The sequence below is a fragment of the Colossoma macropomum genome, unplaced genomic scaffold (assembly GCF_904425465.1).
Source record: "Colossoma macropomum unplaced genomic scaffold, Colossoma_macropomum, whole genome shotgun sequence".
NCBI lineage: Eukaryota > Metazoa > Chordata > Actinopteri > Characiformes > Serrasalmidae > Colossoma > Colossoma macropomum.
In genome coordinates, this window is record NW_023494806.1 from 10,394,958 (window position 1) to 10,539,136 (window position 144,179).

At 39.3% G+C, this 144,179-nt stretch overlaps 4 protein-coding genes across 4 annotated transcripts in view; 1 reads left to right on the forward strand and 3 right to left on the reverse strand.

Annotated features, from left to right (window-relative positions):
• dpp7 (dipeptidyl-peptidase 7) overlaps positions 1-6,595 on the forward strand; it is a 9,410-nt gene extending 2,815 nt beyond the window's left edge. The window contains exons 7-13 of the mRNA XM_036598084.1: positions 1-140; positions 1,955-2,015; positions 2,142-2,260; positions 2,497-2,653; positions 5,125-5,189; positions 5,339-5,409; positions 6,397-6,595. The exon at positions 1-140 is cut by the window's left edge and continues 27 nt beyond it. Of these exons, the coding sequence (XP_036453977.1) occupies positions 1-140; positions 1,955-2,015; positions 2,142-2,260; positions 2,497-2,653; positions 5,125-5,189; positions 5,339-5,409; positions 6,397-6,499 (716 nt within the window). The 3' untranslated portion in view covers positions 6,500-6,595. The remainder of the gene's footprint in view (positions 141-1,954; positions 2,016-2,141; positions 2,261-2,496; positions 2,654-5,124; positions 5,190-5,338; positions 5,410-6,396) is intronic.
• A 334-nt stretch (positions 6,596-6,929) lies between these two features.
• Positions 6,930-26,017, reverse strand: man1b1b (mannosidase, alpha, class 1B, member 1b). Its single transcript, XM_036598083.1, has 14 exons — positions 25,662-26,017; positions 23,705-23,855; positions 21,755-21,863; positions 21,559-21,656; positions 21,254-21,384; positions 18,845-18,945; positions 17,132-17,311; positions 16,891-17,039; positions 16,440-16,628; positions 16,004-16,194; positions 13,930-14,050; positions 13,487-13,681; positions 11,448-11,579; positions 6,930-10,141 (listed from the first exon to the last, which is right to left on the reverse strand). Exons 2-14 carry the CDS (start codon positions 23,798-23,800, stop codon positions 9,935-9,937), a joined length of 1,899 nt encoding a protein of 632 aa, XP_036453976.1. The 5' UTR covers positions 23,801-23,855; positions 25,662-26,017; the 3' UTR covers positions 6,930-9,934.
• Positions 26,018-29,973: 3,956 nt separating this feature from the next.
• si:dkey-61l1.4 (collagen alpha-1(I) chain) lies at positions 29,974-118,149 on the reverse strand. Its single transcript, XM_036599098.1, has 69 exons — positions 117,869-118,149; positions 95,141-95,321; positions 94,229-94,387; positions 93,736-93,928; positions 91,686-91,799; positions 89,801-89,935; positions 79,098-79,202; positions 72,947-73,534; positions 69,668-69,712; positions 67,940-68,059; positions 63,716-63,754; positions 63,564-63,617; positions 62,052-62,105; positions 61,130-61,237; positions 60,583-60,636; positions 60,409-60,462; positions 60,117-60,161; positions 59,686-59,739; positions 59,561-59,605; positions 59,403-59,456; positions 57,976-58,020; positions 57,831-57,884; positions 54,836-54,880; positions 54,420-54,473; positions 52,730-52,774; positions 52,579-52,632; positions 52,384-52,491; positions 50,642-50,695; positions 50,388-50,441; positions 50,185-50,229; positions 50,008-50,061; positions 49,159-49,203; positions 48,309-48,362; positions 47,654-47,707; positions 47,087-47,140; positions 46,485-46,538; positions 46,325-46,378; positions 46,187-46,231; positions 46,036-46,080; positions 45,402-45,509; positions 45,177-45,230; positions 44,976-45,029; positions 44,719-44,772; positions 44,495-44,602; positions 44,189-44,242; positions 43,996-44,103; positions 43,846-43,899; positions 43,671-43,724; positions 43,527-43,580; positions 42,895-42,948; positions 40,578-40,685; positions 40,442-40,495; positions 40,274-40,327; positions 39,179-39,232; positions 38,944-38,997; positions 38,808-38,861; positions 38,609-38,662; positions 38,379-38,432; positions 38,236-38,289; positions 36,284-36,337; positions 36,135-36,188; positions 35,838-35,855; positions 35,646-35,699; positions 35,494-35,556; positions 35,182-35,347; positions 32,991-33,097; positions 32,810-32,887; positions 32,531-32,713; positions 29,974-31,056 (listed from the first exon to the last, which is right to left on the reverse strand). The coding sequence occupies exons 1-69, from the start codon at positions 117,987-117,989 to the stop codon at positions 30,901-30,903; spliced, it is 5,568 nt and encodes a 1,855-aa protein (XP_036454991.1). The 5' UTR covers positions 117,990-118,149; the 3' UTR covers positions 29,974-30,900.
• Positions 118,150-121,375: 3,226 nt separating this feature from the next.
• cacna1ba (calcium channel, voltage-dependent, N type, alpha 1B subunit, a) overlaps positions 121,376-144,179 on the reverse strand; it is a 164,919-nt gene continuing 142,115 nt past the window's right edge. The window contains exons 32-50 of the mRNA XM_036598295.1: positions 144,113-144,179; positions 143,855-143,938; positions 143,041-143,046; positions 142,217-142,333; positions 142,067-142,132; positions 141,761-141,852; positions 139,225-139,375; positions 138,512-138,639; positions 137,119-137,215; positions 133,795-133,900; positions 131,806-131,913; positions 131,420-131,547; positions 130,658-130,794; positions 130,342-130,477; positions 130,137-130,247; positions 127,760-127,798; positions 126,457-126,670; positions 124,290-124,507; positions 121,376-123,614 (exon numbers count right to left, since the gene is read on the reverse strand). The exon at positions 144,113-144,179 is cut by the window's right edge and continues 44 nt beyond it. Coding sequence (XP_036454188.1) covers positions 123,084-123,614; positions 124,290-124,507; positions 126,457-126,670; positions 127,760-127,798; positions 130,137-130,247; positions 130,342-130,477; positions 130,658-130,794; positions 131,420-131,547; positions 131,806-131,913; positions 133,795-133,900; positions 137,119-137,215; positions 138,512-138,639; positions 139,225-139,375; positions 141,761-141,852; positions 142,067-142,132; positions 142,217-142,333; positions 143,041-143,046; positions 143,855-143,938; positions 144,113-144,179 — 2,536 coding nt within the window. The 3' untranslated portion in view covers positions 121,376-123,083. The remainder of the gene's footprint in view (positions 123,615-124,289; positions 124,508-126,456; positions 126,671-127,759; positions 127,799-130,136; positions 130,248-130,341; positions 130,478-130,657; positions 130,795-131,419; positions 131,548-131,805; positions 131,914-133,794; positions 133,901-137,118; positions 137,216-138,511; positions 138,640-139,224; positions 139,376-141,760; positions 141,853-142,066; positions 142,133-142,216; positions 142,334-143,040; positions 143,047-143,854; positions 143,939-144,112) is intronic.

A 144,179-nucleotide genomic window follows, 5' to 3' on the forward strand; every position in this document is an offset into this window, starting at 1 on the left:
CTTTGTGCAAGACTCCATCCTCTCCGAAGGACATTCACCAACTGAACGGTTTCCTACGTAATGCCTTCACCTTACTGGCCATGATGGACTACCCTTATAAGACTAGCTTCATGTCGGACATGCCTGCTTTCCCTGTTAAGGTAAACCATTTTAGCTATTAGTTGTAATGGTGGTGTGTATCTGTCCAAAACTGCGCAAGGGTCATCATATGCTTTCTATAAAGTACGTCATGCCTGCTACAGCATTTTCAATACTGGCTGTGGAATAGCTCAATCAAATATGGTAATGGGGCTAATGATGAAAGAAAGCTAGCAGCCACAAATTAGCATGATGCCACTTTACAATGCATCATTACAATGTTAGAAACATTGGCATTACTAACTGAACTGTTCTTCGGAACATTTTCAAGTGATTTGACACTCTTGGGCCCAATCCCATTTCGCTTCTTGCCCCTACCACTTAGCCCTACCCTTCCGGTTTGCGCGTCCACACTTAGGGGTAGGCGCTTCCTGATTTTTGTTGAGATAGAATGGTCTGGCGAATTGTTAGGGCTACATGGCCGTCCAAGTGTTATGAGAAAAAAAAGAAAAACCTGCAAGATGACTGCACAAGCAGCCAAAGAAACCCACAAATGTGAGTATTTTCTGTTAAAATGATATCTATTGCATTAGTTTGATGTCGTTTCAATGTAATATGGTGCTTTTCTTCATAATAAGCATTGAAAAATCGTTAGTAGTATGCTGGTGTCAGTAGTATGCTGGTAAATTTCCTGTTCCACCTTAAATGGTGTAGCAGTTACATTCTGGCGCCTCAAGCGTCACAACTGCTGCTCCATTTAAGGTGGAACGGGACAGTTGAAACAAGAAGCTGGCGAATAGCTGATTTCAGCTTCTTATCACCGAAGAATTAGGGTTTGGCGATAATAAATAATTGTCCCACCCCCCTCTTTGGGAAGGACTTATATGCCTTATATGATTCCCTAAATTTAACTAAAACAAGCAGTGAGGTTGTTGAACTTCATCCTCCTCTGCTATCACTGCAGACTGGCAGGGCTGCCTTTTGGAGGAGAACACTAAGCACTCAGCTTCACAATACAACTATGTAAACATTTGACAGGCTGGAATTTTGCACAATGGAGAAGAAAATCAAACTCACACTAACCTTACAGTATTATTATTTATTATTAAGTCAGAGCCATCAGTGATTCAAACTGACACAGTGTTTTTCCATAACATCCTTCTGTTTGATTCTTCGGGCTTTTTAATGGTTTGCTTATTCATATGATTTATGGATTCATCTGATTGTCTCCATCCATCCTGTTCCTGACCGTCTTGTTTCTCTTTGACCTTCAACTGTTCCAAGCATTATTGTCGTCTCCAGTCAGTTGGTTCTTCTCATAATATGTCCAAAAAAAACAGCTTCAGTTTGGTTATCTGGGCTTTGTGTGAGTTTGTATGAGTATCCATTCGTTTGTTATCCAAGGTACTCTCAAGAACCTTCGCCAACACCAGAATTCAAAGGCATTAATCATTTTCCTGTCCCGTTCTTTTATTGTCCAGCTTTCACATTGATAAAAGAACCAAAGAAAAGGCCACAGCCTGGATAATTCTGATCTTTCTTTGTAGTGACACATCCTTACATTTGAAGATCTTTTCAAGCTCCTTCATCATCACCATTTATTCTGCTGAGTGCCAATCTGTGTTGTATTTCTTGACTACTGAATCCTTTTTTGTTAGTAATTGTTCCAAGTAGGCAAAAGCTGTCCTCCATTTTTGCAATTTCATCATCAATGGTAAAGCTAGCGGTCTCGCTGTCATAACATTATAGACTGTGGAATGATTAAAGATGAGAATTAAACTGCACTGCTTTACCAAGCACTGCTACAGAGGGAAACATACAGCAGTCTTTGGAGGCAACAAACATGGATGTGAATCATTTGCAACTTGTACTGTAGGTGGCGTGTGAGACCATGCTAAATGGAACTGACATGCTGTCGGCTCTTAGAGACACTGTTGGTAAGGAAAATGTTCTCTTGTTCGTTCAGTCTCAGCTGGAATAAGAAAAGCTTTGTGCTCATTTGATTACATAACAAATACAGGTTCTCAAATTTCTGTCATTAACTATTGTTCCCCTCCTCTTAGGTATTGTCTATAACTCTACAGGGGAGCATGCATGCTATGACCTCTACTCTCTCTATGTGGAGTGTGCTGACCCCACTGGCTGTGGCCTCGGCTTCAACAGCTTTGCCTGGGACTATCAGGTTCTTCTGAGTTTGATATACTAATGTATACTGCCTCTTAAGTAGAAGAATTGTCTATACAGTTGTCCTTTACTTGTGATCATAAGTCTAAATTCAAAGTTTTATTGGTTGGACAGCCCAATGAACAACCTCCATTAGTTCAGAGCCTGCTTCAGTAATGCAAAGCAGTAATATAACTTTAATAACGGTGCTTTGCATGCAAGTCAAAGTGACTGTGGTGCTTTTGTGTTCATCAGGCATGCACAGAGATTGAGTTGTGCTTTGAGAGCAACAACGTGACTGACATGTTCCCACCTTTGCCCTTCACGGAGAGCATGAGGGAGCAGTACTGCGCTAAGAGGTGGGCGGTGGTTCCACGGCCAGGCTGGCTCAAAACCCAGTACTGGGGGGACGGTAAGCATCACAGACACTTCCATAACCACTAGAGTTGCCTTTAAAGCAATAGTTTAGGAAGTTCTTCTTTAGTCTTGCACTGGAGCTACACAGAAAATGTAGCTAAAAGAGTAATGGAAGCTTAAACCGAGCAACTACCCAGCCTCAAAGTTATTAAAACCCCAGTCAACCTGATTTCAAATGTTTCAAATTGTTTTAAAAGGAGATGCCACAGAATAAATTGTTTACCAGCTGTTTAACATATTCCTTGAGATGTAATAGTAGATAAATGCTCCAAAAATTCAAGCTCCTGCCTTCTCAGAATTGTGTGGGCGTGTTCAGCCCTACATGTTTAAGCCCCCAGTGCTGAATGCTCAGCGTTAACATTATATCTGTAACCTACAGCTTCAGCTGAAGGCATAAGTTTACAAACACTTAGGCTGAAGTCATTAAATTCATATTTATCCCCTCCACAGATTCCATGTCAACAGACTATAGTTTTAGCAAGTTGTTTAGGATATCTACTTTGTTCGTAGCACAAGCAATTTTTCCCCCACACATGTTCACACACAGATTATTTCACTTATAATTCACTATATCAGAATTCCAGTGGGTCAGAAGTTTACATACACCAAGTTGACTGCACCTTAAAATAGCTTGGAAAATTCCAAAAAATGATATCATGGCTTTAGAAGTTTCTGTTAGACTAATTGACATCATTTGAGTTATTTGGAGGCATAGCTGTGGCAGTATTTTAAAGCCCACTTTCAAGGCCTACTTACCATTTTGCTTGACATCATGGGAAAATCAAAAGAAATCAGCCAAGACGTCGTAAAAATTATTGTGGACCTCCACAAGTCTGATACATCCTTGGAAGCAATCTTCAAATGAAGGTACCATGTTGATCTGTTCAAATGATAATATGCAAGTTTAAACACCATTTGACCACACAGCCATCATACTGTTCAGGAAGGGGACACGTTCTGTCTCCTGGAGGTTAACATATTTTGGTGCAAAACATACAAATCAATCCAAGAACAGCAGCAAACGACCTTGTGAAGATGGGGAAGCAAACAGGTACAGCAGCATTTATATGAACAGTAAAACGTGTCCTATATCAACATGACCTGAGAGGTCGCTCAGCAAGGAAGGAGCCAGTGCTCCAAAACCACCACAAAAAAGCCAAAATACAGTCTGCAACTGCACATGGGGACAAAGATCTTACTTTTTGGAGAAATTACCTCTGGTCTTATGAAACAAAAAATGCCAAATTTAGTCCCACCAAATTCAAATCAAAGTGAAGAAAAATCTATCTATATAGAAAAGACCAACATCATTCTTTCTGGGCTAGTTCATTGTAAAAGCGTCACAAAACCTACAGATAACAGACGAAAATCATGAAAATGAGTAGGCAGGGGTTTTAAATCATTTTAAATAGACATGTTTATGTAGTTTCAGACACTGTAGGACATGCTGATATCTGTAAAAATGAAAGTATAACACATGGCTAAAACCAGGAATAGCAGCCATTTTGAAACCTGAATTTTGCATAGTTTTCCATTTTCATGTCATGCATACATGCCTGTTTCAGGCCTAATGCCACATTAGTGACCACTGGGAACTGGGACATTCACAGTAATCTGACACTTGTCTCCTGTGGGCATCTAAAAGGCCTGTAAAACCTTTACACCGAAGCTGTTTGGTTAGTGTGTTAGTCATTTTGCCTGTAGTCTGAGGCAATTCACCATTAATATAGTGCCAATAATGACAACTAATATTTGCAGTTATCCAGGTATCACTCTAGATAGTAGAGCCTGGCCGATATGAAAAATGTGTGCCATACTGATTTAAGGGGGTAAAAATTCTGATAACCAATATAACATGACCAATGTAATTTTATATTCAAGTTTATAAATAGTTTTAGTTAAGCAGTGCTTTACTGACTGACATGATTATTAGTTCTCAATTATCACACATTATACATTCAACTGAACAAGAGAAACTGACGTTCTTAGAAATATATCATAGCCCTGGGAGTTTAGCTTTTTCATTGGTTCTCCTCAATAAAAAAGGCTTTTGTGTGTTTTGACATGTTAGTCTCAAGCTAAAGGTTAGGGTTGGAAGAGATTTGATTTTTATTTATTTATTTTTTATTAGCCAAGATGGTGTTTTGTGCTTCAAATTCCAGAAACGTCATTTAAATTGTTTTTTCCTACTCGGAAGTTGGAAATTTTCCCAGTGCAAAACTACAGAAGCAAACTTCATACATCAAACTGATCTCTGTTTGGGTTACAGGGGAAAACTGAAATGAAACTTTGACTTTTCTTCAAACTATTACTTCAACTTTCCGGGAACTAGGACAGCAGACCTGCATGGATGGACCTTTATCATTCATTTAGAATTACAAGTTCACTTAGACCCAGATGAATGCTTGAGCATATCTGATGCAATGATGAGGTAAACGTTTAATGATCATTGGCCTTCCTTTGCAGCTCTTTTAACAGCGAGCAACATCATTTTCTCAAACGGCGATTTGGATCCGTGGGCCAATGGAGGGGTAAGACACTAGACTGCACCAGTCCCCTGGAATAATTTCTTATCCCCAGCATGTAATTACTGAGTATTATACACACCACAGTACTTCTCCCTGATGGTGTAATGCTGATGTGATAATTGGAACTCTGACATTTTTCATTTCTCTTCCAGATCAGGAAGTCTCTGAGTGAGTCTCTGATTGCAATCAACATACCAGAGGGAGCTCATCATCTGGATTTAAGGTGAGTCTATTGGGGAACTGAAGCAACGGTTAAACTGCTATTCATTTTGTGCTGTATTATGAACTACATCATGACTATGTTTTACAACATATAAATGTGATAGAAAAAGCCAAACCCTGTGCTGTACAGAGGTGGGTTTTGACATGTACTTTTGTACTTTTTGTTCCTTGTTGCACCTTGTTCCTGGAGGAACGTAATTTCGCTCCACTGTGTACTTGTACATAGATGGAATGACAGTAAAAGCCTCTTGATTGACTTGGGTGAAGCAGTCTAAACCTATATTCAAGTAAAAGTATTTGTTACTTCAGTTAATGAAAAAAAGTTTTGGAAAAAAAGACTTTAGTGCAAGTACAAATGCAGGAGGTCAAAATACTACTGTTAAGTAACTTTTAGAATGGCAGTGGAACTTCTTAATACATCCATCATCTATCAACACGAGAACTAAAGCTTTTTAGGTCTAAAATAAAAAGATAAGCTTTCAGTAAGAGGTTTGACCAATTGCAAAGCACTAAAAAAATGGCTGTAGCCAACATGATAAAACTACAACACAAATATTTTTCTTTTCTCAAAAATATACTTGAGTAAAAATAAATGTATTATCTTTTGAAAAAAACTCAAATGGTACAAACCCATCAAGATTTTACCTCAGTACATGGAACTTGGCAAAGAAAGTACTGCCCACCTCTAGTGCTATGGGTTTTATGCATGTACTTTTCAAAAAACAATACAATTTCTGTTTCAACATTTGCTATCTTTGTACTACTTTCAGTTAAATATAGGGTTTCAGTGATTTGCACATTGCATTCTGTTTATATCTACATTTTGCCCAGCGTTCAAACTTTTTGGAAACAGGGTTCTACATCATGAAATTCCTAAATTTAATGTGCCTCTTGACACATCTTGGACTAGCGTTAACACCGAAACTTCACTTACCTGTCGTATAACAGCTTGTGTTATCAGACAGATGATTAGTCTGTTGTTTTGCAGGGCATCCAATGCAGCTGACCCTGACTCTGTGATCAAGGCACGGCAAAAAGAGGCTCAAGTCATCGCTCAGTGGGTGAAGACTGCAAGGGAAAAGACAATCTGAAATTCTTTTTTAGTATTACATGTAATTATTTCAGTGCTTGATTTCTTTTTTTAGACATTAAAACAAGGTTGAAATAAAGGATCCTTCAGAAACTTACCTCTCCACTTAAGTATTTCAGCCCAAAAAAGCACAACAGATTTCAGAAATAGGTATTTATTGACAAAAGGTTTATCTTTGTACAAGCTTACCAATTACACACACACACACACACACACACACACACACACACACACACACACACACACACACACACACACACTTACTTCCCAATATCACAACCCTCAAATTCATAGCACAAACAAAGCCTAATTATCCTTGACGGATTCCACAATCAGCTGACAGCTCGGGCACTTAACTGTTTTATTAGCATCAGCATCAGCATTAGCAACATGCTTCACCGATTAGCTGCTGTAAGGACCTCTTGAATGTGTTTTAAAGAATCCCACGTAACACATTATGTCTTTGGTCAATGAATGATTAAGGACCACGTCAATTACAATAATTTAAGACATTTACACACATCACTGGGAAAAAATAACACATGAAAAGCCCTTAATTGTGTATGTAAAATTGTGAAAGCTTATTCTACATTTTGACACATTACAACACAATGCACATAGGTTGGTTTGATTGATCATCAAATGGATATGGCATGTTCAGTTATTTACTTCTCATAAATTCTATCATAAATAAGCATAAAAGTGTTTGTATCTACAAGAAATCTGTAAACACAGCCACATTGATAGGATGGTTAAAATAGTGACATTTCCATACAAACATGATTCTCAGGACTCAAAATAGAACATTTCATTATCATTGCTCAGTAAGGAGTCAAAGGCACAGGTATGACAAAACATAAGGGGGGGTGATGACAGAAAATCCATTCAGTCTTTTCAGCCCTTGTTGGTTAGAACTGTTGGCTCGAACTGTTGGCTCATATTCACACTTGAGCCCAATTTCTGTCAGCTAAGACAAAATGCAACATGTGAAACTAACCAACAAGTAACTGATCAGTCTGTTTAAGAAATACAGCTACTTAATCCAACTATCTATACATTTACATGGTCTAATATACTACAGCTCAAATGTATGAGAAGGCAAATCACATGTGCTGTTATGTAAAAAATAAAAACATCCATTTCTTACATAGGTCCCCTGATAAGCAACATGGCAACATCAGTCACATAGATGGAGTAAATATTGAAAAACATGTTCTTCAAATATGATATTGTGCTTACTAATCCCTCTTTAAATAGAAGTTTCATTACAACTGCAGAACTCACAGGCCATAAATAGTGTATGTCTGTAGGGGAAAGCAAACCAAAAAAAAAGTAAAATCTAAGCCTATAATTGACAAAAAAAGCCTATATACATAAATGGCAGTAACCTCTTGAGGCAATATGGGGTAAGGTCAAGAATCAACATTGAAAGAAAAAAAAAGAAAGTATAGCTTCATTTTACAAGACAATATCTACAAAAAACAAAAACGAATGACATACATAATACCAAAAACAACAGCGAAATAGATTTGATGGCAAGCACAAGGACATAAAACATAACAACATAGAGGAGAAAAACAATAAAACAAACTAAAAACGCAGTAGTGCACAAGCACATTTCTCCCTCAAAATGTACAAAATGTACTCCAGAGGAGAGAAGAAGAAACACAAAGTGCTTGTATAAAAAGCTTCACAGTTTGAAAGCGAATTAAACTCCTCCTTGGGCTGAGCAAAACGGCATAAAAACAAACAGCTAATTTTAGAGGGCGGCTGAACGGCAGTATAATTCCTGCCTGTCGCCCGCTGCTTCTCTCTTTCCCTCTCTGCAGTGCTGTGGCTTAGGCTATAATCACATCACGTCACAGCTGACTCACATACCCGTACCGACTGCCGATCCCTCTCCGATGATGGAGAATGAGGAGTAAGCACAGTCCTACTGGATATGGTTAGGAATAATCCTGATAAAGCTCAGAGCACAGAGAGTACTGGATTGTGTTATTAAGAGGAAGTCCCAGCATAAGTGAAACTATGGAGAACAGAGGTATTCGTCTCCAGACCCTGAATCTGGGTCCTGAATTTTGTGAAGTTTGTCAAGTTGATGTCCCAAAGTATCAATTAAGCTACTTAAGCTACTGTGAGGTGCACTGCTGACACAAGCGCTCAACTGTGCATTACTAGCTTGTGTAATCTCCATAGAAAACAGACAAAACTCACAAGCAGTAAAAAGGTGGCAAGTTCAGAAACCAATCCTCTGGCCCATTCCAGTAAACTCTAGCACTAAATTACATGGGGTAATTGCTGTTGCTATATTTGGTGAATTGAGTTCAATGACTATGAAAAACAAGTCATGTCCAAATATTGTAATGTTTTTCTTTTTTTGTGTGTCAAGTATTTTGACTATTGTGAAGAATGTGTTGCTTACCATACCAAGGTCAAGTGGCCAATATATTGAGATCCCACAGTACATCATTTTCAGATGTAAACTACATGGAAGCCGTCTGTGTTGGTTGCTAACAATGACAATTTACATGTTAACCTTTTTTCGCCCTCTGTTTGAAAGCTATTGGAAGTAACATTTTCTTAATTCTGATTGGCCCATAAAAAGCAATGCCACATCTTTGGGATGGCTGAAGCAACTGCTGTGCCGTTTCAGGGAGAGTAGAAAGTGATAGCGAATTTTCTAAACCAATCCAACAAATAGAATAGAATATTTTAACACCAATGTTATATTTTTGAGTGTGTTTGAACGTCAGTTATAGGACTTTATAACTGTGCCTTAAGTACATTCATTAAGTCAGTGAGTGTGAACCACTTCACTCCGCCAATAAGTTGATCAGCAAACCAACCAATCAGCACTCGGTAACAGTAATGCTAGCTCTGGATTTTGAGGCGGTGTACACTGCAGATTTCACTGCAATTCAGCAACAAAACTAACAATTTGAACCCGAGTGCGTATTCTCATTGCGAGATCACGTCTTGCCCCACAAGACTAAGTAATGTTACGTGAGCAGGTGTAGACAAACTTTCGGTTATATAGTGTATGACACTACGTAGCCAGTCAGTTACACCAACAGTTCAATTAATAGTGATAACAAAATCCAGGCCCAGAAACTGGATTCAAGGTCCAGAGTTGAGGACCTGTGATGTTGAGTGTGATTTCCACTCTAAATATGAAAATAAAAAGACAATAAAAGAAGCGAACCACTTCACTTCCTGTTAACAGACACTTATGCTCTGCATGTTTTTATAAAGGCTACTACAATCATTTCAATTAATCAAATGAATTCCAATTATGAAAATAGTCTTGTTCCCAGAGTTGAAAAAGAAGCATGGCAGTTTAGATATCAAAGGGATTGAGAAATCCTTGTGTAAGGCCCTGAGAGAAGTGGATGTGTGTGTACATATATGTATACATGTGTGTCCATGTCGGTGCCCATTACTCTGCCTGTGGCCATATGGGCAAAGGATGGGCCTCTGTATTGAAGACATACTTGTCCAAGCTAATAAGGTTAGGATCGTCTGAAAACAGCAGGTAGAAGTACTTAAGCGTCTCTCCGAGGAAGAAGCTCTCCATCTTGTCTCTGGGACTCGGATATTTTGGGTCCCGCACATTATTGATGGAGGTATAACCACCCGTCTCGACCTAGGGGGACAAGCCAGCGTCAGAATTAAGGGACAATTTGAGACCTGTCTCAAAAAACAGGATTTTCTTTGGTAGCCAACTTTAAGCTTCAATCTAACCCTGGACCCTCTCATGACATTGGAATGCTTTTACCAAATACTACAGCACCTTGAAAACTTATACTGCATGATAAAACTGCTCCAGGGCAGGTTAATTTTGGGAGTTTGGATCAAAAACAGCCATAGACCAGTCAGGGCCGAATTTCTGACCACGCAGGTACTGCTCCAAAAAGTACTAACATGGTGGCAGTGGCGACAGCACTGTTTTTTTTTTCTGTTATAAATGCTTGACTTCCTACATGTTTATGTTGTGTGATTTCTTTCTTCTTCTTTGAAACATAAGCCACTCTATTCCATATTTCAAACGATTGGCTGTTAAAAAATTGTCACACTTTCATGTGCATGAAGATTAATCACAGCTCGAGTATCTAAACCTGGATTAACAACAAAAGTTGTTAACTGTCGTGGTAAAATGCTAACCACAGCTGCATTTGTTAGGTTTTCTGAAGCTGAAACTTGGTCAGGAATTCCAAGTTGAGCCTATTTCGTGAGACAGGCCTGGAGAGTATGAAGAAAAGGCATGCATCGAACCTAAAAGCAACTGAGCATTTGGGGAAAGGCAAACCAAAAGCAATGAACTCAAATGGAGCAACTCAAAACCTAGTGAAATGAGAGAAGGCGTGCATCAAAGCAACTGAAACATTTAGTGCACGATTGAGTCACTGACACCTTTGTTGGGCTTGCAGCCAGCACTGAAGAGAGAACTGAGTGACTGGAGACTACTTGACTCTATCATGTATTACAAGTAAATATTACAAGGACTAGTCCAAACTAGAATCAAAAACAATACTACAGTACAGCTGTCACGAACGCTCACTTAAACTCACTTACTTGACTGAAAAAAATCTATAAAATTGTACTTTATGCATGAATCTGTGGTGACTAGCCATTTGTATAATGCTAATGCATGTTTTAAATTATTCTACCAGTCCCTCTTACAGTAAGAAACAAAAACTCATACACACCCATTTAAAAGCTTTTTTTTTTGCCATTTTTTATATACTTGAAGGATTCCTAGTATATCTACTTTTTTACTACCACTTTGTAATCAATGAAAGGTTCTTCATGTTTTATTATGTATCAGTATAAAGTTCATTTTTATTATTTGGAATACAAAAAAGCCTCAATAACTCAAACAGAAAAATATTCACATTACCAATTTGAGTAAATAATACAGCCTTAAAATGAAGATTTTCTGTCCTACTCACCCTTGTGTACGTATTGAAGCTTTGAAGGATCTCCCAACCCCAGTTCTGGTACTTCTTGTCCTTCGTGAGGCGGTACAGGTAGAAGAGGCTTTCCACAGTCTCTGGTCGTAAGAGGTTGTGTCTGTCTGCAAGCTGTGGATGCACAGTGGACAGAAACATTTTAGCTATGACTGCTCAATAGATAGGACAGACAGACACTACACAATAGCTCTAGCTTTACAATGAATTAACTCAGGGCTGCAAAGACAGAACATTCTGATTATTATTACTCAAGTAAATTAATTGACAATCTATTCATCGGCTTAAATGTGGCCTACAAATGTGAAGAGCTGTAACAAAAAAATTGGCAATGTTCTGACAAACTGAGGTACTGTTCACAAAGAGCTAAACTGAGGAAAAACACGTCTTGCTTTGTTTGAGCCACCTCATAATCCTGAGCTGCTGTAAGTGCTAAACTTCAGCGAAAAATATGTACAATAATAATAAAAGTGTACACTAAGGTTACAGCTCTTCAGGTAGCAGCATCATTTGACCGGTTTCACATTTTAACGCCAGTCTGTAGTATTTTTAGTTCACGAGATGAGCTGTGTGTGACGAGGTTTCCAGGAGAACAGATGGTATTTTTTTTCCCCACATGAAAACTATGTTTACAGAATGAGTTGTATTATAAGCTAATCAATCAATTTACACAGCTGGTCTACTCAAGTAACACTGCAACAGGAAGAGCTCCAGAATATTCATTAGTTTTTTTGAAGTAGCTGCTTAATACTTTTAATGAACAGAATCAGATACAGCATAGAGTACTCCAGTGACTATCATGTAAGATGATGAGCTTTAGTGATTTTGTACAGTTCTGACAATCTGACAAATCACAGCCTGTGCTAATAGAGTTGTTTGGTTTGTTAGAACACCGGCACAGAAAGAACGATACCACTGACTGACCGTTCTGCTGCCTCAGAATCAATGGCAGCATATTTCTGGCCAAAGCTAAAGTTGTGCTTCCGTGGAAAGCTAAGTCAGACTTGCATTTCACTGCTGTCGGAACAAAACCTCCAAAAACCTCCAAAATCTCCAAAATGGAAACTTTACAGGAGAAGGAAAAAACCTACTTTACTTTTAATGTAAGTCAATGTAATCAGACTTTTTTCCCCAGGAATTCTCGGCCGTTTCTTTTGGTCCATTAATCATAAAATTTACCCACAATGTAAAGAGAAAAGGGGTACAGAGTTTTGTTCCGACAGCAGCGATATGTTGTATGTGACTACTTTATCCTTCTTTTTAAGAAAATGTTCACTGACTTTATTTCTTTTTGAACTAATTCTTCTTTTTCTTGCAGTCACTATGTGACCCCAAGAGAACTGCTGCTCTCTTCCAGTTAAGTGTTTAATCACTCTAGTTGGGATGCCACTTTGAAAACAACAACAAATTAACAATAGAAATACTTTATCAACAGTAAGCTAATCTACAGAAACTTTGCCATAATTCTGTCAATATTATGTAAACATGCAAAGGCACAATTTATGCACAAAGAGATACTATGATCTGTTTAATCAGTGTGTTAGAATTAGACTTGGCCAATGTGTAACTTGGCCAATGTAATGGTGTGAAAGAAGTTGTTGTATTTTCGAATACGAATGATAATACAGTTTTTTTGGCTTATTTAAATTGCCTATAGGTGATTTTGAAAAATGAATATTGCCCAACCCTAGTTACAATCACTTTGTGGCAACCAGGTTAAACCTAAGCCTAGACTAAAAAGGTTTCCAATGATGATTCACCAAACATATTCCTTTATGTACCGGGTTCAAATATGCTGAGAATAATGAGAAAGAGGAACAACAATTTGCGAGTCGTGAACTACACAGTAAGTGTCTGTCTTTCTCATCTCCTCACATCGACTGAAACTCACTTTTACTTTTCAAAATTCTGTACATCTTGGCACAATTTGTACAGAAATGCATTGTGTTACAAAATTAAAGCAAGTTCCTGAATACTTCCAGCTTGCTCACTGTGGGACACAGTTTAATGTCCCCACTCACTTTAACATCTACATCCTGTGCGCTGCCCGTCTGCGTGTTGAAGTGCGCAATCTCCGGAGCTAGGCCCGTCTCCATCTGGGCGTACATCTGGTAGCAGGTCTCCATCAGCTGCTGCGCCAGCTCCATGTGCTCAGCGGCCAGGCCGTGATGTGCCCCCAGGGCCAGCGTACCAGGCAGGAAACACACCAAGTGGTCCTGAGGGAAATGAGAGAGAAAGAGATAGAAAAAGAGAGAATAAACACTCTATTTATGGCAGCCTTTGTAACATACTTCTTTACTTTCCTGCTTACCTAAAAAAATCTGTTTCAAGGAACGGTTTCTGAACAGCAAAACATCAATGTGTAATACAAATATAGCTCATAGTGGGCTTTTAAATTCAGAAACAGAAATAGGGAAATTTACATTTTTCATTTCTGTTATTCAGATAGGCAGCTGTCACATACCATTTTGGGACTGAAATGACCGTGAGACAGTTCTCCCACAAACGTAAGGCCAAGAGGAGAAGACTTCTTCAGCAGGTTCTTTTTAATCCCCTCTACAGCCTGCAGATAGTCCTCCAATAACCTGCACATACACACAACAGCCTTAACACACGGAGGGTGTGCATGTAAATGTTTAAGTCATTTAATCTTGTGGATAAATGCTGCACGGAAGAGTGGATACAAAGTTGAGACAGGAAGGAGAGAGAGAGAGAGAGAAAGAGTGAGAGAAAATGCAAGTTTCAAGAATGAAGGAGAAGAAAGAATAAAAAGAAATGGGGGAGAAAGACAAAAGAAAGGAGAGGTGGACAGGGGGAGAGAGAGAAAAAGAGGGAGAGAGAATGCAAGAGTGTGTGAGCGGAAGAGACAAAAAAATACAGGTATGAGACAGAAGAAGAAGAATAAAGAAGAACAGAGAGATACAGGAATGCATGAATGAAACAGAGGAAGGAAATGCAAGAGTATGTGTGGTTAAAGAAGAAGGAGGAAAAAGAGAATGCAAGCATGTGCTAGAGAATGACAGAACACACAAATGTAAAGAAAAAAGAAAATACAAAAAGAGAAACAGAGAGAGATAATGCAAGAATGAAAGAGAGGGAATGCAAAAGTATGTGTGAGAAAGAACAACAAAGAAAAGAAAGAAAAGGAGAAGAAGTGAGTGAGAAAGAGACAATGTAAGAGTGAGAGCAAGAGACAGAGAAAGAAGACAGAGGGAATGCAAGAACCTGAGAAAGAGAATAATGAACAACAAGAAAGAGAGTGAGAGGACGGAGATAAAACGCCACGGGCGAGAGAGCATGTAAGAATGAAGGAGCATTAAAAAAAGAAGAAACAGAGGCAGTGAAGAAGGAGGAGGGGGACAGAGAGAAAAGATAGATAGATGGGGAGGAAGAGAGAGAGAGAGAGAGAGAGAGAGAGAGAGAGAGAGAGAGAGAGGAGGAAATAAAGAACCGTGTGATGAGCGCTACCAAAAGAACAGAGAGGAAGAATGAAAGAGAAAAGAGAGGGAATGCAAGAGTGTGTGTGAAAGAAGGAGAACAAAGAAAAGGTGAACAGAGGGAGAAAAAGAGAAACAGAAGAAGGGAAGGGAGAGAGAAAAAAAAGGAAGAGGAAAAAACAGCAGAAGACTGCATTATAATGCAAGAGTATGAGAAAGAAGAAGAATGAATAAAAAGAGACAAAAAGGGGAGAGGGAGGACAGAGAGGATGAGAAAGAGAGAGCGTGTAAGAGTGAGAAAGACAGACAGACAGAAGGACAGAGATGAAATGAAAGTGAGGAAGAAGGAGAGGAACGAAGAGAGAGCAAGAAAGAGATAAAACAGATCGAGAGACAGAGAACATGAGCGGGCGAGAACACGAGAGTTGAAATTCTTCTGTTAAACTCAAACTCACAGATACTCACTGTGGGTCAGTGCTGTCTGAACTACTCATCCACAGCAGGCAGAGCCCCCCTGGGCCGTTTAAGACATTCTGCTTTGTGTACGCACACAGAGCCAAACCCATTCAGTTTGAATCTGTCTGTAAGAATCAGTGCACAGCCTTCATCCCCTGACTGCTATATCCACATAACGTTGCCACATTGTTTTACTGTATAGGCCACGCCAACGGCTAAATCAGAATGGCTTAGCGGGACGCCGGGGCTGTGCAAATGGCTCTCTGTTACTGCGAATAAATGTTTAATGCCTCGCTTTTAACCGCATTCCGCCCCTGGAGATAAAACCAATATCACTCGACAGGCTATGAATATTTTAAGTCCTTATGTACACACGCCATTTGTCAGAGCAAAGGAGGGAAAAGAGGCACCATGCAGTTTAATCAGACTCAGAATATTGTGGAGAGTTAGGTAAGTGCTGAGCAGATCAAACAGGGGCGAGGGAATGAAAGCTGTCGTCTGTGTCAGCGAGCCACATAATCCAGATTGATGTTACCTGCTGTGAGACAGCAGCAGTACAGGCTTCAGGAACAGCACAGAGGGGACAGAGGACAAACTCTTACGTAAAAAAGAAAAGCAACAGAGAGAGAGAGACAGCTGACTCACTCAGTCTCCTTCTTGCCACCCTGGATCCACTGCTTGAGCAGGTACTCATAGTAGCTGTCAGCCCTGGCGCCCAGAGTGTAGATGCCCAGGTGGGTGAACTGCCCGTTGTTGGTGTTGATGAACATGGGCACCAGACCATCCTGCTTGCCTTCCAGTTTGTGCACCAGCTGCATCACCTCCATCACTGCAGCCTGGAGACAGAGAACCAAGTCAAATTCTAGCTTATTATTCAGTTATTTATCTCAATGCTTCAATAACTGCTATGAATTATTCAGTAACTAAAATGAAACTAATAAGTAAGCCATGTTATAAAAGTACTACAAGGAACTGACACATGGACTAGCATACTGGCCCTTAGGGTTTAAGGGGTTAACAATCTACTGTTATCACACCAAACAGAAGATCTGACCCATACACAAACAAACAATGCCTCCACCTGGTATTTAGGGTCTCCAGTGAGGCGGCTGAGTTCACGGAACTCCAGCTGGATGCTGGTCACCTCGGCCACAGTGCTGTCGGAGGTCCAGCGCGGGGGGTGAGCAGTGCCTTTGCCGATGTTCACATCCGAGTATGGGATTTTAGAGGGGGTGCTGAAAGCGGGCATCAGCCTGGAGCCAATGTCTTTCTGCAAAAGACCAAAAATAACATCTAACATCCAGAACTGTGGGATGCTGTTGGACTTTAACATTACCATATTGTTGCCCAAAATAGAGACGCCTACGATGAGAGGCTTTGAAGTGCCTTGAAGGCTTTTTATTTTCACAGGTTGAAGTGTGACTAAGAGGGGAGCATTTGCAGGGAATGACTGTACTAATAGCAGAAGGAGTGGAGGTGGCACTAGATGCTGTACAACACATACAGCTACCTCACTTTACACACATACTCACAGCTTTCTCCAAGAACAGTGCGTCACCGGTCAGATGGTAAGTGCTGAGCAGACCACCCAGGATGCGAATAGTGCTCTCGAACAGATTCACATCCACATTCTTGTTAAAGGAGAGTTCTTTGGCCACCCACTGCTTGGCTTCTTCAAACTCTAGCGAAGTAAACAACACACAGCAGCCACTTCAGTGATGCCCCGACAATGGCGCCACAGCAAAAGATGAGGAGTTTCTTTTATACATTTACCTTTCTTCAGACCCAAGATCCACATGGTATCCAGTGCATCAATCAGAGTCAAACCCAGCCCAAACCACTCTGAATATGATTTGGAAACAGGTTTGAGCTCATCATGACCCCAGGCGAAGTCCTTGTAGCCCTTCCAGGCATGTCTGAAAGCTTCCCTCACTGCCTCCAGTCTGCTCTCCACTAGAAGAGGAGAAATATTAATGAGGAAACATGATTCCAAACCACTACACCTGCAATAGAAGAAAACACCCAGCATACTTTTATACTTGCAATGTTAAAAACATCAACACTGTATGTGCATGGTCAGCTCTAGATGCTTCGCAGATGTCCACCCTGTCATGTCTTTTTTTTTTTTCCTACCAGGCAAGTCTTGGCAGAAATTTGTTTGAAAAAAACATTAGACAGATGGTCAGATTTGACTGATCTCTCAAACCAATATGTGATGACATTAATTGTACTACAAAGTGGCAGAACGTTTAGCTAATGCTGGCTATTGTGCTAAAACATCTGCATTATACAAATTTTATAAACGTTAAATTTCATTATAAAGCTAATCCAGATGGATCTAGTCCCAGGTTCTTCATGTTTTACACGCTTGTACATCGGCATCGGTATTGGCATATACTGTACTGTGCAAAAGTCACCTAAGCAAACTGTTTAAAACCATTTATCTCAACTATATATTGTATTTTTTTGGCAGTAAAGACACTAACACTGGAATAAATACAAATGAACATAAATACAAAGAGACACCCCAAGCTATTGTATGGATTTGTGCACATCTACAACCAGCACACCAGATTTAACATTACAAAGTACAGATTAGCCGAAACAGGTACTGGACAATAACTACAAATAATGCTGGGCTGCCATGAGGACAGTTTAGGAAATGTTTCAACAGACACATTGACAGACATAAAATTAATTATTGTATTAATTATTAGTTATTTGTATTTGTTCTTTAATTAATGTTTTCTGAACAAATATATCCTTGCTGCCCCAATTAAATAGCTTTTTAGGTATAATTTTCTTGAGTACTTAAGACTTTTGCCCAGTATTTGACGTATATTAAAAACTTTGGATATTGGCATCAGCTGCAATTCCATTATTGGTGCATCCCTATCTATTCTATTAGATATCAAGATCAGACATGTCTATTAGGGCTGCACAATACTAGTATTGTGATTACATTGCTATGTATTTGCTAGCAATATGGCTTGCAATGAATTAAAAAAGATCCACAAACAATAATGTGACTTGGTTAAAGACTGGTCTGCATTATTTCGACCAAAATTATTTATTTCATTGTTGACTATGTAAACACCTTGATTCATCAAAACACACATCTGAAATTGGTCTATGACTGGTCAGGATGCTTACAGCACACATTAAAAAACACTGCAATATCGCAATAACGATTCACAAACGATATGCTGTGCAGCCATACTATCGATTAAATTAAACTTTTCCTTGAGCCTAATCCTTTCTCTATCCCTACCTTAATCTTCCCCACTACACCTCAACCTAACCTAAACCTACCTTACAGCTGCTGATAATTTTACCAGACGATCTGTTAACAATTTGACCATTTGTCAATGAACAACAGGGAAACATCTGACATTTCAAACATAAACTACATAAACACTAGTGCCACAAATTTCCAGTAAGTAGGTGTTTTCAGTACAAGATCTGAGAGAGCATACATAAACCAACCTATCTGCACCGCCGAAGGGTCCTCAGGCTCCGCTGCCTTCTCTTTGTCCTTTGCGTTAGGGTCCGTGCCCTGCTCTGCTTCAATGACAGCCCCACGCCAACTACAAGCCACAAAAGATTTAGTGTTAGTACCATGACAAAATATTTTTTTCTGACACAGAGGTAAATAAAAAAGCTAATAAAAATGCTAACATTCACTTTGCTCTTTTTGTCCAAAAATCCAGTTTCTAAAACAAGACTGCTCCAGCTGATAAAAGCATAATTAATACAAACAAGCAATTTTCTGAAAAAACACACAATACAATGGAGGTCATTTTAATAGAGCAGTGGAAACCATTATGTCAGTATGTTGAATATCACAAACATTTTTATACTTGATTCCCAGAGCATAGTGTATGGCAACCCACACAAAATTACATCATTACTATGCATGCTATGACACTAGGGCTTTAATCAGGCCTGAAATTTTGGGCTGGAACTGATCAAAGCTCAACAAAATTCTGTATGAACCTGTCCTGAACTGGCCTATTATAAACCTAATATTTCTAATGGTAGCGTTTAAATGATAGCAGTTAAATTACCTTGTACACCACAGATGAATAAAAGAATCTAAAATTATGATAAAATAAAATAACCAGCTGCCCATAATGAAGTTTGTAGTTTAAAGTCCTCTTTAACAAATTTATTCTTCAAGCAATGCTTTACATTATTTTTTCGTCTGGATAAACATTTCCAAATATATTTTTGGTCAAACAAATTAAATATAAGTGTCCTTTTGGGTGGACTAAACTGTACTCTCCTGAATCGATTCTGTATTATTTACCGCATGGCCCTCGTGGACCTCAATGCTAAATTCTTTCAACAATATAGGTGGTGACTAAAAAAATAAATAAACAAAGCAGGGAGAAATATCTTGACCAAAAGGGGTTCAGACAAATACTTCAAGTTCTATATGGCACCCCTACAGAAATCAAACTGACATTTCCTCCAAAGCACACTTGTTTGACGCTTGAGAAAAATGTTCTAAATATTTAAGCTTTGCATTTCATCACTTGTGAACCCTTGCACTAGGAACAATAAGCTCACAGATGACTGCGTGAGATTAGGACAATGGGTAAGGCTATTTGAGCAGGGGCGTAGTCAAGAGGTGGCCAGTACCGCCATAGCATGAAGCCTGGCCACCCCTTTGGCCACACCAATTATGCAAAGTGTGACAGCCATCGTCAATAAAGCAATCACCAGAGAAAAGCTGTACTACCCTGTGAGAACGGTTATTCTTATGGTGAAAAGCTGCTATCAGCACAGTTACCAACCAGCTGTGAGTCTGAACACACTGCTCTCAACAATCAATATAGCTTGCTGTACTGATAATCAGTATAAGCTACTCTTCTGAGCAAACCAGCAAGAATGAATAAGACCAGTGTTAAGAAACCTTAACACTGGTCTTATTCATTTTGCTTAATGAGGCAGCAAACACTGGTTTTATATATCAGGAAACACAGTTAACATCTACATTGATGTAGTATAGTACTACTGTCTTGTCATGCTCTGTGTGGATCACATGAGATGGATCACAAGAAGATTTTAACCACTTTAAGAAAAAAAATAATACAAGAGCCAACATGAAACCAACAACATTTTACTATTACTATTATACATTTTACTTTAATCACTTTCTGCTTTTCCAGACTAAAAAGTGCAATTAAAAATGTGGTTAACCAGACAATGACGTTATTTCATTAATCTACACATAATTATGACCACATTAATCGACTGCCCAGTATTCTCGTTTCCATTGCGCCCTGCGTCCCTTACAGAAACCACAGAGCACGGAGAAGGCCCATCAGCCACATTATATAAAGTAGGATTAGGTAAAACCTGCAAATGACCCCAAATTACTCAGCTGTAATGATGTGCCTCATTAACTATTTCCTTTTTACAGCTGCAAACGTCAGGCTGTGTTCAGGCTAAATTCATCTGAGCTGAATCCAGTGCTAAGGTCAGTATGTCACCAGCTACTATTAGACAGTTTGCTGCTTTATCATTAGACTCACAGGTGACCTGTAGTGAGGGCTGCCTAGATTAGTGACTCCTATGACTTAAAATATTATCGTCACTAAAAAAATGATGTATTTAATTTACTTGTTTCAAATGTGTAAATAATTTCTGTATGAACAAACAAAATACATTCGTTCTGTCTTCAGTTTACTTCCAGTATTAACTGTGTTGAGTAAAATCAATGCAATTTTACTTTATTTTAAAAACTAATATATACACAGAAAAACACTATTAACCACTCTATGTTTTTCTTGGCCAACCCAATAAATTTACTGTGTCTAACCTGGTCACCTCTTTGTAAGAGTCCTAGCTACACCCCTATATTTGAGCGAAGTACATTAACATGCTCACCTGATGAGTGGCTTACTCCCATCATCTTCCTCCACATTCTTTACCTCTGCTCCCTGGTGCTCGGAGCCGTTCCCTTTATTCTGCAAGCGGCTCTGCAGGACAGGTGGCCCTCGCTTACGAGAGTTTCTTCTCTGCTCCAAGAAAAAGAGGACAACTAGTTAGGACAATGGCAACGTGTTGCTTTCATCTGAAAAGGCACTCTACCGTTGTACGGTTAAAATCAGGTTAGTCACAAAACAAGGCCATTAAAAAAATGAAAACTGGTTGCAGCTCTCAATAGTGAGAAATAAGTGGGTCACACTAACCTCAGAAGGTGGCTCAGGAAGAAGAGGCCTGCCCTGATTCTTCAGCTCAACAACAAATGGCTGCTTCCCTTCACCACCGTTCCCCTCTACTGCTGTGTCTGAAAGAGCTTAAAGCAATAAGTACAGCAGCAGTGCCTCAAAATAGATCCATACATTTCTAGCTATTCATGCTTAAGCTTGATAAAGACATGCGTACCTCCCCACTGGGCTGAGAGACTGGGATATGTGGCAATTCCACCAATCAGCAGCAGAACCAAGACGAACAGGATAAGGCTGCGCTGCAGGCGGGATAACTGTTTCCATTTCTGCAAGGCAAACCAGGACAAGACGAGAGTAGGTGCAAAACTAGATCAGTACATTTTAAGAAATCAGCTTGAATCCAGTAAAATACTACAGTCATGTCAACTCAAGTTCTGTGTTAATCAAAATTTTGATAAAGGCTTCTTCTTCTAATAAAGGTGTACTGAGCTACTTTTAAGCACCCATTGCTGACACATGTAATCAATTATGCATACAAAGCTTGTGTATCCTCCACAAGAACTGCCACCAGAATGGGATACTCGGGAGCATTTAAGCCTAAGGACACCATGCCTATTGCTGAGCATTGGCTAGAGGGGTATAAAGCCTCCCAGCACTGGGCTGTGAAGCAGTGGAACTCCACTGTCTTAAGTGATGAACCACCATATTTGGGATAAGGCTGAAACAATTATACAAGATTAAAATCATCTAAAAATATTTCATATCGCTGTTGTCGGGAGAAAACCTTGTGTCTCCAAAATGGTAACTTTACAGGAGAAGGAAAAAACCTACTTTACTTTTAATGTAAGTCAATGGAACCAGACATCTTTCCAAGTCATTCTGAGTCGTTTCTTTTGGTCCATTCGTCATATAATTCACACACAATGTAAAGGGCCACAGGCATTTTCCATTATCAAAAACTGAAAAACGACAAAAATAGAGATATAAGGTTTTCTTCCAACAGCAGCAATATGCAAGCCTGGCTTAGCTTTCCACAGAAGCATAACGTCACCTTTGACCAACGGCTTCGATTCGGAACCAGAATGACAGTGGGTAAATGGATGAAGCTGATTTTAGCTTCTAGTCAGAATGTAACTGCTGCACCATTTAAAGTTGGAATGAAAAATTCAAATTAGAAGCCAACTTCAACCTAGCAGTAAATGATATCTTTCCCTCCATGCCAATGTTCAGACAAACTGAACTGTGGACGCGCAGTTTGCATTGTAAATGATTCGTCAAAATGAGCTGATACCTGTAAAAAAAACATCATTGAAGCTCTCCATGTTATATTACTCATGTTAGCCACTGGAATATTCTAAGCCATATCTGTTAATTAGAGATATTTAGCAGCTACTTTGAAAAACTACTGAACATTCGGCAGCTCGTATTGTCACAGTGTCACACACATTAGCTTGCTAACTATGTAAAGCTGGTTTATTAGTATACAATACCACTTCCATTAACATACAAACATATTTTGTAAGCATAGTTTTCACATGAAAAAAAAAATCCATCTACTCATCCTGGAAACCTCTTCACAGAGCTTGTCTAGTGACCACTATTGCTTATCGCGTACTGTAGTTCAAAATTATGGGCAGTCTAAAACAAAGACCCACACTGTTTTTTCTGTGCGGTTTTAGCTCTTGGTGGACAGTAAAACGGTTGGCAGTCTTCTGACAAATTGAGGTGCTGTTACAGAGCTTCATATTTAGAAGCCGCATTTAAGCAGGCTGACTGATTATTAGCAGATTAACTCACATGAATAATCAAATATCTAGATATATAATAAAATATCTAGACATATACACGCATATATATAGTAGCCCTAAATTAAGATGAGTTGGAACAGCGTTTGTGATCCAGAACTGATCATCCATCAGTTCCTGACCTCACTATGCTCACATAGCTCAATGCAATCAAATCCTCACAATAATGTTCCATCATCTAATGTAAAGGCTTTCCTTACTGCAGCAAAGCTGGACTAACTTCCTAGTAAAACCCTTGATTTCAAATGAAACACTGAACAAGCAGGTGTCTACAAACCTTTAACCCTACTGTGTACATCTAATCACTGCTGGTTCTAACAGTTCAGTCATTACAAGGACAGTGGATTTAAATGTAATCTCACCCGCCAGCAAGACTGTCTGCGCTGCTTGCCGTTCGTGTAGCCTCCACTCTCAGATACAGTCAGAGATACAAAATCCCTTCTTGACGGCGGGAGCATGTCTCTATCTCTCCCCGCAGGGAGAACATAGACAGCGCTATGAAGACTCACTGGGCTGTAAGCAAAACAGAATGAGGACAGTAATGGTTTAAACCCTGATCTTACATCCCCTGTAACAAAGCTGCAGGACCAGTTTATGTGTACAGTGGCCGAGTGGGCATTCTCTCTCATGGGAATAGTAATGCATTAGTAATACCAGCTGTGTTAAAACTATTTAACATGTGCTGTAATCAGCAGATCTCATCCAGACAGCATAAGCCACTTATTCGGACCACATAACTCAAATGTCTCTTATCAAAACAAATCCTCTTTTTTATGAAATAATACAAAATGGAAAAAACATGGAATAATAAAAAACAATTCTGTTGCAGATACGTGTATAAAATGAATAAAATGATTTTATATGTTAGTCCTGTGTGCCTTCACAGGTTTCAAACAATTAGTAGGACACAAAGAAGCTGTGATAAAACTAAGAAATATTAGTGTCCGAATGATGAACAGAGCTGTACAAGATGTAGGCTGTATAGTAAGGATGGATGATGGTATCTGAATCATCTGTTTATCAGCAGAATATTGATGCTCATTGCTAAAAATAAAATTATCAGCATTGGTTTAGACTTGACTGATTTTTCAAATGATGATGTGTTTATTGTACTACAGAAGAGAAGAATGTTTAGGCAACTGTGTTAAAACGTTTACATTTTATTCATTTTAATGCATGTAATGTTTCTCCATAATGCTAATTCAGGTGGGATAAACGGGATGTTGGCATTGTCCCCCAATTCCCATATCTCTACCATACAGCATTGAGAATCAGGTTTTAATACAATGAATGAATTCATCATATTTCAAAAATGCAAAAGAAAAAATGTCATGGCAGATAACGTTTAATGAATGAATCAATGAATCAATCAATCAATTAATAAATTAATAAATTAGAATGTTAATAGATGATTGTAGATATCATGCAAAATTTCATAACTTGTGTTCACATAATTCTTAGAATGTTTAATAAAATACCTAAAAACACATTTTGGCAAATCGTTTTGAATACTTAAATCCACACTGTACATTACTCTTGTATATAATAAAAATATTAATATGGGAAGTGATTGCAAATTTTGAACAGTACTGTAGGTCGTGAAATATTTAATTCATCCAGAATTCATCATATTGCAAATGTGCAAATTTAATCTCATGGCAGATAACAACAATAACAACAACAACAACAAAAATTAATAATACTAATAATAGATAATTGTCGTATACCATGCATCATTTAATGCCTTCTTGCTCATATAATTATTTTAATATTGGATAAAATATCTAAAAACAGATTTGACGAATAAATCCACACTGTACGCTATTCTTGTATATAAAAATATTAATATGGGAAGCGAACTGTTGAACGGTACGTGTAGGTCATGAAATAAGGGCTTCTATATCCACATAGTGCCCTACACCGCACCTGGGACTCAGCATTATTAATAACAGTATTTCCGTATTTCTGACATACCTGACATTTCTGACAACTGTGGCTCAGAAACTTAATCTAGGTTAGTTAAACATGAACCCGCTTCCCGCTCGCCAGCTGAAAAAGCAAACCTAAAAATAAAAAAGCTACAGATTTCAGCCGTGGCTGCTATGGTTAGTTCATTTTGTGTTTTCACACAGGAAAAAACAAAAAAAACTGATAAATGCAAGTTAACGTATCTTATGTTAGCGAATACTAACGTTAGTCATAAAGTGTACGGTACACAGCACAACCTTGTTGGTTTAGTTTCTGGCAGTGGGTAAGTTAATCGTATCTCCACGATAGCTGTTTTCATTCAACCCTAGAAAATGTAATAAACCGTTTTACCTCTCTGTCTCGCCGCTGTTCCGCTGCTGACCAGCCGTCTCGGGCGGAGCTCGTTCGGCTCAGGGTTTCACGCAAGTCCGTGGCATGACGAAGGCCTCCTCCGCTGCGAGCCAACAGCCACCAGAAACGCGCCGAGTCTCATGACTTTACAACAGAGAAGAGCCACATCGCTCTCAAAGTGAGTACATTTTAATAGCGAAGAAAAGCAACATGAATCCGTTCCGGAACGAATCGCTCCAGTGCTGGAAATCAGGATACACGGCAGTTTAACCTCTGACGTGGCTTAACTGCCCGTGAAATAACAGGAAAATGCACTTGTTGTGGCTTCGCTCGCAGGTTGTCATGTGCTGAAGCTCCTGTAGTAGCGGCTGGTTTGGCCACCGCTTCCCATGGGGCGCCTTCTCCAGCTCCAATGAGAAACCTTCCTGTTTTTGATAGGCTAAAAACAGTGTTATCACAGCTAAAGCTGGGCGATGTTGACAGCATTCGATATCACGATGTTTTCTGAACACATCACGGTATGACTGCATTTCTGAATGGCTTTTGATGACAGTTAGTGCATGTACATGCACTTAATAATCCAAAAACTGCAGGAAATCAGATTTTGTCAGTAATCCGATCAGCAAGTTTACATGCACTTGAGTAATCAGATAGTGGGAAACTCTGCGTCTACACGAGTCAGGCAGTAATCAGATTTCTGCTTTGCAAGCAGCCAGTAAACCTCACAGAAGAAGACGTGACGTAGACGTGAAGAAAACATAACGTAAAAGCACAAACTTCATGCTGCAGGTCTTTTTTTAAAACATTGCACCACTTTAACTGAAACTATGAACATACATCATCTAGACGATGAAGAATATTTAAATCCTTTATTTCTTCATCTGATTTCTAAATCGGAGTATGGTCTTTACATGACTATTTGAATAATCAGATAACTGCAGAAATTTGATTATGATTGGATCATTGAGTTCATATATGCACACTCAATGAAATGTTTCAATATGCCAGTTTGCATTAACACAGTCAAAGGGGAATTCCACCTGTTTTTCAACATTTCTACATTGTTAAGTAGTTAACATGTAAACAAAGTCATTCAGAGTGGTTTGATTTGAAATGTGCCGATCTAGAGGAACTGTTGATGCCTTTCAAATAATAGTAAGGAGCCCCTAAGGTGATTTTTAAATAAGACCTGGCCACAAATGAATATACTGCGGCCACGAGTTAAGCTGATTATAACTGGCCTCTTTAAAATATTTTATGGTCTAAATATAGTATTTTTTGAACTCAGTATAATCATTTCGGACTTCAATATAGTAATTCATGGCCTCAGTATATTAACTTGTGGCCACACCTTATAAAAAAATGTACTGTATCACCTTACTGGCCTCAGCTCTGAAAGCTCCCTTACTGTTACATGAAAATGTTCAAAAATACACTGCCTGATGCCAAAGACATTATTTAATAGTAGTTTCATGACCTCTGGTTCCTATCACCACACTGCAAAGAATGTCAGTTGATAAGTTTCTTTACAATGAACCATTTCATGTCAAAACACTTTGACTTTGTTTACATGTTAATTTTTGAATTATGCAGAAATGTTGAATTTTCCTTAAAAAGTCATTTATAGTAGTTTTATATGAAATGATCCATTCTAGAGAAATGTACCTACTCAGAATTACTTGCAGCAGTGGTGAACCAGATGTCTGAAGCATTTAATCCCTCTAAAAGTTAATGTAACAAAAAGTTATTATTACACGAAATGGTTACAAATACATTGCCAATTTTATAATACTGTTGCTATAAGGTTTTGGCCTAAAATATATTCAAAACATATTCACGGCAGTACATGCAGGGCAAAATATCACTAGCAGATCTTTTTATTGCAAAAAAACTGAATAGACAATATAAAGTATGTCTTGTCATAATGTCATTAAATCAATGACCAGCATATTATAAATTAACACATCTTGAACATTATGAACCTTAAACACACATCTTCATACAGATCTGGGAAAACCCCCAAAAAATGTTTTTTTAGATTTACCAAATATATAGATAGATTTATCAAATATATTGTTAAATATATCACTACAACAGAAAAACAATATCAAGATATGTCAATATCATTGTTTACGCAACATACGTATACACGTCACACTACATATCTTTTATCATAAGTGTAACGTACATTACACATATTAGCAAAGAACTAGCCAAGTTCTCCTACTTCAGTTTCTGAGAGGTTTGGTGACTGTAAGCCACAAATTTTGGTTGCTTCAGTTTAATAAACCTTTACAGACATTTCTATGTATTTTCATGCTTCAGTAAAACATTGATATTTCACTGTGCTTTTAGAACATGGCCACTCCGGAAGTTCAAAACTACAGAGAAGAAACTGTTCTAAATTCGCATCGACAATTTTTGCTCTGTATAGCATGGGCTAATTTTATTGACATATTTAGTGTAGGGAATAAAATGTTCCACAATCCCTATAAGTACACAAACTGCGTAAAACTGCTCTGTGTCGTGCTTCTCTCTCTCTCAAATGTACCAGACCCATGTCCCATCAGTAAAACGAGCCCAAGCAGCTCACTCTGATAGGACCGTGACTAAAGGAGACAGGAGTTCCACTGCAGGGACTAATTTTAAAGAAAAAACAGGAGAATGTCGTTCTAAAATTAAAGCTACACTATCTAAGTTTTGGGGATTTGGAGACCTCTGTGGTGGAAATGTGTAATTGCATGCAACATGTGATGGAGCATTTTGCAACAACGGTTGTGCTTCAGCCCCTTTCCCCGAGTGGATAAATGTTGAAGGAGTATTCAAAGAGAACTCAGTCAACACTTGGTAAAGGGCGTGTCTTCCAAGAATGTGAGTTAATTAACTACTATTGTTATCATCTCTTCATCAGCATAATGTTGATTTTGCTTTTGAGACCTAAACATCAAGCTGGACCCTTTTTTTTGAACCTGTGCTTGTAACATTAATAACTAAAGACCATGACGTGGTCTGAGAAATGAGTAATACATATTTCACATGTAGGTTCATGAATGGGTCTTCCTGTTAACTGAAAATGTAGATAAAAGTGTCAATAGTCAATCTAGTGGGTTTCAGATTTAAACTGAGAGCAAATCATCACTGGCAGAACTTTTTATTGCATCAAGAAAATATTGAATAGACAATATAAAGTATGTCTTGTCATAATGTCATTAAATCAATGACCAGCATATTATAAATTAACACATCTTGAACATTATGAACCTTAAACACACGTCTTTATACAGATCTGGGGAAAAAAACGGACCTGAACAAAAAGCGCAGCATCAAACAGCAGCATCTGTGTTAGCCAGCTGTGCAACCACATCTGCAGTTTTTGATATGATTTTGACATTGTAGTTGCTTATGAGTGTCATGAATCAGAAATATTCACTTACCCCTCATTTGTTTTAAGAGAATATACTGTACAGATCAGATGAGAGCCGAACGTTGTGCGGTAACTGCTATAGTATTTTAGATATAGAATGATACTATATTGTCCTTCCATCTTACAGTACTGTGCAAAAGTCAGAGACCACCCTTTCATTTATTTCATTTCTTGTCAGAACAGCCTTTATGCAAAGGTTATTCATTTTCATTGTCAAAAAAGAAGCAAGAACCATTCATTTGACAGTAAATTACACCACAACTAAATATAATTTCAAATGTTGGAGTTTCCGTTCTTTTCAAGAGACTTACTTTCAGTTTTTCAAAGAAATCTGCAGGGATATTGTTCCAAACTCCAAAGTTCTAGGCAGAAAACATATATTTAACAGACAATTACACAAAAGCAACAAACACTCAGTATAATATCAAACGCATCAGTATTTAATTTGTCCACTCTTTACTTTTGTGCACCTACTGCCATGTTAACTCCTCCGTCTTTTCAATCTTAAAACCAACCAGTTACAGCTGCATCCTCCTAACAAAGGCTGTTCCCAAAGGAGTCACTGATATTATATTCACCTTCAAAGAAATACTAACATTGAAAATACATGAAAAAACACAAGTTTTTTTTAAAAAAATTAAAAGATACAGGGAAAATGGGGCTCCAACTGTGCACGACCTGGTAAACCACCAACTGTCCCCCAGGAGATAAACAAAACTTTAATCTTTCATCCTTTTGAGAAAATCAAGATCCACTCTGGTGTTTCTGTCCATCCTTCCACTGTGAGAAGACAACTCAGTGCTATGAGTCTGAAAGGATGTGTAGCTGTCAAGAAGCCGTTACTGAGAAAAAAGAAATAGACAAAAACGGGAAAATTTGCAAATCAAATAAAGAAGCTGCTGGTGTTCTCAGAACACTGGACTCAACATGACTGTGTTTGGGATTACTTGGATCGCGAGAAGCAGAAAATGTAACCAATTTCCAAGACAGAATTTTGGAGATGTAGAATAATATCCTTGCAGATATCTCTGAAAAACTGAAAGCAAGTCTCCCTAATAGAATGGAAGCTGTTTTAAAGACAAAAGGTGAACAATAAATACTAAAGAAATTGATATTACATTTAGCTGTTGAGGCTTCTGTGTCATTTTCTGTTAACTGTATGTGTTCTGCTTTTTTCAGAACACTGAATTATGAATAATTTGTATTTAAAGGCTGTTTTGATTGGAAATTAAATAAATGAAGGGTTATCTCTGACTTTTCCACAGTACTGTATATCACAATCTTTAGTTTTGTTCTCCATTTGAGGCTTTCCGGTTTAAAACCATCTAGGGTGAGGATGCCTTTGAGATCACAGTGCGTTTGGTCATAAGTTGCGACAACCTGAAATGAGAGTGCATCTTTGAGCAAACCAAGTGTTTGTACAGTACCAACAGCTTTGCAACAAACCTGGATGATGGCATTGTACCAATACAACAACAATACATAAATAAGAAGCATCAATTAAAAAAAAGCATTGTAAACAATACAACATGAAAACAATACAGTTCCTTTCAGGAATGTGTGCAGTAAAGTATCATTGCCACTGGGCAACAAGTCGATTGACTTTGGTAAACTACATATAGAAGTAATAAGAAAGATTTATTGGCCTTCTTGAGAGAAAAAACAAAGCCAATTATGTGTAGATCTTGAAGAATTGCTTCTCTCCTTTTGCCAGCAAATCCTGCTGTGTTTAACAAGGGACCAATTAACAACATCTCTGCAGTCGGCAGTCTATAGGGAATGTGGATGTGTGAAGAGGAGGTGTTTTACAGGCTTCTAGCTGAAACACACGGGTCCGACAGTAAATCCGAAGTCTTCGGTGAGGTCACTATGGCCAAACAGTGCCAAGTCTCTGATTGGCAAAAGGTCCAGGTCTTCAGTTTCAAACTGGAACACAGACTCCTGAGGCCCTGTATCCAACTCCTCCATTGGCTGCAATATCAGTGACCATTAATGAGCAACACACAGCCAAACAAGCCACATCAGACCCTGTTTACACTTGCTTATTTCATGTGAGTTGTATCTGGATTGTATTATGTATTTTATTCATGTGCATTTACACTTGGTAGTCAAATCTCTGGTCACATTTAAATCTGATTGCTGCACTGATCGCCTCAGTAACCTTAGAAGTCCTTTTAAAGGCTAAGAAAATCCCCTTCTGATGATGTGTCCTGAAGGTGGAAGTAACTTTTTAAAAACTACTCTAAAAAGTACTCTGGGGAGGATTTTTAGATGTGGGCTATTTTGAATCTTTTTGATTTTTTTGGTAACCTGATCAGAAGAAAGGCAGATTGGTTCTAGGAAGCCAGATATCTTATTACAGTTGTGTAACTGCACTAACTGTCTTCAAATTACAATGGACATAATGGATGAAAATGACAGAAGCGACAGTGGACCACTGTTGGCCCGCTGATGGCAAAGCTGGCAGTCCACTGGCGTAAAAGCTCAGCGTTTTCCAGGCAGTCCACCGGTGGTTAAGCAGAGTAATAAACAAAATTCCACTTATTATTGCTCATTTTCCACTCACAGGCCAATTTATTTATTTTTCCTTCCTTTCTTTATTTAGTTATACTTTGTATAGTGCAGTAAATAATTTTAATCCAGCACAGTATCAGCAACAACATTTTCTGTAAAATCATTTAACATTAGGCCTATTCATTATTTTTGTTTTTTTTGTAACATTTGTCCAAGTTTATTCTCTAAAATAGAAGGCTATGTGCATTTAAAAGAGATTAAAAACTAGTTAGAGCTTGTATGCAGGACAATAATCTGGGTGGTCTGATGGTGGACCAGCAGTGGCAAACAGTCAGTAGGGTGCCAGCCTTATCAAGCCAGTGGGTCGATATATGCTTGCTATCTGTGAAGCTATAAGCTAAAGTTACATCTGAGTATCTAGAAATCTTAGCTTATTTTGGCTTCATTTTTTTTTGAAAGGGTAAAAATATTTGCTAGCTTGGCTGTATTCATTTGCCTATAGATCAGTGGCCAAGCTAGTAGTAAGGATTGGTTGACACCACAGGGATTCCTTATGGCTGTTTGATGTACTTGCATAATGCATGCTGCGTATTGTAGTGAGAGAACACTGATGATAACATGAAACTCATGAATTCTGTCAAACTGATAAGACTGAGGGATATAATTCTGCACTACAGACTACTACATAACACATCCAATAACATATAAGACTCTAGTTCTAGGCCTCAGTGTCCCTTTAAATTGAGGCAGCAACTTGCAATCATATTTAAATCTTTCTGAAAATTGTCTTGGGTCTATATACACCTGCATTTATATGTAAATAATCCCTATCAAGATATAATCCTGATACTGAAGACATCTGAAGAAAAACATGTATAAACAGAGTCAAAACTGAATCCAAATAATACAGCTAATGTGAAAAAACACATACCACACAATCTCGTAACGTCCCTAAGAAGCTCTGTCTCCGAGAGTCTGCGAGGAATTTGATTTCTCTCTCGCTCGAGCCCTGCCTGCTCATGCGCTGGCAGGAGAACGTGATGTTCTGCGTGACCAGCCTGCTGTTCAGCCGCAGAAACCTCATCTGGACCACGCTGATTTCTGTATAATTAAACTTCAAAGGCGAACAGGGAATGCAGTAAGTGAAAAAAGAAGAGCACAAGCTGTTAAAAACTCTGTTAGATTGGCTTTGCCGCTGTGTGAGAAATACCTGAAAGCCACTGTTCATGGTACTCAGCCAGGTGAAAGAGTCTGCCTCAGAGTCTTTCAGCCATGCTTTCTTCGGTACCTGCAGCACAGGGACTTGTATTAATCACCTCAGTACAGCAGATATAAGAGGTCACAGCCTCAGAAAGAGCTGAGAAATGTCTGAAATACTCCTTATGCCTTACCTGCGGTCGGAGAGGAGAAAGACACGTCTGACCACCTGAACTGAAGCGACAGTAGACTAGAAGAGCATCTGTTGGATTGCCTTGGTTTGGATCAATGTAGTACATTCCTGAAAAAAAATACATCTTGAATGTCACAGTAGCCGGTTATGTCCTATAATTGATCAGATGTGATGGAAGTTTATTATAGTTCCTATAAAACGGACAGTTCCGGTTCTAAAATATGACTGTCGAAGCGACTATAAAATACTAGACATACAAGCAGAGTACATAACCACACACATAAACTGAATTCTGTATTAATGCAGCAAGTTTTTAAAAAACATTACGCTCTTCTCGGAATAATCTTTGGTCGTTATATTGCTTGATGACCAGTACCAGTGCCAAGGCTGGCATATTGGATGGACCTGACAAATTCACAGGTGAGCTGAACCCTGAATTTTTAACGGTAACAGAATTTTCTTAGTCAAATAACCATGTCGATAATGACCGCAGTAAATGGTTAAAGCTAATATATATATAATGACTAGAAGAAAATGTGTTTCTATTATCATATTACATTATTATTAGTAGTAATAATATTATTATTACTATTATTATTAATAAACATACATTATATATATATATACATATATGTATCCTTTGTGCAGTGGTCTGTGTGAAGTGGATGAGGAGCAAGTATGTGTTAAAGCTAAATCTTTGTCAAATAAAAAGTACAATATTGTGGTTGTAACATATTTTCATCTTTTTTCGGCGTTTTACCCCATATGTCTCCCCAATTTAGTTATGCCCCCATCACCTAGATTCCACTCGTTATTTAGGTCTCCCCCCACATGATGCAACCAGCCCTAGGAGGGTGAAGGCTAGCACATGCTTCTTCTGATTTCTGTGAAGCATCATCACATCACCTGCCGGTAATGCAATGTCATTGGACAGCTTGCATAATGCCAATTCTGTTACGTCAGCTAACAGACACACATGTTGGCTAGCATCACCCTGAGTGACGTGGGGGAAAGGAAGGGCCATCTTACCCACCCACAGAGCAAGGCCAGTTGTGCTCTGTTAGACTCCTGGCCACAGGTGGCTGTTGCATTACCGCATATTGAACTCATTATCTCCCAATAATAAGGCCAACACTTAGACTACTGCAACTGTAATCAATCTAGTAAGAAAGAACAGAATTGCAAATGTCACACAAAGTTTGCCGTTCAATGCCGTGTTGTCTGTGCCTGCTGAGTCTAACTGTATGAGAGCTGAGACAGAACACTGTTTCTCCTGAGATGCATAACTGTTTCATCTGATCGTCTTAGGATGTTCTAATATCACCGTGCCTTAGCTGGCTTTTTGCACAGGCATTATATCTATCTGCTTCAACAAGCACATTCAACCAGCACAGCTCAACAGCCTTGTCAATTGAACAGTTTCATCTATGTTAGGTATAATTAATGTGATATCACCCAACATAAAGTTCAGTTATGTTCAAGTGTGGGAATATTAGTGTTTGCATGAAATAAATCCATAAATGAAAAGATTTTTTTTTGGTGGTAAGTGAGTTCTTGTCATCACTGGGGGGTGGTTACGACAATAACTCGGTTAATCATCAGAAACAGACTTACTTCTGCTTAGCAACCTCAGAACAGGATACAACCTAAAACTTAGATACATAAAACCTGAAGCTAATAATAGAAACAAATCTACACTTATTTTTGCACAAAGAAGCAACATCACTTTAATATGCTCGTAATATCTCTCTGTGATTCTGCTATTTATGATCACACATTTAGCAAGTATATATTTATTTATGTTTTGGTAAGATCTGAATATTGAAACTACATTTGAGTAGTAATTTTGCGTGGACCAGGGATAATAATATGTGGGTCTAGGCCCACTGGGCTCAAACATATCGCCGACACTGGTGGCAACCATAGCTTACTGTTATCAAACCACATTGTTTTGTAGGATAATTGTTTATAGTGATTATTATTAGTAGTAAATTTGCTGAACATTGCTGAATTTTACCATACTGTATTCTATCTTGCTTCACTTCATGCCATGCCTAATGACACCCCTATACCGTGGTAAAAACACAGTAATGCACAACCCATTGTGGCTTTTAATTTATGATGCAGTTTTCTTAATTTTCTAGCATATATTACTGTCTATAAAGTAATGGTAGCATAAACAAAGCTCCTACCATCAGTGTAGTTTGGATGGCACATCAGCAGCTCCAAGCAGGTCGTCGCTGGATGCTCTTTAGTGCCGTCTGGTGGATCTATGAAGAGACGCAGGTCTTGCTGAAGGGAGTCCAGTAATGTTCTGATGAGGGGGTAGTTTGGCTTGTCTGACTGATACATAAGGTCCTGATTTGGATGAGAAGAAACACATGATCTGGTCACAGAAAATGTCTTCCTCTGTTTTTAAGAAAACACATTTTCTTTAGCAATGGCTGATATTGTAAAGAACCTGAACCTGGACATTTGTTTACACATAAACAGCTGTGACTTGCCTTTAGCTGAGTCACTGTGAGGTTAAGAGATAACCCTTGAAGCCCTGGAGGACCTGGTGGCCCCTGCAGGAAACATCAGATCATGTCACTACAGCAAACCTTGCCAAATTTCTGTATTGGTAGTGATCTGAAGCAAAAGCTGTTATACTTACAGGCGGTCCTCTTTGACCTGCAGATCCGAGCAGCCCTGGATATCCCTTTAAGCCCTGACAACATATGAAACAATATTACAATACAGTATGCCTTGTAATTCAACCTGTGACATGTTCTTACAGAATGGTGTATGAAACTGCTTTTTCTGAAGTAAAAAGATAACAGACTATAATTAAATAAATGTTTCAGACCTTTTCTCCAAATAACCCCTGTGGAGAACAGAAACGAACAGAATTAACAGTCACTTTATGCAGAGTGTTCACCGAGTGCATGATCTGCACTTTAAGGAGGCTAATTTTCTTCTCCAAGTACTTTAGAGACTTCATTAAGATTACATTAGTAGCACATTAAAGTCTCTCTGAGAGCCCTGTGCAAGCTGATTACTGGCTCACAAATGGTCCAGACAAATGGGACTTTATGCTAATCTTCAAGTGGATAGTGTTTTACATTAACAGATTTTTTTTAAGAATTCAGATGAGCTTACTTACAGGCAGGCCTGGTAGGCCCGGTCTCCCTCTTGGTCCTGTAGGACCGATATCACCCTGAAAAAACACAGCATGTAAAAATTCTCCCACTGAGTACCGATCGCATGTTTGGAATATTAAGCTAGGTGAAAATACATCATTCAACATGTCACCTGCTCTCCTTTTGTGCCATGTTTGCCAGACTGTCCAATGAGGCCCTGTTCCCCCTGAAATTAATGGAAAGAGATTCAATAGCCTAAAGCATAGCTTTAATCTGAGTTTGTAGTTACGTGAAATACTTGTTTATACATTCAGCTTTGTAGTTATTGTCAGAGATGGATAAAAAAGAGGCAGTCCGGGTTTCATTTAAACTCTACTGGTACTTCATGGAATCCATGATGCCATGTATCCTAAAAAGGTTCCCAAGTCCTTTGGAGAAAATACAGCCCCAAAGCATCACAGGTCGTCCATCATACTTAAAAGTAAAATGAAGTTATTTTCTGTAAAACCATCCTTCTTTGTACTCCAAACCCAAATAGAGCTTTTTGTTGCCAAAAAGCTCTATTTTTGTCTCATCTGACCATAGAACTCAGTTTCACTCAAAGTACAAGTAACATCTAGTGAACTCTGGGCGCATATGTTTGTGGTTAGATGAAAGAAAAGGCTTTCTTCTGGCACGCCTTTCAAATAGTTTGTTGGTTTAGAGGTGGTGTCTGATTGGAGTTTTGGAGAATAGGTGACCAAAAATGCTACAATCTTCTGCAAATCTCCAACTGTGATCCCTGGAGAAATTTTTGCCTCTTTAACTATCCTTTTCACTGTGCTTGGGGGCAAAATACACTGGTGTCCTTTTCCAGGCAGGTTCATTACAGCTCTGGTTGTTTTAAACCTCTGAATCATTGCCCTATTAGATGTGTAGCTAGTTTGTAAAGCCATTGTCTGATTTCTGAAGGTCAAAACACTTTTGTCTCATTGCATTTGTGTTTTTCTAATGACTGATGAAAGAGAGTTTGACTGCTGTGTCACCTCCAGTGAAACAGGGAGTCATGGATGATTGCTTAAGAGTTCCTGAACATTCAGGTAGACTTAAAAAAGTGAAATGGAAATATGCTTTAGTAACATTTTGTTCATAAGAATTTCTAGGAATGTAAATAATTGTGCCACATGTTTTGTCAATATACAGTCAAAGTCAAAGCCACAAGTAAGACATCGCTCCTAATTATAGGTTATATGTTTCAGAGTCACCCATTTCAAACAGATATGTAAAATCAAGCACACAGCCATGCAGTCTCCAGAGGCGAACACTGGCAGTACAATGGGTTGTACTGAAGAGCTCAGTGACTTTAAACTTGGCACTGTCACAGTATGCCACTTTTGCCTCAAGTCAGTTTGTAAAATTTCTGCAATTGTAATTGCTGTTACTGTGAAAAGGAAGCATGCTCAGCTACAAATAGGTAGACCATATAAACTCACAGAGCAAGGCAGCTGAATGCTGAAGCACACAGCGCATAAAAAGCACCTATTCTCTGTTGTATCACTCACTACAGAGTTCCAAACTGGCTTTGGAAGCAACATCTGAACATCAAGAACAGTGCACTGTTCATGAAATGTTTCACGCAGTTTAAACATTTCTCTAGAGTAATAAATGAATCATGCTTCACTATCTAGCAGTCTGATAGATGAATCTGGGTTTGGCGGATGCCAGGAAAACACTACCTACCAGAATGTATGGTGCCAACAGTAAAGTTTGGTGGAGGAGGGATAATGGTCTGGGACTGTTTTTTCAGGGTTTAGGATCAGCCTTTTAGTTTCAGTGAAGGGTAATGTTAATGCTACAGCGTATACTGACACTGGTTTGATGAGATTGGTGTGGCTGAACTCCAGTGGCCTACAAAAAGCCCTGACCTCAACGCTTTGGGATGATTTGGTATGTTGATTGCGAGCCAGTGCCTGACCGTGCAAACAGACGCACTCCAAAATCATGAGTAAAACAGAGATTAGCCTCATAGATCCAGTACAAAAGGACAGAAGCAAACTTCAGACACCAAACATGTCTTGGCTAATTGGCATAAGCACAAAATTATGCACATTTAAACCATCACATTAAGTGAATGAATGCCATTACTTTCACTCCATCGCTCCCTGGTGGACCAGGTGGCCCCATGTCCCCTTTCTCTCCCTGCAGATGAAAAAAGGAGCATTAACTGTCAGATTAGTGATGCAGGAAATGCAGGATGATCCCCGAATCATCAAAGAAAAACATCATACCTGTGGTCCTTTTTCACCTTTATCTCCTTTCTGTCCCACTAAGCCAGGCAAACCCTGAAGGAAAGGGAAGGAGAAAGATGCAGGACATATTTCAGTGATGTATGAGCTGTTTTGTACAGTGCATCCAAAACAACAGAAATAAATTATTTATTCAAATCAAGGATACAGCAGGACTGAAAAGCTCTGTTCAGTGATGATTCCTCGTGATAGAGGAGGTTATAATCACTCACATATGAGCCTGGTCTCCCTGGTTGTCCAGTCTGCCCCACAGACCCCAGCTGACCCTGAGGAAACCCACATCAGCTGAATCAACCAAAACCTTAGCAAAGCAAGGCCTACTTCTCTTGGTTATCACTTAAAAACTACTCTAAATTGGAGAATTCTATAGGTTACTGCCTTCTAGATCAAGTTAGGGATAAGAGTATTCACCTTCTCTCCTTTGACTCCTCTCAGCCCTCTTTGTCCAGCTTTCCCTCTTTTACCCTGAGAATGAAATAGTAATACTGATTCTGTTATTCTAATTCAAACACAGTGAGGGGGTTTAGAACTGTGGTGTTTTTCTTACCCTCCGTCCAGCATTCCCAGTCATTCCAGGCTGTCCATCTCGACCATCCTTTCCCTGGAAAAATAAAAAAAACTTGATCAGACTGATGGGGACTGATCTAGCATGCTCTGTCTACAGTGCTTGAATAAATAAACAAGCACTGTAGATAGAGCTAGAGATGAAGACAGATATTAATAAATAAGAAAGGAAAAGTATCTTAATTGACAATAAGAGATGAAGGAAAAAGTGACCTGACCTTCTGACCTTTCTGGCCCACTCTTCCCTCAGGACCAGATCTGCCCTTTGGACCCTGAAAATAAGCAAACAATGACAAAAATCAATTAAAAAAGTCAGTAAGAGTATTTTAAACACCCCCAATGTTCATCCTTAGAAGTTGGTTGCATTTTCTGTTGCTCATGATCCAGGTAATCCAAAACACATTCAACAATGTTAAAGTCTGGATTCTGGGGTGGCCAGCCCACCAGCAGCTTTCTTTATCTTATGTCTAATCTCCTATATATTTCCTGAAAATGAAATGACGAAGTCAAAGGCCTTTTTGACTATTAATATAAAAATACAACCATAGAAGATTATAATAGTGGATGACCAAAGACTACTTTCAATCTGAAAGAAAAACCCCTAAGTAAAGTAAAAAGAAGTAAAAAGAAGAATTCACTAGCATGATATTCACCATAAGATGCAAACCAATGGCAAGCCTCAAGAAAGGCCAGGTTACAGTTTGTGAAAAGTGTACAATAACATCCTAAAGAGTTCTGAAACAATATGTAATGGACTGGTCAGATGAAGATGAAACTGCAGAGGTTTAAAATCAAGAATGCATGGACAGAAAAAACAAACTGCTCATCTTGATGCTAAACATACCACTTCATCTGTGAAACATGGTGGCATGAACATCTACAGCTACGGTAGAGCTGACTAATTTCTGTTTTATGACTGTATAACTACAGAAAGGATGAATTACGAAATGTGCAGAAACAACTGTTCACATCAAAGCAAATGCTAATAAAAGTGTAACAGCTAAAAAAACGTACTATGAACTAAAGCTGAAGGTGGATTTTTTTAGGAGCAATAAACATGTATTTTACTTACTAAGGGCAAAAACTATGCATTATACAAATATGATGAAAATATACACAATATTGTACATATTACTCTCACATTAACTTACATCCTGTGCTTTAACCTCACGGCCATAATTTCAAATTCAACGTGCCGGGGTGCTGCTTTCTTACTTACAAACTGTACTGTATTGGTACTGCATCATAATAATGACAGTAATAACACATAGCTAAGAAATAAGAAAAACTCTGCTAGGGACAAAAACACTAACCTGTGGTCCAGGAGGGCCAACTGGCCCATCAGGTCCCATTTCTCCTTCAGGCCCCTACACATGGGAGCAAGTTGACACTTCTATAATTGGGAGTCCTTGGTACAAAGCAGAGCTTGAGGTGTTAAAATGCATGCAAAATGCATAATTCTGAAAACCAGCACACTGTACCTCTAATCCTGGAAGTCCTGGAGGACCTCTGATTCCTGGTAAACCCTCTGGTCCCTGTCCAGGAAACATCAAAACAATAGCATCGGGACGATTCTGGCAAATTAGGGAGGATAAGCTACATTTATCCTAGGCTTACCTTCTCTCCTGGAGGTCCAGGCTTGCCAAGGTCACCTTTCAGTCCCTCTGTTCCTGGTGAGCCTTTAGGACCTGTCAAGCCTTCAGGGCCTCTAGGACCCACAGCTCCCTAAAACAGGTGCAGTATTAGAATGGTGAAAGAGAACAGTTTGAGAATGTGATCAGTGTTTGTGGGAATGACTGGGGTACCAGTAGAAATTTTGGGAACAGAGCTTGTAACAACATAAAATGTGACAAATACTCATAATAGTCCTTTTTTGTCATAATTCATACTTTCACTATGCTGTCATCTCTAGCAAGTAGCAAGCTGTAAATATGAATATAAGCAACATGGCTCATCATTATCATCCTCATCTTCTTAAACCACTTGATTCAGTTAGGGTCATGGAAGCAAAAGGGAAAGCAGAGAATCCCAGGCAACCTTGTTCCCTGCAACTTTCTCCAGCTCATTCTGGAGGATCCTGAGCTGCTCCCAGGCCACTTGGAGATAAAATCCCTCCAGCAGGTCCTAGGATGACCAGGATGCCATGCCTGGTAAACCTCCAACGGGTGCCATGTAAACCTCCAACGACGAGGCAGTATTCCTAATCAGATGCCCGAACCACCTCAACTGTCTCCTCTCAATGTGGAGGAGTGGGGGCTCTACTTTGATCCCCTAGGGAGCTCCTCACCCTATCAAGTAAATCTTAGCTCGCCACCCTGAGAAGAAAGCTCATTTCTGCTGTTTGTGTCCGCAATCTTATTCTTTCGGTCATTACCCAAAGCTCATGACCATAGGTGAGGGTGGAGACGTAGGCTACCTGGTAAACAGAGAGCTTTGCCTCATGGCTTAGCTCCCTCTTCACTACTACAGTCCGGTCAGTGACCACATTACTGCGTGTCCAAGCCTGCAGACGATCTCACAATCCCTCTTCCCGTCACTCGTGAACAAGACCCCAAGATACTTAAACTCCTCCATCTGGGCCAGGTCCTCTCCCCTTGTCTGGAGGGGACATGCCATCCTTTTCTGTGCAAGGACTATTTAGAGGTGCAGATCTTCACACCAACCATTTCACACTAAGCTGCAAACAGCTGGCCTGGGGACAGTGTTCATTGGCAAGTGCCTGGTGGCTGGGCAGCCCACGTAACCTGGCCAGGCTCAGTCCGAAAAAGCAACGTGAGGGGACCATGTGGGCCCATGTTTGTTTGTAATGTTTGTTTCTGCTTCAAAGCAAAGTTATGTTTGACAAGTACAGAATAGGTACATTATTTAAAGGCCACCAAAAATTCTACAAACATACTTAATTATCCAGCTATAGATCTTGAAATTCAGTCATGGAGTAGATATTCTGGTTGTAATTCTTACATTATCCAGGCTGATAAGTTGAAAGCGAGGCTATAGAGTATCTATAGCTTTCATAGCGGACACTGGACCACAAGGTAACCTCCTTCTGCAGACCCCTAATGTTTGGCTTGGATATTTTTAAGTACTATAATCAAATGTATTATGTTTCCCTGTAACTTTGTTATCAGATTAACCAGGACACTGTTGGCTCTCTGTGTGTTAAATATTGTGACCTTTTGTTGAGCTGCTAGCGAGGAATGAGGGGTGAAAAGGAGGGGTGAGAAGTCTCTGTGAAAACAGTTTACACCTTTACAAAAGACAAAGACGTCTGTGCTGAGAGAAAACAGACAGCACACCTGCGGCTTTCTTCATATCTTGTACATGTCATGTACAGCCACAGTAAAGCAAAAACATAGCGATTAAAGTAGAAACAGTAAAAATACTTTCATAAATTTTCACTTGTATGCTAAATCGCAAAGATGGAAATCTGGTTTTGTAAATCATACACAAATGCATCACACAAATATATTCCACCAACATTTTTCAAGAAAAAAAATGTGTAAAAATGCATTCAATCAACTGAAGGATCATCAAAACAGGTGGAACTTTTTTTTTTTTGGCTACTGTTAAAAGGGGTTAAACTTGAACATGACACCTGCCATTTTTAAAAGCCTGTTTTATGTTTTTTGCTTCATCTTTATTTGAATAAAAAAGCATGTCTCATTGTTGTTACAAACCATGATTGCCTACACTACTGGCCGTATACACAGAGGAGCCCACTGCAGGGTAACAGAATGCAAGATGTATTGCTGCTGGTACTGTATTGTAAACTAGTCTTTAATTACTATTTAATGAATTAAGCATTTCTACTAAGAATATTTTAGTAAGCCTTAAAATTACATGCAATCGTTGGCCCTTGGAATCATCCTAATCCCCCCCAAACATCTTTACGCTGCCCATGGGGAATTATAACAAAGAGAGCTAATGTACTGACCTTGGGTCCAGGTTTGCCCATTTCACCCTTTGATCCTCTTTGTCCAGCTACCCCCTTTTAACAAGCAAGAAGTAGTGTAAATCAAACAGACTCAAACAGGTCTCCTGTAAAGGCAAAACACTTTAACACAAGCACCAAAAAGGCATTGCAAGCTAATATGTTGCACTTGAAATACTGGAACTGAAGTACTGCAGAAGGCTGCTATAAGCAAATGAGCCTCTAGCCAATTACAACCTTTTTTACTCTGTGCTGTGAGCATCATGACCAATCACAATTTAAGTGTTTTTGTGTCTATTTGACGACTCAAGGTATTCATGTCATTAACAAAAGTAACCTTTTATATATAAATAATGCAGGCCAACCCTTGACCATGCCACATTATAGATTCACCAATGTGTTTCTAAGGAAATTAGTTCACTTAAATGTTTACTTCTTTACTTTTGGAGCGACATGACTAATTTAGCAACACAGTAATGGAAGACTGTCACCCAAAATCATTTAAGGTGATTTAGACTTCTACTATATTAGTCTTGTAGCTCCACTGCAATCCTCTAATATGTTGCAAAGCGTATCGCAAGCGTCATGCAACCTTATTTACTACTTTCAGTAGTTAACACATGGCGGTTATTTACCGGTTCTCCTGGTTCTCCAGTGAAGCCTGTCAGCCCTCTAATGCCAGAATCCCCCTGTAAGACAAAACCACAAAGTCGAACTGGATAATGTTAGCTTTATATTTCACCAGCAAAGGAGAACAGGAGTGAAAAAACATGAAATACCTTTGGCCCTAGTTGCCCATCTGCCCCAGGTCCTCCTCGTGGTCCTATCAAACCCTGTAATTGATCAAATACACTTATTTCACACTTGTATTAACGTATTTGCCAATTAAGAGAACATTCTGGACTAAAATGTTCCTCATTGCATAAAAGGATAACGTGGAAAATATGACAGTACCTCTAGCCCCATCAGGCCTGGTGGGCCAATCTTTCCCATTAGTCCATTCTGACCCTGGAAATAATGAGCACAAATGATATGACATTTTAAAAAGGAAACTGGTAACATGCATGAAAAAAATCACAAAAGTACAAAGAAGTGAGAACTCACAAGCTGCCCAATGTAGCCCTTATCGCCTTTTGGCCCTTTCCCTCCTTGGGCCCCAAAGACTCCTGGGGGCCCCACACGCCCAGAGACACCCTGCGGGCCAGTGTCACCCTAGAAATAGACTATACTTTTAATAAACTGTAAACCACATCATCAGACTGAACTAATGACAAAGCTTTCTTAAATATTGCTGTACCTTCCGTCCTCTCGGGCCTGGATCTCCAATGCTGCCTACAAGACCTGCAGCTCCCTAAAATAAAGTAGCATCTAATTAGAATTTCAGGACATGATTCTCCTAATTCTAAAAGGGAAACCCATTCATTCTAATTCAAAATAAACATGACTTTATTGCAGCTTGTCCAAACAGACGTGGCTTACTTGGATGCGGCCTTAGGCCTAACCCTGATGCCTCTGTACCTGATGTGCTGTACCTAGCAGTTATGGAGTTGAGCCCCTTTTTGTTTGATTCTCCTTATAACAGTAACCATGAAAAGATAGATACCTCTTTGCCTCTTGGTCCTGGTTCCCCCTGCATCCCTGGAAAGCCTTGTTGCCCTGGTTCTCCGGGAGGCCCGATCAATCCAGGTTTTCCAACTGGTCCAGCTGAACCCTACAACACAAATCATTGCTCAACACATGAGAAAGGTGTGTATGACAGGAGACAGTGAATAATTATAAATTAGAGTCACATTTACGAACCAGAATTGAACTAGCAGAGTCACTTACATGATCCCCTTTTCTCCCTGGTGGTCCTTCTAACCCACGGGGACCAGGATAGCCCTTGAGAAAGAAGACATGTATTACCATTTTGTGAGATCTAGTGCAATTTTTTTATTTCTACTGCATTCTATAAGACATATAAAATATAATACTGAGTTTATTTGAGTATCTAAGAAGACATTTGTTACATCATTTGTTATAGCATGCACACAGTGATATGAGCATGTTTCAGTAAGCCCTCATTTTTAATGCACTTATCTAACCTGCGGTCCATCCAGTCCAGTAGAACCAGGGTCACCAGAAGGTCCCGGAACTCCCTGCAGGGAAAACATAACACTGTTTTCTAGTAATGTACAATATTAACATATATTATATTATCACTACAGTTGCAAATTGCATATGTACATGCTTCATCAACTGCCTTGTGCAACATTGTGTGAGGTCTCATTAAGAACCACTTCTACCTGATTTCCTTTTTCTCCAGACATGCCTGCTGTTCCGTCAGTTCCTCGTGTGCCCTGACAAACGGGTAAATGATCATCATCATCATCATCATCTCTTTGACATCATAGATATCACTTATTCACTGGTACAATATGTTGGTTTGCAGTTGAATTAGATGAGTATAATTCCATTTCAATTTAGGTTCTGATATGGTATAATGAGTAAAACGAGTAGTACCCACTCACTGGCAATCCAGTGGGCCCATCTTTTCCACGTGGCCCCTGAGGTCCTGGACTGCCAGGAGGGCCTGACTTCCCTGGCATACCCACAATGCCTGGCAGACCTGGTGAACCCTGAAAGTACAGATGTATCATGCTACCAGATACAGTCACAAAATCAACGCATCAAATCTAGCTCCCCCATGTGGACACAAAGTTATAGCAATAAGTTACAGTGAATGAAAAGGCTGACAAACCAACTCTGATGATGTTCATTTTTGCAAAAAAGCAAAACTGCACAGTGCTATATGTGTTTTATGAGCAATGTTACAAGCAAAACGATTAAAAAAGCATAAATCCATATTTGAGAAGTGTGCAGAGTTACTCCAGCCTTTTTCAACCTAATCTCTTTTTGCTGCATCTGTAAAATACAATTATTCATGACATATAATAATTTCAATGTGTTTCCCTGTACTTAGTAAAAGAACAGAAAACCTGTTTGAAACTATGGTTATAATGGAAGTCCAGGTGATTCAGCTGTGTTTTGAGTCAACGAGTTTTCTATACTTTTCTAAGTACAGGAAAATTATTGTCATGGCAACTGACAGTGTTCCACACATTTATGGATGATGTGACACAGAAAACAACAGGAGATACTCACAGGTGGTCCTTGTATGCCAGCTGGCCCTATCTCACCTTGACGACCCTAAATTATAAGCAAAAAAAAGGACATTAGTGATGTCCCTTCTGCTGAGGTTATATAGCTGCTTTTAGGTTTTGACAACAAACAATGTCAGATAGAACTACCACACCTGAGGTCCAGGTAGGCCTCTCTCACCAGGTGGACCAGGCAGGCCCTAAAAAAATCCACACAACAAATTGCTTTTGTTATCCTATGAACCTTATTAATACTAATCCAAAACTAAACAATGGCCACCAGTTCAGCTTACAGGTGGTCCCCTCTCTCCACGTTTGCCAGTGGTTCCTCTTACACCAGGCTCACCCTAAACACATTAACCACAATTTAATATCACAGCACACATGCAAAACATTAGTGCATTAAACCAGTGAAAGCTTTAATATCATTGAGGACATGAAACTTTTTCTTACCCTCTCTCCTATATGACCAGGCCTTCCCTGTAAGCCTCTAGTCCCTGCATAACCCTGAGTGGGACAATGACAGAATGTGATTAACAGTAGTAAGCTTATATTATAAATGATATTCCTGGTACTATGGATGCACTAAATAGGGAAATAGGGGGCTGATGCCGATATCTGTTTTTTTCCCCATGCACATACATGGAAAAGTGAATACATAAACGTTTATAAAATGTAGAAGTTGGGACTAAATCTTGTGCAATAGATTAGCATTACAGAGAAATATAACATTTACTTAAATGAAGGAAAATGAATAAAATGCTCACCCAGTCATCCAGCATTGTGCTCTTTCACAGTACAATAAATATGCATATATAGTTTCTAAATGGTTCACAGTTTAGACATACAGTTTTAGGAAAATCTTCTTTAAAGAAATGTCTATATAAAAGCTCTTCGGGGAAATAAAAGTGGTCCCTCTATGTCAAAAAACCCGTAAACTTTTTGGCACCACACACCACAGAGTCATCATAAGTTTACTCTGACACCAATATACCAGCACATTCAGATCACTGTAGAATCAACAGCATTAAAACAGACTTTATGGGATTACTTACATATATCCCTACAGGCCCCTGCAGACCCCCCAGTCCTGGCTTTCCAGTTAAACCCTGACAAAGGGAGATTTCAGATTGAGTTTGCACTAGGTACTAATATGTAGTATTACTGATATACATTTAATTGCCACTTTATTAGAAACGTCTGTCTTTTTGGTACATATTGTAGATGCACAATTTGCGTTAGTCATCCTTTAGACCTTCATCAGTGGGCAGATTCTGACCGCACAACTACTACTGTGAGTAATTTTGATTAGTGGACTATTCTCAGCCCAACAGTGACACTGAAGTGAGTGTTAACTTCAGCAATATTGCTGTGTCTGATGCACTCGTAACAGCACCACACACTACAATGCCTGTATCATATCAGTGTCACTGCTGTGCTGAGAATGGATCCCCACACAAGTAATACCTGGTGTAACACCTTTAGCATTATTTGATGTAAAAGTAACATGCAGTTACTGTTCACATGCCTACAGTATAGGTCAACATATGTCATCTGGATTGTGTTGAGACTGATGTATCATTGATTATTACAGATGTAGTGGACCTCTTGCGGACACTTACCCTCTCTCCTGGAGGACCCGGGCTGCCATCTTGACCAGGTCGCCCAGGTAAGCCCTAAATTAAACACAGGAATAGGTTTTATGTTTCTGTTTTGTGAGTCTGAGCCTGGGTCACAGAAGGACTTTCATAAAACATTTATCAGCAAGTGCCTCTTCAGTTTTGAGGCTGGCAACTGGATCTATTTTTGTATTTTGCATCCACACTCCATATTTAAAGGTACAAAAGTCAGCGGAGTTAAAGGAAGTACTTTTTCTTTTTTAAATTGTAGGCCTACTTAACTATGTAAGCTATGCTGCATTTTGAAAGTTTTTGAATTGCTTACAGTGAATTAACAGGACCTGTTGTAAATTATATTGATTTTTCCTGTACTTTTATTTTAAGCCATTTAAATTATCATATGAGTGTTTTTGTTGGTTACTTTCACTTCTAACACATTAAATCTCGATCAGATTATCCACAGGATACTTTAACTCAAGGAAAGTATGCTTTTTTGACTTGTTGTGGTGTTGGTTTCTTTTAATTTTGCCAAAGCAGTCTAATATAGAGCTCCTTAAAAGTTTATGAAAAGGTCAAAGGCTCAGATGTTAGCATTTCGTATTTAATCATCATTTAATGAACTTGTTCCTCTGAATCTATTTGATGGTGTTATATTTACCAGTGATCCAGGGGGTCCTCTTCGTCCTGGCTCTCCTGTTAACCCCCTGAAACCCTAGAATTGCCACAAATTGCATTGTATATTTCACATTATATATAAATGTTACATAGTCACAGATTATTATCCGACAGCACTCAACCCATCCAATACACGTACAGTGGCTCCAAAAAGTTTTTGGACATTGAAATCCATTTAACTATTGATGAACTTTAATGAAGTTCTTTAGGTTACTTCATAAACATAGAAGTGTTCAAAGGCATTTTTGATGCAAAACTGCAGAAATCTACAGAGATAATGATCTAAAATGCATCAGCCACCTTTTTAAGCAACACTTTGCCAAAAAGAAAATGACAGTGTTGCAATTGGCCTGTTTAAAAAAAATGCCAACCGGTTTGACATTTTGTTTCCAAATACAATCAATTTAATACAAGTATGGCACAAGTGTTATATAGCAACTCCTTGATTTAAAAATCTTGTTCAGAAGCAACAAAAACATCTAGACATCTAGGATTACTCCTAAAACAGAGGTCACTCTTTTCTTGTTAAGCACATAACCCAGGCTACTGAGTGAGTTCCCAAAGTTCCCTGGATGTTTAAGGCCTTGTTAAGTTTTACAGCCTCTGATCTTGTCACCTCTCTCTGACATTTACGTGCCTGTATAATGCGTTACTCCAGTTTCTGAAGACACAATGCTGACTGACCAGTTGCCCTGGCCACTTTAAAGGTGACTGACACTCATACAGACTAGTTGTTACAACTTATTTTACTAGCAGCTTTAGAAGAGTTTAAGTGTTACAAGAGTATAAGAGTCACAAGCCATGCACTAATATTGTATCACAACAGCACTCACATTTGGTCCTTTATCTCCTGCATTTCCAACTGAGCCAGAAACACCCTACCGAAAAACACACACAGAAAAATACTAAGACACATCTTTTAACATTTCATTATGGTAATACAGAAGGAAATATGTAAACACGACTATCTTTGTTAGGGCCCATATCATGGGGGAAAAACGTTTCAAAATGTACAATTCATTCTCCAGTCGATATAGTCCATATATATGGAAGCTAAGCTACAAAAAGCAGTCTGTTTTTAATTCATCATGGTTATGATGTCACAACCATGGACATATTTAGACATCATCACCAATTCGGCAAGGTAGTTCAGCCTGCTCACTCACAATGAAGTGATAAAGAGTGTTGTTACTCCATACAGTGTGTAGCAGTTATTGGAGCAAAAGATATCAATTAAATGTGCTGTTCATGGCTGTCAGAAAGCAAATGTATCACTGCAGGCTCACAAAGGATCTGAACGTTTATCTCTTCCTGTTATCCCTAAGGATTTCAGTCCGAGATCAACAGTTCAGGACATTTCAGACCAGACTGCTTTTTAGATGTGGTGGATTTTAAAGTCCTGGCTTGTAACTTGTTCATGTTTAGGAGGCTGAAAATTCTCCACAAGGGGGCACCTTCAGCAGTAAAATAGCTTCATAAGAGCAATGCCTCCTGTCAATATGTCCTTGTTGAATGCAGCGCAAGGACAAATAACATGCAGTACCAGAAAACTGTAGAATATGGGCCCTTTATTTTGGTTTCTAAGAACTCTGAATAGAATTTCTGGTCATGCATTTATTAATTATGGCAGACCAAAACAAAAAGAGCTTGAATGGTAAGTTGATAATTTATAAAATGGGAACCTGTGTACCAGGCTTTCCTTCTGCTCCCTCTGTGCCTGGTGGGCCTCTCAAACCCTGCCAATAGAGACACACATGCATGCCATATACCAAAAATACACTGCAAATACAATAAAAAACTACACACAAAAAACTTCTAAAGATACATCCTGATATCATACTGTCAATTTAAGGACTTACCGTCAGTCCATGAATACCAGGTGGCCCATGCTGGCCTGGTCGGCCCTATAGGAGAAGTTTGTTGAGAGAGCTTATGAAACTTTGCACATCAAATTGAACCCTTATTTGCAAAAGACTCTATCCAAGTCTGTGGCCACATTTACACTCAAAATTTGACTATTCTTAGTTAATTATATGAAAATGAATCTAGAAATTTATCTTACTCTTTGTCCTTTGGGTCCTGTCCTGCCGTTGAGTCCAGGGTCGCCTCTATTTCCCTTATGTTCAGAACCAAAACCAAAAAGTGCAGAGACATAAAATGACATCAGTGGATATTATACACAACCAGATCTTGTTACATCATTCTGCTTTCTGAGAAACTCTCTCAGTGAGTATGTGTAAATGTAAAACGCTAAGCTCTTTTCCATATGACATTTGTCTGCCATTGTTTCATCTCAAAGTCATAAACTGCTCCAACCTTTTGACCCTCTTTTCCAATCATTCCCTGGAGACCCACTTCACCGTCTTCACCCTGATGGTAGTGAAGGAAGAGAATGAGAAAAAAGAAAAAACAAAAGAGTTTTTAATGAGGAAAGTTCCTCTAATCAGCAAGCCCTAATCAGAAAGTGCTGAAAGGGTCCCATAATCACAACGATCATAGTGGTGTAGTTTTAAAGAACTGCTGCTGTTGTCAAGCCTCAGAACCCAATATTGTCCTGTTCTGCAGTGATTCCTGGGTTCTAAGTCCTTAAACTGTATGGGTCTGTATGTGGGTCCATACTTCAATTCCTCTGTTTTAACTACATAACATACATATAAGCTTTGTAGTAGTTACTCCATCATTTATAGTAATTACTAAATAATATGTCTAAGATTATTAACAGAATTATACAACTTAAGAACATAGTAATACATCTGTAGCATAAGGGGTTACAAGATATTAAGGTTTCAACAATTTATTGGTATAAGCTAAAATTGGCTCCCATAAGGCTGATAATAAGATTATAAACAAAACAAGAAGTCTTAACATAAACAACATACAGTACTGTGCAAAATATAGAGGGGTGGTCAGTCCAATGTTCTGAGAATACCAGCCGCTTCTTTTTGTCTATTTTCTTTTTACATTAAGGGCTTTATGACAGCTCCACATCCTTTCAGACTCAGTGTTGAGTTGTCTTCTCACAGTGTAAGGATGGACAGAAACACCTGTGGATTTTTCAGATCTGAAGCAAAAGTGGAGGTTGATTTTCTCCTCTCTCTCAAAAATGAAAGCTTTATGCACTGTTTATCTGATGGGGACAGTTTTGATGGTCTACCGGTTGCGCGGTTGTTAGGAGTCCCATTTTCTCTGAGTATTTTAATAATTTTTTGAACTCCAATTTTGAAAACACCTGTCTTACTTATTTTCCCTTGACTTTCTCATTCTTTGTGCAAGTGAATTATTATTATCTCCTCAGAAATATCTCCTGAAAAGTGAACAATGCAATCAATTGCAGTGTTCACTGGAAATTAAATAAAGGAAGGGTGGTCTTTGATGTTTGCACAGCACTGTAATTATAAATCTTCAGTATAAGGGGTTGAAAGCCTTAGTGTATGACCATCATGTTGGCTGGCCGATAAAATATTAAGGTTCCACAAATTTATTGGTATTGGAGAAAATTGGCTCCGATAAGGCTGATTAATAAGGCCACTCTTGCTTTGAAGTTGCCTATTTAATATTATACTATATTCTGTTTTGTATATCTCTCTCGTTTGTGAGTTTCTGAGGTTTTTAATGGTCTGAGTGCTGGTAATGCCAAGGATGTTAAAAGGCCTCGCCCACATTGCTACAATATTTATATTAATTAAGACTTTGGGAGTTTCTCCTCTTTATTTGGGTGTAAGACATTTGACAGAGGCCTGATTGCCATAATTAACAATTGAAGGCAGACAACTGGCAATAGTCCTTTAAATGGCCAGGGCCCACCGAAGGGCCCACCGAAGGGCCCAGTGTTTTATCACATATTTCTGTGACCTATGAATAGGTCAGCCAGTTTGCAATGAAGTCCCTATAGTTACTGAATAGTAAGCCTTAGTATGTATAAGCCTGGACATTTAAACGGTTAAATCATAATGTTCACATTAATCTGCCTGCAAAACCAGCTGTCATCCTTTCAGAACAATGTAAGGCATAAAACATAAAACATGTTGTCTACTATGAGACTGGTTACCAAACCATACCTGGACCCCTGAAGGTCCTGGTTGACCTCTGACCCCAGGTAAGCCAACAAGGCCAGGCAGACCTCTCTCACCCTGAGGACCCACAATCCCCGGTGCTCCAGGTGTTCCCTAATCCCAACAACACCATAAGATGAATCTAGTCATGAAATATGATATCAGTTGTAATTTTGACACTGCTAAATCAGAGATCATTACTTTTTCTCCTTTGGGTCCAGGGTCTCCTCTCTCTCCATCCAGACCCCTACTGCCCTAGATGATTGACATCAGTTAGAAGGACACTGCATAACATACATGTAAATGTGAATAATAGTGATTTTCTTAGAGAATGCAATCGTAGATGTCTTACTGTGGAGCCTGGAAATCCCTTCAGACCTGGATTTCCAGTCATGCCCTATTAAGAAAGAAAACCAATGGATAGATACAGTACTTAGTGAAGACATTCAAATAAAATGGGCTTAAAGAATTACAGAGCTTACATTGGACTTAACCCACTGAAGTTAAGAGTCATGTTACTTACTATGTAATTACATTAATACGTAATTAGTCATGTAATTACATAGTAAGTTATGCAGTATGCAGCAAAAATGTAAAGAATTATATATTTTTTCTGAAAAACAAGACAGCACACAACAAAAGCTTTTCATCAAATTTAAATCATAGTAAAACATCTTTTTGACTTATGAACACAAATATTGTTTATTAAAAAAAAAAATGATCTTCAAACAGATTTTCTGTTCTTGTTTCAATGAGCTGCGAGTGAGAAACAATTAATACCAATGTGCACCATGCTTCTGTTATTGGCTGGTGAAAACTGCAACTTTCAGGGGTTGATTTAAGAGTCTGTGTTATTGTTAGATGCCTCCAAAATTTTTATCGCATTTATATCACAATGGGAGAGAATACACACCAGTATCACACATCTATGTTTAAAAAGTAGGAAGATATTCAGGATTGAAGAAAACATTCTTGTAGGACACTTTCACATGAACTCTCCTAATGACCTCACATATAGCCTAGTACTGTGCAAAAGTTAGAGATCAGTCCTCATTGATTTATTTTTACGTCAAAATGGACATTACATACAAGCAATTAGTTTTTCAGAACATATTCCTGGAGATCCTTTTGCACAAGGAAGAGGAATGTGAAAGGAAAGTGAGTTAAAACCTGAGGCTGTTACTGAGAAAAAGACAAAAAAGAAGAAAATTAGCAAATCCAATAAAAAATCCAGGGTGTTCTCAGAGGTCCAGATCTCAACATCACTGAATGTGTTGGGGATTATCTGGATTGTGAGAAGCAGAAAATGCAACCAAGTTCTAAAACTTTTAAAGAGACTAAAAGCGAATCTCCAGAAAAGAACAGAAGCTTCAGTAGAGGCAAAGCGTGGACACACTAAATACTGTAAAAATGGTAATATATTTAGTTGTTGAGACTTCTTTCTGTTAAATTTATATTTTCTGCTTTTCTCTAACACTGAAAACTGAATAACATGTACCTTTGTAACTTGGACCATTTTGACTGGAAACGAAATTAAAGAAGGGGGCTCTCTAACTTTTGCACAGTACTATTTGTCTAAGAACAGATAAGGCAGGGACAACATTGTCTTCCAGTGCATACAGAGTGTCCAGTCTCTGTGAGTGAACATGCTGTGAAACATGCTGGCATTTCTAAAACGTGTTTCTGATTTCTGTTTTTATGGTCTTTCAACAGAAAGCATGTCTTCAGTGTAAGAGAAAAGAGGGCAGCGGGCACATCTGCATGGTTGGGTGAAATGTTAATGGGAATGTTTTTCTGTATCAAAGCCAGAATGACCCTTAAATGCACACCACATGGATCTTCCTAATGTGCTAGTTTACTACTTTTCCATCAAAATGTCATTTTTACTGCAGGATTGTGCTCATCAGTCCTCTCTGTTGTAAACAAGAAAGAGCTCAAACTTTAATCACTGAGGAATCTGTAGCTAATGCTGCTTTGAGTCTGTCTGATGAATTAAACACACAGTGCTAAAGCCAGTTGGCTAAAATAAACAGCTTTCTTACCATTGGCCCTTCAATGCCCTGTAGTCCCCTGTTACCCACTGGACCTTCCTTTCCCTAAAAGCACATTCGAAACATGCACACAGGCACAAAACTGTATGAACTATGGTATAATATTGCTAATATTATACTATATGATATAATATTAATATTATGTTACAATGCTGTAGATAGCTGAGTATATAAGCTATCCTTATTGTGTGAACATTTCATGATGAATGGACGGAGAGAAGTGCTTCAGCATTACTTGGAATAAAATCTTGTTGTAATAATAGACATTAAAAGGTAACATGCTTTTTATAAAGTTTCCGTTTCAGAGATGCAACATTTCGTTTGGACAGCAATAATATGTATTTTAAAACAACTTTAAAGTTTCCAATTCATAGTTTAAGAGCACATGAACATGTATCACAACTTACTGTGTCACCTTTAAGACCCTGAGGACCATCTTTTCCTGTTAGTCCCTGAGGGAAAAAAACAACTATGAGTGAACTTGATTCTCTACTAGGGCTGGTCTGAATAACGGACATTTGTTTATGTTGGTATTGCTTTCTGCATATAGCGATATATATTTTATGTATAGGAAACTTTGTCTTTAAATTGTAGCCTAAACTACAATAAATTTCTTCAGCAAAGACCTTTAAATAGAAAATCTTTTGCTAATATATGAAAAATGTTTACATTATCAGGTGAAAAGAAAAATGTTGCAACAAAAGACTAGAATACACTTGTATGCAAAAGTTTGGGCACCCCTGGTCAAATTGCATGTTTTGATGATTTTCTAAGTGAAAATAAGTTAACACATAAGCTACAGAGAACATGTCTGCACATTTAATGGACAATTAGTGTGTATTTACTGAATTTAACATATTGAAGAAATAATAAAACATAAAATGTGCCCTGTGCAAAAGTTATGGCACATTTTTGAATTTGTTTTATTTTTTTCCAATATGTGAAAAAAAGATGAACAAATAAATAGAAATCATGCACTAAAATGTAAGTTTTTTATCATGTTTTAATCAGATTTAAGGTTCTCTGTAGAGGATGTGTTAATTTATTTCCATTTAGAAAATCAAGAAAACATATAATCTGACAGGGGGTCTTCAAACTTTTGCATACAATTGTATCTTGAACATACCGCTTGTAGGCTACATGTCTTACACCACAGTAGGTTTCAGTTAATTTGCGCAGTAACACTTTCTATGAATGTCACGTTTGTAAGCATCTATAAACACATTCATAACATGTTATAATGCACTCATAAGGCATCATGAACATGACTATAAATATTTATAAAAATGCATTACACGTTATAGCCATGCTTGTCATGCATTATGAATTGTTAACAAAATGCATTATAAGTACTGTTCATAACAAATTATAAGAGCTCATAAGTTGTATTTGTCTGCTCTAAGTAAGTAAAGTGAAGCATACTGTACTAAAGCCTCCTCCAGTGTTAAGAGTGAGGCTTCAAGTTGAAGTATTTACTGAAGAAATTATTGAAACACTACAACATACACAATAAAGCACATTACAGGCTTCAAATGTCAGAGTTTAAAATAGTGCTGCCATTAGTCGTGTTTTAGCCAATGTGGGAAAGTCAGTGTACACCACTGTTAATGTACATCACTGTTAGCATATCCAATATTATACTGTTTGGAGCATCTGAATATTCAGGACTGAAGCCCCAAAGATGCAGCCCTAACAGCACCAGCACTGAGAAATAAAATATTGGAAATCTCAGGGCGTAAATAAACTTCGTATTTGTCTTTACGCCCTCCAAGCTGGGACTGACTTCTTTGGCACTGACAGTATAACATGTTATTAACACTACTTATAATGCATTATATTAACATTTCATAATGTATAATAAACATGGCTATAATGTGTAATCCAGTGTAATTCATTTTTATAAATATTTATAACCATGTTTATAATGCCTTATGAATGCATTATAACATGTTATAAATGTGTTTGTAGATGCTTACAAGCATAACATTCATAGAAAGCATTACCATTTGCACTATCACTGCTATACACTATTAATACATTGTTGCTCCCCGCTTAGTGATTGGGCCCAGCACGCCTAGGCTTGTCCACTTTTATCACTGACTCACTCAAAATAACTGCTCAAATTTACTTGCAATATTAAAATCTTAAATCTTAAAACCAAAAATTGGGAAAAATTAAAATTCACTCACTAAAAATGACATCGACATTCACCTTTTGATTAACCAATCAAAATCCCAGTTTAAGCAAAAAAGCACAACCACGACATGTTTGCTATATATCACTCCCTCCTGAGCCACCAACACTCTCCCAGCTATGGTTTTCAGCACTACATCTAGGCACTTCTCATCACTTTGCTATGAGACATAGAAGTTTATCAAGTCCTGCATTAGCAGCGATGCTCTAAGCATTAAGGGGATGAATGTGAGAAGGTCCGTTACATGGATTTAAAGACTGCAAGTGTATGAACACAACTTGTTTTAAGCATAAGAGTAGTAGTCGAGCACACCTCAGTAACTATAAACAGTTATTCAACCCTGAACGTGACATTATCGTCGACCAGCTCATTAACACTGAATGCGTAAATGCCAGAAATAGCAGCAGAGAAACAGCAAGAGAGACAAGGTTTCTAATTATGAGCTTGGAGTTTGATGTGTTCTAGTTAACTAGCAAGCCAGTGTCGTCTACAGCATTTTTTTCTTCTGCAGTGTTTGAATGACACTTAGCAAATGCCTCAGTTATGATTTATACTAAAAATAAAAATTCGGCCCACCCATGAATTTGTCATGTGAAGACCTGGAGCCACGACTGCACCTGCAGTAATGAATGTACTTAATATTACGGTTAAAGACAGTACAGTTTACAGGATATACTGTGGCTCCAGGAGAATGTGTGAGGTTGCATGAGGTTGTGGCTCTGTTTAATGTGGACATCTGGAAAGATGTAACGGGTGGGTTTTCAACACTATTCCTGATTTAACAAGACCCCAACAGGCAGCAGTTTGAAAGTGTGCTATAGTCTGCTTTCCCAGCCAAACCTCCACAGGAGTGCAATAACAGTGTCAGAGTCTGACTGAAGCTGCTGGAAATGACTGGCTAGTAACACAAACACACACAACCACACTGTGATGCTTTTGAGGACGTAAATCTTAGTATAGTCAAATCTCTTATTCCCAATCCCACGGATTTTCTCTAACATATGTTTAATTAAATAATTACACTTGTGCAACCGACTGATACATTTGAATCATGCAAGTTCACAGCATCAGTGTATGGACTTGCTGGGGACCCCAAAGGGCTGGATTGGAAAACAATGTATTTCACTATAAGAGACAACTGTATCTGTATCCTGGAGTGAACTCAGCCGACACTGGTTTATGATGCAGTGGAAGTTTTCATTATTTACCTGCGGACCTGGCAGACCAGGCTGACCTCTGATTCCTACCATCCCTGCAGGACCCTGGGAGGAGCACACAAGGGGGTGAATCAGTATTTCATACAGAAATTTCATACAGAAATGACTTTGAGAATGCATTGAGAATGCAACTGACCTGAGGGCCTTTTCGTCCTGCTGGGCCAACAGGTCCAACCTCACCCTGTGCAGACCAGCATAGTGATGCATTGAGTTTATCTGATATCATTTCATAAATATGAGTGAAATATACCATACCTGACTTTTCCTTTAGTAATTTGGTTGTAAACTATTCACAAACTGTGGATTCTCTCATCTAAAAGTTGCACTGAAGGGCCAGTCATATGATAACTTTGTATCTCCAAAATGATGATAATTTAATGTATGTTACTATAAAGTAATATAAAGAAATTTAATTCCAAATCATTTTGGGTCATTTGTATTGGTCCATTCATCACTGGTATTTGAAATCATGAAATGTAAGTAATCATGAAATGCAAATAAATCTGGAATAAAATATCTTCCATACATATATGGAATATAAGTAAAACATTGGAAATACAGAAACTCTGCACTCTAAATGAAAATAAAAGTCAAGTCAAATTTATTTATATAGCGCCTTTTACAACAGATGTTGTCACACAAAAAAAGCACAATTACAGAGAGCTAACCTAAACAAATCTATTTTTAATCTGGATTTAAAAACACTTATTGAGCATAATATCCTCTGGAATGCCAGAGTTTAGGAGCTATACTCTATTAATACATTTGTTGCCACCTGCTCAGTGGCAGCGCTGAGATTGGGCCCAGCAGGCCTTGGTCTATCCATATTCATATACTTTCATACACTTTCAATGTTTAAATCCTGTTACATGGATTTAAAAACTGAAAGCATACAAACATGGCTTGTTATGGAAACACTACACTCTAAATGAAAATAGTGCTGAAATATGAAATATGAAAAATGAAATATAGCTGCTTGGCCAAGGAAACCCATTTCATGAAGCTCCCGACGCACAGTTCTTGATCTGATGTTGCTTCCAGATGCAGTTTGGAACTTGTAGTGAGTGTTGCAACGGATAGGTGATTCTTACAGGCTACGCACTTTAGCGCTCAGCCGCCCTGCTCAGCCAGTTTGCGTGTTCTACCACTTCATGGCTGAGCTGTTTCTGCTCCTAGACACTTCCATTTCACAATAATTGCACTTACAGTTGACCGGGGCAGATCTAGCAGAGATGGCATCCAGTGCCACGTTTAGGGTCACTGAGCTCTTCAGTATGACCCATTCTACCGGCAACGTTTGCCTTTGAAGACTGCTTTAGTATGTACTTGATTTTATACCCCTGTTAGCAATGAGTGTGACAAACACTTGAGCTCAATAATTGTGTGTCCACATACTTTTGGCCACACAGTGTATTACTGATATGAGTCAAATGATAAACTAGCTTTTCAGTTGCAGTGAAAAACATATATGGTCAAGGATAAAATCTGCAACCTTAAACGAAAAAACAATAATAAACAGTTACAGGGATTGATATGGCAGGTGACAAAGTACATCTTACTCACATCTGAGCCATTAACCCCCTGTGCCCCAACCATTCCTGTAGCACCTGGAGCTCCCTATGAATGAAGACATACAATCGGCAGAAGCAGCATTCACTTAGCATTTTTATCTTTTACATCCAGGTAAAACTGTGATGGAGATTATTTTCAAAATAACTCACCACTTCTCCTGGAGGACCACGTTTCCCATCATGCCCTGGATCCCCCTGGAGAAAAAACACTATCATATTTCTGCTTATCATAAAAGAATAAAAAATAGATTCACCAGCCAGTAATTAAAGCACACCTTATGCCCCGGCGGTCCAGGCATCCCCTCAAGTCCTCTTACACCAATAGGGCCCTTGATTAGAAGAAAATAGAGATGTAACACATATAGGAGAACCACAAAGTTTAAGCACCATAAAAGCAGAGTAATTCATTGGATAACAGTGTATAATTGAGCAACAGAACAAGATGGAGTGTCATCGCAAATAACATCACATCTGTGGTGCCACAGATCGTCACAGTTGTGATGTAATTCATAATAACACACAACCTAGAGCGTTCTATTGTCACAGGTTTTGTAAAATAAAGCAATATAAATAAGCCCTGTACATTATTCAACTATAGTTTACAATATTTATAATCAGCAATAGGGTGAAACAACCACTGTTTTTACTTAGCAACCAGTTGTCATTAAAGTGATACAGATACTTGGCCTCATGCTCGTCTACTTACTGGAGGACCAATAGGGCCAGTGAACCCATCTTCTCCTTTTGAGCCCTAAAAGGGAGAGAACACACATGACTCACACAAATAAAAATCATATAATCATAAGAAGTCTATGGCTTTTTCATATCAAGTCATTGCATGTAAGTGATCTGCTGTTTCACACAGAACAAAAGGAAATGTGCAGTGTGAGAACTCTTCCAATCCACAAGGTGGCAGTGTATACCTAGTTTTCTTTTTGTCGTAAATGCATGCATACAGATATTTTATAGTGCTGCATTAAAAGCTCAGATGAGCTAACCTTCTGTCCAGGCTCCCCTCTATCCCCACTGGGCCCTGAGGGACCAGGGAAACCCTGAGGTGGACACAGCAATAGACAAATCCATCAAATAATGAAGAACTGTGTGTGGTAGGAACATGAAGTTAATCTCTAACAATGAGTGTCTAGGTCAAAATGCTGCTGGAAGAAATGCACCTGTTCTCCTTTGTCTCCAGGAGGCGCTGTCTCTCCTTTAAAACCACGAGGACCCTAGCATCACAATCAAAGAGAAACACTTAGTTGACATAATTAGCACAATTTTCATTTCAAGTTTTCTTAATGGTTTATGTCGAGCATGCTGTGTGTAGCCCACTTGAGAATGTTAAAATGTTGGGACATTAAATATTAAATATACCAGAATAGATCTTTTATTGCATGTAATATGCAGTGCCATCAGCTTTTCTTTCCATACTACTACACTCTTCAAAATAAAAGCTCCTAATTGGTTCTTGGCATGGACAAACTGTTCTAAAAAAAAAAAAAACTTTAATTGCTACAGAACCTTTACATTATGTGGATGTTCTTTAAAAATGGTTCTTTACAAAACCACTGTAAGGTTTTTTTAAGAAACCAAAGGTGGTTCTTCTATGCCATTGCTCTGGCACCCTTATTTTGAAGAGTGTAGTAGTTTGGCACTGAACTACATACATAACTTGCTCATCTAATTGGTCTGGGTGTAGAACAGGTAAGGGTGGTTTCTCACCTGCAGGCCAGGTATTCCTGGAGGGCCTGGTTCTCCATCCAATCCGTTCTCTCCATCTCGTCCTGACCGTCCTGCTCGGCCTCGGATGCCCTTTGGCCCCAGGTAACCCTATCAGAAAAGGGCAGTTTTCAACAAATGTCTACACTTTGTGCAGGAGAGCTCCAATGATGCTCCTTTGGATATGCTCTACATTACACCATTTGCTTAAACTCTACTTAAAGGGCTCATATCATGGAAAATCGAATCTTCCTCTCTTTTTTAAAATAAAAGATTTTAATGTATTCTGTAAAGACTGTTAAAATTTCAAAACATATTATTCATTCTACAGTTCCCACAGTTCATATACTGAAACAAAGCTGCAAAAACTGTCCCATATTGAATTCACTGTTTTTGTAATGTCACAAGAACCAAAACAGTTACATATTTCTTCCTATTCAGCCTACAGCAGTTTAGCCCTGCCCATTAATGCTGAAGTTAGTGTTTCAGCCTAGACTGCTTTTTGAATCAAGCACAATACATAGAATGGAGTTAATTTACATATCGTTCTTAAAGGCACAGTAACAGAAACAGGAAAAAGACCATGCAAAATTGAATTATGACTGTTTTTGGAACATAAGCACGTAAAGCATGTGGAAAAAAATAAAAAATATATAAAAAATAGGATATAGGTCCTTTAAATAAACATTCTAAGACATTGAAAATTTCTTTTTCATATATTTATATGGTTGGTTATGACTCTTCATAACCACATCCAGTACTTCTTACCTCTCATGTATATAATGCATTATGTTCTTATAATAAGAACTTACCTTTTGTTGTTATTTTCTCTTACACGAGTTTGTTCTATAGTAGAAGACAATGGCAGTTTAAATAAGGTAAGATAAGTGAGAACAAGCAAACATGACAGAATGTGACAGATTACCATGTCACCGTGGCGCCCTGTAAGTCCCCTGTCTCCTGGGTCTCCAGGTATCCCCTGTATGACAGACAGACCAAACAATTATTATATGCTATGAAGAAGAACTATAAGACTGTAGACCATTGATCTGCCCTGCACTTTGCTATTAACATAAGCCAACTATCCTTGCACTTTTCAGCACTTCATCCATCATGACTTTCATAATGAGGTTTAATGGAGTCCTCATATATGACTGGTTCTAGGAACTTCCCACAATACCTGGTAGAGCTGCATGATATTGATCAAAGTCAGTCAAAGTCAAAGTTTATTTATATAGTGCTTTTTACAACAGGTGTCGTCACAAAGCAGCTTTACAGAAAAATCCGGGTCTGAGTCCCCATGAGCGTCACCAATTGCGACAGTGTCAAGGAAAAACTCCCTAAGAGCAAGAGGAAGAAACCTTGAGAGGAACCAAGACTCAAAAGGCAAACCTGTCCTCCTCTGGTCGACTCCAGATAGCAAAACAATAACAGCAGAGCAAATTAAAATTATATTTATAGATCATTCATGTGGCTAAAAGAGGTGGAAATCACTACAACGCCCACAATACAATAATACCACGATACGTGAGGCAGGATATGATTCTATTGTGATATTCAAAGATTTGTGACAAGTATTGCAATTACATATTGTGATTACAAATCGCATTATATTGAGATTTATCACTTTGACTGCTAATTATTCCTCTAAAAGAACACTTTGAGTTTTTAAGCCTTTGATGACAAAAAATACCAGAATGGAGATAAAACGTTTGCGTCCTAACAGGGATAAAATGCAGATGCTTCTGTTTGTGAAGCAGACTTCATCCTTATATATTTAGCAAATACACAAATACCTCTGTACAGAATAAATGACAAGAATTGTATTGATATAGCAGTGTTTCATTCCAGTCTGAGAGGGGGATCAAACCCTGTTCTCCCATGGGTGAGTTTGAGAAATCTCGGTCTTGCGAGAAAGGAAAGGCACTATCTTGTGGATCCATGCAGAAATCCGTTTGTTCTATTAGTCTTGCTTAATATTGGCTTAATATGTGTTAAAAATACCAAAAATGATAGAATGAAAGTATTTGTGTCTCTGTATGTCAATACTATTTTTAAACCCAACGTATCACAACATTACACTATACTGATTTCTTCTACCACTAGTGATTAAAGACTGACCAACTTTGACCAAAATCATTTCTGCTTGTTGGCTCATGAAAAAGCCTTGATTTATTGAAACACCCACAGAAAACTCATCTGAAACATCTGAAGCTGGTCAGCATGCTCACAGCACACAATAAAACATGATGATTTGTTAGAGGACACATTTGCAGCCAATACTGGTAATATCAGTACTGCCAAAGTCAATGTCAACACAAAAGCCAGTACTGTATACACTAGGAGACCAAGTGTCATCATGGTGAAGCTACTTCACTCTGTGTTGAGTGGATATTTTATTATGTGTGTGCATTTCTTAGAGGTTGTGTACACTCACAGGCGGTCCAGGTCTCCCCATCTCCCCCATTGGTCCAGGAGGCCCAATCTCTCTCTGTGAATACACACCCAGGATTATTTTTAATGAAGGAGGCTTCAGAGAGTAACAAGTACATAAATTATTAAAAACTTATTCCATGCTTGATTACTTACAGGCCAGCCTGCTGCCAGCAAGTGGTAATACGACGTTCTCTGCAAAACAGAGTTGAGCTGATGTAATGAAGACATTTAGTAAGCAATTTACTAGATTACTAGTTTATGTTCTATAAATGTAGGCTGAAGTTTGTGACCCCGTCCTGACTCTCTCTGAAACACACTACAGCCACCTTCTTCACATTCCTACTTGTATGGAACTTCATGGACTTCATTTGTATCAGATCACTTCTGTTGTAAACGCATGCTACACTGCTACCTCTGCTACTGCTCTTCGTATGTTCCAGGCAATGAGTAACAGTATTACATATAATGACTATCAAATGCATAGAAATGAAACAACAATTTGTTAGAGCTTTAGATAATATTTAAAACTGTATGGGAATATTTACAAACATCTGGCAGCTAAATAAGCTAAATAAGTCATAAGTCATTCTGAATAAATAAAAAATACATAAATAAATAAATGCACTTTTTTACTGTGAGACCACCATTCATGTATGTACTTTCCAGTCAAAACAGCCATTACGTTGTTCATTTTTCAGTGTCAAGAAAAAAGCCAAAAAAATATAAACAGCAAATTACACAGAAGCCTCAACAACATTTTTCAGTATTTAGTGTGTCCACACTTTGCCTTTATTACAGCTTCTATTTTTTTCAAGACACATGCTTTTAGTTTTTCAAAGAAACCTGCGGGGATGTTTTCCTCACCTCTAAAGTTCAGTCTTAGAAGTTTGTTGCATTTTCATCCAAGTAATCCCGATTACAAATCTAGACTCCTCAGTACATAAAAACCTTTCTCCACAGCTCAGAGGACCTGTTCTGGTGTTTCGCCACAATTATTCTTGTTTTTTGTCTTCTGGTCAGCTACACATCCTTTCAGACCCATTGAGATGAGTTGTCTTCTCACAGTGGAAGGATGGACAGAAACACCTGTGGATTTTTTCAGATCTGAAGCAAGAGTGGAGCTTGATTTTTTCCTCTCTCTCAAAGATGAGCGCTTTAAGCACTGTTTATCTGACAGTGACAGTTTTGGTGGTCTACCAGGGCCTGCACGGTTGTTCAGATCTTACAATCTTTTTGGAACGCCACTTATTTTCCTTTGACTTTCCCCTTCTTTATGCAAGTGTATTATCTTATGTCGAATCTATTCAGAAACATCTCATTTAGTCATTTTAGATGCAGATGAGAAAGAAATTTGCAAGGCAGCTAAGGTGAGTTTAGGTAGTTGCTTGTGTGAATGTTAGAATGTTATCTCTTTGAAGGGGAACATAATGTCAGTGACACCTTTGGGGACAACATTTGTTGGGAGGATGCAGCTGTATGGATGAAAGAGTTAGAGTGGCAGGCATTTTAAGTAATTTTTGTTAAATATGTTTCCTGCTTTTTTCTGACACTGAAAAATGAATAACTTGAACTTTATGTCTGTTTTGACTGGAAATTAAATAAACGAAAGGATGGTCCCTGACTCTCGGACAGTCCTGTATATAAAGGTAGCTACAGTGTGAACCCAGACTGGCCACCATGTAGCACTAGATTTTCCAGAAAAACTGAGCTCTTGCCCAGCTGTGGTCAAATCTCGGAGTGTTTACTCAAGGGTGTATTTTACATACAACTTCTTGTAGTGCTCTTTGCTTTAATGTATATATCAGGCTAAATGAGCAGAGCAAACAGGAGAGGCCTCCTTGCTACTCAGATGGGAGATAACAGCCAGAGGACAGTGCAGGCTGTCTCTCCGCAGTGTGGTCTGAGGAAGTGGAGTCCACTGCCTCACACACAGAGACGTACACAGTCCATCGGCCCGCTTGTTAAACCGCCCAGGCCGCCCCTGCGCCATAAAACGTTTGTCTTGGCTCAGATTCAATTGGGCCGCAGGGCGCCGGTGGCCCAGTGAAGGTGAGCTTCAGACAGGCCAGGGGAGCCGGACCTCACCCAGCTGACCCCAAGGGGCTAAGAGGAGGTCTACACATCTGTCAAAGCCCACGGGGTCCCCTCAACACTACGGCCTTTCAGAGATCGCTCTGGGCAAAAGAAGAAGCGCCATCAGAGCAAATAAAACCTATTACCCTGATGCAGAGAGTAGCGCACAGGGTTGGTTTACTGTGCTCCAAAGTCAAATCAGCCTTAATTGCTGCCGAGCATTCACTGCACTGACCTGCCACAAATCCCACCCGGCCTCAGCAATCTAAACAGAACACACACACACACAGACGGGACGCATTACACAAGTCAGCCCTGAAATAGATCTCAGAGAACAAGCCAAGTGTAGCCACACAAAGCCTATACCATAAAAACCTTGAGAGGTTCATGCTGGAATATAAAGAACCAGGGATGGTGCTTTTGCTGGTAAAGCTCTTTTTATAAAGCCTGTCTCTTATAAAGTGACCTCATGCAGGAAGGAGTTAGTGTTGGCAATTACACTAAGCAAATCTGCCAAAAGCAGATGTATGATTTTCATAACATATACTGACTTTTGTTTTTTTCCTCAATAATCGTATAAATATACTTTTCTCCACACCAGCCTGGTATTCCATATTGAAGTGTTTTGCTGCAATCACTTCTTTTCATGTAAGCAATCAAATCAAATCAAAATTCAAAATGCACCCCTTGCTGTGCATACTACTATCCATGACTAACATTTTTTCAAAAAGCTCATTCATCATGGACAATTCTGCCAAGCGTAGATGAGAAATGCCAATAATTTTTCCTGACATGACCCCTAAATCATTGCCATCAGACCTGATCATGAACTGATTGATAGAATCCTTTCATTATTTTGAAAGATCCCAACTGAGCAGTGTTGGTTTCTGGCCTAGGAAATGTAGGCAGCTGCCCAGGGTGGTACACAAACTCTCTCAATTTACCCACCCATGCTCCCCCACAAATTCGCTCTTTCACAACTATTGCTGGACAAGCTTTGGAGAACGTTAGCTTGAGAAGCTGTGTCAGTTTTTGGTAAAAAAGGTATCCAAATCACACAACTACAGTGTTTTTTTTGCTACATAACATTAGTGGTGAGTTGAATTTCCAGTTTAGATTGCTACACTACTGAACTTCACAATGTTATGGCACCTAATTGACACTAGACATTGGAAATGATAATGACAAAGGATTTCAGTATGATGTCAAACAAAACTATATGTGGCCAAACATGCCTCTAAACGTCTTTACAAGTGTGTTCCATAGCACCGTGCCTAAAAACTAGAGGTCTGATTAATAAAGAACAAATACATGAGCAATGAAAATGACATCCTACCACCTGAATTTGGTAGAAATTATCTTTCAACAGGGCCTGAGAAATGGGCCATCGTATACATAGTAATACATGCTAGGCATTACCCTCGCTAATGATAAGGTCAAAGCTATCTAAGTAGTTGTTTTAGAAAAAAAAAGAAAGGAAAACGAGGAGATGGTAAAAGATAGAAGAGGTAGGGATGTTGTGTCATCATAAACAGTCTATACTGTTCTGTACTGTTAATTAGCTTTTGCACCAACATAGATCACTGCATGGAAAGACTACTAGCTAGTTAACAGCAGCTAAAGCTACATATCCTAATGTCTGCAATCCAACTGAATTTTGTCTTTAAAACACATCAAAAAAGTGTAATCTTAGTCAGCGGTCAGGAGGGTCCTTGTATGACTTCACCTAACATTGTTCAACACTCAGTACTATTAGCTAGTTTTTGCATGAACAACACTGGATTACCACTAACTACCTAGCATTAGCTACAGTTACATAGCCTGCTATCTATAATTCAGCTGGACTTCACTGAAAAAGCATTATCAACTGCAAAAAAGCCACTGGGATCCTTGTATGATCTCAGCTAGGGTGCCACGTATGAGCTAAGTACACCACTGCCACTGAGCTTCAGAGCTACTTTGGCATAGGAGATTTGAAGTGCATACAACACATTCACAATCCAAAAATGTACAACTGCTTCCAGTTACTAGCATCTATGTGAAGGTCAGGCCTGTGGTCTAAGTGAAAGTTCAAATTTACAGTCAGTAATAGAAGACTGCAGAGTCCAGTGGGGATGCAGCCATGGCTAGGTCATTCTGGTACATGGCCCACAGGGCGGTGGCTCCATGCGTAATGTAGAACAGAGGAATGTGAAGTTTTTTCTGCCGTTTTGACTACAGGGGTTTAATGCGTAACTTTATCTTGGCTCAACTGACAGTTTCTAACACTGGATAGAGTTTGCTGAGAAGGGAAGTGAGGTGTACCCTGAATGCAGCCCAGTCCTCCAACGTGTTCCTCCACAGGTAGATTGTAGGTAATCCTGCTGGGCCTGGAGGACCTGGCATACCCCTGGGCCCGTCTCGCCCTCTTTCTCCTTGAGAACCCTTCAGAAATGTAAAAGTGACGTTAAAGGAACATTCAAGCATTTTTCGACCTCTATTTGTAACATCTGCAAAATATGATCGATCACCACAAAACAAAATTTAATGCTTTTTCTTGAATTTTTTTCTTGAACTAATTTATATTTAAAACAAAGGGAAGCTGTTGAGCAGCTGCTGAGTTCCATAAATATATGTAATGGTGTTAGTGTTCCAGAGAGAAGACCATTTGTAGAAATACGTTATCAACGTAGTGGTAAATAACGGGCTACTGTTTGGAAACATCTACTAGCCTACTGCCAATTATCCCTGGATCTTCCATCAGATTTTTGTTTGTTTGGTTCATATTGTTTCTGGTATGTTTGTGATTTGTTTTTAGAATGTTTCTCGCTGGCCTGGGAGTGTTGCAGTTATCGATTAAGAGTCAGCCGAGAGACTTTGCATCGCAGTAGCAGAGTGGGCCATGAGCCAGGACACTTTTTACCATGGTCACAATGTTTGACTGGGCATGAGCTGGGACACTCTTAGGCATGGTAGCCAGGGACTTTGCATCATGACAACAGAGTTTAACTATACCATGAGCCAGGGCACTGTGACGGCCGACTTTGATAAGGATGCGAGGTGTGGACTGTGCACTATGATAGCGTAGTTTGTCCATGCCACATGCTGGGGACTTTGCAACTCGACAGTGGAGTTTGTCTAGGCCACGAGCCGGAGACTTTGAGCCATGACAGTAGTGTTTGTCTAGGCTGTGAGCCTTGAACGTTACCATGTGACAGTGGAGTGGGCCAGGGACTTTGCACTGTGATAGTAGAGTCTGACTAGGCCATGAGCTGTGGATTCTGCTCTGTAATAACAGAGTATGTCTTGGCAAAAGCTGGGAACTTTGCACCATGACAGTAGAGTTTGACTAGGCCGCAAGCCGAGGACTTTGCACTATGACAGTAGAGTTTGACTAGGCCGCAAGCCGAGGACTTTGCACTATGACAGTAGAGTTTGACTAGGCCGCAAGCCGAGGACTTTGCACTACGACAGCAGAGTCTGACTGGGCCATAAGAATGGAAACTATGGATCACAGTTGTTAAGAGTTTTTCCTCCCTACCAGCAGCAGAACCCTGCTGTGGGTGTGTTTGTGTGTGTGTCCTTGGGTTTGAGAAAGGTACTATATAAATACATCAAACTTATTTTTCAGCTCCATGAATACATGGAAGTGCCTCACAGGCTCCTGTCTGATCATGCACGGATACTAGAAAGCCTTAGGAAAAGCAAATGTAACTGGAATTCCTTTCCTGTGTTGCTCCAGTGTTCAAATAGTGGATAATAAGTTGGTTATTACATTGTCTCATATCTGTCTCACCCAGAGTAAGGCTGTAGTTTTGAATTTGTGTTATAAAGTCATGTATTTTAAATGTTTATTCATGGAATTCAGCAATTGCCCAAGGCCTTCTGTTATAAGTGAGTTTCTGGCTTTTTTGTTCTTTTCTAAGTACAGGGATAAGGGTTGAAATTATTTGGATTAAGTACAAAAACACTTGGGTATTCCTTTTACAGCCATTACAGTAGTTCATGAATAATCCTTATTAGTTGTATACATATTTAAATGTTTGTCCTCACCTTATCCCCCTTAAATCCCATATATCCTCTGGTCCCAGCACAACCCTACAGGAACAACGACAGAAATAAGAACATCCATCTTGTGGAAGTCATAAGGAATCACAAACTGAATTTAAAATCACAATCAAACAGTATAAATTCTCATGCTCAAACCTGACACAAGGACAAAATGAGGTCACGAAATTCTGATGACGCAATCTCTGCAAAGCATCTCAGTAATGTTTTTAGAAGACTGGTTCTCATGCTTTAGGAGGATTCTATAAGTACTGGTAACATAAGCCTACACGACGAACATGTCATTCTTTTGGTTTGGAGGCAGAAGGACGAGATGAGTCACATCTTTCATAAATATTCATCATAAGGTCTGTAATTTGGCATATGTAATCATCTGTGGCTGAGTCTTTTGGGGCTGAAGCATCAGGACTGAATTTCTCTGAATTCAATTTATGAGTGAAAATGGAAGATTAAAAGGCTTTGGTCATAAAAACACTGTCCTCCAAACCAGACAGCCTTGAATATCAAATCAAAGTAAGAGTCAAAACATGCTAAAAATAATGTCAGCCTAGCAATTAGACATGGCTGAGAGACGTAAGTGCCTTGTATATATTACATGAGGACAAACGAAGGCTGTTTTACTAGTTTTCAGCCTGAACTGGACGAGTGGGTGGTACACTGACAGACAGGCAAATCACAGCTAATATAAATCCCCAAAGAGATAATAAATATTTCACATACCACGTACATCAACCCACCACAAAACTGAATGGTCACTTGTTTTAGCCCTGCCATACTGTACAGCACAGCTCAAGCAGCAGACAGACTGTACTATTATTATTAGTCCAGGTTTTTACCTCTAAAGCATATTTTTAAAGATGTTTATGACTTTATTGACATAAGAGGAACTTCATGCACCCTTAGAAGCACTAATAATCACATTAACAGCCACTTTGAGTTGTGTTTACAGAAAGAAAACAGAATTTTATTAGTGATACAGTGGCTCCAAAAAGTACCTGGACACTTTAATCATTAACTAACAAGTTTTTGGTTACTTTATACAATGTTTAACAAAATTATTTATTTCAGATATTAAAAAAAACACTTCTAGCACAACATCAAACTGATGATTCTGCATGGAAAAGCCTGGAGAAGAACTCCAACCAGACTGCACTAAGACTTCTGTAAAGCAAGTCTGGGGCTGGTTTTCTTACAGTGCTGACAGTGAGCTTATGTTTACTGGTGGGATCATGAACCTGAAGAAGTGTGCAAAGAAACTGCTGTCAAAAAGCACACTAGCCACTAAAAAGAAAATGACAGTCTTGAAATGGTCAGTTTAAAATATATGCTGCTCTTTTCGACATTTTGTTTCCAATGGCACAAGTGTCCTAATCCTTCTTTTGGCCAGTGAATGTTACCCAGAGGTGGGCAAAGTAGCCTAAATCAATACCCACAAAACATACTCCAACTTCAATGAAATAAGGACTCAAACAGCCCAGCAAAAACATGCTGAAGACATCCAGCATCTATCAGCATAGAAACTGAAGATTTTTAAGGTGCCTATTTGAGGATCTTTCTGGTCTAAAATAAAGTGCTAAAGCTCAAAAATGAGCAGTAGCAAAGCAGTCCAGGTACTGCATCAATATAACAGAAGTAATTAAACCAAAAAAGGAACTTGGAGCTAATTTTTTTTTGGCTAAAATGTGACCTAGAAAAACCTGATTACTTCCCTCACAAATATACTTAAATAGAACAAAGCCCAGTTTCAAAAAAGCTGAGACAGTATGTGAAATACTTATAGAAAAACAGAAAGAAATTATTATTAAATTCTTTTTGGCCTGTATTGAACTGTTTGTTTTTTCAATCAACTTGCATGTGGATGCATTGATAAGTGTTGTTTACTGACCACAATGTCAAAGTATTTCCAAATCCATGTGGTGATATCAATCAGAGAAGTTTGTCAGTTTTTAAGGAAGTGCCGTCTGGGGGATCAAAGGTCGCAGGCGTTTAGTTGTGGTTTTTGGCTTTGCCCTTTTTGCACAGAGATTTCTCTGGATTCCCTGAATATTTTGATGATATTATGTACTGTAGAGGGTGAAACACCTAAAATCCTTGCAGTGCCTGACTGATGCATTTTTTGGCAATGTTGTGAGCCTCAACCCATCATTTCTTATAAAGGACAGGACCAGGGGTCAGCAACATGCTGCTTTGGAGCCCCATGCTGCTCTTTTATTGCCCGGTTGCGGCTCCACAACAGAACTAGATTTTTAGGTAAAAATAAAATAATCCTCCTTTGTAGTAAAATAAAGCTCTGCTGATCGTTCTAACACTTAAGTTAATGCATAACCACTAATTCACCAACCTTTAACCATAAAGGCTGACACGCAGACTGCTGGTCACCATAACAAGGCAGATAATAATCTCATCTAGCTAGTAGCTAAAAATGGCAAAGAGAAAGATTTAAGACGAACATAGATGATTTAGAGACAAAGGGACTTATTTGTGTTTATAATCACTCCAGCTGGTTTCCCGATACGTTTAATCTACAACAAGAAACTGTCAAACACTAAAAGGACGTGAAGCTGAAGTCAGTTTCTCATTTTAATTTTCCTGTTCCTGTGCAGCAGGCACTATTTAAGGTGGAACGGGAAAATGCAACCAAGAAGCTAGTAAATGAGAATCTGACTTCAGCCTCATAAAAAGTCGAACGTTAAGAGACATTTAAAAAAAAAAAGCTATTCTACTATTTTTCTTGTGCAGAAAAGTATCCTGCCGGAGATGCAATAAGAGCTGAGCTAAAGCTTAAAGCAGAGCAAAGTAAGTATGTATTTTCATTTATATTATATTTTTTAGCCTATACTAGTACATTAGCACAAACTGAGACATATTTACAGCCAAGATGGTAAAATGGACATTAAATTTTGTGGCTCCCAAGGTGGTTTGATTTTTTGTTGAAAGGACAAAATGGCAACATTTGGGTTGCCAACTAGGCATTTCTTGAATGCACCTTACCCAACATGATTGAATTACCTTTTTAAAAGGTTTTTCGAACATTTCATACCATGCAGAGTCTTAAATTGCCCCTCTCTTGTCTAAACTTTTTAGGAATGTATTGCAGGCATCAATTTCAGAATGAGTCTACAATATCGACCTGAATTTAACACACAAATGTGTAAACAGAACTAATTACTACTCACATCTGATGTTACCCCAGTGACTCTTCATTTATCATCAGCTCTATGTTGTTAATATGTTGTCACCATTTGAGACAGTGGTGTTACTCACTCTTTTTCCCGGAGGCCCCACAAGCCCCTGAGGTCCTTTCATCAGTCGGTACCTCCTCCCATCAGAGCCTGATATTACATCACCATGTTTGTATGAACTCCTCGCTGTGCTGGGGTGCGCTGAGCCAGCTGGTCTGTTCTCCACAGGCCTTACATGGCCTTTCTGGGTAAGGACGTCCGTTGGGGTCTGAGTGTTACTGGAGGACCCAGGAGTGATGCTTGCCCTTTCAGAAGGTAACAGGTTCTCCTCCGTCAAGTTCAAGTCACGTAGCTCTGGACGCATGACTTTCTCGATTTCATGCCTTGTATCAGGCTTAGCATCCAGGTCAACAATGTCCCCTGAGGGTTTAACAGGACTTGCGTCCAAAAGACCACCGGCCCAGTCTGTTTTTCTTTTCGGCAAGGGCAAGTTCTCCACTTTGGATTTAGCAGTGGTGGACTGGGCCTTCTTGTCAGTGCTGTCCTTAATCCTGTTATATGAGGTGATGTGAGGGGATTTGAGCCGGTCATGTTCCTCCACCACCCGAAAGCTATTAAAATCGCCCCTCTGGGAACGGGAGGAAGTGTTCCCTTCCAAACTCAGAGGATCCTGTAAGGAGAGAGCATATCATCAATTCAGAAAGTGATAACTACACATACTGTGTTGACTGCAACTATGTTGTTCTGTGCTGACTGTGAGGCGGACCACGACATTGTGAATCATCAAGTAAACTGTCATACAAAAACACAGGACCAATTTAAAAAGCCTATATTCAACATTATTTTTGTATTTAAATTTCACCGCCCCCCCCTTCCCAAAGTCTACTTATAACATTGTGTGGTTGTATGTATTAAAAATGTCCATTATTCATTTTACAATGCAAATTTCTAACCCCTTAATCTCTTCAAATTAAATGGCTGCCTTTGTTACTATGCCTTTAAGAATGATATTATGTAAATGATCTCTGTTTTGATTGGCTGCCACTTTAACAAGTGAAATGAGACATTGCACATTCAAAAAGCAGTCAGGCTACAATAAACAAAAACTGGAATTCCACCAATTTCTGCATAATTCAATCTCTGACATGTGATTTTTTGAAAATCTAATGGAATTCCCCTTTAAATTTGGACTGTAATAAACCTTAGCCACGTCTTTGGATATCTGAATCCATTGAAAAGCTGCAATGATCGATTTGCTTCCAAAAACAGCACAGCATTTGAATGGGTGGCCAAATGTGAATGCATTCATGGTTATGACATCACAACCACAATGAATTCAGAAGGAGTGGACTGTTGGGGTCTGTATGGACTGTAAATGGTATGTTTTGAAACTATAGCAGTATTTATATAGTATATCAAACTTTTAAAAAAAAAGCAAAGGAAAGTCCATGAAAAGGGAAATGAAAATTAAATAATTCAAAGATTAATAGTCTAAGATCTGGTGGGTGGCCTAAGTATGACTCCAAGCGCAGACCTGCTGTCTCCATTAAACTGGGTGTCTCTCCTCTAGTAAACAATAAGCCTCAGAGTGAATGTAGTCAGGCACCTAACAACACAGCCTTGGACATAGCAGAAATGGATACTTGATCTCCTCAAAGGTGACATGGTCACCCCAAACTAATTGAAGTTGGCTCCTGTAAAAGTATAGCACGACTTTGACACTATGTAATAAAAATCAGCTAATAAGACCACAGTGGGACATTTGGACTCGAACCAGAATTGAGTGTGAATGAGGTGCCTGTGTGGATTAAACAATAATCACTTTATTTGAAGCATAAAATAGGCTGGGGTCATATGAAAGGGTCAGGATACAGTGCCAGTTATCTGATCTGGTCAGATATGCATCAAACAACACATTCTTAAAGGAATGGTCTACCTAAAAATCATATTTACACAGTTTCACCCTTACCCCAAACAAAGTCGACCAGCCAAGGCCTGTTTGGAGTCTGCAGTTTTCTTCTGTAGTTTTGCATGGGAGCTAAGAGGCTAATGTAACAGAAATCACAGAAAAAGATTTTGGGTCTTGCATTACTTCTTAGCTACATTAGCCTCATAGCTCTAAGACTAAAAATAAAGAAGCAAAATTCAAACACCAAACTTGTCTTGGTTGGTTGTTAGGATGAGGAGAAGACTGTGAAAATTCTGTGATTTTTTTTCCTTTAACTTTTTTCATGTGCATCGTGAGGAATGGCCATTCTTTTAATAATGCCATTCAATGCAATTGCACTGTTTGAACACTGAAGTTTGCAAACGACCATCAGCTAACTGTACACTCCTTCTGCCTCCCAGAACTAGTGTCATTAGTACGTTGTACAACAATATGATTATAGTCATATTTTTTATTCTAATTCTGTTAAAAATATCATGAATATATTAATACTGAATCATGAACCCAGTATTGTTGAACAGAATCGAATCATGGACTCACTGTATCATTACACCTCTACTTTTCACAGTAGACCCCTAAACAGGGCCGTAACCAAAACCTTTTTGATGAGGTGGCTGGGTTAGACCCAACAGTTTCATTAGGTTGGCAAACTGCTATGGAAAAAAGGTGTGCGGTACCATTATGAGAGAATAGTATTTGCCAGGGAAGCAAGCTAATCTACTGAAGCATAATCAAGAATTTAGCACTGGATTCACTGCTGATATAATCTTGCATGCACCATAACAAATGTACTCAGCTGTAAAAAGTATTTAGCTTAAAGGATAAATGATAGATGCTACTATATGTTAGTAAAAGTTAGTAGCTAGAAGTTTTTGATAATTACTTCATCTTACGATTGTAAAGCTTAGTTCATACTGTAGTGACGCGCTACTGGCTGGCACTGGCTCTGAGAGACTCTGGAGGCATAGCTACGCTGATGTTGCTGACGCTTGTGTTGTTTTTGTTGTTGTTTGTTAGTTTAAGTGTGTGTAAATGTGTATGTGTTGTTTGTGTTATGTGTCAGGGTATCGGGTTGGTTTAGTGGCTTGAGTGTCTACCACAGACAGGAGTAGTATGGGTAAAAGTGACCTGCCCTTCTTCTATATTATTTTTTCTTCTGCCAATGCTACAATATAATGTACCCTACAGAACAGAACTGTTCAATTGTACTGGGCAAATTATAAGTGTGGTCATAATTCTTAGTAATAGGATTATTAATCAGTTAGCAACATTTTTTAATACAGTTTCACTCTGGAAAACTGAAAATTTGCCATTACATTACACGAAAAATACTGTACGTTTTGTTCACTGTACTATTTCTACTGTTCTACATTCAACATGGTTAAAATCTTCACTTACAGTAATGTTACAGTAATCCACAAACAGCACAATGTGTAACAGAAAATACTGTAATAAACTGATGTAGAGATTTATTTAGGTGCTTTTAAATGTCTTCTTAATGTAGAAAGCCAAGGTTAGCTGCTTCCTTAAGCAACACGAATACAAATAATGTTAAGGTTTTGAGCAGCATTCACTAGCATGTGAAATATGCTGATTACTGAGTGCAATGTTAGATCATAACTTGATTGATAACTGCCCTGATAGCAGATAATCCCCATAAAACCGTTCACACAAAGCAGCCGAACTTTCTTGTGGTAACTGCTTCATTGATGGTAGCTGACTGTCTTACTTTGTTTGACTGAAGTGGCCAGAAGGGTGGCAGTGCTTCAAAGGAGGGTGGCACTAGCCACTCTAGCCACCTCTTGGCTACGCCCTTGCCCTTAAATTACATTTTGCGTTTTGGAAAGGCCTCAGTTAGACAATGGCTTTTTTTCTTAAAAAATGTTGATGGAATGTATTTTAATGTAAATTTGTATGACTTAAACAGAAGCAAACTGGTCTTTCTTTATAGGTCAGCAAGCAAGTTTATATTTCAAAAGTGTGTTTTTGTGTGTGTGTGTGTTTTTTTTTATTTATTGTGTCAGTTTTCTGTGATTTTCTGATAAAGAAAGTGCAGTTGTGCTGTTCGTTTATCTTGGCACTGTTGTATTTGTGGAGAGGTGTGAATTACAAATTGATTACAAAACAGGCTCTATCATCCCTCATTTCTCACTAACAGCTTAACACTTTACACACAAAGAGCCAACAGTGTCCTAGTTAATCTGATAACAGAGACACAGAGAAAATGGTTTATTTAATTACATTAAATAAATATATACTGCTGGGGGAATGGCCACTAGGGGGCCTAAAGAAATAGGCTACGCAATTTTGGTAATAAAAACACTGACACTAATGAAATATAGTGGGCCAACAGAAAACCTTATTGCAATGAAGTTCTAACAGTGAAGTTCTGAATGACAAGGTCAGCTTGTTTTGCCTGATTGGAAAACATAAGCAAACATAGCCATGGCTTAGTGCTCTATGATAGATCACCATGTGCTTGTGGCCCAGGGCAGAATACAATTTGCATTCGGTCTGGTTGGGCTGACAGTGAATAATGAGCCACTTCATAAATCCTCACTGAGGCATAGGCATGAAGATGATCTTTGCTGGTCATTTGTTTGGAGAAGCAGCTGGGTAAAGATATTTCAACCCTTTAAAAAAAAACCCACCACATACTTAGTGCCATATCTGAAAGTCTAAGAATGAGGGCCAGGCTGAAACCACTAATGAGAGACCATTAGCGGAGTAGCAAAAATATCAATACATTTTTTTTTTTACGTCTTGTAACCGCTCCACAGTTAAAAGTTTAACAAGCTTGTAAGCTGTTGCTTGCCAAATTTATTGCCATCTTTGGTGATTGCAATCACCTTAGCCTCCACTGCAGCTTGCTGCTTTAGGCATGTAACATTACTTCACTCCTTGTTTGTGGTGCCTGCACCTACACCAGTGTTGTAGAATAAAGAATGTCTAGTGTAGATTTATCTGGACAAGGATTTTAGTCATCACCATTGGGAAAGAGCCAAGCTGTGATAGCAACACTGCCCTGGCCTACAGTTTATTTGTGTAGGTGTCTAATATCCACTCACTAGCAAGAAAAACAAACTTTCTGTCATAACTCTAGACGGAGTCTGGAGTGACCTCAACAGACCAGGACAAAATTATGGATCAAATACATACAACCAAATAGAGCTGCTTGATATGGACACAATAACATATTTTGGTTATATTGCTATTATATATATATATATATATATATATATATATATATATATATATATATATATATATATAGCAATTGCTATCCGCTTTGCAATACATTAAAAGAATTTAACCAAAATACATTCAAGATAATTTAACCAAAATGATTTCCACTGTTTGTTCATATCCCTTAATTAATCAACACATCTGCAGAAACACATCTGCAACATCTGGTGTGTTGGTCATGATATACAGAGGCAAAGTGTCATAAATAATCAGGTGAAAAGGGCAAAAATACCCCCCCCCTAATCAACATTTTTGTTCCTTAAAACATGAGTACTGGGGCAAGCAAATGCTGCTGTAAATAGGCACATTTTAAAATTCTGTAGGTGACCTTGTTGAATGTAACAAACTATAACTTAAATTATGCTATATGGCAGTTGGCATGTGAAATACATCTGAAATTTCAATTACACAATTAGTTTATTTTTATTTATTAAAAACAATTTGCATATTGCAGCCTTTTGCGATATCTGTATTGCAATAACATAATAATAGTTTCTTCCTAAATAGAGTACAGCACATTGTTTTACAACAGTTTGGCCTAAAATGCGTGTTTTTAATCCATTCATGGCAGAGAGGTACATGCAAGGTGTTGTAAGGCAAAATAGTTTACTAACAAACACTCAGAGGACATGCAGGTTCACTGGTGGTTTTGGATAGTGAATAAAATGGCTATATTTGTTTTGTAGCCATTGTGACCCCTGGTTCCTATCACCTCCACTACAAAAAATCTGAGTCAGTACATTTCTCTGCAATGAACTATTTCACATCAAACCTCTCTGAATGACTTTGTTTACATCTCAACCACTAAATTATGCAGAAGGTTTTAAAAATAGGTGGAAGTCCTCTTTACACTTTTAAAAGGTTCTTCACACTTACACATCTCATTTACAAAAACAGTCCTTAAAAAAAACATCAATTGAAAGGTTGTTTACAGACCCAGAGGGGTCTTTCTATGGCATTGCTCCATCTTCACCTTCATTTTTAGTAGTAAATAATCATTCATTTTAATATAGCAAAGCAAAAAGCTAATAAGGCCTACCCCAGCTTTCCATTGACCCTCCACATGCAGCCCCATCTGAAATGGTCCCAGAAATAGACAGCATGTAATCCAAGCATGGCACTGCATGGCTACAGGGGATCCACACTGCATCACTTTTTAAAGCATCCACCCAGAGCAGCACTCCCTCCTTATTCTCTCCTAGCTCTCCACCATACAGCTGGAACCTCCCATATACGCCCACATCAGGGCTCAGCCCAAAGCCAACACACCCAGAAAGCCAGCCTTCAGGCACTTACTCAACCCACAGCACCTCCATACAGGTGGATTACTCACTGCTGGTCTACTGGTTATGCAGATCAGGTTAGAACTTGGTGAAAAGTGAGATGGGGAGGTAAAGGTCACCACCATGTGTGGGTATGCATATATATATCTGTAGTAGGTTGAACAAAGTATCAAAATGCTCTAACAGAACTGCAATGTGATAAACAATGTAATAATTTCAATACTGTTACTTCTTTTTTCAAACAGGCCGACACCATGTTGATGTAATATTTAGTATACAAGTTTGACAAGATTTTCAGTTCAGAGGTCACATAGATTTTTTTATATTTTATGATTTGAAAATGTATTTATTCTACAGAGCTCTGATTATACACTACATAAATTGGTTTGGCTCAGGAAAAAAATATTTCAGAACAAAAGACTGCAAATAGTATGCGCTGCAAAACAGCGCAACTGGGCCTATAAACAGTACAAAAACCTGAACTGCCTCATGTGAAACCATCCATTTTCAGCCCTTCAGTATATGAAATAGCAAAAACAATATGCCACAAAAGAGCAATTAAAATTTGTGATATGTACAAAATCTGCTGACTAGAACTGACTAAACTAAGTTACTGTCTCAAATTTGATTTGAATTCAAATTCAAAATAAGACTGCACAGTTTTAAATTTCAAACATTCACTTTTTGTACAGTATTGAAATCACAACACATGTTCTGTTGATTTTCTTAGTGAAAATAAGTAACACCCTCTACACACATCTGCAAATTCTAATGCACACTTACTGTTAATTTGTTGAATTTAAGATTTTGGAAAACACGTGGCCTGCGCAAAAATTATAAACATTTTTTATTTTATGTTTTATTTTTTGCAATATGTTAAATTCAGCAACGAATAGATACTGTGCCCTGACATTTGCAGAAAAAAATGTCATATTTAAGTATGTTCTCTGTAGAGGATGTGTTAACATATTGGACTATGGGTGTTCAAACTTTTGCTTACAACTCTACCCCCACTTTGGATAACCATCTGGGCAGCATCCTGACCCTTCATGATACTGTAGCTGTATGTTTCTGAACGATCAGGCCACGAACCAGTACAGAGACATGGGTCATTTGCCAGCGTGTCACAAACAAGCAGTGAACAGTGGGGCTTTAGTACACAGTATAAGGTGAAATGGTACAGAAGTTGAAGTGGATTTGAAGGATTATTGTGAGATAAAACATTGCCTTTGTTCAGTGTTGCTTTCAGTGTTGCTGAATAAAACTAATTATACTGCTTGTTACCACAAGAAGTGATTGTTTTAGGCTGAGTGGACAAACCATTTCTTACACTATTTCCACTATTTTGTTATCATTATCCATGTATTTATAGTAGTAATTTTTGAGGCCTCACATTCACCATTAAAACGTTTATAAACTAATTTAATGTGGTCAGCAATATTTTGGCGTACATCATGTCTCTGGACTCTTGCATGTGTGTTGGTTGCTACTGGCTGCTGTCACTTGATGGCTAGTTAGTGAAGAAATAAAACACTGACAACATTAACAAACATGCAAACCTAGAAGAATACAAGAGCAAAAATAATACTAAGAAGAATAAAAGCATCATTCAATCAAAATAAGGAGACTACATAAAATACAGTTTATTGCCATTGAGGACGCTAGTGCACCAAAGTCTTCCAATTATTTTGCCATTTGTAGACAAACCATCGCTCGACAACAACAAAACGTAGGCTAAATCATGTGCCTCACACACCCCCCCTCATATTGGTCCCCCACTGCCATTGTGGGTTGTGGTTCAGTCTGCATTTTTAAAAAGATTGGAAAGACTTGCTATCATTTTTTTGCCATAGTATCATTTTAGCATCAAGCATTGTGATACTACACTTGGTATCTGTACCAAAGTCAAAATTCTGCTATAATGACAACTCCAGTCTGTACTGCATGTGCTTTTAGTGGCTTTATCATTAGTCTGCACACGCTCAGCAGTCTACATTAAAGTCTTCTGTCATGGGAGAAAGAGAGAGAAGAGGCTGAGAACATGGAACTCCAAAGCAGATCAGAGTTTACAAGTGGTGGCATCTAATCAGAAGCTCCTTCATAAGAAGATCTACAACGAAGGACTTCAATGACATAGAGAAACCATGAAGAGCTATGGGACTAACTTCAAACCCCACTGGCTGACACAGAAACCACAGAAGAAGAAGCGATTTATGAAGCCAGAGCTGTCCCATCAGCAAGCATCACTGCAATATACCACAAACAAGCTCAATGAAGCCAGTCTGATTCGAAACTAATTATTCCTCGCTAGACCTCCAGCTTACAGAATCAAAAAGCTGCGGGACACGCAGTGACCACGAGGTCGTTAAAACAGGAAGGATTAGCGGTCATGGCTGCCATAGTAACAGGGCTGACTCAGGAAGATGCATTACAGAGGAAGGTTTTGTTGCCGGAGTGCTCTGTGGGGACTCTGTTTCTGAGGTTTTCACAGTTTTTTCTGCTGGGTGGGGAGGGGAAAAAATGAAACACTTCCATCTTTATTATCAGAGTTCCACTCCTTCCACACGTGCTCCTCCTTAACGTCTTCACTGCTGATGCTGCAGAACAGCTTCTGGTGAATAGGAAACTAGGAGCAGTGGACTGCAATCTCTTCAAGACCACAGAACTGTATTACATTAAATATTCTTTGTTTATATGCGTTTATTTTATTTATCAAAACTGTCACTCAATTGCCCTTTGGGGATAAATAAAGGTCTAGTGATTGACTAATTAATGGATTACAATTAATATAAGCAGTGTTTCCTCTAGATTTCTTTTCCAGGCCATATGGTAGATGCTTCAAAGCTACCAGAGCTGCCATGCATATGTGACAGTGAATACACAGTATATGTAAATTTACATTCTTTACATGTGTTCTACACCAGTTTTTACATTCTCTACATATTTTGAAGAAGTGCTATTGTGACTCAATAGGAGTTCATTTATAGACAGTTAATATATAACAGAATTACATATGTGCTACTGAATGCTTTACAGTTCATACTGGGCCAGATAATAATTTGCATTTGTTTCTGTAAAAATGTATTAGTGTATTAAAACTCTAACAAATCTACACTTGAGTACTAGGGCTTGAAGCTTGCTGTAATAAGCTGAACGCTTATGTCTGAAAGCATCCAGGAGGGGGAGCTCTGGCTGGTTTTAATCATCGATAAAATAGTAAAGATAGCAAAAAGAAAAACACCATGCTTGAGTTTCACGACTTGTATTATCCCTATACAGCGGTAGAACACCATATGTCAATCAAACCACCCCAAACTACTCAGCTTGAATGAAAACTGTGTTTCTTTAAGGACCAAGAAATTCAATGATTAACCTCTTACCAAGCCAGCGGGCTCAAAGTTTTATTACACACTTCTATAACCTAAGAAAAGCTCCATTAGCTCCATAAGTCCCTGTAGATACTGAATAATAAGCCTTAGTATGTAATAAGCCTGGAATGTTACAGGGTTAAAGTTTACTGTAACGAGATGCTAGAAGCCAAATTAGATGGTGCCCCTCTGGCACAGCACTGTATCACACTGCTACATCTGTGCTGGACATGGGATCTGAATTTTGTGCAAAGGGCCGCCCGGTCAATTTTGTGGTGGGGAAATGCATAAGCATAAGCAGAGGCCTGTATTATTGTATTAAGTCTGAATGGCACTGTTTGAGAGGGTGAAGGAATGAGTGTGCAACATGAGCTGTAGAAATAATCTACAGTGTTGCTACAGTTACTCACAAAAAGCAATCCTTTACAAGATAATGGCTTCTCTCAAACTGTAATGAGATTACATTACTAATCTGACTGTATCTAATGATACTCATTATGTGACTTCTATAACCCCATTTCCAAAAGCTGGGACACTGTGCAATATGTAAATAAAAATATAATGCAATGACATGCAAATCATGTAAACTCTATATTTAATTGAAACTGTACAAAGACAAATATCAAATTTTATTGTTTATGAAATTTGTATATGTCCATTTTGAATTTCATGGCAGCAGCACATTCCAAAAAAGTTGGAACAAGGACATGTTTACCACTGTGTTGCATCACCTCTTCTTTTAACAACACTCCATGCATTTGGGAACTGAGGGAGATCAACTGCTGTAGCTTTGAAAGTGAAATTTTCTCCCATTCTTACTTGATACAAGATTTCAGCTGCTCAACAGTTCAGGGTCTCCTTTGTAATTTTTTTTTGGTCTCATAATATTTTCAAAGGGTGACAGGTCTTAACTCCAGTCAGGCTAGTTTAGCACCTGGACTCTTTTACTACTCAACCATGCTGTTGTCATGCATGAATGTGGTTTGGCATTGTCTTGCTGAAATAAGCAAGGCCTTCTCTGAAAAAGACGTTGTCTGGATGGCAGCATATGTTGCTCCAAAACCTGTATATATCATTCAGCATTAATGGTGCCTTCATATACGTGCAAGCCACCCATACCATGTGCACTAATATACCCCACACCATCACAGAGGTTGGCTTTTGAACTGTGTGCTGATAACAAGTCAGATTGTTCCTCTCCCCTTTAGCCCAGAGGATGCAGCGTCCATGATTTCCAAAATGAATTTCAAATGTTAATTTGTCGGACCACAGGACACTTTTCCACTTTGTCTCAGGCCATCTTAAATGAGCTTGCGCCCAGAGAAGACGGCAGTGTTTCTGGATCCTGTTTTTTATATGGTTTCTTTATTGCATGATAGAGTTTTAACTTGCATTTGTGGATGCAGCAATGAACCGTGTTCATAGACTCTGGTTTTCAGATGTGTTTGAGCTCATGCAGTGATTTTCACTACAGAATCAAGTCTATTTTTAATGCAAGGCCAACTAAGGGCCCAAAAATCATGACCAGCCAATATTTATTTTTCAGCCTTGTCTCTTGCATCCCTGGCAGGAGAGATTTCTCCTGATTCTGTTTTTTTTAATGATATTACCATGTACTACAGATGATAAAATTCCCAAGGTCTTTGCTATTTTATGTACCACATATAACGAGAACTGTTATTCTTAAATTGTTGCACTGTTTGCCTGAGCAGTCATTTACAGAGTGGTGAACCCCTCCCCATCTTTACTTCTGAAAGACTCTCTGGGATGCTTTTTTATACCCAATCATGTTACTGTCCTCCATCCCACCTTTTTAAAACATGTTGCTGGCATCAAATTAAAAATGGGCAAATATTTTTCAAAAAAAGCAATACAATTTCTTGGTTTCAGCTTTTGATATGTTATCTTTGTACTATTTTCAGGTAAATATAGGGTTTAAATGATTTGCACAGCATTACATTTCGTTTTTATTTACATTTTGCACAGCGTCCCAACTTTTTTGGAAACGGGGTTGTATGTTACTCTGTAAAACCTACTTGCACCACCTGTTACAAGGGAAAACCTAATAGTCCTTTTTCCATAATTTATTCAGAATTAAATTCTTAATTACAGGAAACATCATTTCCACGGGTCAGTATCCCTGCCTTTTAACAAGACACAGCCAGCTGTGCTGACTAAAATGATGAATGGCTGATTAAAAAAACAAGAAACTAGCCAGTAAAAACCGTTCAAAAACAGCTGTCTCAAAATTACATTTTTATGAATAAAGTTTACAGAGCTGTTTTTGCAAGAAAATCAAGTCTGGCCTATTTAGGTGACACTGAAGCTCCTTAATCTTCAGTACAGGAACTTTTATCCATCAGTTTGATATCGCAGTTATTACAGGTTGTTCAGCGAATTTACTTGCATTTTCACAACCAGAGTCATGCAGTCAGGTGATGCAAGTAGCATGTGTGTACAGGGGCAGGCACAGATCATTTATATGGAGATAGTTTATGATTTATATGCATTGCACTTATTTTATTTTGTTCTTGAAAATAGCACAATTCTTATTAACCCCTTAAATGGCCAGGGCCATTTAAACGTTTTATTACACACTTCTATAACTTAGAAATAGCTCAGCCAGTTTGCATTGAAGTCCCTGTAGTTACTGATTAAAAAGTAATAAAACTGGGATTTTAAGGGGTTTAGTCAGAAACTGTGATTACATGAATTTAAACTAGAATGCATTACTATGTTACAGGAAAAAGTATTCACATTACTGCTTATAATAATAATAATGATCTGAATGTATGACGTATGGAACATGTTTAGTGTGACAGTGTGTAACTCGAGTTGCCACGCCCATCTCTGTTATAAACATTACCTGTGCTAAAATTACATGCAGTCAACTCCTCATGCAAAACTAATCCACTCCTGACAGATGCAGTAATACAAACTAGTGAGTGTGTGTGAACATGTGTCTGAAGATGTGTGTAAATGTGTGTATAGATGGGGTGAAGTGTGGGAAAACACTGGATAGAGGTTGAAAAACCTGACACTTCTCCCACTTTTATATCTACATTTATGAAATCTGGTTTATTTTAGGGCATTAAATTATAGCAGAGAGATCATAATTACATGTCTAACCTCTGTCAGAGCAGAGAACGCTGATGACAGACAAACTCTGCCAGGGGACATTCTGGAGTCTGATATGAAACTGGAAACTCCCACAGTTCCTTTCACTCAGCTATAATTACACTGCCTCATAACTAACTCAATCACACTGCAGCATCTTTATTAGAGAGAGATAGAGAAAGATAGAGATAGGTGTGAGAGGGAAAGAAAGAAAGAGAGAAAAAGAGTGTAGGAGAGAGAAAGAAAGAGAGAGAGTGTAGGAGAAAAGAGAGAAGAGAAGAGGAAAAGAGATGGAGAGAGAGAGAGTAAAAGAGAGTAGAAGAGTAAGAGAGAAGAAAGACTGGGAGAAAGAAAGAGTGTAACAGAGAGAAAGGGACAGAGAAAGAGTGAGAGTGAGAGAGAGGGAAAAAGAGAGAGTCTAGGACAGAGAAAGGGACAGAGAGAGAGAGCGAGAGAGAGAGAGAGAGAGAGAGTGAGAGAGAGAGAGACAGGAAGAAAGAGCGTGTAGGACAGAGAAAGAGAGACAGTGTGAAGTCAAGAGAGGGAGAGTGAAAGAGACAAGCAGACAGAGATAGATATGGACAAAGAGGTGAGAGAAAGAGAAAACAAGGTTACAAATATTAAACATATTATTATTATTATTATTATTATTATTGCCCTGTGATGGACTGGCGACCTGTCCAGGGTGTATCCTGCCTTCTGCCCAATGACAGCTGGGATAGGCTCCAGCACCCCACCACGACCCAGAAGGATAAGCGGTTTAGATGATGTATGTATGTATTATTATTATGATGAACACTACTACTTCTACTGAAAATATTTACCTATAGACAGTTAAACATTTCTGTACTTGATACAACATTATGCTCAATACAGTCACGACCATGAGAGAGAGAGAGAGAGAGAGAGAGAGAGAGAGAGAGAGAGAGAGAGATGATGAAGTATAGGGACTTTCCCTGCCCTTGGGGGAACTCTTCAGTTGTGGCTTTGTGTCCTCGCTCTGTTCTAACAGCTAACAGACAGCATTAACTGGATCTTACTAAAATTACCCTCTACACAACATGAGCTCCAAATGTGGAACTGCTCTCCACGTCATCTCTGACAGAGGGAGAGCTGAGGATGGTGAAAGCCTAGAGAGAAGATGGCTAGCCCAGATTTGCCTGGACTTGTATTGAGTGACCTGTGACATTCGGGCCATTGTCTGCTGGACAGGTCAGCTCTTTACGTGACCCATTAGATGCTACATGTCTTATATAAAATACAAAGAAGTAGGTCAAGGCACTATCATTATATATAATATAGAGCCAAATAATTCCTCATGTAGTTGGTCTCAGTGAGCTGGTTTTCAAACAGTAGTGTCTTTTCATTTGAACTATAATGTTTTAGTTTCCCAGTGTTTAAATTGTAACTAATTTCGTAACTAATATGAAAAGTGCTATAAAGATGTAATAAAGCATTGACCCTGCATTTATGTTTTTTTGCATGATCTTAGTGATGTTTAGACTGTTGGCTTTATTTAAGTGATAAAAACAAAAGTACATGAATAAGATCAATTCCTCTCCAGAGATTCAATCAAAGAGCAACTAAAGTAAAATCTGTTATAACAGCCCCCCAAAAACATCAGTTTCAGGTATAATTATATTTACTCTGACAGATATTTCTCTGCCAGCTACATCACCATTTTTAAACCATTCAGTAAACACATGTTTTCTGGTTTGAGAGTACAAAGGCAATAAAAACAAACATTTACCACACCACTCCAGGTAATGAAGCCTATTTGTGGAAAACTATACAGCCTTAACACACACAACACAGCCAGCTTTCACTTTCGCAGACGAAGACAAACAAGCGGCACACATAACAGCTCCAATAAAGCAGCTGGTAACCTCAACATGACCTTTCTTCACCTAAGTGGAATACACAGCATGTTGCAGGACACGTTCATTGCAAGTCTCAACAAACACACTTGAGAGTCATAAAATCACATCCTGAAGAATGCCCCTTGAAGTTGGTGGTCTGCTGGTATGGGCTGGGTCACTCAGTGAAGCTCCTTTATAGAGGCAATTGAAAGGAAGCTTATCTGTGTTTTTAGAGCATTTACTGCCTTCCTCTGATTTCATCAATCAAGTCCTTATCTCAGACATTTCAGGCATAGATTGGAAGGAATCTATGACAGAAAGTGACTCAATAACGTAAGAGCAGTATCAAGATTAACTCTTACTCTTATTATTCAATTTACATTTGTAATTGCATAATTATGTAACAATTACACAGTAATTACCTTAACATTCTGCTTCAGCAGTACTTCTGATGTTTTCTGGTTGGTGTCAAAAATTGACAAAAACATAAATGTTAAAGATGTTTTTTTCTTTCCATACAATAAGACTGTAGGCTACTTTCTTTAAAATGAAGGTGCCAAAAGGGTTCTTCGGAGATACTCCATAGATCGTTTCTCTAAAGATTCCCTTTGGTTCCCTAAAGATGTTCACAATGGCGTTTATTTAAATAACTGTTGCTGTAAATGAGATGTGTGTGTTGAACCTTTTAAAAGTTTGCATCATTTAAAGGTTCTATAACAGTTTATTTCCTAGAACTGTAAGCTCAAGCCAAGAATTTTTTCATGGACCACAACAATAACCTTTCACTAAATTCACATTATGATAAAATATCTCCTGTTTTACTTAGACACACAAAAGTGATATGGATTAAAAACGTATAATCCACACTTTTGACAGCAGTTCTCTCCTTGTTACAAATGAGAAATCATTAAATAAAATGTAAGCAGAGGTGTTTCGGGTGGGGACTGAATATTCTAATGGTCATTAAAGTGGAACAAATTCAATGTTAGATTTGAATTTTTGATAAGCAATTGTCTCTAATGCTCTGCATTCTTATATTTAAGAACCATTAGTTCTCCACCTGAGGGCAGTGAAGAGCCTGCGTTTTATGCTTTGGTCAGAGTTTCTTAACTGTTTAGTCCAAAGAACAAAATCTAGAAAGATTACCGCAGCCATCTAAAGGCTACCACACGCCATACAAGAAGCACAGCAGATAGTACAAAGCGCAGCTATAGCACATAGGAAGTGTAGAAGAAGAGTGTAGATAAACAACAAGCTCAAGCTCCTTTTAAACTCTATTCATATAGATTTGATGTAGTAGAACTTTCAGCATCACTCACTGAACATTTGGTATCGGCTAATTAACTCTTCACAAGAGTTTCTGCACTAAAACGTACAAATTGGAAAAAGTTACAATGTGATTAGGTAAACATAGCTGTATATCAAACCTGACTGTAATGACCATGCTTAGCTTCAAGATATATTCACCAGAAGGACTTAGGAGGGTTAAAACTGACATTAAAATTATGTACCTGTATGGCAAATATATGTGATCATCTAGGTCTACAGTAACCGCACAGATTCATGCCAACATACTGCGACAAATTGGCCTCCTTTTGGGATTTCTAGGCTTGAACTACAAAGAGGCAAAGGCACTTAATGACTTTCCAGTCCATTTGCTAACTGCGGAGCAGTTCCTGCAGAGCAGCACTGAGTGCGCTCCAGGGCTGTGCCCTCTTGCCCTCCTAGACGGGACGTTTATCAAGCCCTCTGCCCCGCCTTTTCTGCTCCAGCACCATGCCAGAACGAGACAGCCATTAGTCACAGCCCTCCCCTCACAGCAAAACGCAGCAACAGTTTTATGGGGACAAATGAAGAAGTTGAGGCCATCTCTTTTTTCCATCCGTTCAGGTTCCATTCTTCCAAGGCCATCCATCTAGCCATTGCCCGCCGCTGAAGCTCAATCCTATGATGCGTGGAGGTTTAGCTCATTAAAAGCTGGTTAATTCCTCATTGTTAACCCCTGTACAACAAGCCTGTGAAATGCTCACGCAAGCATGTAAATGAGTCCCCATGTGCTATAATTCACATGCAGAGTTTTCACTGCCTGTAAATGGATTTTTCCCGAGCCCTTACCAGAACGTCTGCTTCCTGGTTGTCAGGTCTGAGCTGAATTGTACTTGCGATGACATAATCTTGTGTGTCAGCCGAGGACTCTAGAGAAAATTCTGGTTCCTCTGTCAAGTTGGTTGAGGACAGCAATGGTGGAGACTGGAAGAGTAAGAGAGTGAAAAAAGGAGGTGGTTTTAAGAAAAGTTTAAAAGTTATGAATCTTTAATGTTCTTTGATTTTACCATGGGCAAGTAATAATGAGAAGACAACTCAACACTACGGGTCTAAAAGGATGTGTGGTTGTCAAGAAACCCTTGCTGACAGGACTAGTCCAGTCGCTGGTTGCACTACCTGTGTGTAAGTTCAAACATAGGCTAGTTGTAACGTGAGTGTTTAGTGAGTTCAGGTTTATGAATTACTAAATCAAAACGAGTCACACCACACAAACTAGTTTTAATGCTGAGCTTGGTAGTTGCTAAACCTTTAGACCTCCCCCTGAGCAGGTGTATGCTTTGGGGAAACCATCAGAAACTACATAGAAAGCACAAAAAAAGACCAAAAACATGGCGTTTTTGGTTAACTAAGCTGAAAATTCTAAACACTAAACCCTGTGATTTTACTTACAGCTCTAATCATCACCCTGGATTTACCTCCGAATGAGGAGTGAAGCTAAACACCCACAGCTTCAGCTCAGTGAGACTTAGCAGCTGCCCAAACGACTAAAAAGCTGTTGTGTTGGTTAGCCAGAAACTGTCATGTAAAAAATCTGTGTATTTGGTTTTCTCAGGCAAATATTAAAGAATAAACAGTGGCTATAGATAATTAGTTCAGTTTAACTTGTACACATCGTTCTCTACTATGCTGGACATTTTTTCCACAGCAAAATTCAGAGCAGGCTGATGTTGCGTTTCCATAGCAGGGTTTACTGATTGGCTCTGAACATGTTATTGTCATGTTAAAGCGACATACACAATCAGGCTTCAGTTGAGCAGTCGGATGGATTTTGATATGTTAGAAATTTTGGTCACTTGTCTCACAGTCTAAACAGCCTCACAAAGCGATTTCTCAAAGTCGCACCCAAAACCACACACAATCACAACCACCGCTCCTACACAGAGGCAAAAAAGCCCACAACTGCAGCACCAGTGTCCGTGTATGCCAACTTTGCTCCGTTTGACCGAATTGAATTGCAAGGTATAAATAAATACGCTGATTTTGTTGTCTTCGTAGAGCTGCCTGTAGACCACCTGCTCTTCAGCTTCAGTGCACAGTGCGACTCAAATTAGCAATGCTGTTGTAGCAGTCTGTCAATGGCTGAATCTTAAATGGCCCCATCCTTCCTATGTAGTGCACTAAGTTCTGGCTTCTACACCAAAATAGTGCACTGTTTGTCCTGTATGGAACTGTGCACACATGGCTGAATCTCAGAAAGCAATTTATTAGACATGTGATGCACTTTTTGGGTACAGGAGCAACTATTTTAATATGTGGTGCACTATGTAGGGAGCAGGGAGTTATTTGAGATTCAGCCAGTTTTTTGCTTGGGACTCGGAGGCGCTGCGTGTTGTTTTGAATCAAACGGCTACGTTTCACGTGCAGTGTGAGCACTCGTTGCGTCATGTCAGTCGGACCGAGTGTTTTCATACAGCGTGAGTATATAAATCGCAGGCTTTGGCTGTACACAATTTGCGATTCAAACATACAGTGTGAGCTGTCACCAAAGAACAAGATTTTTCAAAAACACACAGTGTATGCCTGGCTTAATAGTACAAGGTGTGAACAGGACCGAAAGATTATAATGTTGAGGCAAAAAAAACAACAGCTGTAGTCACTAAATGGCGAGGGCAGTGCATCTGATTCATTACTTCTAAGAGGTCGATATTGTAGTGCAGTTTCTAATGTTTTGTACCTGCGTGCTGTTGGGTGTTTCAGGAGAAGCTTCGCATACAAGCTGGTGAAGGCTGCAGTGATGGCCAGCAGCCCTGCCATCTCCCATCAAAACCATCATCTGCCTGAGCTCACCCTGTCAACACAAAATCACACATCAAGATCACTTCTGTCAGCTCTGACCACCTGTCCACAAAAACAACTGAAAGCCTGGGATATTCAGCTGCTTCGTTAAGCCTCAGTGTTTGTCTCTGATGGATAGCAAACTTGATATCATTATGTTTCTCGTGCAATGTAGTAAACCATTAGGAATGTCTCTGGCCTGAGAACGCAGGTTGTACCAGGCATGCTTGGCCAGCTGTTTGACCATAAATCTTGTCTATGCTATAGGATGCTGACATCACTAACATACTCAGTATGTATAGTCTAAAAGAGGCACAGATTTGAGTCAAATGGTATTCAGATACAGTGCAGCAGAACATATTTGAATAAATGATCCCATCCTGTATTTGCTGCAACATGTTTTCAGACCGTTTTCAGATGAGTAGCTGTCAGAAAGGTATTAGGTTTAAAGGGTCCATATCCACATGCTATTTTAATGTATCCCTGAGTTTCATTCATAGCATTTGTGTGGTTTTATGTATCAAAAACACTAATAAAACACAAATAATTTTTTTGTGACTATTATCCAATCACGCTTTATCCCTTTATTACGGGCTGCTTTTTTACTGCACCTTTAAGACAGGAATATGTAAATAATTTCTGTTCAGATTGGCTGGCCTGTATTGTACCCCATTCAAAAAGCAGCCCAGGCTGAAACATTCCTTATCACTTGAATATAAATGAGTGATATAAAGTGCTGTAGGTTGTAAAGAATATATAAGTAATTGTTGGTTTTTGTGACATCACAGTTCAGAACAGACTGTTTTTGCAGCCTAGTTTTCATGTATGGACTGATTGGAATGAACATTACTTTTTTAGAACTTAAATTTGTAAGAAAGTTTGTTTACTTACTTACATCAAACTCTTTTATTTAAAGGGCTCATCATGGACCAATCCATACAGGCCATACAAGCTGCAAAAACAGCTCATTTAGATTTTTTTTTGTGATGTCATGAAAACCAACAGATTTACATATATGTGCCTAATCACCCTACAGTAGTTTAGCCCTGCCCACATGTTGAAGTTGTAAGGAGTGTTTCAGACTGCTTTTTGAACAAGGCACATACAGAGCAGCCAATCAGACCTGATATCATTACATATATCAGTCCCAAAGACACAGTAACAAAAACAACCTGTTTAATTCTAGTGCTGTGTTCAAACGCTTGCGTTGAAAAAAATTAATTCTGCACCTCAGCAGTGTGGCAGAAATGGATGATTATCAGAGGTCAGGTTAAAGTTTTAGCAGTATATTGTGGAAAAAGTCAAGAGGACACTCTGTACTCTTTTATTTTTGTTGTATGATACTGGCTTCGTCTGAAATTCAATAGCGAGACAATTTGGGTCCACGCCTCCCCCAAAAAATCAACATCTGGTTAATTCTACCAGTAAAAGTTTGAAATATTGAATCTTGATGGAACATTTTGCTCACTGCTGCAGTCTGCAGAACGTTACCACTTGCAATGGCAGAAGTTTCCATTGCAGTTTCATTGAAAACAACAGAATACCATCTGCCATCGTCCCTCTTCTGCAAACAAGAACGCATAAGGAATAAAACGAGGATGGAAAACGGTAATGGTAAAGATGGATTACAACCTTGTTTGGTACATGAACCCATACAAAAGTTACAGGTGAACCTCAAGAAAAAAAAATACCAGAAAAGGGAACGATATGGGCCCCTTAAAAAAAAAGTGAGAAAAATTCAGTTTTATGAGCTCAACCAACCAAAACCACTGCTGAGCCATGGGGCAAACTTAAATAACTGACCAAAGTGGCTGGTGTGAAAGGCATTCCTGTCTATGTGTCTGTGAGGGAGCTTTCTGTCTGATATGCAGAAACACTAAGCACCTTAGTGCTGTTTAAAAATGACCATAACATAACATGTCCATAAGATTAAGAGTTTATAAAAATACCTCAAAAGGTGTCTCAAACCCCTCCAGAATGCCCCCGACCATCAGCAGGCCGTCAGTGGTGATGCCCATGTAGGGGTAGGTCCACCTCACTTTCTCTACTAGCACACAGTCCACATACAGAGCCAGAAATTCAAAGGAAACCCCCACTGAGAGCCAGTGCCACTGCGAGTCCGACAGGCCAGGAACTAAAAACCTGTAGACAATAGTATGGGGGCAAGAAGTGCATGTGAAATGTGACTTTACAGATTTAATGTATTTTATCTGGCTGTAAATAACTGATGAACATACCAAGCAAGGTGTACAATGCAGAGCATAAGTAACTAACATGGTCAGTTACCACTAACATTTAAACATTTTCCCCGTATTACGAAAAGACCAGACTCAATGCACGCTTATAATAGAGTTCAATGGGCAGTTGCTTCAGATGCAAAAAAAAAGAAGCTACAAAATGCTGGAGAGTTCCTTTAAAGTGCTTCACATTGAAAAGACTCACTCATAATCTCTCTGTTGGGCTGTGATGAAGGTGACCCTAGAAGGACTCAGGCGGATCTGGAGCGTCACCTGATTGTAGAAGTCCAGAATGGTCAGGATGCTGCGGTCCTCCTCCTGTGAGCTCCGCAGCTGAAGAAACACACTAAACTCATCTGAAAAGCTATAAAACACAGCACAGTTGTTAAGTTCACAGAAAACCCAGATTTACACACTGGAACGCTTCAAATGTAGCCGATCAAGTAAGACAAGTTTGGTGTCTTAAGTTTGCTTCTATAGTTTTGCAAAGGAGCTTCAAGGCTAATGTAGCTAATTCGGCTTGTAGATGCTTACACAGCACAAATTAACATCATGCAAACATCATAATGGGGCGTTCAGGCAAAGTCTCAGGAGCCTTTCTTTTTATTGTTATCTATGGAGCAATAGGTGCAATGACTCAAAAGCACTTCATGTTTTAAACCATGCATTTTAATTTGAAATATGTTACTGCTGAGCACCCATGAAAGAGTGTCACGTCATCCACAGCTGCCCAATAAGGTTTCAAGATAGTTACTGCTACTGTTTTAGCTATGTGATATACTTTTGTACATTGTTATAGATGCCAGAAAGCATATAAGAAAGTCTAATTGAGCATCAACTTATTTTTTTATTAAATTAATCATTAAACTACTTAATTTGAGATGATTTAACAACTGCCATATGTGATGATTTAGGTAGGCAGCATGACAGTATCAATATAAGCTTCCATTATTTTTTAGTTACATTAGCCTCATAGCGCCAGTGCATAACTAAAGAAACAAAATTTGGACACAGAACTTGCCTGATTAACTACTATTTGGACAAACTTTTTTCCCAAACTGTTGCTCCAATAATCAAACGACATGCAAAAACCATTCTATGTAACCCATGGACATACCTCGGCCCAAAAGCTTGTTGTGCAGGCAGGGTCAAGGTGGAGTAGAGTCCGATGTCCAGCACTGCACATCCATCATCATTTTTATAGAGAGACACATTCTTACTCTGTGGCACAAGGCTGGACAAGTCCTTCAGTAAGTCCACCTTTTGGGTAAAAAGATTCAAGTGTGGTTCTAACTCCTCTGTGAAAAGAGCAGATAATAAGCATTTATCAATGGCATACATTATTAGCGGCGAACAGCATTCCTCAAAGGGCCCATATGCAACATTTTCTTGTATTTTATTTTTTCCCCTGAAGTCTGCTTATAATATTTGTGTTTTATTCAACACAAGTACTTATGTTTAAATTTTACATGATTATCTCTCTTTATGTAGTAGAACTACATAAGCTGTTTTTGTTACAGTGCCTTTAAAAGAATAGTTCAGCAAAAAATCTAATTTACACAATTTTCCATTTACCCCAGATGCAGTTGGTCAGCTAAAACATGTTTGGAGTCTAAATTACATTTCTTTCCATATAACTAGAGCTAACATTGCTAACAATTACTATAAGTTAATAGTCACCTAAATAGCCCATATCATTTCTGCAAAAATACATCATCAAACCATGTTCAGGTCTTCATTAAAGTCACAATAAATCATTCTGTGTCCTAATCCACATCAAGCAAGCAAGCAAAGTTTATTTATATAGCGCTTTTTACAACAGGTGTTGTCACAAAGCAGCTTTACAGAAAAAAAATAAATAAATAGTTTGTGTGACCTTAATGAAGAACTGGATACAGTTTGAGTAGACTGAGATAACTTTTGGGGATGTATTTTTACAGAAACAATTGCGCCTGTTTGGGTGACTATTGAGTTCTAGTGTTTGTTGGCAATGTCAGTATCATAGCTCTAAGTCTAGACTAAAGAAGCTACATTTGAACTTCAAACATGTACATCTCGGGCAAATGGAAAATTTAATACATTCGATTTTTCGCCAAACTATTCCTTCAAGATCAATATATGTAAATGACCTTGGTTCTGATTGACTACCCTGCATTGTGCCTCACTCAAAAAGCAGTTCAGGTTGAAATACTCTTATGACTTCACCAGTGATGGGTGGGCTAAACTGGAGTTGTGTTTACTTAGCCTATCAAAATTTTTATTACACAACTTTCCACGATATGTGGCCTTTACATTACATGTAATTATAGCTCCTGACAATGCACTAACACTGAAATCTGTGCTTCATCTCAGTTCAAAAACCAGAGGGAGTTCAGCAAAAGATGACATGAATGATGAATGTAGAAAAACAAACCAAAGAACACAGCAACATATTCGGTCGCTCACATAACATTTATTAATCAAAGCGAACACGACAGCTGAGGACAGCGGGAGGCTTCTGGGCCCATAAGAACAGAGAAGCGGCGCTGATCTAGGATCAGCTCCCAGTGTACGTATAATTGTGTTTTCAGGGTGAAAGGCAAAGACTGATCTTACATCAACATTACTTACTCTGAGAAACCTGATAAAAGCCGCAGCTCTGCAAACAGAGGAACTGATGTATCAGACTAAAGACCACAGAAAAAGGGACTTCAGGGGCTGAGCAATGTAGCATTCACAGTACATTTATAATGACCCCATGGTCCGACTACACACAGGTCACAGGCAGAACAACTATGAGATTTCTGATGGATGCTTTCTAGTATGAAACATAAATTCCCATGTACGTGAACTCCCAGTAGTGGTTGGATGGTAATAAAACATAATAATATAACAATTATAAATACATTGTTATGATACCATATTCAATATATATCAACACTGTTGGTTTTCTTGGTTTTTATCATTTGAAACAGACATAATGCACCAGTAAACAGTAGAACCATGTAGATAAAAAGGCTACCTAAGCATGATGAATCTTTATTCAACATTAAGAGCACCAATTACACACTGTTCTAGAATGTCCTCCCCATTCACACTGTTCTAGAATGTCATCCTTATCCACACTAGACAAAACTCTCACTGTTCTGGAATGTTCTCCTCTAAGAATGTTTTCCCCTAAGGACACTAAGACAGTGAGAATGTGGAGAACACTGTTCTAGAACATTCTGCCTCCCCTTTCATTCCATTCTAGAACGTTTTCTCCATTCACACTATTCTAGAATGTCCTCCAAATTCACACTGTTCTAGAATGTCTTCTCCATTCTCACGGTTCTAGAATGCCCTCCTCATTCACACTGTTCACACTGTTCAATATCCTCCTTATCCACACTAGACAAAATTCTTACTGTTCTGGAACGTTCTCCTTCAAGAACGCTTTCCCCTTAAGAACACTCTAGGATGGGGAGAACATTGTAGAACCGTTTAAATTTCATAATACTCCAGAATGAACACCCTCATTCACACTGTTTTATAATGTTCTCCTCATTCACACCGATCTAGAATGTTCTACAATGTTCTACAATGTTCTCGCTTATTCATACTATTCTAGATTACACTCCTCCATTCACACTGTTCTAGAATTTTCTCCTCATTCTCACTATCCTAAAATGTTCTTTCCATTCACATTGTTCTAGAATGTTCTCATCTTTCGCAGTGTTCTAGAATGATCACCCTCATTCACCCATTTCTAGAATTTCTTGCCAGTTCTCACTGTTCTGGAATGTCGCCTCACCCCCGTTCGCACTAGTTCATTAGAATGCTGGTGTCTGATGGTGTCTGTTGGGTCTGTGTGCTAGAGGCTCATATCATCCACTCTTATTTCCCAGCATTCATATAATTGTAATTTTGGGGTGAAAAGCAAAGACTTTCCATCCTGCTCCCATGGATGTCCAGCCTCGCTGACTTGCCTCTACATGCTTTCAATACAAACTCTCTGGCTCTGCTAACAATGGACGCTCTCAAAAACATCATCATTGATCACTGATGTAATTTATCATGATAACAATATCACAGTCTCATATCATCCACTCTTATTTCCCTGCAGTCATACAACTGTATTTTTGGAGTGAAAAGCGAAGACGTATCCATATTTTAAGTCTGATAAAAGCTCTGAAAAAGAGCTCTTCCATATTATATCACACAAAAGACCACAGACAAATGGGACTAAGCCAAGGCCTTCAAAGGCTGCATAAAGTAACATTCCCAGCTGACTTCTAGTGACCCCACAGTCCTGCTACACACAGGACACAGCTATGAGATTTCTGATGGATACTTTTAGGGTGAACCAAAACAGAGAAGCTCTCAACATTCATATAATCATGCGAATAGGGTAAAAGACGAAGACAGATTGTGCAGAGCCTGATAAACCTCTGAAACAGATTTTTGATGATATATCATACAAAGATCACAGAAAAATCCAGGCCTTCAGAGACTCAGTAAAGTAACAGTGACTTCGTGGAATTTCTGATGGATGCTTGTAGGGTGAAATTCTCATGTAAGTAAACTCTTAGTTTACATATAATAGCATTTTTGGGGTAGAAGGCAAAGACTGATCCTAGATCAACATATTTCACTCTGAGAATCCTGATAAAAACTCTGAGAATGGGAGTCCCACCAAAATGGGACTAAGGCCTTTAGAAGCTGAGTAAAGTAACTTTCCCAGATGGCTTCTAACGACCCCTCGGCCCTGCAACACAGGACAGACAGAACACCTAGGAGATATCTGATGGATGCTTGTAGGGTGAAATGGAGAAATTCCCATGTAAGTAAACTCCCATTTTCTCCCACCTAATCCCCACAGGACACGGTGGGGAGATTTAGTGAGGTTGTCCCTAATGAACTTTCCATCCTACTCCTATGGATGTCCAGCCTCGCTGACTTGCCCCTACGTGCTTTCATACAAACTCTCTGGCTCTGCTAACAATGGATGCTCTCAAAAACTTCAACACAGAAATGGGAGTACAAGAAAGAAAAAGGATATCATCATAAAGAGCTAGGCTGTAATTTTATGATGTAACATTTAATTTACTGACGGAGGTTCAATTTGTGGTTTCCTGGTCTTTAGAGCTAGAAAGAGAAACGATAGAAGCAGGAACAGTGCAAGCTGCGTAATGACTAGATTCATTTATTCAGATGCTGGGAAGTAAATGGGGTTAAGCACAGTTATAATTCATGTTCCATTCACAGGGTTTAAATCTTGCTGTCTAAATGGGCCTCTAAGACAAATTCAGCATAGTTGCTCAACATAATAACCTCATAACTTATAAATGTACAGTATGTGATATATGGAGACAGACTGGATTTCATCTTAAAATGCTTCCTCTTTAGCAGCAGCCAATCTCTTATTGCAATGTAAGTGTTGAAAGGAAGCCTCCACTGCAGGCATGTATCACAATCAGGCCTCAGTCATCACCTCCAGCCATAAAGCCTGTGCAGGCAGCAGCCAGCGGCATCATGGGTAGCAGACACCAGTCACACATGACCACTCTCTGATAAGATGATGACAGCTCTGCCTTGCCCCATACTCTGCATACCATAAGCACACACACACACACACACACACACAACAGACATGCACACAGTAGATCTGGACAATATACACAAAATACTAGTATTGCGATTATACTGTCACATATTATGACTGAAATATAGACTGACATTATATTGACCAAAATAATGTACCTTCATTAAATTACATGAATACCTGGAAACACTCAATTGGAACTGTGATTGGGACTCGCATTTAATAATAATTCATCCACACATCTGCCCCATTGGCAACAATGATTTACAATAGCTGTGATTTGTAATGATAAATCATTAATTCAATATGTAGATTATCAAATTTACATAGAATTTCAGTTCATGACTGTTTTGATCAAGTCTGTGTTAGATGGTGCTCTCAACCCCAACCTCTCTCTCTCTAAATTACCCAACAATAGTATCTCATATGTATTACATATGTAATTTTCTATAATTAGTCGTATGTGTGTTATACATATGTAAGTAATATGTACCCATGCCTGTGTGTTCGTTCCGTTGTTTGTTTTGTACTGTTTGCATGTATGCTTTGATGTTTCTCTGCCGGCTGAGGATTCTGCCATCATTCCACCAAGATAGCAGCTCAAAGGCTTCTTGGGCCGACCGTTTGGGTAATGCTACATCACAGCTATGATGCGGCCTGGACAAGTCGCTTGAGTGACGCTGTATTGTGGCTACGAGGCTGCCTGGACTGGTGGTGTTTGGCTGCAGGAAAATGCTCCTCAAATTTTTGGCCTTTGAGGCTTCCTTTGATGGCTGCCTGTGTGATGCACCATAGTTGTGGAGTGAGACTTTCCCCTGCAGCTAAGGACTCTTTTTGGGCTAGCTAAGCAACCCTATACTGTGGTCATTGTAATCCCCCTCACTACCGGAAATGTAGAGTTTACAAAACCGAACCTTAACCTCAGTTACCAAAAGAAATGGCATTACTCTTCACATACCTGACACAGACACACCATATATACACCATATAAAGGACAAAGGATCACACACACACACACACACGTTTAAGAATTAATTTACACTGTCAGTCTATCTAAAGTAGTTCTTACTTACTTCCTCTAGCACTGCACTACTGGAGCACTAGAGCATGTTTCCACTAAAAGGCCTGATAAGCATCAGTGTGTTGTGGCGTGTTTGTGAGCGCTGTGGTGTGTGAGTGTGTAGGGGCTTCCAAACTGTGAGGACAGCTGTTAAGTATCATAAGCACAGCACATCCATGAGAGGCTACCAACAGACGACAGCATGACCCTTCAGGTCCACATAAATCTTTAGCTGCGATGATGGAAAAGAATCCAAAGAGATCCCTCGAGGGCAGAAGAATGAGGGTGAGAACTTGTATTGTTAAAGGTCTGTTGTTTAAAAAATAATGTAAAATAAAGGAAACGGATACATTGAGGTTGTTTGAAACTACTATTTGATGCCTTTCATGCCTTAATTCAAGTGCACCTTTACGGCCAGTGTCACATGACACAAAATGATTTGTTTTTTTAAGTGTAGTTCCATACTTCTGTCCATTTTCATAGATTGCATAACATACATTGTTATACAGTGTTAGAAACCACAAATGTGCAATGATTTAGGCATACAGGTTCCTTAATTTCATCACTAGATGTTGTCTTGGTTATGACCAGTGAACTACAGAAAAGCTAAATTATGTACAAATGCTAAAAAGTCTATATTACCACTACCATCACCACTACCCCCTTCACTTAAGTATCTGTGTACTTCTTCCATGCAGCCTATAGACAGTATGGCTATAAGGCTGAAGACGGTGTATAGCTCTTCTTAAACAGCTCAATATGAAGTACTGAGGTTAGAGTGGAGCTCATGGCCAGATCAGAGTGGTGCGGCAGGTTTCAAAGCAAACACGGTGACTTACTCGCAGGTGAGAGAGGGGAGAAGCCCCAGCATCTTGATACCATCTGTCTGAAAAAGAGCCTAAAGGCAATGTCCTGCTTCTTCTGCTCTTTTGGTAACACGTTATCTCACCACACTACTGACTCACACATAATAGCTCACAGCTTTCTTCACTCACTAACTACCTCCTAGCTGATCAAACAGCATCTTTCTGGCTGTAAATGATTTAGGCCTGCTTCCATAGCAAGGAAGGTTCATAATGCATACCTTAATTCCCATTGCTTCATTAAAGCTATAAGCCATGAGAGGTCATGCGTTACAGTGATTTTACCATGGCTATAAAGTGTTCATAGACGTGATGCTGACACAAAGCAGTTCTTGAGTGACAAAATACAATAAAATACACCAGTGTTCAACAAATTAACGTGTTGCCACAAATAATCATAAGTAATTCTTTCATCAAACAATGTAGTTTGTTAACAGTAGGCTATGGCTACCAAGCAACATAATAACTTGGACTTCAATGCTGAATGTATATTGAGTAATTACAGCAGCTTTGAACATTGCCCAGCCAAACAGATTTTAGAGATGGAACTGTCAGTTCCTAATAAATATACACTTATACAATTGCTTTAGTAGAAAACCTAACAGTCTGGAAGTCAGTGGGCCCTTAAACCAGTGAACTTTTACATAGAGGGGCCCTTGACTGCTGTTGGCACTGTATCCAGAGCTAGTCCTTAGTTATTTAATTTAATAAAAGACAATCTTTGGAGCTCATGGAATCATCTTTACAGCGTCCTTTGAGATATAAAGGTAAAATATGCTATCCTACTGCTAATGCCAAAGTCCTCACTCTAGAAAAAGAGGCTAATATACTGCAGGGCTAGCAAGCTGGCAACTTCATCTCTTTTTTAAATTTGCCAGCTAATGCATCCTAAGGGTTTATCTGGCTGACTCCCAGTTAAGATACAAAGCACCTCAGTGCCTGCCCAGACACCACAGTACGATAGTAATGAGACAGTGATCACACGGCCAGAGGGGCAGGAGATAGCATCTATTAGCTGCACCGCTCAGCGACAGCAGTCTTGAGTGAATGGCAAAAACAAGCCAGAGCTAAATGGCTCCCCAAGCACCTCACTGGCAGGGAGGAATTGAGCAATGTCAAGAGTAACGAACAAAACATGGCACATATGTGACAGACTGCCAATCACAGCTACAATCAGTTTTAAATTCATACAGAGAGAAGCCTTTGCCAAGGCTTCATATCCTTCCTTTTTCCTTCTCAAATAGCTGGCCAATTGTTCCAAAAACCTCAACAGGAACTGGTTCCCGAATGCCAATCTGTAATTCTCAAGGTCTGTTCATGTAGCGCAATGCCAGACATCAGGTCTAGTGTCTGGCGGCATTTGTTTCCTATTTAATGCTGAATTAGCCCCCCTTGTGCCGGTTTGTGTTTCATTTACATGGACAGCTAGCGTAAAAAAGCCTTGAGCTAGCAATTATGGAATAAAGGAGGATGGAACTCTGTTTTCTAATCTGTTCTCATTTCTCTCAATCATCCTTTTCTTTGTAATCAGAGATGGCTCGAGCGCAGCTAGCTCCTTCATTATAGGATTGATAACGGAGCATAAGCTAACCCACTTGCCGAAAGAAAAGGACAGTTATGAGACAGTAACCTATCACACACTAGGTAGATTTTGCTAAATCTTCTGAAAAGGCCACACAGTGAAATCACTGGGTTTGTATGAGCTCACAAAAAGCTAATTTGCTGCTGTTTTTGCTAAAACATGGTCACTCTAGCAGTGGAATTGAGCTCATAATTCCTTCACAGTTAATTTAATAGCATGTTCTTACAGTCCAGGACATGGAATTGTACAGTACGTAGCATCAACAGGGTGCGGCCTTAACTCTAACTCTGCTATTGTGTTGCTGCTCTCTGCAGAGCACTAGCTCAGCTAACTCAGGCTCTAAGGTTTTCCACACAAAGGCAATTCTGTTCAAGATTCCCCACATTCTCTTCATTTAAAAAGGAACCTCCTGAAATATTTTTATTTCCACTTTCCAGGTAGAATAATATTTGAATGCGATGGGGTGACAGAAATCCAAGACCCCTTAACACTTCCTCTATTATAGTACTCATAAATGGCTAACTGTGGCTCAACACTTAGCATGTGATGGCAGATTTTATTATCAATGAATACAGACCACAAATATTCCCAGTAAACCCATTAAAAGGGAATTCAATCAATTCAATATTTCTGCACAAACAATTGTTGAGATATAATAATGTATTTTAGGCCCAATTCTTCTTTCAAAACCATGGTAAAACAGTGTCTCAGGCATCAGGTAACATTTGTAATCATTTTGTGTGATAACTTTCTGTGAGGAAGCTTTCAAAGGCATTTAATGCTTCAGACATCTGGTTCCTGTCACCACCACTGTAAACAAACTGAATGAATTTGTTTACATTTTAATGATTTAATTTTGCAGACATTTTGAAAGATCAGTTAAATTCCCTTTTAAGGTAAATTCTTAAAAGGGAATTTAACTGATTTTTCAACATTTTTCAAAATTGTCATCAACCAGAACTGTCAAAATTGGAGTACATCATGATGTGGGACTTATTTATTCATTTAAGTAGTAAGTAGTTAAAACTGTAAGTAGTTTAAAACAAACATGCACTAACCATAATGCCTACAGGGGTCTGGCACTTTCGGTATACAGCATACTGAGCAAATGAATGAGGAAGTGTTATAAGGCCATCTGATGACCTTTGGTCTAAGATGGCTTGGGGTCACTGCTGTTCCATTAGTTATGAAGAACAGGATGAGTTCATAAGAGTTTTCAGGATATTTGTGAGAATAAAAGAAATTGCATTATGTTGTAGATATATATTCCAAATTGTAAATGGAACATATTGCCGTGAGGGCTTTATGAAGAACTAGACAATTTGACTGTTTTTGTTATTGTGCTTTTAAGACTGATATAAGATAAGCAGTCTCTGTTCTGATTGGCTGCCCCACACTGTGCCTCATTCAAAAAGATGTTTGGACTGAAACACTCCTTATAACTTCAGATTGAATGAGTGCAGGCTATAGGGTGAATAGGCAGATTTATATAATTAGTTTTCTGTGACATCACTGAAACAGCGAATTCAAAATGGGCCATTTTTGCAGCTCAGTTTTCATACAGTATGGACAGGCAAGTGACCACTATGTTTTGAAACGTTAACAGTGTTTATATATTACATCAAACTCTTTTTTTCCCCAAAAAGTAGTAAAACTTTGATTTTTCAAGATCTAGGGCTTTAAAGAAGCATCTACTAAAAGTTCTTTAGAGAACCAGTAGTGGTTGGCATCACTCCAAAATACCTTTATCAGTACCTTCATTTTTAAGAGTAAACAGTAGCTCTGAATGTGCTCTCTAGACGAGATTTACATGGTGTGATGGCAGTAGGAATGAGCAGATATGTTCTGGTGAAAAGACTGTGTCTGCACTTCATCTGAAAAAGGCTTGATCACTCCAGACATTTGATTTCCTGCCTTGCTCTCATCACTCTGAATATACAGACAGGAACGACTCTGGGAGGTGAAGGTCTGCAGAATCCACTCTGGATAGATATACAGTGATATACAGTTAACTGTAAGGATTTGCAGGCTGTAGTGGAAAGCAAAACAGGGGTCATATTTACACAGGTGTAATTATGCTTGGAAATAAACTATGGAATATGCATTTCATATGATCATCTCCAATGCATTCATGTACACTATATGTCCAAAAGTTTGTAGACATGTGTTCATACAAAATTTCGTCTGAAATTGGGGTATTAATATAGAACTTGCCCCCTCCTTTTTGCTGCAGTAACAGCCTCTCTTCTGGGAAGACTTTGCATTAGATCTTGGAACATTGCTGTGAAGATCAGATTGCATTCAGCTACAAGACCATTGGTGAGCCGTGTGTGAGCAATTGAACACCTGTGCCAGCAATGGGCACCTTAAAGGCCTAAATCTACCATTTAACATGTTATTTGTAGGAATACGTAGCAGTATGTAGGCTTGGCCTACGGGCTTGCCAGAATTGACCATTTTGTATCGTTTTTGTTTTTTCATCCAACAGCTCTCTCCATGCATCGACCCGAAAGAGCTAGTTTTTTTTTAAGATTCACTTCCACCTTTAAAATACATTATCAGATAGGGGTTTTACTAGCCTTCAAACTTAAAAAAATATCACTTCAGAGACAAATGCAGAACCACTGTAAAAGGAGACTAGCCATGTTTACAACAGTCGTAGCGATGGTCAAATGTTTCATTTTGGCTGGAGTGTCCCTTTAAAGTAGCTTAATTCACTAATAAGAAGGCTTGTCTACAAACTTTTGGACATATAGTGCAGCAAAATGCCAGTGAATACAAGAACCTTGTTACAGCTATTATTAGAAGTGCCATGAACACAAAATCAGTTACTATTCTTTGAAAAACAGATGAATTAAAGGGCTGCAACTTGAACATGGTACCAAAAAGTGGGTTTAAGGTTACTGAGAGTCAGGCTCTAACAAATCCAGCAACAATTCTTCATTTAGAGAAAATATTCTGAAAGTTTATTAACCTGCCAAAGATGCAATAACGTTCAGATCTCCTGGGAAGAGCTGTCGCACTGAGCTCATATTCACCATCAGTCTTCCTAGTAGTGCCAATAATCCTTTTGTGAAACTGGAGTACATCCAGTATTAGAGACCAAGCCTTATGTATGGAGATACAAACAAAGCTCTACACGTTTCCACACAGAATCGAGCCAGAAAAGCAAGCAAAACTGTTGAAGCAAATCAGAACGGATTTCTTTGGGGACCCCAAAGCTGTCAAACAAAGCTAGTTGTAGCAATCATTTTTGGAAAGTCGGAGACAAGAGAAGAATGGATATGAAAACAGCTCTAGTTTCTTTACCAGACTCCTTTGGGATGCAGTGATTCATGTCTCAACACACAGAGTGAAGGAGAACTCAAGATGGCGCTCAGGAAGAGAAATCTCGCCCAGCAAACGCTGTAAATTCACACTGTCATTATCACTGTCACAATGCTGACGCTCCACTTCTCCAGATTTCACACCACCCAAAACTCCCACAAAAACTCATCTGTCGAGAAGATTAAGAGCAGCTGGTTTCCTGATCTAACGTCCAGTGTTGCTATTTTATTTATGTCCATACAAAACAAAAATTGTAGCTAAAAATACTAGTAACAACCATCTTGCAGCCTGAATTTTTTTACTTTTTTTCAATAACACTATGCCATACATAATAATAAGTGACTCGATTTGAGGTTATTTAAAAACTTGACACAATTTGAGGCAAATGTGGGATGATTTACACCAATCAGGCATAACATTATGACCACCTCCTTGTTTCTACGTTCATTGTCCATTTTATCAGCTCCACTTACTATATAGGGGCACTTTGTAGTTCTACAATTACAGACTGTAGTCCATCTGTTTCTCTGCATACTTTGTTAGCCCCCTTTTACCCTGTTCTTCAGTGGTCAGGACCCCCATGGACCCTCACAGAGCAGGTACTATTTGGGTGGTGGATCATTCTCAGCACTGCAGTAATACTGATGTGGTGGTGGTGTGTGTTGTGCACCTATATAGTAAGTGGAGCTGATAAAATGGACAATGAGCATAGAAACAAGGAGGTGGTCATAAAGTTATGCCTGATCGGTGTATATGCAGCTTGCATGATACTAATAGGTGGGGTATAAGCTTTCATTGCTTGTTACCTACTTTAACCTCATAACTCTGGCAAACGTTAAACAAATGAATTTTTCCCAAACTTTTTATCCTTTATTTTTTATAAATAACAGCAACTCTAGATGTATGGATCAGAGCTAAGCCTTTACAATGGAGGTCTGGGGGCATGCTCCCTCCCACAAAATGAAAAATGGCTGCAAAAAATGGCACAGTCCAGCATGCATTCCATGCTCGCCTGTGCTGGTTTCTGCTTGTCTAGTGCTGGTTTAGCTGGTCACTCAGCATGGTCATGGTGGTTGACCAGCATATCAGCATCCAAAACACATCATATGCTGGTTTTGCTGGTGACCAGCCATGCTGGTCTATGCTGTTTTTTCTAGCAGGGAGTCGATGTCACTTCTTAATTTGTATTAGGTACCAATCTAAAATTCGAGAGAGGCAGATCGATACTGAAACTTCTGATCCTGATCCTGAGACGATGCTGTGATACTAGGTGTTTTCTTTAAGCAATACACTTACTATCATTATCAGTATTACTAAACTGCGTATTAAAAATAAAAAAAAATGGCAAATAAATATGTAGTATAGGAACTACTTTCCCTTCTGCTCTCTCCCTCTGCTTCTCACAAACGCAGGCACAGACAGCCACATGAGACACAGTGAATCTGTTGCTCTATTATGGCAGATTATTTGGAGTCTGGAATGTCTCTAAACAGTTTATGCTGGGGTTTCATACTAATGCAAAGGCTTTCAAATGTAGCTTTTAATGTCCACTTCATTACTGATTTTCACCCTAGAAATCATAAACAACTCCCCTTTTTGAACGTACTCGTATTGGGAATTAGCCTTGTTATCACTTGGTATTAGATCAAAAAGAAAATCAGTGGTATCTCCTATGATGTCTCCATATCTTTCCATATATCTCTTATTCCTCAAAATTTCTGCATAATCAAAATGTCAATGTAAAGATGTAAACAAAGTCGTTCAGATGGGTTTGATGTGAAATGATCAGTTCTACAGAGGCTTAGTCAGAATCATTTAGAACAGTGGTGACAGGATATTTAAGGCCTCTACTATATATATATATATATATATATATATATATATATATATATATATATATATATATATATATATATATATGAATACACATGTACTGGTGGTTTTGGATAGCAAATAAAATGGCTATATTTGAGTTGTAGACACTGTGATCCCTGGTTCCTATCACCACCACTGTGAAGAAATTTTAGTCTCTCTATAACAAAATACATTACATCAAAACATTTTGACTGAACCTAATTAATTGTAGTGTCATGCATGCTAACCATGCTAAATGCAGAGTGTGACAGGGGGACTGCTCTGGTGCCATTTCAGCAGCCCTATATGGGTTCTTTAAAGGAATTCTACAGTCCCCCCTGACCCACTGCCCTGCAGACCCTGTCCACTAAAGTGGTGACAGCTCAGTCTGTGGGTCAGCCTAGCCAGGGCCTGTAAGTGGAGATGGTGTCCCAGTCCTCTGCGTATACGCTACATTATAGCAGGAAGAAACACATTCCAGGCCCTGATGAATACAGAGTTGTTGAGTTTGCAGGTCATCCAGAGACTGACAAGCTTTTCAAAAGGTCTTTTGGCCACCTGCCTAGTCACAATGCTAAGAGTATCCTTTTCTGGACCCAGTTCAACCGTGCACATCTTACATCAACCTTGACAAAAAAAATGTGAAGAGGCTTGAGATGTGGAAAAATAAAAGTTTCATATAGAAGAAAAGGGTAAAATCTGTGGAGTTCTATAAGGAAGCCTGTATGCTTTCAATATTATTCTGTCAATATTCTCAATTATAGGGTTCATTCAATTCAATGCAAATTCAAGGCTACTCAATTAAGGACCCATAAAATTGGTATTAAAAAAAAATGTGTCACTGATCTTAAAATGTCATTGACTAAAAGTTCTGCCTTTGACTCACAATCCAAAACCGACCAATCTACGTTCTGTTCATTATTGCAGCGCTTCTCAAACTGGTCCGCAGGGACCCCCAGATGGTCCAGACTCCCAACATTTAGGAAAAGAGCAAAAATGTGGGCAATCTGGGGGTCTCTTAGGACTGGTCTGAGAACCACTGGAGAAAGGCATTCTTTCATAGCCAATGCTTTGAGACTGGACGAACTTTATAGGACACATGAGGAACTGCAGCACACATTATTAAGATTCGCTACATAACATTGAGATTCCAGTTTACCACTAAACTTCTTTATTGTAGCTAATCAAAACTAGGCAGATATGAAATGACAGTCAGCAATCTGCCACTACTCTAACATTAGCTCAGGGCTCTCAAATTACCAGTCCACAGGCCTTATGCAGCTACATCCAGCCCACAATACATGTTTTCATTTTTCTGTGGTTAAATATTTATATTTGATTGGAAGATTTGCTTTACTGACCAGACACTGGCTGGTTATCTAACACAAGCTATGTAACCTAACACTAATTATACTGTTACAATCATGTCAGAATTTCACAGTAGCCATATAATGCAAAAGTTTCTCCGTTCAACTATGCAGTGTTTTTTCTTCAGTAATGCTTATGAAATATTTGATGGAAATCTGTCTGATTTACAAAAACCAGAAGCAAACCGGAGTTACAAGATTTCACACATACAGAGCCAAAAGTGTACTAGTTTATCTCATAACAGAGTTAGAGGGAAAACATATGTTCTTTGATTTTATTAATTATAAATATAGAAGTCTATATCCAAGTGAAAATGCAAATGTAACCGATTGACTTTCTGGAATGCCAATGCTATCACATTAAGCGTCCATTAAATGTCAGTCTACTTGATTAAATTCAACACTAAAGTGCTTATTAAACATTATATGTATTGCAGCTGCTGCTACTACTACTACTACTACTACTACTACTACTACTACTACATATAATAACAACAACAACAACAACAACAACACTTGCTAATAAATATTAACTAAGGTGTGCTTGAGTGTATATATTATGTAGTTAAATATTTTTTCCCTGCATTTTTTCAACCAGCTCCCCTTTGAGAAGGCCACCTGGCTCATGTCCCCCATGTAATTTGAGTGCAAGACATGTGATATATTCTAACAGGATAACCTTAGACCTGGAAATGAATAACACACTCTAAATGTAAGTATGTGTGCTACAGATTCTAATTAGATTGAACTGGGTTTATGCTAACATTCAGTTAGCTGTGACGGGATGAATTTGTTCACTGTTAGAAATAAAGGTTCTGTGCAGGTACATTTTTAGTTCATCAAGGTACAAACAATGTAAATGTTCCCTTAAAGGTACAACAGTGGTTTTAAGGTCCAATTGTATAAATAAGTTTTTCCAGGTGAAGAGTACACATCTGTACCTTTTCATAATTTAATGCTTTAAAATAGAACAATAAAATAAAAAGCATGGAGACGAGACAGGGTTTGTGGAGTCAATACAGCTTAGAAAATATGATTACGGTGGATTATGGTACAATTATGTTCCCTGACTAAAGGCACTCAGACTTACCCTTGAAGGTACCACCCCAGTGACAAGAGGGGTACACCCCCAGGGACAGATTCATGCCTTTTTTTCTGAAAGTGTTGGCAGAGCATGGATAGGTCAATTATGGCACTAAAGGGAGAAGCTTTGAGCTTGTAAAACCATATTAAATGCGTTACAGAACTTGATCCATGATGTTAGCGCACTGTAAAAGCACTGAAGCACACACTTCACTTCTTCTTGGTTTTACAGGTCCGGACGCCCCAGCCAGACTGTTTCAGCGTTACAGCAGAGCTGTCTCCAGACAAGCCTAACCTGTACTCACACTGATTTATCAGTTCATTATACTGATCTGAGACATTTTTCCCATTTTTGTCTAGTATACTACAATTTGGACTAGTGGGGCTGATCTAGAATCAGCTAGATGTTTGCAAAGATTTCTCTGATATTCCCTCCAGTATCATAAGCAGTTACTCTCCATCAGCCAAACAAGTAATGGCAACATTAATTTAGAGCTGAGATTAGGGTCTGAAAATGTTGTTTCCATTAGAAGAGTGTTTCCTCTGCATGAACTGCAGTACCTACTAATGGCTGCACTCTCAAAATGTCTTGACAGTGAGCCAGGTCAGACCCTCAAACCACAGACTGGATCTTACACCGAATGCTACATAACTGCTTCCCTGTAACAAACTTCATTCAGAGGAATTACAATAAACATTTTATGCCCTTTATAGTGTCAAAGTAATGCTTTTTTATTAAAGTCTTCACTTGATTAAACTCTTGAAAAAAAAAAAATCAGTGAGTGTGTTTACATGCACTCAAAAATATGATAACAGCAGAAAATCAGATTTTGTCAGAAATCCAATCAATGCATTTACATGCACTTGGGTAATCAGATAACATGAAACTCCAAGTCTACATGACTCGGGTAGTAATCAGATTTCTGCTTTGCAACCAGCCTATAAACTCACAGAAGACAATGTGACGTAATAGTAATGTAAAACTCAAACTTCATGCCGCAGTAAACATCGCGCCACTTTATCTGAAAATATGAACTTACATCATCTAGAAGATGAAGAATATTTAATATCTTCATTTCGTTAAACATGTATTTGGTTTCAGCATCGCTCCAAAAGGGTTTTGCTGCGTCTCACGGCAATGCTGCTTGCTTATTTCCGGTACCGCGGTCTGTTTTCACACATGCACAGACTGAAAAATCTGAAAGAAATACAACTAAGAGTTTACTTGCACTGAGAAATCTGATTACTGAGCTAAAATCCAGCTCTCGGATTTCTAGACCTTACTCTGATCTAAGAAATCGAAGCGTACAGTTTACATGATCATTTGAATATTCAGATAACTGCAGAAATCCGATTAAGATTGAATTACTGAGTGCATGTACATGTTAAAATCAGTAGGCAGTCCACATGATGATAATGCATATTTTAGATTCTCCTACTGATCTCTTACAATATGAAACAGAACGTGATGAACACTCATATGCGTATTTGTGAGTGTTTTTTGGAATCTTTGAATGCTTATGCATAGTTGAATATTTGGTCTTTCAAAAGCTTTGATTACCTATTTCATTGTCAAAATAATCGATTGATTAGCTAATTACTAATACAATCCAGTGGGAAACTATTACGTTAGTCTGTAATTGTCTGCAATTTTTAGTTCATTTTAATTTAATACAATCATCAAGCCTGCTGTATTTAAACACTGCAAGTATTATAGTAGTAGTATATTATTGTTAAGTGTTGGTTGGAAACATAAGGGTTTAATTCTTGAAACATCCACTGGGATTGTACAAGCAGGACTGAGGCTGCTCTCCCATTAGTTAGGACTTTTGGGCTAAAGTGTCAGATTGAGCCCTAACATAATTCACAGAGTAACTAATAGTGGAGTCAATAAATCATATTTTGATGTACAATGGTTAAGACCGATTTTGTGAGAAAAAAGCTTTACTTATATTACAGTAAGTTACATTCGTTGTACAGTCTTGCATATTGCTTCTGCTGTTTGATGATGAACTGAATGTTGGGACATTTGAGGGGATCCTTGACAGTAAAAGAGTGCCAAGAACAGTCTGGCTTTTGCTTTTTGCCCTCTCGGGTCTTTTTTCAGTGCTAACAGGAGCTCTCCTGTCTCTTCACCGCAGACTAAAGCACTGCCAAGTGTTGTTCTTGGAGCCTGGGCACGAGCTGGATGGGGAGGACAGTGGAGCATTAAGAGGAGACTCCTCTCACCAATCAGAGCGCTGTTTTCAGAGCCGTGTGTCTGGCGTCATGGTCGGGACTGAAGACGGGGGAGCTGGAACTGAGGCTTTCAGTTAACAAACCAGGAAAATTCCATATTCACAAGGGACATCCTAAATCATTTGTTCATGTTTATCAAAGGTTTGGTATATAAAGCAGCGTGCAGTCAATACCTAAATCGCTGCTGGAGTTAGGTGACTGAACTATGCCAAGATATACAAGATATTAGACTTACAGTAAGTCCTATTAGACTTAAAGTAACTGGAGTTATTTAAAACTACTGATGGTGCGATGCCACTTATTTTCCATTATCGATATTGATTCTGAAATCTTCAGTATCGGCTGGTGCAAACACTGATCTGAAATTTGTATTTTTCAAATGTATATCGTATGTAAGAAAAGGTTCAAAAATGTATTGCTTCCTCCTCAGTCCATGCAGCCCATATATGAAACCTGAAAGCAATTCAATGTTTTTATGTTATCATGAAATCCAACACATTTACAGTACTGTGCAAAGTCAGAGAGCACCCTGGTTTATTTAATTTCCAGTCAAAACAGCAATTAAGTACAAGTTATTATTTGTTCAGGAGCTATTTCTGAGGAGATTGGATATAAGGGAATCAAAAACAAAACAAAAAAAGATTAAAAGATGCAGAGAAAATGAGACTCCTAACAACCATGCAACGCCTGGTAGACCATCAAAACTGTCCCCATTAGATAAACAGCACTTAAAGTTCCATCTTTGAGAGAGAGGAGAAAATCAAGCTGCTTCAGATCTGAAAAAATCCACAGGTGTTTCTGTCCATCCTTCCACTGTGAGAAGACACTTAACGCTGAGTCTGAAAGGAAGTGTAGCAGTCAAGCAGTCGTTACTGAGAAAAGGAAACGAGAAAAGCTGCAAATCACACAATGGAGCTGCTGGTGTTTTCAGAACAGTGGACTGATAGGGATAGGCAATATGGCAAAAATATCATATCACAATACATCAAGATATTTTCACAATACATTATATGCATTATGATATTTAGTTTTTCTACAATGATTTTTATTCAGTGTTTTATAAACTGTGCAGCACTACTCTCATTATAATGAAACATGCAGTTGAGAAGTGTTTTTGAGTACTGACGATATCCACAATATGTTCAGAAAAGCATATTGTGACATAATATGTAATAATAATGAATACATATTCTCATGTTACCCACCCCTACGGACTGGCCACCCCAGAGTCCAGACCTTAACATCATTAAATGTGTTTGGAATTACTTGGACCGTGAAAAGCAGACAATGCAACCAACTTCTAAGACTGAACTTTGAAGTTGTGAAAAAATATCCCTGCAGTTTTCTTTAAAACACTGAAAAGAATGGAAACAGTAATAAAGGCAAAGTGTGGACACTAAATACTGAAATGTTTTATTTGTTTATTTGTTGAGGCTTCTGTGTAATTTTCTATTAAATATTTTCTTTCTCTTTTTACTTGATGCTGAAAAATGAATAACCTGTACTTCATCGCTGTTTTGACATTACATGAAAATAAGTGAAAAGTCTCTGACTTTTGCACAGTGCTGTGAATTGTGAATTAAGACATGCTTCCTGTAGCAGTATCCAAATTACAGTACAGTCCTGACTTTTTTCCATACCCCATTCATATAATCTGACGTCCTGTCACTGTGTCCAACTATTCATGTCTTTGTCACCTCTGTGTTTTACAGGACATTTCATGCTGTCCCTTGAACTCTCTGTTTCTTGGCAACTGGTGCCATATGTAATACAGGGCCTGGAGATAACTGAGCAGATTAGGTCCAGTCTCCATTGCTGTGTCCCAGACAGCCTGCACTTGTCTGACCATACTGTAATGATCTCCAGACGCACAATCAGCGGGGTTAGCCGGATTGTTCCACCCTGGCTGCAAGCCAGAATTATGGCTTTCAATCAGGGATCACATTAATTATGCCTCCTATCGTATCACAGCCTTATGTCTGGCTCTGGCTGAGAGGGGTGCCTCTTAGACACAGACAAGCCTGCTCTTTGATCCAAAGACCAAATTAAAAGATTAGCAGACTAAAATCTGAACAAATAGACCTTAACCCTACTCTAGACAGCTGGTCAAACCATTACTGTACATCATATACTCAGGTGGTGGTTTCACTGTAATGATAATGGAAGGGCGAAGTTGATGTAGTGCTTAAGAATCAAAATGCTACAGTGCAAAAGGCTCTACAGGATATTAATATGAGTCACATAAAAGGGTCCTTTTCCTGCATTTTTTTTGCTTTTAATGTTTTTAAAATGTCCCCTGAGGTCTACTTATATGTATGTGGGTTTATGTACCAAAAAGTGCTGTCATTTAAAACTGGCCTCATTAAAAGGCCTCATTTAAAACAACAATTCTTCTCTCATTCTGACTGAAATAACCATTATAACTACAATATAATAGGCCAGGCAATTGTGCTGTACTGACTAGGTTCATATATGTAAATGTGTTGTATTGTATGACATCACAAAACCAAGTAAACCAGAATCGGCTGTTTTTGCAGCTTGGTTTCCAGGTGTGGAGTGTATGAACTGGTGAATGAGCAGTACATTTTGAAACTTTCACAATGTTTACATACTTCATCAAACTTTTATTTAAAAGTTAAGGTAAATTAGGTTTTCAATGATCTAGTGATTATGAATATATACTCTAAAGCCTGTTCACTTTTGTTAAGGCCAAAAAAGTACAGTATGTTACATATGATTCTAATTTCAGACTGAGACCTGGGCATGGTTCTAGTTCTGGCTCAAATGCAAACACTAATAGTCCTGAGAAACAGATTCTTGGCCTGCTCTGCATTAAAGCTAATTCTGGCACAGCTGGTAAAACACTGACCTTGATTAGACAGTTCATTTGGAAGGAAAGCTCCAGAAATTGCTCTGCATTTTCTGTGACACTTCATTGTGCAAAACTTCTCTTCGTTCCAACTTTCCACTTGTTCCTTGTTCCACAGCCGGAACAAGCCTCGCAAGACATTCCCCAAAGCTCTGATTTTACATTATGTCTCAGCACATCATTTCCTGGTGACGTTATCCACGACCTGAACTGTGTTTGAAAAAGGCCCACCACACAGTGCTCACAGTAGTATGCAGTACACCAAAGATACTACTCTGGACAAATATTCCAGTATGCACCCAGAGCTATCTTCATGAAATACTGCACCAATGTGGGCATTTCAGGAGGACGTATGGACTAAGGAGGTCACCGCCTGGTGGTCACGTGGCCTTATAGTATAGTACATGGTTCATGATGGTTATTGCCACATACTGTATACTACTGTGAGCAGCATCATGTAGTATTAAGTACTGGCACTGTATGCAGTATACAGTATACAGTATGCTGTTTTGCACACAGTTTCAACATGAACTGAATTCACCCATCTTTTTATTGGAAATAATCCTGTAAGGGAAACACTGAACACATGATCATGAAGAATTAGTTTAAACTACTAAAGCCTGGTAGGCAAAAGTGATAAGCCAGCTTAACCACAGGAATACGACGCTGACAAAGAGAGAAAGCAGCACACCCTAATCAACTAGCAATGAAAGCAGAACATCCTATTGAATTAAATTCAATCTGCAGTAAATCCGATAATTAGTTCAGCAGATCCATGGGTTTAATCTGCAGTGCTCCCCATTCCAGTTGCTGGTTGTCATCTGGAGACAAGCCTTTCCCAGTTCTATGGGGCAGCTGGCTGAAATAAAGCCCATGAGAGCTTGCTGTAGCACAAGTTTAGCTAGGAAACCACACTCGAATTCTTTCTCCACACATATGGATGCTATTTAAGGAGAGTCCACATTATGTCATGGTAAAACTGTGGGAAACCACAAGGGAGGAGTGCGAAGAACATGACAGTAGACTCAAGTGACAGTGCAGCCTACAAACCACCACTGAACATGATCATTCCTCGAACATAATAAACCTGGGAAGCTAACAAAAATTGGTTTATGTGAAACAAAACTAGGCTTGGGTCAATGAATGCTGGTTTTAGTGAAAATGAAAAATGAATGGTGCACCATTATCAATTTGTGGCAGTGTAAAAGGCCTATTTTGAAGCAGCTAAGTTGATGGGACTTTGCATGCTCTTCTGCAGTGAATGGTAGAGGAAGACAGAAGATGCCATGAACAAATTCTTTTAATTTCTCAAATAATAAGGGATCGTAAATCAATCAGTGCATTTTCTCTAGTCTTATATCTTTTAGACGTTTTAACATGATAGCCAATGTTTGCAGCCTCCTGTTAAAGCCATGGTCATAGACCTAGAGGTCACTTCTAGGCCTAATAAAGAGAATGAAAATAAATCTTTTTTTTATATATATATGTATATAACCATGAAACAACGTCAGAATGAAAACACACTGTCATCTTCCAAAATACATTTCCTTTGCCTTTTTTCCTTTTTGCAATGCCTAATTCTGTTCAATCCAAAGAAACCCACCGCTAAGAGTTTATCACTTGCTCAAAAGAAAACTAAAATTGTGTCCATGATGGAACAGAAAGACTGGACACATGCTCCTCTCCCTCTACGAACGTCGCCTTGCGATTATAACCGAGGTGGCAGCGCCCCCCTCAGGCTCGCTGGCGTACTACAGCGCAATCCATCAACACAGTCTCATGAGCCAACGCTGAAGTCTGAATGAACTTTTCAAGGTGAAACGCGACCCATTTCGGTTAAATATTCGCTTCTAAGCTGATCAGTGCATTTCAAAAGTATATTTCATACAGATTTCAAACGGCATTTATTATGAAAGACATCAGCAAGTCTAAAAACATAAAAGCAGTTCACTCAGGCTTAATTCAGATCAGTTAATTCAGTCGTTAATGATGAAGTCAGTCTCTTCCAACACTGAGTTCAAGGTGAACTGTGCTCTTACCTGTGTCCGGAAGCCCAGACCCCACTTCAGTCCAGTCCAGAAGAAAAGCGTTAATGCAAACACTCAGGACATGAAGAGCCAGAGACAAACTCAGAAACGTTGGAAACGACCTTATTTCCATCTTGGGCTTGACAACAAAGGTATGAAGTGTACACCTGGAAAAAATGCCTGTTCTATTTTAAACTATTGCTTTGACATGTCCAACACTCCATCCTAATCATTGTTAAATGGGGAACAAGCCTGAACCAGCAGTGTGGCTTTGCTATCTGTGGTTGCTCTGCTCCGCCAACAACTTGGATTTGGCAAGTGCACCGTTTTCTATCAGTCCTGTCAACCACGCCCATTTCACAGGCGACAACCAATCAGCTTTTTCGAAGACTGTACGTGTCTGAGCTGCACCACCACCACTACTACTACTACTATTAATTATACTTACTCTTAATAATGATAACAATAATAAGTATTATTATTTTTGTTATGTTTGCAATACTTATAAAATAATTTTAATATGCATATTGTTATAAAATACAAAATTAAAATTATTATATTATTTTATTATTAGTTTACCATCACTGGCGCGTACTTTCGTCTAAAAAGCTGATTGGCTGCTGCCTGCGAGGTGGGCGTGGTCGTATTGAACTGATAGAAAGTGGCATACTGACCAAGTTGCAAAGCAAATCTTTTTGTTTGTTTATTTATTTATTTTTACACTGCCACTTTATTAAGTATATCTCCTTGTGACACTCTTTGTCCATTTTATCAGCTCTAATTATCAAATAGGAGCACTTTGTAGTTCTACAATTACAGACTGCAGTCCATCTGTATACTTATTAGCCCCCTTTTACCCTGTTCTTCAGTTGTCAGGACCCCCACAGGACCACCACAGAGCAGGTATTATTTGGGTGGTGGATCATTCTCAGCACTGCAGTGTCACTGATGCCACCACCCAAATAATACCTGCTCAGTGGTGGTTCTGTGGGGGTCCTGACCACTGAAGAATAGGGTAAAAAGGGGCTAACAAAGATGCAGAGAAGCACACAGACTATAGTGTGTAATTGTAGAACTACAAAGAGGTCCTATATAGTAAGTGGACCTGATTCAATGGACTATGAATGTAGATACAAGGAGGTGTGCTTAAAGAAGTGGCCACTCGGTGTATATTTACTTACTTAATTATTATACGCATGCATGCATACAGAATACGCTAGACAATATTTTATCATTTATTATGGATATTAGCCTGTTCAGAGCCTCATAACTGTTTCTAGACTTGTCTTGTAGAGACTAAGAAAGTAGGAAATGGTCACTTGAAACAACCCAAAAGGCTTATGTGAGTTAAGCTATGGTTCTGACTACAAGACCTTCATTTACATAAACCTTGAAGAACTTCAAGCACAGCAAAAAAAAACACTAATACTGAATACAGCACAATAAATGAGACTCCACAATGTCTGATTTCTTTTTTTTAATTCAAGGACTTTGCTTCATACAAAATGTTAAGGTAGAAACAACTGCAGAATTCAAAGTCTGGCCATAGAACAGAAATCAGGCAACAAACAAGTCAGTCGCAGAATCCAGATAAAGGGTGTTCCAGCTCCGTCCCGTGGAAGGAGCTGTCCACAATGTTCAATACTGAGTTTATAGAAAGTTGTTGTTTTTTTTTCTTTTTTCCCCCTCAACAAACCCCCTAATTCATATCAAAGGTCATTTAAAAATCCGAACAGAAAGAATATAGTGTATCAAAAAAGTACGAAGATAAACAATGTGTAGTTCAACATGCACATACATTGTCAGACCATGCAAACATTACGTTTTTTCCCAAGGAGAACAGCCACATTAAACTGGATGTGCAGAAAGGACTTGGAGCATTTCAGAGTTTGGCAACAAACTGTGAAAGTTTTCGGGGGTTGAAGGTGATTTCTCTCCCCCCAAATAATAACAAATCTGCAGTTATGGATTAGGTGGAGTATATATGAACTACGATTTGAAGCCACGATGGCGACATGCCAAAGGACAGTGGATGTATCAGGAGTGCAAAGAAGTTGTTCCACACTTCAACATGAACAAAGCGACAACTCGGAGTCATCGGAACAGTTTCAGTACGGCCTTTAAATGAAGCACTCTCCCGCGTAAGAGTGCACATATAAAAATATCCACTGTTCTGCTTCTCTTTTTAAAACACCTGCTTGTCTTGTACGATGTAAGTGGGTAACTGATGCATGCAGATACGTAAGATTGCAGCTTTTTTTCTTAAAGACGTTACTGCTTGTTTCATCATTGTGCCTTTATGCATTCTAAAATATACTTTTTCATACATTTTTTTAAATTGTTTTTTTATAGAAAAGATTTGGTCACAATCATGCGGAAGGCTGAATCTGGACATCCCAGCAAGTAAAGCTACAGAATGAATGAAGTGTTGAGATTTTTTTTTTTATTTTATTTATTTTATTTGTCAAAAGTGTCTTCTTGTTGCATAGCCCTACTTAAACAAAAGTCAAAAAGTCCTCTCTTTCAGTAAAGTCCTGCCATTTCAATGGCTGAGGCATACAGTCCCTAGCCTCTTACTTTCCCCCCAGTTGCTTACTGCATGCTAAGCAGCTAAATGGACACCAAGTTAGATCTGCAGTGCTACAAAAAAAAGTGGTGGCGCTCAGACACTGCGAAGTGAGATTTGCTGTAATTGAGTTTCTTCAGCCAGCTCAGGTATCCTAAAGCCATTCTGACTCACTCTCTCCTCTCAACAAGATCCCATTCGCGGGGCTTTTGATTTTGCCTGTTTTTCGTTTTTTTCTCAGGCAGCTTCCAACACTGATACTGCTTCTCCATTCAGCAATCATCATGGCTAAATATTCCTCTTGTGTTATGGGCGGGATAAAAGCGAGCTAGCTGAATGGCTATACAGCCAGCAGCAGGACGGTTAGGGGGGTTGTGAAAGTGCTGGATGGAGGGGGTTTCAGGGGCAGTACCTGGTCCAGTGTCATGGAAGGGAAACTTTTACCTAAACACAGGAAAGCCCATTGTACTAACTCTGCTTCTTCAGCTCAGCTACACTCTGAAAAATAAAGGTGGCAAAAAGGGTTCTTCAGAGGATGCCATAGTAAATGAGGGCGAGTGTGAAGAATTCTCACTAAGTAGCACAGCACTGTGTCTGTCAGCCTCATCAGCTTGACAGACATCACAATTTTGTCCCCTTTTTGTTTTCATGCATCACATTACAATGCTCAGAATGCACTGCGCAAAATGTCTCATACACTAGGAATCTTTTCCACTGCATAAAGAAATTTAATCATGTAGGGTGTAAAAAATACAGATGTGATGATCAACTTTCGAGTAGTAACATTAACTTTCTGGCTTCAATCTGCCTTATCCTGCTAGCGGAACAAAAAGCATTTCAGTCAGTCCGTCCTCCCAAAGTACTACTAGTTTTTTAAACGTTCGTCCCACCTTCAAGATCATGATGTGAAGTGGATTTTCCTAGTCTTCAAACCTAAAAAAATCTCTCTCTGGACTACTGTGGCACACTTGGAAGCCAGTAGGCATGTTTAAAGCAGATATAGCAATGGTTACAGTTTTCATTCTGGCCCAAAGTTTAAGAATTTCCACATGATGTAAAGGTACGATTTAAAGATTTCCCCTAAAACCATATGTCCTATGCAAGAACCATTCAGGAACCTTTATCTTTGAGAGTGACTGTCACTCCGGCTTTTGCTGCAGTCTCCTCATTCTGGTCTTTATGTATCATTAGATAAGATAAGGCAAATAGCTAGCAATGCTGTCCCAGCTGAGCTTCTCCACCAGAAGGGGAATTGTTCATCTCCTTCGCCAACTCAGTCATTTTTAAAATCATGCAATTGTGTAACTGTGTGGTTATGTGGTCCGCCCTGGACTGATATACATCTACTTTAGTCTTCATATTTTGCCCTAACTAGTATTTAGATTTTTTAACTAAGCTTTTACCCCTCCCCCATTCCATATTCTACAGTGTACGAAAAGAAACAAAGGCCCTACTAGAAAATGAGGGAAATAAATGAACACAATCATACTGTCATTTTCATTCAAAACCTAATTCGAAACTGAAGGTACGGTTTCTTTTGCTTCCCGATTAAGGCCTACAGTCATAACACCTTGTAGTTCCAGGTAGCCCCTAGCTTACTCAGTCCCCTCTCTCATATGTGTTGATGCATTAAAAAAGTCTGAGGTCGCATCATTACTACGATATATTCAAAAGGTTAGGCACTTTGTAAGAACGTCTGGAGCAGTCTGTAAGAAACGGTAGACCTGACAGGATGGTGAAACTGTAAGCAATTTACGTAAAACACCATAATATCTTTACAATATAATACAAAAAAACGCACATAATGAATAGATAAAAGATCTACAACAGTTTGATACAAAAAAAATTACATTTCATATTTCGCCATGTCCTCGACATTGTCACACACAGTGATATGTGCTAGGAATGGTCATCAGCAGCAAAACAACAATCATCACCTTCATGGACAGTGTAAAATAAATGTATGCGTGTGTGTGTAACGTGTGTGGGTCACACACAGCCTGCAGGCATGGTCCATTTTGTCTGAGAAAGGGACACCCACAAAACAGATAATGTTGCTTTAGAGTTTTTCAGCACTATAAGTTACATGTAGAAATCCCAGACAGTATCATTTTTCATGGGATTTTGCATTTTGGGGGGCATTTGCAGGCACAGCTCATTGAACAGCTGGCCAGAGCCCTGCAGAACTCTGCCTTCTAAAAAGCAGAGCTCTATGGGTCACTGTTTTCCCAGACTACACCCACTTTTTTGACATCACTTAGACTGCATTTTCTCTCAGAAAGGCGAGGAATTAGGAGAAATAACCCCTATATCTCAAACATCATGATCTGTCAGAATTCAAGAACCCCATCGGGGTTTGGATAGATTTGAATACAACCAGAAGAAAAGCAGTCTGGTACTTTCTTTTTCTCTGTAGAATGTACATGTAGCCTCTGTTTTCCCTCCCTTGCAAATTTAAAAGCAAAAGAATGTCCACATATAAGTGATGTACATTGTCCATGAAACAAGAGATGATAAAACTCATCGAAATTTGACAAGAAACGAAAAAAAAACACACTAAAAATCATCATCAGCAGAGGATCTGTGTGTATTTGTGTATTTCTGTGTGTGTGTGTGTGTGTGTGTGTGTGTGTGTGTGTGTGTGTATGTGTTAAAGCCATACTAGCACCATTCGTCCTCCTCTGCTTCTGGGTAGTAGGGTGGGGCCCTGTCGCTGCTGGGTACACCCAGGACGTAGTGGTACCCGTTAGGTAGCCCATGGGGCGGCTGCTGCTGCTGGGGCAGGGGAGGGAGGGTGACTATCTGCTGCCCCGCGGTCCAGGGTGAGCGGCCTGCAGGCTCCTGGAAAAAGCTGGAGACCTGGGGCCGGAGGCTGCAGCGGGTGTCCAGCGGGGGTGGGCCCAGGAAGGGCTCGGAGCTGATCCGGGTAACGGGGGAGGGCGAGCTGGGGCCGGAGCCACACTGCAGGAGGGCGTTGTGCTCGGACAACCCGCGGCTCAGCCTGCCGGGGATCGGGGGGGCAGGCAGAGTGGCCTGGGTGCCCGTGAAGGACACAGGGGAGGAGTTGGCGGTCCTGTACGCCACCGCCGGACGCGGGGTCAGGGGTGTCTGGGGCAACTGCCTGCGCCCACGACTGGGCGTGCTTGCCCCTGAGCTCAACAACACCGGGCTCCCTTTAACCCAACCACTGCCCTAGGTGAAAATTGAACAAGCAAATCAAAACAATAAAAATGATGAGGGTAACGTGTACAAAAAGGGTTAAGGAGAGGAACAGGTCCATGGAAAGGAAAAGACAGGGAAAGGAACGAAAGGAAAGGAAAGGAAAGGAAAGGAAAGGAAAGGAAAGGAAAAGACAAGGAAAGGACAGGACAGGAAAGGACGGGAAAGGACAGGGAAGGACAGGAGAGGAAAGGAAAGGAAAGGAAAGGAAAAGAAAGAAACAGGAAAAGGAACAGAAGGGAGACACAGTACATGTACACAAAAGACAAAGAGGACCAAAGGACAGAGCCAACAGGATAGTGAGAAAAAAGAAAGGAAAGACAGACAAAATGCACAGAGAAATGGTGAAGAAGAAGAAAAGAGTAGAAAGAGTGAAAGGCCATGAGTGGTTGCACTAAGGGCAAAGAGAACAGAGAGTGAGTTTCATTTGGCAAACAGTAAAAAGTTAAACTCATAGATTATAAATCACCGTGCTGTCAGTTCTATATTGTTAATAATATCCTTAGCAAGAGAATACAATCTCCCTAATACTGCCTCAATCTCAATCCACTGACTCAATACCCACACAGAACCATTACTGATCATAAACTGCATCTCTAGTGTCCAGCTCAGCATAGACCTTCTGACTAGCTGCCTCCCTCATCCCACCTGCTTGCTGAAAGTGGTCTCCTGAGCCTCTCCAGGGGAGGTGGCGCAGCTGGCTGGGGCAGGCTTGGCAGGGCAGTGCTCCCGGCTGCCGTAGCGGTCACAAGAGTAGTAGCGCTGCTTCTCCGTTGTGGACGAATGGTGCTTCCTCTCGTGGGAACGGCCTCGATCGTGCCCCCTCTCCCGGGACGAGAGGGCTCCCCCAAGGTCGGCTCCCGTGCCTGAGAACGAACCCAAAATTTGAGCAGTTCAAGGAAAACAATCAAAGCATGGAAATCAGTAAAACAAAAATCTCAATCTCTTGTTACTACTTACAGATTCAGTGTTTACTTTAGCTTGGATAAACTGGCAAGGACATCAACCACAGATTCCTTGGTAATAATAGATATTTCTTTATTTACAAGGCATGGAAAAATCCACAGTTTAAAAGCCTTTAACCAAAGAACCCTAAAGCTATAAACCTCTTATTTCTCACTGTGCTATAAACCAGAATTTGTCACTGTGGAAAATGCAAACCACTATTCTTGTAAACAAATGTTTGAGCATGTGTTTGGCATTTGTTCCAAAAAAAAAAAGACTAAAACGTTTGTAGCATTTTTATTTAGGGGCTTGAGATCAGGGCCTACAAGATTGTAGCTTAGCTACAGTAAGTCAATTCAGAGACAACTACATGCTAGTTAATACCACTCAATCAATATATCTGCAACTGATTATGTTAAAATGATTTTAGATGAAGTTCACTTCAAATTTAGTTATGATAAACAGGAGCAAAAGCCTGCAGCACTGATTGATCACTCTGGATCAAAAGGGAACTACAACATGTGCGGAAGCGCTGATCATCCTAGCCCCACCTCCCCTCCGGAATTCCACATTCTTTACACAGCAGACTGTGCTTCTTGTTCTGTCCTTTTTTTCTGTGAGTTCCGACATTTTTCCCCAGTGTGTATGGTTGGCCCGCTGAGAGGTGGCCATAAATTAGCAGGTCACTGGGTCTGCAGCATGTCTGTCAGCCCCTTTTATCTGGGTAATGGATGCCAGCTGCATGTTAAAGCTCTTGCTGCAGATCCTACTGCTGATGCTGGGGGGAAGCTGCACTGATCTCCAGCACATGTGAGCTATGGCTGAAATCTGCAGAACAAGTGCACAGCGGTATAGGCTGGTCTCTGAGAGATGAGGCTTGTCTCTTATTTTCTGAGATGTACCAGCTCTTGCTAGAACTTCTGTACTCACTGGCGTGGCAGGAATTCCTCAGAGAAACTGATTCCAGAATCTACATACCTTCCCAACTCTTCTCTAACAACTCCACCTGTTCACTAACTCTAATGTCTGCTCCTCCACCCTAAAAAAGTGATATACAAACTACATTGAGTGGAATTGAAAAGATGGTAATGAGATGTTTCAAACAGTAGTAAAGCTAGAGTGACCAGATACCTCATATTTCCTGGGACTGTTTCACCATCGTTTTCAGTGTCACAACTCATTCTCAGAAATTATTCATCTGTTCCATGTTTCAGATAAAAATGATTCTTTCATTGCTAGAATATTGCGCAGAATGTGCATTGTGCATGATGCAAACAATATTTCATGTAATCACCATTGAGAGGAACTCTTTATAATATGGTGTAACATTATAGGTTATTGGATAGACCAAATCCAGCCAATCATATCTAGACCATCATCCTTCTAGGACCTCGAGGTAGCTAAGCCTATGCTAAATCAGCATTTTTAAGCAACTGATATCAGAGGAAATAGCCCAAAGGTGTTTATGTTCATTTAATGAGGACCTTCAGAAAGTTTTTTGAGAAGACACCATACCATGTACAGACCTAACTTGCCACATCTGATAGGCATTCATATGGGCTTTCTAATTCTCTTGATATGTCAGAGAGCTAGCCTGCTTTTGCAGTCAATACGTGACCTGGGTGTGTATAGCCTCTGCCCTGTGTAAAAGAAATACATCAGAGGAAAAATATGTAATATGTTATATTTGTATGACCCTGACCATCCTCCTGATCTCTCTGTGCCATACTGGACCATGAGCCCTCAAGGGTCTAATGTTACAAGTCATTGCTTACTACATTGCTTACCAGTGCTAACAAACTTATGAGGGTTATGTTTTGAGCCTGTATGTGGCTGTGAGCTGTGTGCCTGGATGCATGTCTTCACTGACCGCCAGTGCTAGGAGGCTGGCCACTGGGTGACCTGTCCAGTGACCTCTGCTTTTTCTCTCTGTCTCTGCGGTGGTGGCAGCGGTGATGATGATGATGGTGGTGTGGTCGCTCCTGAACAGGCTTCTCTAGGGCGTATTCATTCAAGTTAACCTCCGGAGGGCGCTGCGGTGCAAATGTGGATGCAGAGCGCCTCATAGGGGAGTCAGGAATAGGCTGTGAGAGGAACAGAGGAAATATTAATAAATAATTACAGTTGGTGTAGAAATTAGTTGGTTAGTGTGTGAGTCAAGAACCACACTGACTTGGAACAACCCATAGATTTAATCAGGAACATAAGAAACCTGGTGAGTAAGGCTGACGTTCCATGGCTCTACTAGCATGACTGAACTATACAGAAAAACCTGAGCACTCTGATTGGCCTAGCCACAAAACTAATGATATACAGTTGGCACAATGCCACTTTTCTTTTGCAATCCAATATTTTCTTTATAAACGGCTAAGCTTTAAAATGAGCTACATTTAATTGAAGAACTTCACTTAAGATGAGCATTTAAATGTCGGTTATCATATTCAAACTACTTTTTCTGATATCTGATCCAGCAATTTTTGCTTATGTCAGCCTCATAGTGATACATGGTATCAGATCAATGCCATCTCTATAAATAACTGTATAAACTATTATCTGAATGGCACTATAACAGTATTTTAGAGCAGGACCAGTTCTGAGTGCCTCAATACTGCCCTCTGCTGATGAGCCAAATGACCATATTTGCAAAGAGGCCTTATCTCCCTGTCTGAAAACCTAAGCAGAGTTAAAGTCAGTCGCATGCTAGAAATACTTATTAGAGTGACACTTAAGGCAAACTACAATATAAAAGCGTTAAAGGTCAGTCACAAGGGTGTTATATCTAGGACACCTGCACAAGCCTGCTATAAAGCAGATTCATTTTAGCCATGACCTGCACTTTGGACTTAGCATTAAAAACATATTGCTATCAGCTGCTGTGTTTAAGTGGTTGTTGTGTTTGAGAGTCAGCTGGAATGATTAAAGGTAAGGCATCCTCTGAGACACCATATCTGCTCTGTCTCTTTGATGCCTTGTTTAACAACAGACAACCTGTCTGTATTGGCTAATCCTGAAATCCCTACTAATAACGGGGTAAAACACTACTTATAATTTAAGCTTCTGTTTTAAACAGCACCCAGTGATACTGTAAATATAGTAATAGATTGTGTGAAGCTATTAAGCATGTTCTCAGTATTCTTGACTGCAAACTAATTAGGATTCAAAACAATACATACTGCTAGTAAAGTTCCGGGAGAGTGGCGAGAATGACTTCTCTGTCAGTGCCATGGAGGAGAGCATCAGAGGGAAGAAGGGGAAATGATTTGTTTATTACACAACTATAACATGACACATTGATGTCACATGCAAAATCACAGATTCTAAAGTTTCGTGATGAGCGCACAATGCAAAACATAACAAAGCGGCATGGAGGACATCTTTGACCAAGGCAATACACGCTATACATATTCAAATGCCCCTTCCAATTAGTGAATTCAGCTACTTTAAGGTGCACCCATTGCTGACACAGGTGTGCAACTGCACACAGACAGCTTGTATAATCTCCATAGGAAAGTACTGCCAATAGAACTGGATGCTCTGGGCAGTCCAATAGTTTTGGGATGATTTGAAGTGGCATCTGTGATACAAAACATCAGTACCTGACTTCAGTAATGCTCTTGTGGCTGAATGCAATCAAATGCTCACAGCAATGCTGCAAATTCTGGTATAAAGCCTTCCCAGAAAAGTCTGTTACTGCGGCAAAGGGGGACAAACTCCCTATTAATGCCCTTGATTTCAGAAGAAATGTCGAATGAGCTGGTATCTACAAACTTTTGGACACATAGTGTCTATATAATATTACACATACTGAGATAATTATAAGATTGTAGTAAAAATATCCAATCTATTTCAAGACAGTACTTTAAATCATGTTATCAAGTGAAATTAATTTCACAGAACTAAAGTCATTATACATGGTAAGTAATTTGTCTTAATGAAAATGTTTTAAGAAAGTTTTTTTAATGGATGTAATGTTGAAAAACAGACAGAACAATCTTACTCTTATGCCCACACTCGCTTCATCATTTGTAGTGAATGAAATTGAATGCTACAGAATAAAACCCTTAGGCTAAAGCAGAGGTTCTCAATTCCAGTCCTGGGGGCCCTACACTATACACATTTTTTGTCCTTTTCTTCATCGAGCGCACCTGATTTAACTCATTACCCAGTTAACAAGCTCTTCATGTGCTTGGTCAAGTGTTGACAACAGCAGGTCTCGTGCTCTTTGGCCAGTGAGACTGAAACACTCTGCAAATGTGCGAGGCTGTGGAGCTTTTGTTGTTGTAAACCAAGCTGCAGGCCTGGACTCAGGCCAGAGCTAGATTGGGTGAGGGGTTTCCCCGGAATGGAATCAGAGGGATTTTAGATGTTTGAGCAGGTGCTGAAACCTCACAGTCCAAAGCTAATGGTTATTATCAGCCTGCCAAGCACTTTCCTGAGGTCTGGCTCTGGGTGGGAATCTGATTTGGGTGTGAAACAGGAGAAACCCCCAACATTTTGAAGCTGTTATATCATCTCATTACACTGCAGAAGTGTGGGAAGGGTGTCAGGTGTCGGAAGGCAGGTCATAATCAAGCTCTCACTTTGTTGCTTTGCACTGGAATCTTGGCAGGGAGAGTGGGCAATGAGAGCCTCTTAATCATGTTTGAATATCACTGGTAAAATCAGTAAAATCTATCTATCTATATTCAAATCAAATGCTTCTTTGATTGTTCATGGTTCTACATAAGACCATTGCTTTTACTAAAGAACCTTTTAAGAACCATGTTAAAGGTATAGAACAGTGCATAGGACTGTGCATAGGACTATGAAATTTAAAAAATAAAAGTCATTCAAGAAGGCCTCATGTAAAGCCTTGAGTCTCAAAGATCATTCTTCATGGCTGGGAACTTTAGCTCAAAGTAATATTTTCTTCAATCTGAAGGTTTTTGAAATCTCCAACTGATAAATAATCCATTTTAACTTGATAAAAGGTTTAAAACCACAGTGACCAAATGCCAATCAAAATGAAGAGAAAGAAAAATGAATAGTGCAGGAACGCATCTAATGGCATTAAATGGACCCTCTGATCTTGAGTACCTACTGTCCAATTTTCATCTCTTAGCCTGAGCAGAAAGATACTCCACTGCCCACTTTCCATCTCTTAGCTTGAGCATAAAGTCAATACAGGCCACATAGTTGGCAGCCTTCCAAAGACTAATCACGTTATGCTGTACTTTTCTCCCTGCCCTCCAAAGCCCAAATATCCCATATTCATTAGAACTGGCCCGTTAAACCAAAGCACTTTTGTGCAACAATACATCAATATTGCCTTATCTCAGGTAACGAGAGTATTATGTTTCCTGATGAGTCTATCCACTGGGAAATTCAGGTAAGAGAAATATGTGTGTGGTGGATGCTTTCTCAACTCTCTGCACAGGAGCTTAAGATTTTGACCTTAGGCCTAAACATTATGCCAAGTCACAGAGACGTTACGGGAAAAAAAATAGTTTTTTAAGAGTATGGAGTATTTTAATGCAAAAAAATAAGAAAATCCTCAATCTAGCAGGGTACCTGCATCTCTGCGTTGAGTTTGGGCATGGACACTGCACGCCCTTGACCATCTAAACCAGAAGGTGCTACTGTGTTGGCACTGTTCTCCATCTTCCTCATCTCTACTGACACCTGCCACAAACACACACACAAACTCTCACAACTGAAATAAAACCAAATTAGCCTGTAACTAAGGATTGAGGGAAAGCTCTTTAAGACAGAATACCTGGGCAGTGTTTGCATTTGAGATGTCCTCGGACTGGCCTCTCGAGATCGGTCGTCTCTTTGATCTATGGACCTCCTTGGTTTTCTCTGACACCCAGGATGAGGAGCCTTTGATGGCATTATCATGGCTAGATTTACTACATAACAGAGGATAAAAAAGGGTAATAATGATTTAAATATGCACTTAAAGAAAAACAAAGTTTACATCAAGAAATCAAGTCTAAGCTTTATAAACAGTTTGTGATACAGTCCATGTGTTCTATTAAGCATTTTGTATGTATGGTTGAGTATGTGGATGTGCAGTGATTAGAGCCTACAGTGTGCGTCCATTGTTAAGTGTGGTAGAGCTGGGTCTGTGAGGCTGGCTGTCTGATGGGCAGTCGACTGTGCTCTTGGTCTTCTCCTGCATGGGTGTCAAAGGCAGGATGGGCTCCAGGAGAGCTCCCACTTTATTCTATACAGAGGAGAGAGAGGAGAAAGAAACTCTGATACACAATAATGTAACTGGTGCCTTTCTGACACCGTCCAAAGCACAAGCCAATCCAATGCAGTGGGACGGCTGCCTTTTTCTTCACGGCTTCTGCATGAAAATGAGTAAGCTATTGTTTATAATGCACACGTTTAGCTCTTACTCTTGTGGATACTGGCATATAGTTAGGATTGAGTGATTATCTAAGATTATCCAAGAGTATATAAAGCTGCATTAAGGCAAAAGGGAGCTAATTTCTAAAACAATCTAAAACAGATATATTTAGATTTGTTTAAAACATTGTTTAGTCTCTGTTTCATAGTTTTGATTTCTTTACTATTATTCTAGAATGCAGAAAATATTAAAAATAGGGAAACTATTATGAGTAGGTGTGTCCAAATTTGTGTACTGAAGAGGAAACTAGCAATTGCTCTGCAAACTGCATTCGGAGTTGCTGCACTGTATGTTCACTGTTGACATTGCTAACAGGAAAGGCAATGAAACTGAACATTTCCTTCTTTTTCATGTTGCTCAGATGAGTTTGCTTTGTCACATTTTGCAACTCAGGAATAGCTATTAGGGTCAGAGGTGGGTATGTGTGGTATCTCACCTGTGGGCCAGGTCCTGTCTGCTCTTTGGCCTGCTGCTGCTGCATCTGTAGTCTCTTGGCTCTGTTCTGCTTGTAGTAGTCAAAGATCATAAGGGCAGCATACACTTTCCCAACTGTCAACTCATTGGCTGCAGGAAACAGTAATGCATCATAAATTAGTTAAATCATGAATCATAAATCAAATGTACATCTTTATCCTGGCTATTCAGACACGCAAGGACTTCTACAGCCTACCGGGAGGGTCATATGATTGAAAGGGTGACAGAGAAAACATTCAGCTTCTGACCACTAGATGGCAATAGAGGCACAGCTTTCTGGACTGAGTTCAAGTCAATTAACTTCACTTTTTTTAATTGCATGTCTAGGTGATGGTAAGTGGTGCTTACGTTTGTGGGGAGTCACCAGCAGGTCCATGGTCTTCTGGGACAGGTTTGGCCAGACGGTGGCCAGCTCCTTCTTCAGCTCGGCGTCACACAGACGCTGGGCCACCATTCCTGCAGAGAACAGCCACAGAGAAGGTGCTCAGCTCCCAGAGAGGCACATCAGGGACAACCTCTTAGACTGTTACAGGTAACCCCATAATAATGCAGCTTGGAATCACATAGAATGGAACAATGCTTCATCCTGTGCTGACCAACTGACCAACTTCTAATAGAATCATTCTCAAATCTCTCCCAGAGGCCTGAAGGCAGTTTGCTTGGGGGTGATTCAGCTGTTGAAACAGCTCAGTCATCATTGGAATATCAAGTGAAATTTATCCTATATTATAAGATAGTCTTTGACCTGTCAGAAATCCAAAACCTTATCAAAAACACATTCTTTATGGATCTTCAACTGAGCTCAATGTACAAACAAAACTCATTTCTAATGGAATTTCTTCAGTATTTTTTGGGGATGAGCAGGTACAGTGTTCCTCTGAGGCAGTGAAAAGGACTGCGCAGTCAAGCATTAAAAAGCCATCGGGCAGTCCACTGTGATTCAGCAGACGTACTCGCACACACACACACACACACACACACACACACACACACACACACACACACGCTCACACCTCTCTAATGAGTCCTGATGGGACACATGGCACTAAGCACACTACTAACACTCAACGAAGGGAACAAAATTAAGTCTGCATATGTCTCCACAACTCTGTCACAGCTAATCATTAAATATTAACAGGGCCTGTTCTTCAGTTCACTTTATCACAGCTGAAATACAGTCATGTTTTCCCTGCTTTAACACACCTAATTCAACTAATTAAAAAGCTCTTCCTGAGTTGATTTGTGTCTGTTATGCTGCGTTTACATGTTGGTGGTAGACAGATGACAGCATACTGCATTGTTTTTAATGAGGCCGCAAAAATTCCATGATTGCTAGTGAAAACGTTCCACTGACCATAGCGTTAAGTGAATGTTTTGTCAAGAGTTCAATTTTCACAACTTTTTCTGATGGCCACAGCGGTTGGATAAACCAGATGTTGACTTTTTCAGAAACATACTTGCTGAATGCTCGAATCTGAAGACCAGGTGAGCCTGTTCATAGACATGTGTATTCACAGCACTTTTAGGACAAAATAGTGGCTAACAGCATTGACCTGCGCACAGGCACATATGCCAGTATCACTATAGCACATTTGCACAGCTGCATGCTAGAGGGCGACATGAATTTTATTGTTTAATTGAACCATACAAGAACAAATTGTGTTGTCTAGACAGAACCAGAGAACTTGTAGAGAGGACAACCACTCTGTAATGTCTTCCGGGTTTCTCAAACGCTAGAGGGCGGCCCTGAGCATTTGAGCAAACTCATAGTTTAAAAATGCTTTTAACATTTTTAACATAAAATACATTCATTTCCAGAACAGCATAAAACATTTTTACACCGCTATTATATTTTTAAGAGCTTAACAGCCAATGAGCACTCAGTAGCAGTAATGTTAGCGTTTTGCTGCCCAAAACTTTTTCACTGAAAAAAAAAGGAAAAATACAGGTGAGTTTTCTTTGTTTTTTTAGTGAAACACATTCTTCTACTTTCTAAAATTAAAGGAAAGTTCTGGGCAAGTGATTAGAAACTGTTTAGCTCTCTTCACCCCCATTCATCGAGGACTCGCTCGGGTGCCCTCTGGCGTTCTGCAGTTCTGTTTTTGATATGAACAGGGGAAATAGGAAGAGGCCAGGATCCTTGTTAACTGGCTCTGACAGAGCTTTAAATGACCACGCACTGTAGCAAAGTGAGATGAAGAAGCAGAAGGCACGATGGTTTAATTAAATGATTATCAAATAATAGTTGATAGATTAAGTGATTATAGAAATAATCATTAGTTACAGCCCTATACAGTAGACTGCATGCTCGGACAGAACAAAGGTCATGCGACTTACCTGAGGCCAGCTTGATCTCCAGAGCAGTGCGGATCAGGGCCATGAGTGTGGAGGTGAAGTGCACCGTGTTGTCGTCGGCGATGGGCATGTTCATCTTCACCAGACGCTGAGGGGAGTCAGGAGGGCCGTTAGAAACGCAACACCATTCTGCAGTAACTTAAAAAAATAACAACCCAGGCCAGCAAGACGCCTCCAGCCAAAACCATCTGTGTGCTTGTGAGAGTCTAGCTGTAAAATTTGTTTTCTCACTCAGCGGGCCACACAGGGCTAAGCTGCAGTTTTCCACTATGTATCCTCTCAGTTTGAAGCACACAAAACGTTTTGCCCGAAACAACAGTGTACAAATACGGAGACATAACAGTATTCAAACAGTCACATTCACTTCTATAGGCTACAGTCTGCAACCAAAGTGCGTCGGTGAGAGACTGACACTGACAGGAGAGTGGAGAAAAGCATGTACACATAACCATGAGGGTGCCTCAACAGGTCACAGGAGCTCCACTCTGCTGACTTCTAATTTAGTAATACAATATGCTGGAGATCTGGAAAAATTCAAAGCTGGGACTTTCTAATAGGGCCCGACCGATATGAAAATTCTTTCACTAATTCAAGCAGAAGGACAATTTAAAGAAGCTAAAATTTCTGATAACTGATATACACAGTCAAAATGTGAACAGACTCCAATAGCTTTAGTTAAACTGTGCTGTACCAACTGATACGATTGTCAGTTCTCGCTGTACATTTACAGTAGCAGGTGATAGAGCGACAGGCGACCAGTCATTTCCTGTGCGAGTATGCGATTTGTAGCTGCAATTTGGCAGCCAGCGGCAAACAACACAGTGGCAGGGTGACAAGTTGAGTTGAAATGTTCTCAACTTTATGCAAATGGACTATAACATGGTGTAGCAACAATCTAAATGATTGCCTTAAACAAATTCCTTGGACCAACAGTGGACATGGGGGTCTGAGGTGCCCAGCCTCTGCTCTTTGAATGTTTGTTCATACTGCCATTTTGTTGCTGCTCCCAGTATCTAGTATCACGCAAAAAATGGAAGAGAAATTTATAAACTTGTAAACTTATAACTGCTCATAATGTAAACAAAATGACGATCCATTAACAGTAAATGCTCTATGTATGTCAGAACTGGACAGTCTATGTGCCCATATGAAACAATAATAGCAATTTTTGTGTTTTTGTTGGTTTCTGTTACTTGGTTCTTATTTTTCATCAGTTCTCTTCACATAAAGGTTTGTGATATAAATCTTCATGCACAGGTTTAGGTTTAGATGCAATGACAAGTTTTTGTTATTTTAACCAGAAAAACCAGCCATAAAAACTATAAATGTCCCTCATATCATAGCTGCATGATCATTGGAATATAAAACAAGTCATTTATATATATTTTTCAGATAACAATGAGTATGTGTAACCTTAAAGGTATTATATTTGACATTTTAAACATTAATATAGCAGTAAGCAACTATTTTCTATGTAAAGACATAGTGGAGTTACGGCGTCCTGAGCAGAGAATGAAGGCACGACGCCTCTGCGTGTGCTGTAATCTGAGCTTCTCTGTTTTTGTTTTCATAGCCATAGACAGCCACGCATACATGTCAGCCCCGCCCTATAAACATGTTGGCCCTCCCCACGTTTTGTTTTGCCCTCCCTAAACAGTGACCACACAGTGTGAGGGCACAATTTAAGGCGGAACGGGAATATTCGAACAAAAAGCTGGTGAAAAAGAAGCTGACTTCAGCTTCATTGTGAGTTGAAATGCCTGAAAAGGGATGAGGAGGTTGCTCCGGCTGGACACAGAATCAGTAGTTAAGCATTGTTTTGTCCAATTTTCTAATGTTTGTGATAGCAACTGGTTAGCTTCACAGCAAAAACTGTGGTGACCGTTTGCTAACCACTACGAGCTAACGTTAGCTACATTACTTGCTGTGTCTTGTTCACTCTAACATTATATCATGGTATTTGTGTGTACAAGGTTAGCGAAAGGTTTTATGGCCACAAAGATCATAAAAGGCATGTTGTCCTTGACAGTGCATGTCCACGAATTTGGGGGGCGGAGTTTCTGAAGAAGCACTGAAGGGTAGGTTGTGCTTTGTTTGCTGTTGAGTTCAAATATCAACAGTCGTTCTCCAGAATCGTATAGTGCTCCTATAATGTTAGATTTTAGCAATCAAATGATATATCGGCCAGGCTCTATTTTCTAAGACAAAATACTGCATTAAAGCACTGTTCTAAGACATGTGCATATCACTTCTTGCCAATTCAGTTCAATCCACTGTTGGGTTCCTGAACAACTAGCTGTATGGTTTAATAGTATGGCTGTGAAGAGTTGAGCTCCCCTGAACTAAAAGAGCATACATCCACTTGCAGTAGCAGTGCAGAGACTTAAAGAAAAAAAAAAGTCAGAATGGAGAAAAGGAAGGGGGACTGTCACACACAGCCAGACGCTCACACACTCAGCAGGGGAAAAGAGCGTGGAACAAACAAGAAAGAGAAGAGAGAAGAGAGAGCAGAGAACATGGTGGATGAGAGACAGTGAGCACGAGCAAGATAAGGAGAGAAAGAGAGAGAGAGATAGAGAGAGAGTAAAGCTCTCAGGGTTGAAAGCGACTTAGGCAACACACATACGCATATATGCACTGCTCCACAACAAAGAAGAATGAGAGGGAACAGCTGTTAGGGGCACAAGCCTACTCTAGGTTAAGAGGTTAATAATTAACAACAAGTTTGCTAAGCTAAATGTGGGGCCACTAAAAAGAAGGACCATACCTACAAAATATATTTTGCCTGGAATGGTTCAACCAACTGCAATCAAACACCAATAAGGCACACCTTTGTGAGGGGATGGTTTAAAGTTACTAATTTTTAGTAAACATCTAATGCATAACATGAATTGGTGCTCAAAATTGCTTGCTTTGAACTGCTTATATGGTGCACAAACAATGCAGTGTAGAGACGTATTTGAATAAATGTGAAAGGTGACAGTTTTGAAAGCAAAACAGACCAAGTATGGGGCTTAGGGTTCTCTTAAACATCACTAATTCCAGCTAACATTTTACTAAACTGTAATACTGTGATCACCAGGTAGTGGAGAAGGGGCACAGTTGTCCAAGAAAAGGAGTAAGAAGAAGAAGGGCCACACCAGAAAGATCGGAGAGCGGGCAAAAAAAGAAAAAAAAAGAAAAACAAGGAAACAAGGGGCGGGAAACATCGCATAGCACAGAGATTGGCTGAAGGATAAGCTAATGGGAAGACAGGGCGAGCAGAAGGGGGGGAGGTGGGAAGTTGGGCAGGCGAAGTCAGGCTACCTTGTAGGCGATTCGTGGCGGACATTTCTTTCCCAAACCTAAAGGTGGGGACATGTGGAGCAGCATCTCATACATATCGCGGTACTTGATACGGCCACTTCACAGTGTAGAGAAAGCAAAAAACCCAAAATAAAAGACAAGGATGGGGAGTTAGAGAGACGGGAAGAGGAACAAAGGGGAGGAAATGAAATTTAAAAAAAAAAGAAAACAAGGACAAAATGAAGAAGAGAAAACAAAACAAACAAACAAACAAACAAACAACAAAAACAGAAATCTGTGTTATTTAGATTTCCAAGAGTGTCATGGACAGGGATGCCATCCTTGCCCGGGCAGGGACAAAGATGGATCCTAAAGGTCAGAGGTCTGAAGGGAGAGGAGTTGATCCCTGATGGAAGAAATGGAATGGAGCAGAGTGAGGTGCACACATGGTGTGGATGGTGACAGAATGGCCGCATTGTTTGGAGGATGTCTGCTTCTGCATGCTGAGAGACATCGGGTGGGGTTTCCTCGTTCAAGTGCTTGGAAACAAAGGTTTCAATGCCAGGCCTTCCATCAAACTTAGTATAAGCTTAGCACTTATCTGGATTTATTGCTACATCACTGTATTCTCAGCTTTAGCTTCAAAAGTATGTGTATCACACATCTAAGGTCATATAATAGATGGCTCAGTACTTACATACATACCAATATACACTGATTTACAGTATTAGCTTAATAGTATGTATGAGTATGTATGTCATACAACATCATATTAAAGACTGTTGTACATTTGTGGCTTTGAAAGCTTTGTTTCCCAATCAGCGTCATTAACCATAAGCCAGTCAAGTCTGAAAGGGCAAGTGCTTGTGTATAGGCAAGTCATTTAGTGCACAGCCATTCAGTTTGGGTCTCTGGGCAGTGGCGCACAGAGCCCACGAAAGTGGAGGAAGTTTCTGGGGTTGCAAACCTTGTATGCTACCCTATTAGGGCAGTTCTTCCCTAAGCCAAGAGGGGGCGAGATAATTCGCAACAAATTGTACATATCCTTATAGGAAATCCGTCCGCTGCGGAGAAAACAAGCAAGACATCACACACGTATAAGGACAGCTTGGAGAGTACATTAGCATAGTCAGTGGCACTTCTCGAACCCACAGGCATCCAGTCAGGTAGTGCATGAGCAGGGCACCTATAGATACTTAGAGGAAAACAGTTCCTTCACACATTATCTTACAGAAGACAGAGGAAGGAAACAATGCTTAAATAAATCTGTATGCTGTAACCTGAGAACTGCAGAGGCTTTTCAGCCCACAAGGACGGACCCTTGCTTTCTGTACCACTGCCAGACTATGTTATTGGTTATTTCAGAGAATCAAAAATAGTCGCCTGGGGGGGGATTGTGGGGGTTGAAGCATACCAAGCGGCTGGGTCGTACTCAGCCCACACACGGATGAACTCGTCCAGGTGGTGCGGACCGAGGATTGAAGAGTCTCGTGTCAGATATTCAAAATTATCCATGATCACGGCCACAAACAGGTTCAGCATCTGCAGAACAAAGAGATAGAAGACATTATAGGTAGGAGTTGTTCTTTCAGGCCAGGTCCTACTGGACCAACACCAAGATTAATGTAAACCATTAATAGAGATGCAGCACAAATGCTTTTAGGTCAGTGTTAAAAGTGCAACATCAACACTGCCTGAAGAGATACTCATTGCACATTTAACTTTCAGAAAATAAAGCCTTTTTTGGACCTATTTATTCTACTTCTCTCCAGAGAAACAAAGAAATGTTCAGCCTATGAGAAAGGAACGTCATGTCCAGGGTAAAATTCTTCTTGGCCAAGAAGAACCATTTTTCTGATATTTTTAGTTTCAACGGAAAACAAAACAGATCTGAAACAGCAGGGATGGCTATGAGGTATAATTAAGATCCCAGCACATCAGCAAACTTGTTTTTGTTTATCATTCTCAGACAGAGACCTTGTATACAGGGATATTCTTTCAACCAAGAGGCAAAAAGAAAGTATAAATGGCAGATACTTGATTTAATAAACAAAGAGGGAAAATCAAATAACAAACCAAATTATAATGTTAATAATAAGCCCAAGGTAATTGACAGAGAGCACTAACCAGGAAGGAGCAGAGGAAGATGAAGGAGACAAAGTAGAAGTAGGCGAAGTCACTGCCGCACTCCTTCCCCTGAGTGCCTGAGCGCTCATCACACGTACGGTGACTCAGGCACGACAGCATGATCTCATGCCAGGCCTCCCCTGTAGCACTCCTGAATTACCCAGAGATCATAAATACATCAGAACACATCAACACTAATAGAGAACTACAAAATGCAGCATTTGTACAGAGACAGATTTAAAGAAATACGTCCACAAAAATCTAATCCACGCAGTTTTCCCAGTGTAATTTGCTTCTTTAGCTTTATGTAGACAATGTAATGGAAGTTTACCAATTAGCTTTGTACAAACTTCATGCCTAATTCATCACTTATCTCTAATCCTCACTGAGCTGTTAGGTAATCTTAAACAGAAATGCCTATATACAGAGCCCCGCTGGTGACATCCCATATATATAAAAATAATGCCTGGCCACGACTATTAACGAGTGGGAACGAGATCCTAATGTGTGGCCATGACTTAGTAAGTCATGAGAATGAGATAATTAAGTCGTGGCCACCACTTAGTAATTTGTGGGACTGCGATCATGCCTTAGTAAGTCATGGCCACGCATTAGGATCCATACATGCAGTTTGCATAACGGTAATAGGTAGAGCATAAGCCTCCACTGCTTGTTAGCCACATTAGACTAGCTCCAGTGCAAAGTTTAAACACCAAACACCTTGACTGATCGATTACATCTGGGGAACAACTGTGCCCATCTGACTTCTCAAACTATTCCTTTAAGGATGGGTGAACATAAATTGGTCTTAATGAAGGAAAAAGGTCCCATGCAAGACACACAATACAGGTGTTTTTGCTAGGCCCAAACTGCTCTATTAGCACACCGCTGCGTGCCCTGTTTCTGGCACTGAGCCGACAGGCTGGTGGGGAGAGAGGAGCGGTGAGAAGGATTTTGGGGGTTCATTAAAATATGGAAATCTGAAGGCTTTCTGTGGGATTAGCTGCCCTGATCCTCCAGGTGGCACTTCAAACCGCATTTTCATCTGACTGGGGGCAGGAGGAGGGAAGAGGTGGAAAGAGAGAAGGGCGGTTGAGGGAGAGCAGTATTTAACACAGCGTGCCTCGAGCAAGAGCATGTAAACACGTCTGAGATGAGTACAGAACAAAGGCTATGCTGGGCCAGATACACTCACGTACACACAATTACACTGTCATGTATCATAGTGATAATGCCCTAACCAGGGGGCACAGCGAGGCCTAACACTGAGAGGACCCAGACAAACCCCCTGTCTGCACAGCCAATTAACAGTTCGCTAAGAGACCCAACAACAGAGAGAGAGAGCACTCGCTCTCCTCTTAGTGTGCAGTCGTCCACCCTATTAGCACCCATCATCAACACTATTTCCTCACATTTCTGTAAACTGTTTCTGAGCTTGTGAAGAAATAATAAACCTAGATTACTCCCTCCTGTGGCATAAAGAGTCAAAAAAGCAGCCAAACAGAGAACTAAAGGATGGTGGTAGGATGAGAATAATATTCAGTTCAGGGCATGTTGCGCAGTGGATGTCGTGCCAGGGGAAGAAGCAGCTGAGGGGGATGTGATGGGAGAAATGAGATATCTTTTTAATTCAAGAGTCGGTTTATGTACACACTTCTCTTCTGTAAGGCTCTAACTGGCCTGAAGCCGGGCACTGTATGAAGCTGGGATATAGTGCATAATTCAAACTCATTAAACTTATAAAATAAGTACTGGCGCAATAAAAGAACTCTTCCCCAGTCACCATAAAATAGCTTAGTCATACTGGGTAAACCTTCACAGTAGCCATAAAGTGCAATTTCTGCTCATTTTGGAGCAGATTTCAAGGGTTTGCCCTGTGATGGACTGGCGACCTGTCCAGGGTGTATCCTGCCTTCCGCCAATTGACAGCTGGGATAGGCTCCAGCACCCCCCGTGACCCAGAAGGACAAGTGGTTTAGATGATTTGTGTGTGTGTGATTTCAAGGGTTTCATTCCAAAATGTTGTATATCCATTAGTTATTTTGGATACAGCAAGTTTTTTAAAAGAATTACAGCTGATGCTGATGGAAAACATAATGTAATTTCTCTAATAAATGTTGTATTAATCACAATGTAGCACTGATGTTTATAAAAAAAAGAAACAATTCTAATGTGGTCTAAAAAGTGTTTTGTAATAAAGCCTTTCATCACTATGCATTTTTGCTCGGAATAGGAAATGTGTATCATTTACAAAACTAGAAGTGAACTACACTGTTGTCTTCGTAGATGATCAAGCAACACTCCACCTGATGAGATGCAAAAACTTCGTCACAAGAAAAGGAAGGAAGAGATATAAATAACTAGGAGGTTAGACTGAACCAGGTGTGGTGCTCCTCCTAAACTTTTACTATCCTAAATCCTTTATAATTAGCATAGTGAACCACATGTATTATTTGCTTGCTTCAGATGTCTTCTTGTCTCAAGCTGCGTACTTACAGGCTTAAGCTTCAGAGGTGTATCTAAGATGCATCTTTACCTGAAGAGCAGCATGAGGGCTTGGAGGAACGTGCGGAAGTTGTTGTGGTGGTTAATGGCAGTGTCCTCGTTCAGTTCAATGTTTCCAAACACCTGCACAGACAGCATAGCACCAAACTCAGACTACAGCTGCCAAGAACAGCTAGAAAAACAATATTATACTATTTACATAAAATCATAACCATTTTCACGACTGATTAAAAGTCTGAAATCATTTTTTCAAAGTGTGGAATTGATATTTTCAACATAAAAATTATTAATAATAAAATTGGTTAACTGTAGCGCATATATCCATCAGTGCACTGACCTGCATTCCTATGATGGCGTAAATGAAGAAAAGCATAGCGATAAGAAGGCAAACATAAGGCAGGGCCTGGAAAGGGACAAAGTAATTTTATTAATTTTTTAAAATTATTTACAGACCATTCTTTGTTTGAACAAGTCCTTAACTGAGTACCTTAAATGACTGGACGAAGGTCCATAGGAGGATGCGGATGGTATATCCCTGGCGGAGGAGCTTGATGAGACGGGCTGCCCGGAAGAGCCTCAGGAAACTCAGATTTAGCAGACGGTTCTGAGGGATAACGTCTTTAATTAATCATTTATTAATTTATTTATCTAGCAGATGTCCCTCCACAGACTTTATTCCACCCAAACAGGCCCCACCTTAGTAGAAATCTAGGTCCTGATGACCAGCAATAATATACCACTTTATAAGAAAATGACCTTCACTCATCAAGAGCCAGATCTATTTTACACTAAACTGTACAGATGCACGATGATATCATATCAGTACTGGCAGATAATTGTTTTAAAAAACATGCTAACACTTTATTTTGAGTGTTTTTTCATATAAAAACGACCACTCAAAATAAAGTATCACCAAAAAAATATTGGCATTGGGCAGGTGATTAGATTTAGCCATTATTTCAATTGTGATAATTGATGATGTATGTATTGTACTCCAGAAGAGCAGGACATTTAGTTGGTACTAGGCTGCTGTGCTAAAATGTCTGAATTGTATTCATTTTGCTGCAGACCTTTAGAAACAAATGTCATATTTTTTTAGAATTTTAATCCAGTTGAGCGTAGACCCAATTTTACATGTTGTGAATATTTAAATATCTGCATCGGCAGATATGTATATGAAAAATATCGCCATCAGCCCACAATTCCCATTTTTATCTATTGAACTGCTGACACGCCCAATGCATCCACACTACAGGACCAGCATCAAGAAGGTGAAACGGATATTCATTGGCACAAGAAGACGTCACTCACCGCCATCTACAAATGAGGGCAAACATCATGGCAGCCAAGATGGGGTGAGAACAATGAACAAGAAGAAGATCAAGCAGAAGAGAGAAAAAGGTAAAGGGAAAGAGAGAGAGAGAGAGAGAGAGAGAGAGAGAGAGCCAGAGAGATATGAAAGAAACCATGAGAAAAACAGGAAAAAATGAGCAGTCATCACATACAGAGAAAGTTATATTACAGACAATAACATTAGTAACACTATTTGACAATGACATGGACATTAGGACACACAATACAGCTGTTTATTAGACTTGATACACTATACATGTAGCTCTGGGTGGAAATACAAACCTGACCGTGTTAAATTATATGGAATTAAATAATTAATAACTACATTAAATATACTTTTAAACATATGTTTAGTTTCAACCTGCATTTAACTTGCAACCCCCTCCTTATTTAATACTAATCATTTGATCCAGTCAATTAAGCACTTCTGAAAAAGTGAATTAACTGGAACAGGTGTGGAAGATTGCAACTGGAACTAATCTCTGCATGAGGGACCAGGTTTGGTGACCACTGTAATAGATAGTATTCATATTGGTATGACTACACTATTTTTATTTCTCAGGATTTGATTACTGTTGTATTAGAGATACTTTAAAAACAATACATTAAGTGGATGAGTGTTTAGCTCATCATGTGTTAGTCTGCTCCAGAATCAGAAGCCTCTTTCTTTCCTTCTCTATTTCTTTGTCTTCCTTTGCTGCTGGAGTTATTACACTAGGCTTAATTCTCACTCTGAAAATGTTCATGCAGGATGCTTTTGCCTTTCACTTACTTTAAATTCAGTGACTAGGATATCAGTAATGCTCCCCAGCACCGTCACAAAGTCAAACACGTTCCAGGCATCCTTCAAGTAATTCTGGAACGAAGAGGATTAGCAAGATCACTCACGCACAAGCTGGAAAAACTGCCCATTCAACACTCTCAGCATGATGTTCTATTAAAACCCATTATAGTGGCTTGAGGGGCCATTTTTGCCACCTCAGGGTATTCCTAGATTGAAGCGATCAAGATATGACAGGCTTATACCTACCAAAGGGCCAAAAGCAATGATCTTAAGAATGCACTCCAATGAGAAGAGGGCAGTAAAGACAATGTTG

Excerpts from the sequence above, each read along its gene's own strand:
- man1b1b (XM_036598083.1), bottom strand. The coding sequence starts at position 23,800 with ATGCTCCCGCCGTCAAGAAGGGATTTTGTATCTCTGACTGTATCTGAG. Across the intron at positions 17,040-17,131 it reads GATCTTGGGTCTGAAGAAAG|AGTTTGAAGAAGCCAAGCAG; the intron begins GTAAATGTATAA and ends TTACTTCGCTAG. Across the intron at positions 13,682-13,929 it reads GTCATTTCAGTCCCAAAATG|GACCACTTGGTGTGTTTCCT; the intron begins GTATGTGACAGC and ends CATTTCCCTCAG.
- si:dkey-61l1.4 (XM_036599098.1), bottom strand. The coding sequence starts at position 117,989 with ATGGAAATAAGGTCGTTTCCAACGTTTCTGAGTTTGTCTCTGGCTCTT. Across the intron at positions 95,322-117,868 it reads GTCTGGGCTTCCGGACACAG|AGGAGTTAGAACCACACTTG; the intron begins GTAAGAGCACAG and ends CTCTTTTCACAG. Across the intron at positions 38,663-38,807 it reads GAGGAGTCAAAGGAGAGAAG|GGTCAGCTGGGGTCTGTGGG; the intron begins GTGAATACTCTT and ends GGGTTTCCTCAG.